This window comes from Vigna unguiculata, chromosome 4 (genome assembly GCF_004118075.2).
Source record: "Vigna unguiculata cultivar IT97K-499-35 chromosome 4, ASM411807v1, whole genome shotgun sequence".
Taxonomy (NCBI): Eukaryota; Viridiplantae; Streptophyta; class Magnoliopsida; order Fabales; family Fabaceae; genus Vigna; species Vigna unguiculata.
Genome location: NC_040282.1, coordinates 38,193,905 through 38,335,227, shown reverse-complemented (window position 1 = coordinate 38,335,227; position 141,323 = coordinate 38,193,905). Strand labels below are relative to the sequence as shown.

The following is a 141,323-nucleotide window of genomic DNA, read 5'->3' as shown; positions in this document are numbered from 1 at the left end:
ATTTCAATTAAATACACAATGTGTGAATCAATTTATACGTATGTATATGATGCATTGAAAAAGAAAAAGAAAAAAAACTATAAACATGAACATTGACCATTTGAAAACAAAGCAAAATATTAACATATTGTGTTCAAGAGAACTTTACTATCACTACCCATAAACAAAAGAAATATATAACGAAAGAGTCAAAAAAGACCAAAATAAAAACCTGAATAATCTTTGGAAAAGAAAACAAAAGGCACAGTATTTTACGATTAAGTATAGCTATTCTTTTCTTTGTTCATACCACAAAGACCTTTCATTTAAAATGTAAAATAATAATAATAATAATAATAATAATAATAATAATAATAATAATAATAATAATAATAATAATAATAGCAATAATAAAGTCCTGAATTTATTTATGGATTAAAAAGAATGTCCTGGAAACTTTCACTTGAACAATCAAACAAATTAATACTCACTTATAAAATATAACTAATATAAATTATTTTAATATTTTAATTTAACTATCATCTCTTCAAATAGTTATAAAAATTAGTTCTATTTGATTTTTTTATAACTTTTAGATTCTCCACTTTCTCAAATCCTATTTGTTCTATTAATTTGCAATTTAAAGTTTATTTAATCTTAAATTTAAATTACTTAAGTAACACCTCAAATTTTACAAAACAACTGAATAAAAAAATATATATTAAATTAAAAATTAATATACACATTAAGAAATAAAATTATAAAAATATTATCTTAATTAAATTTTAACTCAATAAAATAAGACGACAAAAATATTGAAAAAAAAAACATTAGTATGTATGTTTTTACTAGTATTTAATAAGGTGGATCTTTAAAATTTAAATAATATATTTTTTTAAGTTTCATTTATAATAGTATTTATGTTTTTCACTTTTGATTTTCAATTTCAAGTATTAAATCGCATAATCTCTTAGTTTTTTATTCTCTTTAATTCTTAGTTTTTATTTGTGTTTTTAGAGTGTTTAGATGGAGAGGATGGAAATAAAATACTATACGGTATAAATAGGGAAGATTAATATCCTAATAGGTGATTATTCTCACTCCTAAAGACACTTCATGAAACTATTTGAGACTATTTAAAGTCTAAGAAAATTGATGAAACTATTTGAGACTATTTAAAGTTTAAGAAAATTGATAACGAACATTATTAGTCATTTTATAATGATAGTGATAATAATATAAGGGTTAAATATGTTTTTGATTCTTTAACATTTAGTCAAAATTGAAATTAGTTCTTATTTAAAATTTTAGTCCAATTTAGTCTTCAAACTTCTGAAATGTTTGGATTTAGTTCTTTTAACCAAATTTTGTTAAGTTTACTTGGTGTTTCAAATTATTTTCCATTTGAATTTTCTACATGTTTGACACATTTCTGCTTCAATATTAATTAAGAAACTATCATGAAATGCGTTTGATACGTTAAATGAATTTAATAAAATTTGGTTAAAAGGATTAAGTCCACCAATATCTAAAGTTAGGAGACTAAATTGGGCCAAAGTTTCAAAGATAGACTAATTCTAATTTTTACTTAAAGTTAAGGGACAAAAAATATATTTAACCTGTCGTATAATAACAACAACCAACAATAAAACATATATCATTGCATTATTTACATATCCAATGTAATTATACCTTTGCATGTCATTAAACTTTCATGCCCAACAATTCAAACTTCTACAAATGGTTTAGTAGCACTTTGTTCAAACAATTTCTCTTAAATGACAAAATTTATCATGTTATCAATGAAATTAGAAGAAAGAGTCCAAATAACATGTAATATGTCATATAGAAAGTACATTTTACATCAATTATATATGAGCTATTACATCAGTTAAAAATTTGATGTAGAGACCCATGGTGTAATAGTGTAAAATAAATATTATTATAATTATTAATACAATAAATCAAGATAAAAAAATGTGATTTGTTGAGAAAAACAATCACATATAACATTAATTGTTCAAGAAAATCAGTCATATTTCTTAGTTGAAGAACATATTATATTGATTGTTCAGAAAATCAATGTAATGTATCTTAATTGAAAGACATATCATCATATTTTATCGAATATCAAACATTTTTTTAACCACACATTTTTATAATTTTTATAAATGGTATGGTCATTAATTCAAAAAGCAACATTACCCTTATATCCGTCATAAATCGTGTTTATCGGTGATGATATACAATCGATTGACGTATTAACGAAGACCTTTATATTTGAACTATTTTTCTATTAGTATATTTTGAATAACAGGTTCGTTATCCCTACAACCAAAATGGAAATAAATTTTATAAAATTAATTTTAGATGTAAAATTAGTTTGTAGTATAATTAAACTTTGATATGAATGTTGTTAAGATGAAGAAAAGATAATTTGAAAATGAAAGGGGAGAGAATGTTATCCAAAGTGGATTGAACTAAATCCATTGGCACCGAAAGTCACATCGGAAGATCAGAAGTCTCGCGTTTATGAGTTGGTGTGGTATCAACGTCTTAGTTTCATTTCAACGGTTTAATTTTGGATTCTCAATTTTAATTCTGCAAAATCTTATTATTATTATTATTATTATTGAGTCATTAAAAAAATCAATTTGAACATTTGTAAGCGTATCAACCAATTCGTAAAATCAAATTACGTTTACATTCTAAAAAAAGTATATAACGAGACAACATTTAAATTAAATTAAATTAAATGAAATGGTCGTTTTAGAAAGAAATTGTTTGGTATGTTGTGGGCCTTGGATAATCGATCTTATCCACTTTCGGTTGCAGGCATAAGAAACATATACTGTTGTTGCTCCTTCCTACGTCAATCAACAACATCAAAAAACAAATTTATTTATTTATTTATTATATATAAAACATCAATGTTTGTTTGAACGTAAAAGCATAGTAATATTGGTAACTTTTAAATAAAAACATTTAGTGGTCCCATCTTGTTTTTCTACATATAAGTGAGTACAGCACACCACCAAAAGGGACCTAGTATAATATTATCTATAAAGTGAAAAATTAATGTCTTTTTAATGAAGAAATATTATTTTTATTTTTTAACTAGTGTAAACACAGGCGCTATCGCGCCTGTGTGTATTTTTTAAATATGAATGATATTATATTAGTAGATGATAATAGTATAATGTTATTAAGTTAATATATAAAATAAATGTATATTTATTAAAAATAAAATGAAATAAATAGAGAGAATAATTGTTGATGAATAAAAAAAGATAAACAATTTTATAAAAAATAGATAAAAATAATTATTAATTTTAAAAAATTAATAAATAATAATATTGTAAAGGGTATATTTGGTATTATGAAATGTGGATACAAAAGAGGGAATCCTCTTTATATATTGTTATAGATTTATAATTATTACTTTCAAGCTTGGTCTGACACATAAGTTTATCAACAATTTGGTCGAAGCTCATTAGAGTCACGAACCAAATTGCTCCAATTGAAATCGATTTGCTTCAATTTTTAATAAAATAATGCTAACATTATTATAAATTTTCATCTTACCTAATTTGCTTCAATTTACATTTACTTTAATTTATAACCTTTTCTTTTTCACAGGATTAAACTTTAATAAAAAAAGTACAATTTACTACAGCTTATATCAACTAATTTTAATAACATAATCTTATTCTTAATTTCTTAAAACTTAATTAAGATTTAAACATTATAATTTACTTAAACTTACTTTCTTATTTTCCTTCAATAATTGATATAATGTATATATATAAAATAAAGGTAAATTCGATGTTTTACATTTTATTTTATTTTTTCATATACAATTGTATGAATGATACAAATTTTATCACACTTTCACATTTTCATTTGATAAATTTTTAGTAACAAAAAATGATTAAAGAGTGTCTAAATTTAGAATGATAATGTGAAATGGGTCATATAAACTAATGTGAACCCAGAAAAAAAATTGCAAGGTGAATAAAGAATTTCAATTTGCTTGGGTTTGCCTTGCAACTTATGCAAGAGAGATTTATTGTTAATCTCTATAACTCAAATATTGATTTGTACTACTTAATAATTTAATTATTTTTTTCAAGATCTGTTAAAATTTATGTTGTACAAAATAAAAGCTAATTTATATTACGTTATTTAATTACTATATATGCTTTTTTGTTGAGTATATGTCCTTTTCAAACGTGGACCAACAATTTCCAATTTTTTGTAGGAACTAGACCATCTTAACCTATTTTAATAAACCAACAGAAAGAAAAGGTTGTGATTTCTGTGTGAATTATTGTTGTAAATGGAGTAACTTTATCCACTTTTTATCCACTTTTGGAAATAAAATAAAAATTGAATAAGCCATTTTATAAATGAAAATATTTAAGCCACGAAGTTTGAAGTTACATTTAATGTATTTAGAGATGAGTGGAGATTATTTTATTAACAAGTTGTTGTGGAATTTTGTTTTAAATTGAGGTTTTGAAGCGATGACATCCACAAGTTTTAGTTTGTGTTGGAGGAGGAAGAAGTGATGCATACCTGGCACTGACTCAGCACAAATGCTGACTAGGCAACAGATTGAGGATAGGTTTCATTTGCCCAAACAATGACACAGCACAAAAATTCTGATTAGGTCAAAAAGAGAATCATTACAAATCAATTTCCTTTCTGGCTCAAAACAACAAGCAACACTAACAATACTTTTATTTTGTTATTATTGATGTGAAATCTTCTTTAATTTTCTTCATGATTAGTCTATGATCCATATTTGTATCATAATTTTTATTTTAATTAATATTACATGATTTTAAGCCATATTATTTATTTATTTTTTAATTAGTGATTGTGATGGTAGAACATGAATGTTGGGATGGAAAGAAGAAAATACTTATGCTTGAAACAAGAATGATTCTTTTAAGATGAATTTGTTCCGTTTATATAAGGATGTCAACGGGCGGGTAGGGTACGAGTAGCAGTTCCCCGCATCTTACCTGCTGAATAAATATTCGTCACGTATTCGTATTCATATTTGTCGGATATCCGTTATGCGGGTACCCGCATAATATCTACGGATATCCACAGGTACCCACAGGTATTTAAAAAGAATAAAAATAAATATTTAACAAAATATTTTAATCGTAAATTCAAATAAAATACAATATATATCATTCATAAATTTTAAACAAAGTCCACATAACTCATTTAAATAGTGTTGAATGACAATTTACAAAGAAATAAATTTTTTTTAAACTAATTGATAAAAAAAACTCATTCAAAATCAATATGCTAATATTTTAATAATGTTTTTTATGTTTTTTTTATAATTTAAATTAGAGTATAGCGGGTACAAGTATCCACGTGTACAGATACTATGATACATGTACCCATCCCGTTAATATTCGGGTATTAAAAATACTCGTACCCGTTACCCGCAAATATCCATTTACAATATTCATTTTCTATTCGTTGCAGATTTTATCTGTGAATACTCGCGGGTACGGATTTTTTTGACATCCTTAATTATATATCATAATTTTTTTGTATCTCTTCTCTTCTTTTCTATTAGTAGTAGATCTTAATTAATAACTTCGAAATGACGAAAATAATATTCTTAAATAAGTGTAATTTTAATATATATTTTTTTCATGTAAAATTACTAAACTTTATTATTCACATATTAAAAAGATAACGTGGAGGAACATCTCTTCCCTCACATACATTGCACATTCACACACTTGCATTTGCATGTGAACAAAGGATGAAGAAGAATCATACCGTTTTAATCACCACTAACACTAATTCTATTTTTGTGATCGAAAAAAAAAAACAATATGCCGAAAGTTGTGAATATAATAATAGACTCGGAGGATCAATGTTATCATGTTAAGAAGCTTTTATGATAAAAATTTGATAAATTTTGAAAGATATTGTAAAATAAGAGATTGAAGTTTTACGTGACAATCTTTTTGTTTTTATATATATTTTTCATGAAATTTGACACTTTAGTGATAAGTCTTGAAAAAAAAACACTATTCAATTTATGAAAATTCTTAGTACAAAATGAGGATATAAGAAATTAAAATAGAAAGGAACTGTAAGGAGAATAAATTTTCTTATTTTAAAAAATAATTAAAATTCATTGACTTGAAAAAAATTACGAGATTAAGATATCATTAGTTAAAATATAATCAGTCATAATAAAAAAATTGAATGAAAATAAAATATAATAAGAGAATGATAGGAAGATAAGGTTAGCTTTGTGGAAATTCGGAAATTATATTATATGAATTTGAGTTTACTAATAAAACAGTAATATCAATAATTGAAATGTATCCATTTAAAAGCAAACAAGAGCATAATAAATGTTTATAAATTATCGAATTTTTTACGTTATTTAATACTATTACATAATAATTTTTTTATCTTTTTATTTATTTATTTATATTTAAAGTAAGATGGATTTTCATTAAATAGATTATATTTTTAAATACATTTTAACTTAGCAAAATAGACTTTTGTCCATCAAAATCCAAATTAAAATTTATCGTATCTATTTTTTTTTTCAAATAAATAAGATAGAAAACTTACTATAAAAGTTTTTATAAAGCTATTGGAAAAATAATATTATTATGATAATAAATAAGTTATTAAAATAAAGCTTATCATGAAAGAAAGAAAAAGGTTAGAAAGCCAATAGAAAATAAAGTGATCTTATTATAAGAATGAAAAAGTTATTTATATGAATATTAAAAATATTTGGTCAGTTGTGACTCCTATATTATTTGACTTCCATTAAAAGTTATCATTAAGTTATTAAGTTGTTCGATATGAAACCGAAATAATTATTGTTGGGTGTATCCACATAATTATAAATTGTCACCTTAGATCAATTTCTCATGTCTCACAATTTTCTTTTCTCTTTATACTTTTATGGCCTCCTAGTACTTTTTCTTTTTATGTTTATGGACCATCTTTTGTTGATTTTTTTAGAAAGGATCATTAAAGAGATATAACAACATCAATGAATTATGAGTTCAATTACACAAGACATTAATATTACTCTTAATTTAAAATCTTAAAACAATATGTTTATGGACCTTAATCTTTATATGGTGTTCAACTTTTTCTTCTTTATTCAATATAAAACTTAGACTCACACTTGGATTCCCAACATCTTTTTACGATCTTTAAGACCAACCAACTAACTTAAATTTTGGAATTGAAAGTGTTCATTAACACTTTAGTGACAACCACTTGGGATTAATTTGATTAATTTAACAAGTTTTAGAAAATGTTTACGTTATAATACGCTAAAGTATTTATAACATACGTCACATACTCTCATATATATAATGTGCATCACCTTAGAATCAATGTTTGAGCCGCAAGTTATATCATTTACTAGTGTTCTTTGTTCTTTTCAATGTTTGAATTCATTATTTAAAAAAATAGGGGATAAGTAAATATTTATCTTAAGGAGAACCTAAATTCAAATTACACAACGTTTTTTTTAATGATTTTCCACTATTTGAAGGTTTCCAAATCATTCACAAAGTAAATCCAACCATATATCAATATATTACCATGCCAAATCACACTATTTCACCAACAAATCTTATAAATATAAAATTTTATACCATTTATACCTTAAAAAAAAAATCATCAATTTGTAAATAAGTGATATTATTTTCCCTTAACTGAACTGAATCATGTTTTATCGTATAATATTTTAACAATAATTCAACCATATAATCCAGATAAGCCTTTCAAAAGATCCACCATATACTGAGTACCGACAACATCTTCTTTTAAATATACACTTAATAAAAAGAGAAATAAAGAACATAAAACTAAGATATGATTTATTCTATTTATCAACGGACGGGTAGATACGTGTAATAATCTACGTATTCTTGTTAGAAATGAGTTTTAAGCCTAACTCAACCCACAAAACTGGCTTGTAAGGTGAGGTTTGCACCTTACTTATATATTGTGAATTGGCCTTATTTCTAGTCGATGTGGGACTTCCAACACACCCCCTCACGCCGAGGTATATTCATCTCGTGTGTGGGACAAGAAATTAGTGGGTGATCCGTTAGCGGCCCGATATCGGGTGGAATGTCTAAGAAAGTTCGTTAGGATAGACTTTAACTTGGCTCTGATACTATGTTAGAAATGTATAAGCCATGAGAGAAAGAAGAAAGGATGCATACAAAAAACGGGCAAGAAAAGTTTGGGTAAAAACTAACTCAAGAGAGTTTGCTTGCTCACTGATTTATTAGAACCTTTGTTCAATATATAGAGTACAATGTCCCATCATATAGAGGGAAAAGTAAAAAACAAAATAAAAAATAATATTTGATAATGATAAAAGATAATCAAATATATGATATCTCTATCAATATAAATAAAAGCAGGAGATATATAATTTCTTTATCACCCCTTCTCAAGGTGGGCATGAAGATTGTAAAAGCCCAACTTGGAAGTAGCAACCCAGAAAGTAGAAGGATGTAAGGACTTAGTAAACATATCAGCAAGTTGACTTCTAGAAGGAACATGGAGAAGGTGAATAAGACCATCAACAAGCTTTTGTCGAATAATGTAGCAATCAAGTTCTATGTGCTTGGTTCTCTTATGAAAAGTGGGATTCTTAGCAATGTGAATAGCAGAATTGTTGTCACAAAAGGCAGTGTAGTGAGTGGGAACAGAAAAATGAAAATCTTGAAAAAGGTATTGAATCCATTGTAGTTCACATGCCAGGGATGCCAAGGCGCGATACTCAGCCTCAGAAGAAGACCGTGAAATAGTGATTTGTTTCTTAGACTTACAAGCAATCAAAGAGGTGCCTAAGAAAACACAATATCCAGAAACAGAGCGTCGGGTAGTGGCACATGTTGCCCAATCAGAATCAGAAAACGCGTGAATTTTAAAAGAGGTGTTGGATTTATACAAAAGGCCATATCCAGGAGCATTTTTCAAGTACCGAATGATCCATAAAGCTTGTTACATATGTGGTTCACGCGGAGAAGAAACAAATTGGCTGAGTTGTTGGACAACAAAACTAATATCAGGCATGGTATTAGTCAAGTAAAGTAATCGTCCAATCAGACGTCGAAAGGAAGAAGGATCTGGTAGAAGAGCTCCCTCGTCGGCATAAAGTTTGATAGAAGGATCAGATGATGTTGGTGTAGGTTTACATCCAAGCATCCCTGCCTCTGAAATGAGGTCCAAACAATATTTTTTTTGATTCAAAACAAATCCATCAAGAGAACGAGAAACTTCAAGACCCAAAAAAGACTTGATAGGGCCAAGATCTTTAATATGAAATCTTGAATGCAGATGAGCTTTTACAACATTAATTTCAGCAATGCTATTGCCAGTGAGAATCACATCATCGACATAAACCAATAAAGCAATAATATCAGAGGCAGATTTCTTCACAAAGAGAGAGTGATCAGCAGAGCTTTATGTGTAACCAAGAAGAAGTAGCTCTGAAGTTAATTTTTGATTCCAATTACGACTGACTTGTTTCAAACCATATAGAGACTTGTTAAGCTTACAAACAGAATTTAGCTGAGGAAGTGAAAGACCAGGTGAAGGCTTCATATAGATCTCTTCATGTAAGTCTCCATGGAGGAAAACATTGTCAACATCCAATTGATGAATAAACCAATCACTAGCAGAGGCCAAGGCTAAAAGGATGCGGACAGTAGTAAGTTTAACAATAGGAGAGAAAGTTTCAAAATAATCAATCCCCTCTGTTTGAGTAAAACCCTTAGCCACCAATCGTGCTTTAAACCTATCGACTGTGCCATCTGGTTTATGTTTGAGTTTGTAAACCCAGCGACAACCAATAGGCTTGATGTTAGAAGGAGGAGGAACTAAAGTCCAAGTCTGGTTTCTGTCAAGAGCATGTAACTCAACATCCATAGCCTGTTTTCAGCAGTCATGTTGAGCAGCTTCTTTAAAGGAGAAAGGTTCAGCTTGGCCAGAAATATTATGACAGAAAGTAGTATGGTCAGAAGAACAATTATCATAAGAAACAAAAGAATGCATTGGATAAGGTGTGGAAAAAGTAGAGCATGAAGTGGAAGCAACACCACAATAATATTGATCTAAGTATCGAGGCCTGTTTTCACTCTATGAGATGTTCTAAGATCAAGATCAGTAACTTCACCATTATCAGAAACAATACTAGTAACAGGGTCCATAGTAAGGTCAGTGGCATGTGAAACAGGTAAAGTTGGAAAATCATACATGCTAATATCACAATTATGAGAATCATCAATTGAAGCAATAGAGTTATCAGAAGACAAAGAGAATGAGTAAGGAAAAATATTTTCATGAAATATAACATTTCTAGTCACAAAAATAGACTTGGAGTGAAGATCATACAAAACATATCCCTTTGTTCCAGATTTATAACCAAGGAAAACACATTTTAAGCTTCGAGAATCCAATTTAGTTCTTCCAGTATTGGTAGAACTAGCGTAAGCCATACAACAAAAAACTTTTAGATTTGAAAAATCGGTTTTAGTATAATAGACCAATTCATAAGGAGATTGATTACTGAGAAAAGGAGTGGGTAACCTATTAATTAAATGAACAACCAATTTAAGGGAATAGGACCAGAAAATGTTGGGTATTTTTGCTTGAAAAAGAAGAGCACGACACACATTAAGAAGATGTTGATGCTTCCTCTCAACAATCCCGTTTTGTTAAGGAGTTGCAACATAAGAAGTTTCATGAAAAATACCCTTACTATTATAAAAATCATTAAGAAGAAACTCTTTGCCATTATCGGAACGTATTTTCTTAAGCTTGCAAGAAAACTGATTTTCTATCAAAATAATAAAGTCTTGAAGAAGAGATCTGACTTCTGTTTTATTTTTAAGAAAAAGAATCCAAGTAAATATGCTATAATCATCAACTATAGTCAAAAAATACTTGTATCCATCAATGGAAGAGACAGAAATCGGGCCACAAATATCAACATGGATAAGTTCAAAAAATTGAAGAGATTTACTTGTGCTGGAAGAATATTTCAGACGTTTTTGTTTCGCAAAAGCACAAACATCACAAGCAATAATAGAAGGAGAAAAAATATTAGGATGATTAGAAACAAGAAGCTGTAAAATTTTATCAGATGGATGACCAAGTTTCATATGCCACAAGTTACAAGGACTAGCATCATTAATGAGAGTAGAATGTAGTAAAGAAATATTTGTGTTAGATATACTCAAGTTACGTTTGTCTTGAGAACTATCTAAGAGATAAAACAAACCTTGATGTTTCCTAGCTGCTCCAATTGTCTGGAAGGTATCTGTCTGCACAATAAGACAAGTATCTTGGGAGAAAACCATAAGACAATTAGTATAATTAAGCAATTTTGGAATAGAGATGAGTTGAACAAAAAATTCAGGGACAAAAAGAGTGTTATGAAGGATAAGATTGTCCAAGACAATGGTACCCGAGAATTTAGGAATGATAGAGTTTTGGTTGGTTAATTGTATAGAAATAGGAGAAATAGGTTTGAGATTTTGAAATAAAGATTTAAAAGGACAAATATGGTTACCACTATCTAAAATCCAAGAAGAAAAAGGAAAAACATAACTTGTGGGTTTGATAGTACATTGATGAACAACAGTAGCTGTGGAAAAAGAATCATTGGGAGACTGCTGAATCAAGGCGAGGAGAAGATATCAACCATACTAGCATGAGCAGAGGGCTTCGAAGGAGGAGGTTGGACTTTAGTGTGTAGGTTAGATCCTTGAGGCACAACATGCTTAATCCAACAAGAATCAACAAAGGAAAAAAATGCGGAAGGCGATTTAAATCTGATACCATGTTAGAAGTGAGTTTTAAGCCTAACTCAACCCCACAAAACCAACTTGTAAGGTGAGGCTTGCACCTCACTTATATATTGTGAATTGACCTTATCTCTAGTCGATGTGGGACTTCCAACAATTCTACCCGCTGAATAAATATCTGCCTCATACCTATATTTATATCCGTGAGGATATCCGTTACGCATGTATCCGCATATTTTTTTAATATCTACGAGTACCCGTAGGTATTTCAAAAAGAAAATTTTAATATGTAACAATAAATTCAAATAAAAATACAATGCATAATATTTATAAATTTCAAACAAAGTACAAATAATTCATCTAAATAGTGTTGAATGAAAATTTACAAATAAATGGAGATTTTTTAAACCAATTGATAAAAAATAATCCATTCAAAATCAATGTGTTAATATTTTAATCATTTTTTAAAAATTTTGTTAATTTAAATTAGAGTATAGTGGATACGAGTATCTACATGTACAAATACTATAATACTCGTACCCGTCCCGTTAACGTGATATAAAAGTACTCGTAGCTGTTACCCGCATGTATACATTTTCAATATCCATTTCCTACTCGTTGTGAGTTTTATCTGTAGATACCCACGAGTACGGATTTTTTTGATATATCTGATCTTGATCTAATAAGAATTCTATGATAAAAAAAATGATTGTTGTCTACAAAAAGGATATAGAGAGAAAAGGGATTTTTAAATTTGAAAATTTGAAAATGAATTAAAAAACTATCGTCTAACTTCTATTTATAAACTTCATTTCTTATTCATTTTAAAATTTACTGCTAAAATATTTTGGATCTCACAATAATCCAATTCATTATATTTAATTATAATCGATTATTTGAACAATTTAACATTGAATTAAACTTAAAACAACCAATTCTTACTTAAGATAATCAATACATAAACTAATTATTATATAAGATAATTGATTGTATGCGATAGTTGTGCATCATGAAATTATTATGTTTTAAAATACTTTCTAAAACATTTTTAAATAGTATTTAATTTTTTTCAAAGACATAAAAAGAAATGTGTCATCCATAAACCAAAGTAAACTTAGAATTAATGCATAACTCCTAATCATCATTATAATATGAAAACAAAACAACATCCCATAATTATATGATCAACCTAGAAACAACGAGAGGTTTTCCAATATTGTCTTTCTTTTCCGTACAATTTCTATCCCGAGTTCAATATTAATACTTAAAGAGTTTCTTCTTGTCCCTACGAAAAAGTCTTAAGTTGTAGTGGTTGGAGATATGAATCTTGAATAAAAATCTTTGAAGATCAATGTAGAAGACATGCATTTAAAAAATAACATTGCCAAAGATTTCCCTCTTTGTCCCCATTTTATAATATTCATAACAACCTTATAATAATATTTATCTGTAAAAAAAAAACTTTATAATATATAAGTAAATAGGTGTTAAGAGTTATTGGCAGTTTAAAACCAAACCACAAGTCGTACATTAGTAGCTGGCAAATAGAGAATCACACATGGTTACATTTAAAAAATTTACAGAATATTAATTATTTAACCTCACATAAGTAACATGTTCTCTTTGATCAAGTATTTATTTACAAGAACATAAGTTATGTTCTAATTAGTTATTCTCATAGTTGTCAAAAAAAGTTGTTCTCATTATGATATTAACGTTCGCAATAAAAAAAAATGTCACACGAGGCTATTCATTTGATAGTATATACTTTATTATTATTATTTTTCTTACAAAATCAAGATATTGTGTGATTTTGTACGCACTCTCCTCATATTTACAAGTTAGCATCTACCTTGAAGGTTGTATGGGAGGTTAGGGTTGTTTATCAATCTGTATTAATCATTTACTATTAAAAGTTCAAATCCAACAAATTAGTTCAAAATTTTAGCCATTAAATCTAAAAGAGAAAGGTTATTGTAATTGATTTAAATACCTGGTTTAAAACTTACAAAATTAGACTAATTTAAACAAAATGAACTTTTCTCTATTAATATATTGTGTATGTATTTTTATTATACTTTTTATTACGTACATTGACATTAACTATTTAAATACAGTTAGAAAAAATATCAAATTGTCAAAAGATTGAATACTAAATCAAAATGAAAACGAAATTGAACAACAATGATGAAAATATGAAATATATATATATATATATATATATATATATATATATATATATATATATATATATATATATATATATATGATTGAGAGTTTCTTATTTAAATTAAAACTAATTCTAATAATATTATGGTTTAACTAATGATACTCACTTTTGTTTAGATATGTCAGTTTGATATCTATTTTTTAAAAGGTGTTAATTGAGTCTCAACTTTTGAAAACATGCCTCAATTAGGTTCCTTTCAATAAAAAAAATATTAATTTCATTTACGGTATTGATATTTAAATATTTAAAATGACATACAAAATTAAGTATTGATATTTATATTAAAATTTAGTGGTAAAAGTCATGAATAAAGTTAACAACATTAATAGTTTATAATTAATAATTTTTTCTGCAAGGAATCTAATTGAGACACTTTTTTAAAAGTTGGGACTCGATTGACACATTTTCAAGAATTGGAACTCGATTAATATATTTTTAAAAGTAGATACCAAACTAACATAACTAAACAAAAATGGATATCAATCGACTAATGAAATCTAATATCATAATGACAAGTTCATTTCTCATTCCTGAACCAAATAACAAGTCATTGAATTATAACAGATCATGCTTGGTTTCTTGAAAATTGGGCAAACTAAGAAAATTATATAAGAAAAATTTCTTTAGTCAACCATTTTTAAAACGAGCATTAAACTGTTTCGTCAATAATGGTCCCTTAGTGAAAAGCCAGGCTGTTCCGTTCCTCAATTTATTTTGTCATCTTTCTTGTAATAATAGTTAGAAAGAAATGAAGAAAGAAAAAAAGGAATTCAGAATCTTTAGATTCATTGATTGTTTTTGCATTCAAATTCTGTGGTATTCAATAAATTAAACGTTTTCAATAACTGTGGATTCAATTTGTAGTCTCCAACCAGTGGTCAAAATCTGAATCAATGAATTGCTTTACACATGAAGAAATTATCAGGTAGATTTGAATAATTAGAGATTTTATAAGTAATAAAAATATGATAAATAAGTATGAACAAATTTCATTTTCATTTATTTCATAGTGTAAATTAGGTCTATATTAAAATATAAGATGACATTAAATTACATTTTATACCTTTATGAGAATTTTGATTTTTGAAGAAATTAAAGTGTATGTGTATGTCAAAAATGTGTTTACTCGGAGATTGACTCCCTTTATATATAATACAGTAGACATTCGTTTTACATTCATTTAAATCCGCATCTCGCATAAATCCGCATCTCGCATAAATCCGCATTTGAAAAGGGAAAATTTTCGGATCAATAATTTTGTGACTTTATTTTAAGAGTCATTTGATGATTATTTTCGATTCATTTACGTGTGATTGTCGATTAACCATTTTGTAAAATGCGACTAAGGGTAAAGAACACACTCTTAGCTTAATTTAATTGATGATAAATAATGAGAATATTTCAATTCACTCACATCGACGTCAATGTTGATAACACTTTCTAATGAGTTGAAAATAACATTGTGTTGATCAACTTCAACTTTGTCCAGACCAATTATTTATATTTTATATTCTTTTACATTTTATTATAAATAGAGAGAGTATATGAATAAAATAAAATAACACTTATAATATCTATCATGTATATCAATGACACAAGTTTATAATATCATATCTCTCATATTTTCACAATCTTTAAAAATTATCAGCATTCATAATATTTCATACTATAATTATATGACTTGTAATATTTCATAATGTAATATGACTCCTAAAATTCCATAAGTCCGCATCAAACTTTCAAGATCAAAATGAGGACTTAAGCAAATGTTTACGGTACATTATCGCTTGATAATATCTGAAAAAATCATATCTTCACTTGATATCTCTATTTTAGGGATGTGTTCCTATTTTAGGAATTTTTGAATACCACAATAAATTATGTATCATAATTATAAAAGTCAAACACTAGAATAACAAGGATATTTTTCTGGATTTTTTATTCAAATTTTATTTTATTTTGACTATTTTTTTCCTTTATTCACAACATTTCTTATTTCTTTAATTTTTCAAATTATTTTTACTTTCAGTGTTCATGTTTTAAGTGGTCTTCTTATTGGTTTTTATTTATTACTACTTTTTATTTAAATATTCTTTTAGTTAAGTTTTCTTCATAAATGACTTTAACATTTAGTTCAAACATTTGCCCTATTCGTTGTTCATAATTCATATTTATAATCACTTATTTTAAGAATCACATTTTTCTTTTATTTTTGTTTTCATCTTTCGAGATGAAATAAAAAGCCATTATCACAAGCCCTAGTATCGCACATTGTTTCTTGTAGCCACTTCCTATGCGTTCAAACCAAGCATCTAAGATTACAACCAATACATAAATGTTTTTTCATATCATAAATACAACTTCTCGAAGATATCAATTAATGAATATAGCTTTGCCTTTCATTGAAGTCTTTGAAAACCCATTCATAAAAGCATGTGTTAAATATCTTATATTCTTAAAAAAGTTAGGTAAATTATTGAATTGTTCTGCCAATTACTTTCCTCCTATATATCAAATTAAAACGTACTTGAGTTGATGTTCTTTTAAAACAACGATTCAAAGATTTAATAGTTTTATTGAGATAGAACTGAAATTGATAAAATTATTTTAATAAATAAAAGTACACAAAATAATATTAAAAAAATATAATGTCATAGTCTTATGATAGAAATTAAAATAAACAATAAAACTATAAGTGCTAACATTTAAAATCCATTAAAAGTTTGAATAAAATACGCTATCACACTAACTTCTAATACGTTACCATACATACACAAGTTTAAATGAAATTCTCTTAATTTGAACGCCCTTTCATACATTGACTTAAGAGTATATCATGATTCTTGTTTCGAAAAATTGAGTTACAATCATTTGACAAATAACTAACTTCATAATATTTTATAGTTATCCCAAAATTAAGTGCACATTTCTTCTTGCTATCACTAAACCTCTTTTGGATTTGTCCTAAGAAATATATGGCTCTCATTATAAGGTCAACTTTCTATGAAATTCATTGCACAAATAAATAATTGTACTTGTCTTTGAATGAAGAATTTTAACAATTTCAAGAAATTGAAATACATAATATTTAAATTACTTATAGTTGCATTATTTTAATTTATTAAATAGTTTGTTTGGATGAAGTAATTGAAATATTTAGATTTCAATTTTTGTTTTGGATAAAATAATTTAATTTTTATTTTAAAGTAAACTCAACTTTATCTTAAGTCTGAGTTGAGCTAGCTTGACTTTCAATCCGGGACGATTGTTTCGACTTTCTGTCATGGTCGATTCCCTAAGATTCAACATGAGTTGACTAGGTTTGATCTTTAGGTTAGGTCAACTCATCTCAACCTTCAACTATATGGTTGATTGTTTTCAACCTTCGTCATTCTCGGATCGACCATCAGTTTGGGTTGACTCAGGTCAACCTTCATTTTAGATTGACTCGGCTCGACCTTTGTGAGCAAAGTGATAGTGGTGTGAAAATAAGTGAAATTTTAAATTTTTTATACTTTTGAGGATATTTAAAATTCTTTTATTTTATTCATTTGAAATACTTGTAAAATTCCTTAACTTTAAATTTCTTTCTAATTATTTTATCCAAAAACAAATATTAATATAAAAATTTTAAATTTTTCAAATAAATGAATTACTCTTTTAAATTATCTTGTCCAAACACAATGTGAGTTAAATTGCAATCTCATATCGTTGAGATTAGCTTTATATTTCATTGGGCATGTTTTTTTTTTAAGTTGTCATTGTTAGAAATAATACAATATTTATATTATCTAATAACATCAATATATATGATTAAAATATTGTATTAGAAAATGTTGTATTATTATTATATTATACATTTGGAATGTTATAACTATAGGAGGCTTCAATTAATATTCATGTACATGTAGTCCATATCATCGAATCATTGCAAGTTTATAATTGATGACAAACGCTAATGAAGCACCAATTCCGAATCAACATAATATATCACTAAAAATACGAAATTGAAGTTAAACTAAGCACGTATTGATATTTATATTTATATATGGTATACATTTTTGAAATTTAAGTTAAGGAAAATGTTAACTAGTAGACATTTACTGCAATGAGATGTCAATAACTCCAAATTAATCACATAAACCCTAAATTTCTTCCAAAATTACATTTATCTATAACTTAACTATTGTTTTTTTTTTTTTTGTCAACAAACCATTCACTTATAATAGTTAGCCCAAGTCCTTCATACATCAATAAATATAATAAAATAAAAAGAATCGCTCTCATAATAATCCCAATTTTTTTATCATCCAATTTGCAAGAACTGTCTTAGAGAATTATTTAACAAATGCAAAGCAAACTATCCTCCACCACAGGATAAAACTTCAATACAAGACTTAGAATGAGGTGAAACTTTATCAAACATGTAGTACTGCATGAAAGTTTTTCATATTTGATATTTATCTCAGTAACTTGAAATGGGAAAGAACTGGGGATCATGAGTGAAGAAGAATGCAATTGCTACCCTGGCCTTTCTCTGGTTTACCATCACACGATGCTCCAAACTTTTGAATCTGTCATTGGAATCAGATTCATTGACTTTTTCTTAAGAGAAATCACGTAACTTTTGTTGAAAAATAGTGTATGACTCTATTTTTTATTTTCTGATATGATTTAACGTGGATTATTGATTAATGTATATTGTTTTTCTTTTGAAAAAATGCAGATCGATGCATTGTTTCTGAACCAAAACTTGAAGTCCAGCAACATGGTCCAGCAACATGCATTAGTTTTTTCATATTTATTTTCCTCTTATTCTCATAATACTTATTAAATGAGTGTTTAATGGTGTCTTTTCTTTTACTATTTTCATATTTTTCAATTAACTACTTCCATAAATAATTTCTCCATAAAGTCCAGAATTGAACCACTCAATCTTATGAAGTTGTAATGCCATTAGGGTTACACACATTCATTCATTCATTAGGGTTACATACAAATGATCTCACAAAGAGAATAATATACACACCAATCTTCCTTCACAATAATAAAAATGTCTTTGACGTGTGCTATCTATATAGAACTTGATTTGCTGTAACATTTTTAAAATTCACAAGGTAATGCAAAATTGAAATCCTAGTCCATAAAAGCACAAAAATCAAGTGTTCCAATCCAAATTCTCAACATTTTCTTCACAACCTAAAAGGCTGCAAGGGAATATTCTCATCAAGGTCTTTCTCATCAAAGTAATGTGCCATCACTTCTCTAATAGTAGTGTCCCTATAAATTAGAGGGTTTTCTTCTGATAACAATTCCTTTATTGGACCTACAACTTTTGATGTACCATGTGTTGATGTGTTTATGAATTTATTGAAATTCTGGGGCCTGTGTTCCTCGTTAAGACCCGGTGATAAATAGAGATGGCAAATAAACCCGTGCCCGTAGGTATCACCCGAACCCGTCCCCGTTTTGACGGGGAATCCCCGCTTTGACTGGGTATGGGTATGGGTAATACCCGAAATTTTCAACTGGGGATGGGGATGGGGATGGGGATATATATATACCCGCCCAAATACCCGTCCCCGCTTAAATTACTAAACTATTTATAATTTATTAAATAATCTAAAAAATATATATAAATAAATAATATATTTACACATAAAATATAATATAATATAATATAATATAATATAATATAATATAATATAGTATATATACATATAAATAAAATATACTTTTTTATATATATATATATATATATATATATTTACACATATACATGTAATATAATATAATATAATATAATATACATATAATATATATACATAATAATATAATATAATATATATAATATATACGTATAAAACAAATTAATCATTTAACTAGTGAGATCTTTTATAAACAAATTTATAACATTACAAATTTATAAAAATTTAAAAGAAATATATATATATATATATATATATATATATATATATATAAACATAAGATATCCACACATATAATATATATACATAGTAATAATAATATAATATATAATATAATATAATATAATATATATAAATAATTATATATATATAAACATAAGATATCCACACATATAATATATATATACATAGTAATATAATATATAATATAATATAATATAATATAATATATATATATATATATATATATATATATATAACATATTTCTCATTCTCTTTGTTTTTTGTTATATAACATATTGGCAATTGCTTCAGTTTTAGATCCAAGGTACAAGATGGACATGTTAGAATATTATTTTTATAAATTGTATGGTAATGATTTTGATCTGAAACTTAGTAGGATTCGTCAAATGTGCTATGATTTGGTTTTGGAATATCAATCAAAAAAGAATGAAACTTCTTCTTATAGAGCTACATCATTGGAGTTGGGAAAGGATGTTGATAATGATGCGAATGAATTTTTAGAGTTTATGGCAAAAAAGAAAAAATCTAGAACTACAGTTATGAAAACAGAGTTGGATTATTACTTGGAAGAAGATAATTTGCCGGTTACACAAGAATTTGATATCCTATCATGGTGGAAAACAAATGGGTTAAAGTTTCCAACCCTTCAAGCAATTGCAAGGGATGTTTTAGCTATTCCAATAACAACTGTAGCTTCTGAATCTGCTTTTAGTACTGGTGGTCAGATATTAACTTCTCACCGTAGTCGACTTCATCATATTACTATAGAGGCTTTGATGTGTACAAGAAGTTGGATATGGAACTCAAACCATCTAGGTAAGTTACTCAAATTTATTAATATTTTTTGTTAGTATTTTTTGTGAATTCTCATCTAATATTCTACATTTGGTGTTTGTAGGTGTTAAAAAATTAAAAGGAAAAGATGTTCTCATGAGTGAAAATGAATCTGATGAAGAAGGTACATTATATTCTAGTAATTAAAATTTTCAATTTCAATTATTATATCATATCTAATTTTTCATTTTTTTTCTATGTGTAGGTGGATCGAATGCAAATGAAACCACTGATCATTTGTAAAATTAATAAATATTTTGGTTATTATAAAATTTTAGTAATGTGTAATTTTTTAGCTTTTATATAATTATTTGAATTTTATTTAGTTGTTATTTGATACTTTAATTTGAGATTTATACTATTATAATATTTTTCTTAATATTTGACATCATGAAAATGAAAAAGAGTATGTTATTTTAATATTGAATATTTTGATAGTATCATGATTCCGTTGGTGTGATTTTTAAATTTTTTTTATAAAAAATATTTAATTGATATATGGAACAATAAAAAAATGGGTATGGGTATGGGTATAAGAAAATACCCATTACCCGGTGGGGATGGGGATGAGTCAAAAGTTGTATACCCGTTGGGTTTGGGGATGGGGATGGGGATGAATTTTTATTATGGGGATGGGGATGGGATCATGATACCCGTACCCGCCCCGCCCCGTTGCCATCCCTAGTGATAAACACTCACGAACCTACCATTTGTTATGAGCTGCACCATTCAAAAGGAGATTCATAAATATAAACACCAGAAGTTGTGTTATGTCAAGGATTTTACTTCTGCAAAAACAAATTTCAAGAATAGAATAACATTTTGTGTTATTTTCTATTATGTTTTAGTTGTCTTCTAATTATTGATTTGGGATCTCCAATTGTTTTATTTATTTATCATGTCCTTTGAAAAGTTTCTCACCTATTGTTGCAACCAAATTAAAGTAAATCTAGAACTACATTTCTAAAGGATCTTGTGGAAATGGAATCAAGATTAAAGGAAATGAATAAATCACAATGGAATGATGAATGTAAAAAGTAGATGATAAAGTATATCTGTAAAGAGTTATGTTATGATCTCCTTTTTTGTATCATTATTATACATGGTTTCTTTTCTTACATTTTTCTGTTGGACTGTGTAGGTTATGGATTTACAACACTGCTCACATTAAATCTTCTAATTATGTATTTCTTTTACCATTTTTTTTGTTTCAAAGAAAAGAATCACACAAGAAAATTGAAAGAAAAAGAGATCGAAGATCGAAATCCTAAACTACTGATACCATATAGAAATGTATATTTGCTTAATGTATTGTATGTCTAATGCAGACCATATGTATTTATACTAATTTACCTAATCAATTATCATAAAAACTCCTAATAATTAGGAATATAATCCTCCTATTTTCCTAAAATATGTAACTGTTAATTTTTTATAAATATGTAATGGCGAATTACATTGTAACAATTATTATCATACATGTAAGTGTTCATAAAGTACTTGCAGAAAATCCCCAATGTTTACAACAAGAGATCCATGCATTGGATGAACATCAACCTATTGATTCTCATGAAGAACTTGAAGACCATCCATCTGATCTTCTAGAAGAATTGTCATGAAGTCACTATCAGTGTGCTTAGAAGTGCCCAAAGTTAATTCAGGTTCAGGGCAAGCAGGGTAGTAGTGACACAAAATAAATTGTCCATTAAAAGATTCCAATTCTTTGAGATAAGAAGGATTAAGGCCAAGTGCTTCTGAGAATAACTCAAAGATTGTATCCCTCAAAGTTCTTACTTTCTTGGAGTATTCAATCACAATGCTCTACCAATACAAGATCATTTCATCAAAGGAAAAAGACACAATTTTGGTGATATCCTCTGCTGAACATTAAAAATACAACTATCTTGGTCTTTAAAAATATTTTTAATATATTTTAAAACTACAAAATCATTGGCCATTAATGTATTTTGAAGGCACAACAAAGGAACAACACAACAAAACCAAGTAGAGAATCCAAATTCTCAACAAGTCAAAAACTAGTTTTTATAATCTTAAGTAATGTTACCTGCATACTATTGGTATTTCTTTTGGATTGGGAGGATTAGGAATAAGAAAAAATGAAATTGTATCTCTCCAGTTAGCACCTTTACCTCTGAAAGGGTTCACATTTGAGAAGTATCTGACTTTCTTATTACTATCTCTGGAGTAAAAGGTTTTCCTTACCTCCGCATCTTGTTCATGAATTTTACGAATTTCACCTATAATCTCGTTCAACACTTCAACACCAATACCATGATTGATCACCTGAAAAAATCCCCATTTCTGACATGCACTTCGAATCTTGTCAACTACTTCAGCACGTAGGGATGAATTTATTTTTATGTCTTGTAGGTCTATGATGGGGATAGTCAATCTTGAGTCTTTTTTTGAGATCTCATGCATGTCTAATTTTCCATGATGGAACATACGTGGAATCTTTGTTACACCAGAGTCTAATATGCCTTTCACACCTAGTTTTGTGTCATCAAAAGCTTTGACTTCGGCTGTTCTATCATAAGTGAAATTGTTACTTACCTCTAAGTCTAAGTTGTTGGTGTTTGTCACCACCATACTGGAAAACTAGCTGAAAATGCTAGTTCTGTGCACCAAATCTGAAAACAACAATTTTATTACTCCATTAAAAAGATAATGTAAAGAGGACAATATAATGGATTGTAGTGTTGAATGTAACATCCCGACAGGATATTACGAGTTTAAACAATAAAAATAAAGAAATAGTAATAATGGCCAATTAGTAAAACCTCATTTCCTAAAACGCGGGAAATTTAAAACTTTATTTCATTCATAAAGTATCTCAAATTCAACTAATAACTCAATTATAATAAAACCATGTTCATAATTAAAGGTTACAAATCTCTAAAATCCATAAATAAATAAAAACAACTATATGGAAAACTCCCAAGCTATCCCATGCTCTGTCTCTAAGTCTCACCGGATCCACCTGCAACATCATCTGCTTCCGTGTACCATATATACGATCATCGCCAAACACACACAGATAGGATGAGCTAATATAATAAAACATATATACAACATATATTTATATAACACAATCACACCAAAGGAATTCCATCATTTGATTTCATACCACATGACCACCACCATGTTTTCGTATTCTACGTCTTCTAGTGAGTATCTCAAGATGTCTTGCTGCCACACCTATCAGCCACAACTAATAGAGCACGTGTGGGAAACCATGCTACATATCACACACCGTAATGCCAGGTGGAGTTCCCAATACGAATAACATTTATAATGTTCCAAGACTACCAAACTCGCCAACTTATTACTGAAGATGACAATCTACTGGACCCAATTCGTACACACCACAACGTGCACACTTACACCGGTAACACTCGTCAACCCGAGTCACAACTCAAGAGTTCCTCGTGTTCATCCATCATCCCGTGCCACAATTCAAGAGATGCTATTCCAAGCCACAACTCAAGGAATACCACATGCTTAACCCCTATCCCGAGCCACAACTCAAAGGATACGTTCCGAGTCACAACTCAAGGAACACCAGCAAGTTGACCTTTAAGATATCCTAGAAGCCTTGTAGACCACGCACCACACAACAAGCACAACACAATTCTGTTGCAGCAAAATCGCTTGGCGCTGCTCACGAGGCGCCAAGTGCTGCCCACTTTCAGATCGCTTGGCGGTGAACATGTACCGCCAAGCACGTAACGCCTTTGAAAGACCAACCCTGTTGACCTCGCTTGGCGGGAATACCTTCACCGCCAGGCGCACGAGATCCAAAAGGCTATTGTTTTGCCAGCTATCGCCTGGCAGATCCCGTTCTATCGCCAAGCACTGCATCGGTACTTTACGCAGTTTTGGTTTTGATTTGGGTTCAGGTACCAGTTATTTCCATCCTTACTCATTAATAACTCAATAGGTCTAATTACCACATCTTAGCTCAGTAATAGTGCCACTACATTACTACTATCATACTTACCCCTCCATAATTTCTCAATCAAATTCACAACTCTCACCATATCATTGCAGTAGTTTTATCACGAGATTATTCTATTCTAAGAAACTCTAAAACTATTAGGTAACATCCATGTGTTTTCCCCAAATCAGTACCTATATATTTTCTGCTTATGGTTCTGGCAGCACTTTAACCTCTACACCAGTTATCTTCATTCAATTATATCTCCAACTGCATTATCATGACCTATTCTCCATATTAAAAATCACCAATTTCATACTTATAAATTACAAATCTCATCACTAAAGGCTCTTCTCCAACTATTATTTCCCACTTCACTATTATCAATAACCTAATTGACCAAAAATCCCAGAATAACCAAAAATTCCCTAAGTCACCCAAAAATCAATACCTCTACGCTGGCGTCTGGAAGCAAGCCCTGTGTCACCAGACGATGTATGCCTTTCTGGCAATCTTCCAGAAATCCAACACCTACGAAGTCCCTCTAACATTTTCTCCATGCTTTCTCTACCTATCTCAACACTTTTTCACAAGAACAGGTTAACGACGACATCGTTATTCAAAATTTTCTATCTCTAGCAACAACTCTAGTGCTACCGACAACCATTTTACTCAATTAATTGAACCCCCCAACTCTCCCAACTCTAAAAGATGTTTATGATAATTTCAACTTCCAATCTCATGTAATTGAAGATCAATAAGCCTTTAATGATCAATTAACGTCTAAAGCTAGCGTTTTCTCCAATCAAACTCAACCCAGAACCTCAAAATCATCAAAATCGAGCCACATTGCTCGCGTCACCTGGCAGGTTAATTACTACCGCCATACCCTTCATCAGAGAAACCCATAATTGGGTTGAACAACAAGCGTTGCCTGGCAGGTAAGCGTGTGTCGCCAAGCGGTTCCATCTCTGGAACCCAGAAAACACCAGAATTATCATGAGTTGCCTGGAGGCTATGAATAGCCCACCAGGTGGTTTCTGGAAAATTTCCAGAAACACGAAATTCACGTAGAAACAGAGAATAATCATGCATTTCATATTATATATATCATGTAATTATTCACGCATATAAACAATAACGAGTACAACTCCCCTAACCTGGATTCCTTTGCTAAAATTGTAAAAGCTAGAGTTCCTTGTTGGTGTAGCTCTTGACTCCCTTGGCTTTCTCCCAATCCAGTTCCTTTTCTTCACTCAAAACTCACGTTTCACTCTAGATTTTCTCTCCTTATTGTGCAGTATAATGATAGACTAAGCAAACCCTCATTCCCACCTCTAAATGGCCTTTCAATTAGGTCTTAACGATGGTAAATTAACCAAAACGAAAAACCAGTTTAATGGTGAGGTTAATTGCTATTCAAGGGCCATTATTGAGTTGTTTTTAAGCTCCTCTTGGTTGCCCATTCAGCTAGGGTTTATGGCTTTTCCTATTCATGCCAAAAGTAAAAGTTGACACATAAAAAGAAAGCCTATTTTGGTTCTACCAAGGTTCAAACCCATAACCATGCCAATGTTCAATTCAATGCACAACCATTTAACCCATTCATGTTTCATGATAATTCACATAATTCTATAATTATGTTATCACTCATCATGATCCAGCATACTATTAAAATACTAATAAATTAAATAACACACAATTGGCATACATAGGACTCGAACCTAAGTCCCCTCACACAACCAAGTACTCTTAACCACTTGATCTAGTATTTTTCCACATCACATCAATCAATATTTAATGTCATAAAGGCTCACACTATCTGCATTTCTTAATTAATTAATTATTTAATTAATTAATTTGCACGGGTCTTACATTGAACCTCATGAACTAGTTAATATCTGTTTGTTATCTATGAAAACCACGTTTGAGTTATTTATTATTGCTTATGTTTAGTGATAGTAATACATAATGTTTTCATCATTTACTTGACATAGAGAACCAACTTTTTAATCAAACATTGTCACAAAAAACTGTAGAAGTTTAAATAAGATGTGTACGTGGAGTTTCTTTTAATGGATTAGAGTTGCTTAAAATAAAGATGCTGACACTCCTAGAGACAAATTCTAGTTAGATGATTCAACCAAAGACATCATAGCAAACAAAAGTACAAAAGAAATACTGGTTAAAAAATTGACAATATTGCTCAATCCAAATTTTAAGATTGAAATATTTAACCTATATTATTTTTAGATTACATATTATAAGGTCACAAGATTCACTATTCAAAGGTAAACAAACTTTTATGGATTGTCTCTATTTATGATCACAATCTATGAAGATTTATAATTTAAACGAATTAAAGCATCTAAAGTCAATGACGATGCAAATGGAATATATAGAATGTTTATCTATTTTTATTTTTCAAGTCATAAAGTAACATAAGTTTCCTTCTTGATTTTTGCATAAAGTAAGAGTCAATTTCCTTTTATAAAAGAAACATTTCATCTGCTATTCAAAATTTTCACCATAACCATGGTATTCCACAATATACTTATAAAAAAAATTCCCTATTCACATATCATTTAAACTCATTAACGAATTTGACTATTAAATAAAATAATTTTTGAATGTATTTGATATATGTTGATAAATCTGCTGATAAAACAAAAAAAAAAGCTTGCATAAAAAAGTTTTATAAGTACTACGAGAATAATATATCATTCAACAGTTTATGTTACATTATCATAATACATAAACTACAAGCTTATTTGCTCTTGTGCAATACAAATACTTAAGGGTTGTGGAGCTTGGTGTTGTTTACTTAAAATTCACAATAAACTGAAATTATCAAAGTCTTAGGCACAAGTAAATCGTGACAAAATACACATTAAAGGCAAAGATGCTCCAAATGAACCAAAGTCGCTATGATAGAATTCTCAACCATTGCATAACCTAAAAGGATGCAAGGAACAATTTCCATCAAGGCCTTTCTTAAAATAATGGGCTGAAACCTCTTCCATAGTAGTGTCCCTATATATTGGTGGATTGTCTTTTGATAACAATTCTTTTATTGGACCAACGACCACTGATGCATTTTCTAAAAATAAGCTTGAAAAGAAGCTTGCTACTGAAATTCTAGGCCCTATATCCCTTGATAGGACCCGATGATACACACTAATGAACATATCATTTGTTAGAAGCTGCATTAACAAGAAGGAGACTGATAAAATATAACCATCAAAGTTGCTTATGTTACAAAATTTTACGTTGATAAATCGTAACAACATATGGCAGAAACACCAAGATTTCAAAGATCAAACACTTGTTATGAGTTCTAGACAGTAATCTAGTCAAAACTCTCAAAATGTTTGTGCAAGTGTAAAAGGAATTGTCATGGTTTTGTTGCATGTTGGATTATACTATACCATAATAAATATTGGATTTTACAAGAACCAAAAGAGAACAAATATGTGAGGATGATTGACATTAAAGACAAACGAAATGATTGTGTATTATGAGATATTGGTGTTACTCCAATTAAAGAAAAGATGACTGAATAATAGTTAAAATGCTTTAGAGACATGCAAAGAAGGCCAATAGAAGCATTAGAGGAAACCAATAAAGATATGCATGTGTTTACAACTCTTACCTGTAAAAGATCCCCAATGTTTATAACAAGTGATCCATGCACAGGATGAACATCAACCCACTGATTCTCATGAAGAACTTCAAGACCACCAATCTGGTCTTGCAAAAGAATTGTCATAAAGCTCATATCAGTGTGATTTGAAGAACTCATAGTTAATTCAGGTTCAGGGCATGGTGGAGAGAAGTGACACAAATGAAATTCTCCTTTTGTAGAGTCTAATTCATTCAGGTAAGAAGTAGGAAGGCCAAGAGCCTCTGAGAATAACTCAAACATTGTTAAGCCAAATGCCCTTATTTTCTCTGTATATTCAACCACAATATCTCTGCAAATATATTATTATTACATCATAAACAATTGAAACGGTCTACATAAATTTGATAGTGTCAAAATTATCACAGTCAAAATTAGTATTACTTAAGTACCTGCACACTACTGGTATTTCTTCTGGATTAGGAGGATCAGGAGAAGAAAAAAAAGCAATTGAGTCCCTCCAGTCAGCAGTAGAGTCTGTAAAAAGCCTACCATTGGAGAAATATCTAACTTTCTTACTCATATCCCTTGAGTAAAATGTTTTCCTCACCTTAGCATCTTGTTCATGAAACCTTCGGATTCCATGTAACATCTCATCCAAAACCTCAACCCCAATACCATGATTCACTACTTGGAAAAATCCCCACTCCTTACATGCCCTTTTAATCTTGTCAAGTGCTTCAACACGCATGGATGAGTTTTTCTCTACGTCTTTCAAGTCTATGATGGGGACATTAAACTTTAAGTCATTTGGTGTGGTTTCAGTGTTGTCCTTCACCTTGGCATGATGGAACATTCGTGGGATCTTTGTGACCCCAGAATCAAACAACCCTTTCACCCCAAGTTTTGTTTCATCAAAGACCTTGACTTCAGTTATTCTATCATAAGAGGAATCCTTACTACTCTCTGACTCTAACAGAGTTTTGCTTATGGTCGCCATACCAAGAACCTTGTAGAGAATACAAGTTTTACCTGTGCTACATATAAGAAACAACTAGTTATTGTTATGTTCGAAAGATAAAGTGTTTAGGGGAATGGGGACAGTGATAACCCCCATTGTTGAACGAACAAACACATTTTACTTTTCTAAAGGACCCTTATTTTGATACTAAAATATGAATTTGTTAGCACATGGTCATTTGGGTAGCTCTTTATCCATCTCATCAACCTTAAAGGGAATAAGTAGTTGTAACAAATCAAATCAACAAATAATTATATTAGTTAGAGCCATTGCTAAAATAATAACCATTAGTACATAAGTGTAAATGTACGTACTATGTATGCACTGTCCTCCAAAACATTAAGTTAAAATATTCCAGAGGAAATATAGATATTACGTGGCTAGAAGGATCCCTTAAATACACTTATATTTATACATTTATACTTAATCCTAATCTACCATTTTCATACTTTACAGTCTCACTGATGTTCCTCATTATCCTCTACAAGATCATTTGCAGATACATCTACCTTGTCATTTGCTCACACATAATACATATGAGTAATTTGTAGATGGGTACTAAAACACCACAAAACAATTGACGGGTAAGTTTAGTTATTTTTATAAGTTCTATCATAAATTTTATATAATTCTGGTTTAAATAAGATATTAATCATTTCAACATTAAACACAAATAAACATATAATTCTCTAATTCCAAAAAGTATACATATGGTGTTGGTGTTGATGTTCTTGTAAAGTCTTGCACCTGTCATAATTTTTCTTTGCAGTAAATTCAACATCAACAACCTTTCCTTCATCCCCAAAGCACCATGACAGTGTGTTAGTTCCATACTATAAGTCACGATACTATTTCGTACCGATTTCGCTGTCAAGGAACTTCCTTCGACTCTCACCACTTAAACCTCATTCTCTATATGAGTATGAGAAATTAGTAGAGTGAGGATGACTTCATGCCGAAATTCCTACATCAATATATACACTACACTATACAATATGACATTTCACCTTATAAATGACCTTATTCATTCAATTTACCCAATTTATACCAATTCAACAATTTCAATTATTTCTTAGACACACAACTTAAATTTTAAAACATTTAATGTCAAATAATCAAATGCCCAAGCATCAAACCACCATAACTAGTTTCTTTTATCAACATAACAACTTAATCAACTTAATAATCATTTTTGCATATATAATTCAATATCTTATATATTCAACATCCTTGTCATCACCGACATTTCATTTAAAAAGATCACAAACATGTACATGTACAACAATTCATAAAACAACTAATTCAATCCAGTCAAATCACAAACAATAAAACATATCAATATTTAAAATTTATAAAAATTAATAATTTTTTTAGATGATTGAACTCTTCAAATTAGAGACTGTTTGTTACGAAGCATGATGATGATTATTATTATTATTATTATTATTATTATTATTATTATGTTATTTTCACTTAGTGTAAAATTTGAAGGATAAAACTAAAAATAAGATCATGGTCGTTGCCACGCCGTTGACCGGAGCCCGCCGCCGTAAGAGGCATCGCGCACCTCCACTCCCATCCCCTTTGGCATCACGAAACCCCAACAACAGCATCCAGGGGCAGCCATCGTGCCTTCATCAGTTCGCTCGAGTCATCGGCGGAGCCACCAGTCGCCACCGAAAAACCTTGTCGATGTCATCGCCGCACCTCTTCCTTTTTTCAGATCTTCAAACCATGAAAACAGGGCATTGCAACCTCACCTCGTGGAGAATGGAGCTGCGAATGTCACCGACATGGGTTTCTTTCTTCTTCCAGGTCCACCATGGTTGCGCTTCTCACAACCGGCCAGGGTGTATCCGGTGACGTCAATTGGAGCTAGAGCTGTCGCCATCATCACACGAACCTTTGCTTTTTACCCCCTTCAATTCACGAAACTCCTCCTCCACATCTCCGGCGACACCACCAAACGGCCAATCACGAACTCTTGCGTCACTGCCATGATTAGAGGCATCAACGACGACAACCATAGTCGTTGTCACTACGATTCACTTGCACGTAGTTCCACATGTTTCTCTGCTACCCTTTAAGTTCACAACAAATCAAAGACATAGGGCTCTACTGCGTCTCCATCACAGTGTGTCTCGATGCCACACTTTTCGTTGGTTATCCAATCTTCTACTCCCTCTTTATTGTATGTGCAGAAATTGTTAGAAATTGGGTGAAGGATTTTGTGCGAGGTGAATGAAAATTATAGCAATAAAGGTTAGGGTGTACTTGATAGGTTGGTTGAGACCTAGATAGTTGAAGGTTCTTGTCTTGTTGTCAAAGAGGTTGAAGTCAACGGATCTTGAAGAAAAATGTTAGAAGGGTCAAAATAATATAATTTTAAAATTATTAGATTCGATTATTAGTATAATGTTTTAAGAAATGACTTCTCAAACTGAATTGATAATTAATATAATGCTTTAATATATGCAGAAGTAGGGATTATATTCTTTTCATCAATAATTTCTTTTTTATTACTTTTAAAAAATGAATTTATTCTTTTATTCTTTATCAATATTTTTTTTTTGTAAATAACATTAAAAAATAATTTATCTTAGTATTTTTTTTTATAATTGAGACACATAATTATTAAAAGAAAAATATATTATAGTCAAGTCATCATTAAAACTTGGTTATGAAAAAATACATAATATATTATTTATTTTTCTTTTATATTGATCAAAAAATAAATATACAAAAAGCTCATGCCATAAAATATAATGTTTTTCATTATTTAGACAAGAGACAAGAGAGGGATAGAAGATAAATGAGAAATGATAGCAAAAATAATGAGTTTGTTTCTAATTTTTTTTTCTTCAAAAACATAAAGAAAACACATGAGAATGAGAAATGGTTACAATATGAGAGTGAAAAATTATTACAATTTGTGAAGAACAAAGATAATGAGAAATAAAATAAAAATTATCTTAATAAATATTTGGTTTAATTACTCTTTTGATTCATGTTTTAGTTTAAAAATGTTAAATTGGTCTTCCAGTTTTTTTTAGCTTTCAATTTAGTCCCAATTATTGAAAAATTGATACAATTTAATCTTTTACCATACATTTTTTAAAACAGATCAATGACTTTTTTATTAAAATTGAAACTCTTAATATGAATGATTTGCTTTGTTGGTATAATTAACATAAGTGTAGGATCAATTTTTGAATAAAAAGAGAGACCAAAAGAGAAATTAAATCTAAATATTTTTATTATTTATTATATTTAATTTTATGTTTTATTATCTATTAACACTAAATGTTGTGCTTTATAAAATAAATAAAAAAATATACAATTTAATTTTCATCAATTCCTAAAATATACTACCTATAATTTAGTGAATTTTAAATATATATATATATATATATATATATTATAAATTAAAAAAAAATCAAAATTTTGGAGGAGCCATGACCTCCCATCTCCCATTAAAGTCCGTTACTGGTTGAAGTGTTTATTGAAGTCCTGAATATTATTCTCACATTGTTATGAATTAACGTAGAGAAGGAAAAAACTTATGAAATTCTCCTCCTCCACTGTAATGTTTGGAAATAAAATTGAATAAGAAACGAGAAATGAATGATGAAGAAGATGAGTAATAGAATTTGTACAGTGCAGGGGATGTATGTGTTTTCTACGTTCTAATTTGTGATTCTACGTTATATATTATAATTCAGTGCTCTTACCTGAAGAATACGATGAATCTGTTTTGTGGAAGGATGAAGATGAGTCTTTGATGTCTTTGTGCAGAAAAGGAGTAGTAGAGAAGAAGATGATGATTGATTTTGGAATGAAAAATGGAGATTGGAGGATGAAGAAGTGATGAGAAAATAATATAGAAAAAACCACGTTTGAATTATTTGTAACTGCTTACGTTTAGTGACAGGAATACATAATGTTTTCGTCAACCACTTCGTTTTTTTTTTTTATGGATTAGAGTTGCTTAAAACAAAGATGGTGACGCTCCAAGAGATAAATTCTGGCCAAATGATTCAATCATATGCATCAGCAGATGCAAAAGAACAAAAGTTGGCTGAAAAATAAGCAATATTTTTCAATTCAATTTTCATGAATGAGACGTTTAACCTAAATTATATTCAGATTACATATTATAAGGTCACACCATTCATTATTCAAACGTAAACAATTTTTTATAGGTTGTGTTTTTACTTATGATAATAATCTATGAAGATTTCTAATTTAAATGTATTAAATAGAATTACGGATATTAAAATGTGTAAAATCAATGATGATGCAAATTGGATATATGGAATATTTATTTTTAAGGAAGTATTTTCATTTGAAGTTACAAAGTAATATGTTTGCTTCATGATTTCTAAAATCATACGATGTCGATTACCTTTAATAAAGTAATCTTGTAAAGAAAATAATTTTTGATGATATTTCATGTTGATAACTCCTAGGTCGACATAATTATTAAACTTACCAAAAAAAGTTTACCGGTGCTTTGAGAATAATATACTTAGTAACTACATTATCATAATACAAAAATTACATGTTTATCTGCACTTGTGCAATACAAATACTTAAGGGAAAAAGTAACATTGTTCTATCTTTGGAACTTGATGTTGTTTATTTAAAATTCACAAGATATTGAAAATATGACAGTCATAGACATAAGTTAACCGTGATAAAATACACACTAAAGTCAAAGGTGCTTCGAGAGGACCAAAGTTGCTCCAATAGAATCCTCAACCATTACACAACCTAAAGCAATCCAAGGAACGATTTTAATCAAGATTAGTATTACTTAAGTACCTGCAAACTGTTAGTATTTCTTCTGGATTAGGAGGTTCTGGAGAAGAAAAATATGCAATTGAGACGTAGTAGGGTCTTTGAAAAGGCTACCATTCGAGAAATAACCTCAACACCAATACCATGATTCACTACTTGGAAAAATCCTCATTCCTTGCATGCCCTTCTAATCTTGTCAAGTGCTTCAACATGCAAGGATGATTTTGTGTCTATGTCTTTTAGGTCAATGATGGGGACATTAAACTTTGAGTCATTTGGTCTGGTTTCAGTGTTGTCGTTCACCTTGGCATGATGGAACATGTGTGGGATCTTTGTGACCCTAGAATCTATTAGCCTTTCATCCCAAGTTTTTTTCATCAAAGGCCTTGACTTCAATTGTTTTATCATAGGAGGAATCCTTACCACTCTCTAACTCTATGGTTGCCATATCAAGAAACTGGTAGAAAATACAAGTTTTACCTGTGCTACATATAAGAAATAACTAGTTACTTGTTTTAGAAAGATAAAATATTCAAATGAAGGGGACAATGATAACTCTAATTGTTGAATGATCATATACATTTTACTTTTCTATATGACTCCTATTTGAATCCTAACGTATGGATTTGCTAACACATAGTTATTTGGATAGCTTAGTACCTATCTCATCAAACTTAAAAAGGGGATTAGTTATATTTTTTTCAAGTATTGTAAAAGACAAAAAAATTGTAAGAGTAACAAAAATAATAGTATTAAAGATAAATGTTTGCTTGTATAAGAAAAGAGAAGTTATAAAATGTTGGAAGTCTACATCAGCATCTAAGTATTAATTAGGCTTAAAATTCATTTAATTTTGTTGTTTATATATATAGGAGATATTTTTAAGGTTGATTGTATATTTTTCACATAAAGGTCGTACACACCAATAAAGAGATTAGATTACACAATTTTCATTCAAGCCCATATATAAAAACGTAAATATCATTTTTTCATACATTTTTTTGGTTAAAATCCTACTTTGGTCTTATAATTTTTATAAAAAATTCAATTAAATCCTTAATTTTTATTTGATTTAATTTCGTTCACTAATTTTTAAAAAATATTCAATTATATTTTTTATTTGATCATGTTAGATTTCTATTAGAATTTATTAATCAAATAACTTTACCTAGCCTAAATATTTAAATTAATTTTATTGATTAGGTAGAGTGATTTGAAAAGAACCTAATTAAATGATTTAAAAAAAAAAACTAAGTTGAACCAAATAAAATTATATATTTAATAGAATTTTTTATTAAGAATCAGATTATCAAGATGATCAAAATAGATTTAGCCTTCTTTTGTCTGTATCAACGCTAAATCCGTACTCCAATCGTACGAGTCTTGTAAACTCACTTGTCAAGGAATTTCAAATCCAAATTTTATCCACATTCAAACTGAAAATACAGTCACAATTAGTAAAAACGCTCATTCATTCATTTAACTGTATTTATAATTATTTAAATAACATTTTATAACTTGTCGTTGTTACACTATCATGTGACTGGCCTTAATAAGATAATGTCAGTTTTAAAATAAATAAACTTTTATGAAACAATATTAATACAAAAAATTAAATAACAATCCACAAAATGAGTGTTTAATGGTGTCTTTTTTTTTTAACTATTTTCCTATTTATCAATCAACTACTTCCATAAATAATTTCTCCAAATACGTATATTTTAACAAGTTAGTTTAACAACATTTCATCATATGAAGAAGTCTCCCCTACCATAAAAGTCCAGAATTGGACCACTGAATCTTATGAAGTTGTAATATCATTATGTTTACACACATTTATTCATTCATTAGGGTTACATACAAATAATCTCACAATGAGAACAATATACACACCAATCTTTCTTCACAATAATAAAAAATGTCTTTGACGTGTTCTATCTGTATAGAACTTGATTTGCCGCAACATTTTTAAAATTCACAAGGTAATGAAAAATCATGAAATCTTAGTCCATAAAAAGCACACAAATCAAGAGTGTTCCAATCTAATTCTCAACATTTTCTTCACAACCTAAAAGGCTGCAAGGGAATATTCTCATCAAGGCCTTTCTCATCAAAGTAATGTGCCATCACTTCTCTAATAGTAGTGTCCCTATAAATTGGAGGGTTTTCTTCTGATAACAATTCCTTTATTGGACCTACAACTTTTGATGTACCACGTGTTGATGTGTTTATGAAAAAACTTGCTATTGAAATTCTGGGGCCTGTGTTCCTCGCTAAGACCCGGTGATAAACACTCACGAACCTACCATTTGTTATGAGCTGCATCATTCAAAAGGAGATTCATAAATATAAACACCAGAAGTTGTGTTATGTCAAGGATTTTACTTCTGCAAAACCAAATTTCAAGAATAGAATAACATTTTGTGTTATTTTCTATTATGTTTTAGTTGTCTTCTAATTATTGATTTGGGATCTCCAATTGTTTTATTTATTTATCATGTCCTTTGAAAAGTTTCTCACCTATTGTTGCAGCCAAATTAAAGTAAATCTAAAACTAGATTTCTGAAGGATCTTGTGGAAATGGAATCAAGATTAAAGGAGATGAATAAATCATTGTGGTATGAAGAATGTAAGAAATAGGTGATAAAGTATGTCAATGAAGAGTTATGTAATGATCTCCTTTTTGTATCATCATTACATGGTTTCCTTTCTTACCTTTTTTCCACTAAACTGTGTAGGTTATGGATTTACAACATTGCTCACATTAAATCTTCTAATTATGTATTTCTTTTACCATTTTTTTGTTGTTTCAAAGAAAAGAATCACACACAAGAAAATAGAAAAAACAAAAAGAGATCAAATATCGAAACCCTAAACTACCAATACTATATAAAAATGTATATTTGATTAATGTATTGTGTGTCTAATGTAGACACAATATGTATTTATACTAATTTATATAATTAATTATCATAAAAAATCCTAATAATTAGGAATTTAATCCTCCAAATTCCCTAAAATATGTAATTGTTAATTTTTTTATAAATATGTAACGGTGAATTACATTCTAACAGTTATTATCATACATGTAAGTGTTCATAAAGTATTTACCTGCAGAAAATCCCCAATGTTTACAATAAGAGATCCATGCACTGGATGAACATCAACCCATTGATTCTCATGAAGAACTTGAAGACCACCCATATGATCTTCTAGAAGAACTGTCATGAAGTCACTATCAGTGTGCTTAGAAGTGCCCAAAGTTAATTCTGGTTCAGGGCAAGCAGGGTAGTAGTGACCCAAAAGAAATTGTCCATTAGAAGATTCCAATTCTTTGAGATAAGAAGGATTAAGGCCAAGTGCTTCTGAGAATAGCTCAAAGATTGTATCCCCCAAAGTTCTTACTTTCTTTGAGTATTCAATCACAATGTCTCTACAAATACATGATCATTGCATCAAAGGAAAAAAAGACGCAATTTTGGTGATATCCTCTATTGAACAATAAAAATACATTATCTTGGTAATTTAAATTTTTTTTAATATACTTTAAAAACTTCAAAATCATTGACCATTAGTGTATTTTGAAGGCACAATAGAGGAACAACACAACAAAACCGAGTAGAGAATCCAAATTCTCAACAAGTAAAAAACTAATTTTTATAGTCCTAAGTAATGTTACCTGCATACTATTGGTATTTCTTCTGGATTGGGAGGATCAGGAGTCAGAAAAAATGAAATTGTGTCTCTCCAATTAGCACCCTTGCCTCTAAAAGGGTTCACATTAGAAAAGTATCTGACTTTCTTATTGTTATCTCTAGAGTAAAAGGTTTTCCTTACCTCCGCATCTTGTTCATGAAACCTACGAATTCCACATATCATCTCATTCAACACTTCAACACCAACACCATGATTGATCACCTGAAAAAATCCCCATTTCTGGCATGCACTTCGAATCTTGTCAACTACTTGAGCACGTAGGGATGAGTTTGTTTCTATGTCTTGGAGGTCTATGATGGGGACACATAACTTTGAGTCTTCTTTTGAGATCTCATGCATGTTTAATTTTTCATGATGGAACATACGTGGGATATTTGTTACACCAGAGTCTAATAGGCCTTTCACACCTAGTTTTGTATCATCAAAAGCTTTGACTTCAGCTGTTCTATCATAAGTAAAATTGTGACTTGACTCTGAGTCTAAGTTGTTGGTGTTTGTTACCATCATATTGGAAAACTAGCTAAAACTGCAAATTCTGTGGACCAAATATGAAAATAACAATTTCATTACTTCATTGAAAAGATAATGCAAAGAGGACAATAGAATGATCGTAGTGTTGAACCTCATGAACTGGTTAGTATCTGTTTGTTATCTATGAAAATCACATTTGAATTATTTATTATTGCTTATGTTTAGTGATAGTAATACATAATGTTTGCATCACTCACTTGACATAGACAACCAACTTTTTAATATAACATTGTAACAAAAATTATAGAAGTCTAAATAAGATGTGTAAGTGGGGTTTCTTTTGATGGATTAGAGTTCCTTAAAACAAAGATGTTGACGCTCCTAAAGACAAATTCTGATAAGTTTATTCAATCAAAGACATCAGAGTAAAAAAAGTACAAAAGAAATGCTAGTTAAAAAATTGATAATATTGCTCGATCCAAATTTTATGAATGTAACGTTTAACCTATATTATTTTTATATTACATATTATAAGGTCACAAAATTCATTATTCAGACATAAACAAACTTGTATGTATTGTCTTTACTTATGATTACAATCTAAGAAGATTTCTATTGTAAATGAATTAAAACATATAAAGTCAACAATGATGCAAATGGAATATGTGGAATGTTTATCTATTTTTATTTTTTGACTCATAAAGTAACATAAGTTTCCTTCTTGAATTTTGCTTAAAATAAGAGTCAATTTCCTTTTATGAAAGAATAATTTCCTCTTCCTATTCAAAATTTCCACCATAATGGTATTACACATTATACTTATGAAAAATTCCTAATTCACATATCGTTTAAACTCATCCACAAATTTGACTATTAAATACACAATTTCTGAATATATTCAATATCTTAACGTTGATAACTCCTATGTTGGCATAATTATTATAATTTCTGTTGGTAAAAAAAAGCTTACATAAAAGAAGATTTATAAGTACTATGAGAATAATATCACTCAACAGTTTATGTTACATTATCATAATACATAAACTACAAGCTTATTTGCTCTTGTGCAATACAAATACTTAAGGGAAGAATTACCTTGTTTTGCCTATGGAGCTTGATGTTGTTTACTTAAAATTCACAATAAATTGAAATTATCCAAGTCATAGGCACAAGTTAACCGTGATAAAATACACACTAAAGGCAAGGGTGCTCCAAATGAACCAAAGTCGCCACGGTAGAATTCTCAACCATTGCGTAACCTAAAAGGATGTAAGGAAGAATTTCCATCAAGGCCTTTCTTAAAATAGTGAGCTGTAACATCTTCTATAGTAGTGTCCCTATATATTGGTGGATTGTCTTTTGATAACAATTCTTTTATTGGACCAACAATCGTTGATGCATTTTTTGAAAATGGGCTTTTAAAGAAGCTTGCTACTGAAATTCTGGGCCCGATATCCTTCGATAGGACCCGATGATACACGCTAACGAACATATCATTTGTCAGAAGCTGTATCAACAAGATGGAGGGTGATAAAATATTACCATCAAAGTTGCTTATGTTACAAATTTTTACATGACAAATCATAACAATATATGGCAGAAACACAAAGATTTCAAAGATCAAACACTTGTTATGAATTATAGACAATAATCTAGTCAAAAGGCTCAAAATTTTTGTGCATGAGTAATAGGAAATGTCATGGTTTTGTTGCATTTGGACTATACTATACCATAGTAAATATTGGATTTTACAGGGACCACAGAAAAAATATGTGAGGATCATTGACATTAAAGACAAACGAAACAATTGTGTAGTGTGAGATATTGGTGTCACTCCAATTAAAGAAAATATGAGAGAATAATAGTTAAAATGATTTGGAGACATGCATAGAAGGTCACTAGAAACGTCATGGGAAACCAAGAAAAATGTGCATGTGTTTACAGCTCTTACCTGCAGAAGATCCCCAATGTTTATAACAAGTGATCCATGCACTGGATGAACATCAACCCACTGATTCTCATGAAGAACTTCAAGACCACCAATCTGGTCTTGCAGAAGAATTGTCATGAAGCTAATATCAGTGTGCTTTGAAGTACCCATAGTTAATTCAGGTTCAGGGCATGGTGGATAGTAGTGACACAAATGAAATTCTCCTTTTATAGAGTCCAATTCATTCAGGTAAGAAGTTGGAAGGCCTAAAGCCTCTGAGAATAACTCAAACATTGTTAAGCCAAATGCCCTTATTTTATCTGTATATTCAACCACAATATCTCTGCAAATACATGATTATTACATCATAGACAATTGAAAAAGTCTACATAAATTTGATAGTGTCGAAAAAAGAATTGTACAAGTGACTTGGGTTATAAACTATTGAAATAATTACATTCAAAATTAGTATTACTTACGTACCTGCACACTGCTGGTATTTCTTCTAGATTAGGAGGGTCCGAAGATGAAAAAAAGGCAATTGAGTCCCTCCAATTAGCAGCAGGGTTTGTAAAAAGGCTACCATTGGAGAAATATCTAAATTTCTTACTCTGATCCCTTGAGTAAAAGGTTTTCCTCACCTCAGCATCTTGTTCATGGAACCTTCGAATGCCACATAACATCTCATCCAAAACCTCAACACCAATACCATGATTCACTACCTGGAAAAATCCCCACTCCTTGCTTGCCCTTCTAATCTTGTCAAGTGCTTCAACACGAATGGATGAGTTTGTGTCTATGTCTTTCAGGTCTATAATGGGGACATTAAACATTAAGTCATTTGGTGTGGTTTTATTGTTGTCATTCACCTTTGCATGATAGAACATTCGTGGGATCTTTGTGATCCCAGAATCCAACAACCCTTTCACCCCAAGTTTTGTTTCATCAAAGGCCTTGACTTCAACTATTCTATCATAAGAGGAATCCTTACTATTCTCTGACTCTATGGTTGCCATACCAAGAAACTTTTAGAAAGTATAAATGTTACCTGTGGTACATATAAGAAATAACTAGTTACTATTATGTTCGAAAGATAAAGTGTTTAGATTAAGGGGGACAGTGATAACCCCCATTGTTGAACGACCAAACACATTTTACTTTTCTAGCGGATCCCTATTTTGATACTAAAATATGGATTTGCTAGCACATGGTTATTCGGGTAACTCTTTACTTATCCTATCAAACCTAAAGGGAATTTATAGTTGTAACGAATCAAATCAGTAAATAATTATACTGATTAGAGTCGTTACTAAAATAATAACCATCAGTACATAAGTGTAAATCTATATACTATGTATGCATAATTTTGCAAAACATTAAGTTAAAATATTCTAGAAGAAATATAGATATTACAATTCTAGGAGGATCCCTTAAATACACTTATATTTATACATATATCCTTAATCCTAATCTACCATTCTCATACTTTTCAGTCTCACTGATGTTCCTCATTATCCTATACAGATACATCTACCTAGTCATTTGCTCACACATAATGCATTTGAGTGATTTGTAGGTGGGTACCAAAACACCACAAAAGAATTGAAGGAACTTCCTTTGACTCTCACCACCTAAACCTCATTCTTTATATGAATATGAGAAATTAGTATAGTGAGGATGACTTCACGCTGAAATTCCTACATCAATGTATACACTACACTATATAATATGACATTTCACCTCATAAATGAGCATATTCATACAATTTACCCAATTTATACCAATTCAAGATTTTTAGTTATTTCTTAGGCACACAACTTAAATTTCAAAACAGTTAATATCGAATAATCATCAAACCATCATAACTAGCTTTTTTTATCAACATAACAACTCAATCAACTTAATCATCATTTATGCATATATAATTCATTATCAAATATATATTTGTCATCCTCATCATTACTAACATTTCAGTAAAAAATATCATACAAACAAATACATACACAACAATTCATAAAACAACTAATTCAGTCAAGTCAAATCAAAAATCATAAAATATGTCAATATTTAGAATTTATAAAATTAATAAACTTTCCTTACCTTATTGAGTTATTCGATCCAAAACTTTGTTTGATACTTCAATGTTGCAATCAATTTCTGAAAAGGATGAATATTATTATTATTATTTCTTTATTATTTTTACTTAGAATGTAAAATTTTAAGTGAGGGTAAAACTAAAAATAAGATTATGGAGGTGTGTGTATAAAAAATTAGGTATCGGAAATAAACATAAAAAGACCTAACCAATATGAAGGTGCAAAACATCAGTTGGTAGGTGTAAAAATCAAATTTTCCCAGGCCCAAATACACCAAGCTCATTCTTCGGGCCTGAGAGAGAGGCCTCCTCCTCTCTTATCCATTCCTTGGTTTCCACACATTTCATCTCTCCGGCAGCCGCTACCCACTTCTGCCGAGCATCTCCTCCGCCTGGCCGTTGCCACGCCGTTGACCCGAGGAATCGCGCACCTCCACCCCCATCTCCTTTGGCCTCACGAAACCCCAACACCAGCATCCAGGGGCAGCCATCGTCCCTACTCCAGTTCGCTAGAATCATCGGCGGCGGCACCAGTGGTCACCGGAAAACCTTGCCGGCGTCGTCGCCGCACCTCTTCCTTCTTTCAGATCTTCAAACCGTGAAAACAGGGCACTGCAACCTCACCTCGAGGAGACCGGAGCTGCGAACGTCGCCGACATGGGTTTCTTCCTTCTTCCAGGTCCAGCATGGTTGCGCTTCTCACAGCCGGTCAGGGTGTATCCGGTGACGTCAATCGGAGCTAGAGCTGCCGCCATCATCACACGAACCTTTGCTTTTTACCCCCTTCAACTCACGAAACTCCTCCTCTACATCTCCGGCGACACCACCAAACGGCCAATCTCGAATTCCTGCGTCACCGCCACGATTAGATCATCAACAGCGACAACCACAGTCGCTGTCACTGCGATTCACCTGCGCGTAGTTCCACCTGTTTCTCTGCTACCCTATAAGTTCACAACAAATCAAAGACAGAGAGGCTCTATTGCGTCTCCATCACGGTGTGTCTCGATGCCTCACTTTTCGTTCGGTATCCAATCTTCTACCCCCTCTTTGTTGTACGCGTGAAATTGTTAGAAATTGGGTGAAGGATTTTGTTCTAGGTGAAAGAAAATTATAGCAATAAAGGTTAGGGTGTGCTTGATAGGTTGATTGAGACTTGGAAAGTTGAAGGTTCATGTGTTGTTGTTGGAGAGGTTGAAGTGTTTATTGAAGTCCTGAATATTATTCTCAAGTAGTTATGAATTAACATAGTGAAGGAAGAAAATTAAGAGATTCTCCTCCTCCTCTGTAATGTTTGGAATAAAATTGAATAAGAAACAAGAAATGAATGATGAAGAAGATGAGTAATAGAATTTGTACAGTGCAGGGGATGTATGTGTTTTCTACGTTCTAATTTGTGATTCTATGTTATATATTGTAATTCACTGCTCTTACCTGACGAATACGATGAATCTTTGGTGGAAGGATGAAGATGAGTCTTTGATGTCTTTATGCAGAAAAGGAGTAGTGGAGAAGAAGATGATGATTGATTTTGGAATGAAAAATGGAGATTGGAGGACGAAGAAGTGATGAGAAAAGAATGTAGAAAAAACTACGTTTGAATTATTTGTTACTGTTTACGTTTAGTGACGGTAATACATAATGTTTTCATCAACCACTTGACAAAGACAATAAACTTTTTTAATGTAACATCGTAGAAAAACAATAGAAGTATGTGTAAGTGGGGTTTGTTTTGATGAATTAGAGTTGCTTAAAACAAAGATGGTGACGCTCCAAGAGATAAATTCTGGCCAGATGATTCAATCATATGCATCAGCAGAGACAAAAGTACAAAAGTTGGCTGAAAAATAAGCAATATTGTTCAATTCAATTTTCATGAATGAGACGTTTAACCTAAATTATATTCAGATTACATATTATAAGATCACATGATTCATTATTCAAACGTAAACAATTTTTTACTTTTTATGGGTTGTCTTTTACTTATGATAATAATCTAAGATGATTTCTAATTTAAATATATTAAATAAAATTACGGATATTAAAATATATGTAAAATCAACGATGATGCAAATTGAATATATGGAATGTTTATTTTTAAGGAAGTATTTTGATTTGAAGTTATAAAGTAATATGTTTCTTTGATGATTCCTAAAAAAAATACGAGTCCATTACCTTTTATAAAGTAATCATTCCATCTTTCTATCTAAATTTTCCACCATAACCATAGTATTATAAAATATGCTTATAAAAACTTCTTAATTCACATATTCGTTTAAATTTATCAATAAATTTTACTACTAAAAAAAATAATTTCAGATGATATTTAACGATTATAAGTTTAGAGTTTAGGGTTGGTCGACATAATTATTAAGTTTAAAAAAAATTATAAACACTCTAAAAATATAATATATCAACAGTTTATGTTACATTATCATAATATAGAAATTACATATTTGTCTTATCTTGTGCAATACAAATATTTAAAGGGAGAATTAACCTTTTTCTATTTCTAGAGCTTGATGTTATTTATTTAAAATTCACAAGATATTGAAAATATATATCATAATTGTAGACACAAGTTAATTGTGATAAAATACACACTAAAGTCAAATGTGCTACGAGAGTTTCAAAGTTGTTCCAATAGAATTCTCAATCACTACACAACCTAAAGGGGTCCAAGGAACGATTTCCATCAAGGCCTTTCTTGTGATAATGGGCTGCAACATCTTTTATAGTAGTGTCCCTATAGATTGGTGGATTCTCTTCTGATAACAGTTCTTTAATTGGACCAACAACCTTTGATACATACTCTGGAAATGAGCTTGTAAAGAAGCTTGCTACTGAAATTCTAGGTCCTACATCCCTTGATAAGACTCGATGATAGACACTGATAAACATGTCGTTTGTCAAAAGCTGCATCAACAAGGAGACTGATAAAATATAACAATCAAAGTTGCTTATGCTACATATTTTTATTTTGATAAATCATAACACTAGATGGTAGAAACACCAAGACTTCAAAGACAAACATTTCTTATGAGTTCTAAACAATAATTTAGTCAAAACGCTCAAAGTATTTGTGCAAGTGTAAAAGAAAGTATTATGGTTACGTTGCATGTTGGACTATACTATACCAAAATGAAATGATTGTGTACCATGAGATATTGGTGTCACTCCTATTAAAGAAAATATGAAAGAAAAGCAGTTAAAATGGTTTGGACTAATACAAAGAAGGTTACTAGAAACACAAAGGGAAACTAAGAAAGATATGCATGTGTTTATAGCTATTACCTGTAAAAGATCCCCGATGTTTATAACAAGTGATCCATGCACAGGATGAACATCAACCCATTGATTCTCATGAAGAACTTCAAGACCACCGATATGGTCTTGCAGAAGAATTGTCATGAAGCTAATATCAGTGTGCTTTGAAGTACCCATAGTTAATTCAGGTTCAGGGCATGGTGGATAGTAGTGACACAAATGGAATTCTCCTTTTATAGAGTCCAATTCATTCAGGTAAGAAGTAGGAAGGCCTAAAGCCTCTGAGAATAACTCAAACATTGTTAAGCCAAATGCCCTTATTTTATCTGTATATTCAACCACAATATCTCTGCAAATACATGATTATTACATCATAGACAATTGAAAAAGTCTACATAAATTTGATAGTGTCGAAAAGAGAATTGTACAAGTGACTTGGATTATAAACTATTGAAATAATTACACTCAAAATTAGTATTACTTAATTACCTGCACACTGCTGGTATTTCTTCTGGATTAGGAGGGTCCGGAGATGAAAAAAATGCAATTGAGTCCCTCCAGTTAGCAGCAGGGTCTCTAAAAAGGCTACCATTAGAGAAATATCTAACTTTCTTACTTCGATCCCTTGAGTAAAAGGTTTTCCTCACTTCAGCATCTTGTTCATGAAATCTTTGAATTCCACATAACATCTCATCCAAAACCTCAACACCAATACCATGATTCACTACTTGGAAAAATCCCCATTCCTTGCATGCCCTTCTGACCTTGTCAAGTGCTTTAACACGGAGTGATGAGTTTGTGTCTATGTCTTTTAGGTCAATGATGGGGACATTAAACTTTAAGTCATTTGGTGTGGTTTCAGTGTTGTCGTTCACCTTGGCATGATAGAACATTCGTGGGATCTTTGTGATCCCAGAATCCAACAACCCTTTCACCCCAAGTTTTGTTTCATCAAAGGCCTTGACTTCAGCTATTCTATCATAAGAGGAATCCTTACTATTCTCTGACTCTATGGTTGCCATATCAAGAAACGAGTAGAAAATACAAGTTTTACCTGTTCTATATATAAGAAATAACTAATTATTGTTGTTTTAGAAAGGTAGAGTATTCAGATGAAGCGAACAATGATAGCCCAAGTTGTTGAATGAGCATACACTTTTACTTTTTTATTGGATTCCTATTTTGATCCTAACATATGGATTTGCTAGCACATGTTTATTTGGATAGCTCGTTATTTATCCTATCAAACTTAAAAGAAAATAGTAGTATTGTTAAAGACAAAAAAATTATAAAAGTAACAAAAAGATAGTGTTAAAGATAAATGTTTGGTTGTATAAGAAAAAAGATGTAAAGTGTTAGAAGTCCACCTCGGCATTTAAATATGAACTTCATCTTATAAATTGATTTTTTAGTTTAAATTAGACTTGAAATTCTTTTAATTAAATAAAACTTGTTGTTTATTATAAGACAAATGTAAAATATATATATATATATATATATATATATATATATATATATATATATATATATATATATATATATATATATATATATATATATAGGAAATATCTGCTTTTCGGAAAAACCAAACACACGCTAACGAAGAGATTAGATTACACCACAAACCCACATCTCATCCATACTCCAATTTTCTGAGTCTTGTAAATTCACTAGTCAAAGAATTTCAAATCCAAATTTTATGGACATTCAATTTGAAAATACAGTCACAATTACATAAAAAATGTGCTAATAAAAACTCCCATTCATTCATTTAATTGTATTTATAATCATTTAATAACATCTTGTAACTTGTTGCAGTTACAATATCATGTGGCTGGCCTGATAAGATGATGTCAGTCTTAACATAAATAAACTTTTATGAGATAATATCAATACAAAAAAATAAATAACAATCCATTAAATCATAATTACAGCTACTAAAATATATTTTCTTCTCCCCCTTTAAACAAACTATAATATATAAAATAATTGTATGCCTTATAGTTTTATTATATCTCTAATTTATTCATAATAGGCCAATGTACTCAACAATGTGTAGAATTAGACATTTCATTACAAGAAAGAATAATATTTTAGGCAAAGATGTACACGTTTCTACCTATGTATAAATTCTTGTGAGAATAATGTTCACATTGGCATATTTATTTAGACAGGTCATGAAGTAAACATGAAGCAAATAATAAAACGCAAAAAGTTTAAGATATATTATTTATTAGAAAAATTCAAAATATATTTTTTTAAAAATTTTCAGATAAAAGCAAAGGATATATACATGCCAAAAAAAAAACAAAGCAAAAGAAGTCATAAAGTCTGAAATTCTTGCTAAAAGGAATGCAACCAACAACTAAGGGTCATTTCTATGTAAATAATAACATTATCTTCTTCTTCAAGTTATTCCTCAATCAACCAACTGTAATTTACGTGAAAAAGTTAACAAATAACATTGTTCTTCACAAAATTCAATAGGATTTCTTTAAATGAACACCTTATATAAGTAAATTACTAACTTTAAAAAAATTAGGGTTAAATATGTAATTTTGTATCAATTTAGTCTTTCATCTTTCAAAATAAGTGGATTTAGTTCTTTTAATCAAATTTTATTAAGTTTATTTGACATTTCAAGCACGTTTTATACTAGTATTTGACTTAACATTAAAGTAAAAATGTGTTAAACAATATAAACAACTCAAGTACAATCCTGAGTGAGATGCATACGAAATATCAAATAAATCTAACAAAATTTGATTAAAATGACTAAATTCACGTATTTCGGGAAATGGAGGACTAAAGTGGTCTAAAGTTTCGAAATTGACTAATTCCAAATTTCACTATATTTAACTCAAAAATTAAAAATGTAGGAACAAAACTAGGTATCATGTAAACCACATAAAGTAACAAAGCAGCACATGCAACATCAAATACACTCAAGAAGTAAAGTTTTAACTGCGAACACCAAAGTTTACCAAAGTTTAGTGTATATATATATACCATCACTAACATTTCAGTGTTCTTACCTGAAGAATATGATGAATCTGTTTTGTGGAAGGACGAAGATGAGTCTTTGATGTCTTTGTGTAGCAAAGGACTAATGAAGAAGAAGAAGATGATGATTGATTAGATGAGGAAATTTGGAATAAATAGAGATTGGAGGATGAAAAAGTGATGAGAAAAAGAATGTAGAAAACCACGTTTGAATTATTTATTACTGCTTACGTTTAGTGATAGTAATGCATACTGTGTTCATCACCCACTCACTTGACAAAGACAAACAACTTTTTTAATCAAACATTGTTGTAACAAAAACTATAAAAGTCTAAATAAGATGTGTGAGTGGGGTTTTTGAAGGATTAAAGTTGCTTAAAACAAAAAGGCTGATGCTCCAAGACACAAATTCTGACTAGATAATTCAATCAAAGACATCATCGGAGAAAAAGTGCAAAATAAATGCTGGTTGAAAAATCAGCAATATTGCTCAATCAAATTTTCATGAATGAAACGTTTAACCAATGTAAGGTCACAAGATTCATTATTCAAACGTAAACAATTTTCTTGTCTTTACTTTATGATAACAATCTATGAAGATTTTTAATTTAAATGTATTAAATAGAATTACGGATCTTAAAATATATGTAAAATCAATGATGAAGCAAGTTGAATATATGGAATGTTAATTTTTAAGGAAGTATTCTGATTTGAAGTTACAAAGTAACATGTTTCGTTCATGATTTCTGCATAAAATAAGAGTCAATTACCTTTATGAAGTAATCATTCTTTAATTGTAGTTACTTTTCTTTATAACTATTAGCATTGAACTATGAACTAAGTTTTTAGTTGTAGTTACTAAAAATTAACTACTTATATTAGTTTATTCAATCATGATCCCTTTCTTCTTTCCATACTTCACACTAATCAACCTAATTCTAATGTAAATCAAAACAACATTTCAGTGCAATAACTTTATCAGGCACATGGAATCTCCTCAATGTTTGAAAAGGAAGTTTATGAATTTCATGTTTAATATCATAATTAATGTGCTTGAAAATGATCAAAATACTACAAACATCAAATGTGTGCATGTGTTGATGTTAGATTGTGGTTACTCTTTTTGGAATGTTGGATTCCATGTTCAATGACATGCAAAATAGTCATCATATTTAGATATGATATAACTAAAAAGGAAGTGATTGTTAAAACCAATGAATAATCAGACTTACACTTCATATTTACTGTGTTATCATAAAATGGTTTAGAGCTGAATTTCCCTCAAGTCCTTTGTCATCATAATAAGCTATGAAATCTTTGAGTGATGTTTCTCTATAAAATGGAGGGTTATTGATATTTACTACTAAGAATGAGGTAAGATTGTCTTACAATAGAATAAAAAAATTACTTTTATTTTCATTTACTACACAAATCCACTTTCGTAGATTCTGTTTCTCTATCCTGTGTACTAGTAGTGCACAGAGTAAAAGGATATAATCTTTTACCAAAAAGAACAGAAATTTTGCTTATCTCTTTGAAAATCTTTTAGAAAAATTATATTTTGACTCTCATTTCTTTTAACTGATGTGGCTTAGTATAGGTTATTGATTTTTAAAAGAAAGAGTTAAATATGTTTTTGGTCTCTTAACTTGCAGTGAATTTTGGAATTAGTCCATTTCAAAACTTTAGATCAATTTAGTCTTTTATCTTTCGAAATACGTAAATTTAGTCATTTTAATCAAATTTTCTTAAGTTTATTTGACATTTCAAGTGCATTTCATAATAGTATTTGACTTAACATTAAAGTAAAAATGTGTCAAATAGTATAAACAACTCAAATATAATCCTGAAATACATACGAAATATCGAATAAATATAACAAAATTTGATTAAAATGACTAAATTCACGTGTTTTGAAAGATGAATGACTAAATTGGTTCAAAGTTTCAAAATTGACTAATTTCAAAATTTACTGAAAGTTAAGGGACTAAAAACATATTTAACCCTTAAAAAAATAGTAATATATTAATCAATGATCCACACTAAATCACATAAAAGATCGAAATAAACAATGGAAGAGATAGTATCATTGTCTGATAAAACTACGGACTCTGGCTACCATGCATCCAATATCATGTCATTTTGACTTTTGGTCTTGGTAAAAGAATTGTTGTGGCTTGATGGTTAACCATTTTAATCTTCTTCACCCTAAATACAATTAGCCCAAAATAACTTAAATACATTATTAACATCAACCTATACAGAAAGTTATTAAATGTCATCTTACTTATTATGAAATTAAATGTTCACCTTATTCATCGATAACTTATCAGTGAAGAGGAAAAAAAAAACTTGAACAAAGTAGTTAAATTGGATTAGGGATAATGCTTGAAATGAGATATTCTATCTCTTTCAATTGTGTACTGAATATTTTAACTGAAAAATCAATCACCCAAAAGAACAATGATAAGAAAATGAGCACGTTACAACTTATAAAGATTGACCATGTCAATAGTGGCATCAAACAAACGTCTTTGTATTTTCAAACTCAATTTTGGTAACATTACCATTAGGATCTCTGAAATAGTTACCTTTGATAACTGACTGCCCCCATTATCAAAAAAAATGTTCTTCGAATTCAATATATTTTTGTATCAGTAAATATCAGTACAGAAACTCCTCAATTTTCATTCTAGTATCCTTTGGCACACATCAATGTTCGGAAAATAACCATATATTTTTACACTTCTAACTTTTACAAATGAGATATTAAAAATAGTAAAATCATGTATATGAATCAAATCTATACTTTCCTTCACTATTTTCTTTTCTTTTGAAAGTTTTAACTTTTACAAATAAAAGAAAAACTTAAATTTTAATCGGTAAATATTATTGTTTAAATTGCACGTTGCTGATATTTTTTCTAGCTTAGGAGGGTCGGGAGTAGGAAAAAATATCTTTCCGATTAGTAACACATTCGATTTATCATTGAAAAAATATCTAACTTTTTTTCTTCTTATTCCTTACACTGTGTTCGTTTTAAGGAGAGATGAAATGCGAGGAAAGAAATAAAAATGAATATGATGTTCGCTTAAGGGTATGTGCGCAGATGGTAGAGTGAGTATGGGGAGGAATCCATCACATTTTAAATCGCGGGTATAGCACGATGATTTGCTGGGAATGGGTTAGGGTATTACATATTTACCTCTTTCATCTCTCTCACGTGCCATGCAACCAATCCTCACTGCAACATGAGAAGTTGCAGCCATGTGGCAGAGAAAACAGATCCCATGTGGCGGAGAAAACCAGATGCTGAGTGAAAGATTGCATCCCATTGTGCTAGATCGGATACGTGAGTGAGTGGATCGAATACAAGCAACTTGGATCGGATACGTGAGTGAGTGGATCGAATCCAGGGAGCTTGGATCAGATACGTGAGTGAGTGGATCGAATCCAGGGAGCTTGGATCAGATACGTGAGTGGATCGAACCCAGCCAGCTTGGATCGGATACATTTGGTTGTGGATTGGATACGAGTGTGGTGTGGATCGGATACCTTCTATGGGATCGGATACAACTTGTTTTGTGTCCTTTTCAGATCCGATCTTCCTCCCTTCCGCCATGGCTGCTTCGTTTGATGTGTTTAAAAAAATTAACAAATTAATTTACAACACTAATTTAACTAAGGGCTAAATGGTAATTTGATTATTACTTCTAATAAAACATTTTTTAATCCATCACATCAATCAAATCTTTCCCAAACTTTCACAAAAATTACTTCTAAATCTACTCACATCACTTCTAAATCCTTTAAAAAAAACAACACAAATCTCACTCTTAAATCAACTCAAACACATCCACTCACTCTCTCTCAATCACTCTCCTCCAAGTGAACACAACATTAAGTAAAAGATTTTCCTCAACCTTAACGTCTTGTTAGTGAAATCTTTGGATTTTAATAAGATCTCATCCAAAACCTCAATACTCATAGATATAGTATTTAGATGAAGGGGACAATGATAGTTGTTCCTGCAGAGTAAAGAGATACTCGCGAACACAAGTTATATCGGGGTCAATGAACCTTCAAATGCACACGTCCACTTTCTTCACTACAAAACACAAGTTATATCGGCCAAAATATACTCTTGCGATGAGAGGTCCTGCTGGTGGTGGAGCCCGCAAAGTCATTTTGACGCTCAAGTCAGTGTCATGAATGACAAGAATAGTAAAAAATAGCATACATTTTACCTCGTGAATAATGCTTTTTATACTACTTTAATGGACCCAACTTTATGGGCCTAGGGTTTGCAGTGTTTAGTTGGTTTTAGGTTTTGTTAACTGTGCTTAATTAGTTTAATTCTCCTTTTACCATTCTATCTTCCAGTTCAGATTTGTATACCACTCACTACTATTTATCAGAGACATTCTGTGCTCTTGTGCCGAAGTCGCTTCGACTTTGTCTTCAGCTAGTCATCATATTATAACCTCTTGTTTCCACGTTGCCTATTTACGTAACTAATGCTCACTATGAGGGTTCATGCGATGGGTTATATTTGGACTAGACTACTGGAGTATACTCGGATTAACCTTACTAACATGTCAGGTCTAAAGTTTGCACTGCCTGCTTTGTCTCTAAAGTTGGAGGGTATTCGACTTTCCAAGCAGCAACCTATTCGGTGGTTTAAAGCACCTTTTTTCCCACCATGTACAATAGCCTCTATTGTTGAACGATCATACACATCTTACTTTTCTAGAGGATCTCTATTCTTATACTAAAATATGGATTTGCTAGTACTTTTTTAAAGAATCCATTTTCTTATCCTAAAATATGAATTTGCTAGTAATAATAATTTTCTAGATGATCCTTTTTCTTATCCTAAAATATGGATTTGCTAGTACATGGTTATTTGGGTAACTCATTACCGATCCCATCAAACCCAAAGGGTAATAGTATTGTAATTTCCATATATGAAGTAAAAGTCAAATAAATTGTAAGAGTAACAAAAATGATAATGTTGAGAACAAAAGTCAAAATGCCTAAGGATTGTGGATGAGATATTAATCTAACATTTATTGGACCTCACGTCCATATAGATAAAATCAATTTACAATATATAAAATAAATAAGTGGATATAAATTTAGTTTTACAAATAAATTTTGAAGAATTGAATTAAATTTAATATTTATTTCTTAAAATGGTATCTGAGTCTTCCAAAATATATCTTAACGGAATTTATTATTTTTTAGACCTAATCATATAATCTACTTTTGTTTATATCATATTCGATAGTCTCATATCGTTTAGAAATCAATATATAAGACAGTTTAAATACTTTTTTCTTTTTCTATCTTTCAAAGCACTTTTAAGAATAAAATTATGACGAAATCCAACTTTAAAATGGACGATATATCGGATGAGAGAGGATCGATAGACGTAAATAATAACTATCGTTTCTTCACTCACTCATCTCTTCTAATTTCAACAGTAAATTCGTGGGTCTAACACAACGTAATCAAAAATGTTAGAATACTCCAATCTACTGTCTTGTAAATTTCAAATGCAAATTTTATTGAAATTCAAATTGAAAACTCGCTCATACATTAAAAATGTGCTACCAAATACTCGCATTCATTCATTTAATGTTATTTATAATCATTTAAATAACATCTTGTAACTGGTTGCAGTTACAATATCATGTGGTTTGGCCTAGATAAGATAATGTCAGTTTTAAAATAAATAAACTTTTATGAAATAATATCAATACAAAAACTTAAATAACAGTCCGTTAAAACATCATTACAGCTACTAAAATTTTTTTTTTTTCTCCCTGCTTAAACAAACTATAATTTATTCATCATTGGCACAATGTACTCAACAATTTATTTCATTATAAAAAATACTGCAATGAGAATAATGTTTTAGGAAAAGACATGATTCTATGTATAAATTGTTGTAAGAATAATGTTCACATTGGCATATTTATTTCGACAGGTTATGAAATAAAAATGAAGCAAACAATAAAAAGCAAAAAGTTTAAGATATTATTTCTTATTAGCTAGAAAAAAATCAAAATATTTTTTAATGGAATATCAATTTATTTTAAACTTATCCGATAAAAGCAAAGAATATATATATATGCCAAAAAAAGCAAAGAAAAAAAAGTCAAAAAGTCTGAAATTCTGAAATTCTTGCTAATTAAAGGAATGCAATCAACAACTAAAGATGATTTCTATGTAAATAATGACATTATCTTCTTTTTCTTCAAGTTATTCCTCAATCAACCGACTGTTATTTACGTCAAAAAGTTCCATAAAAATAATTCTTCACAAAATTCAATGGGTTTTTTTTTTAAAATCAATTATCTCAATAAATTACCACTCAAAAATAAATAAAAAAATTAGGAACAAAACTAGGTATCATATAAACCACATAAAATAACAAAGCAACACATGCAATATATCAAGTACACTCAAGATGTAAAGTTTTAACATCAAAGTTTAGCATTTTATGGAAATAAAAGGGTTCATATGAGTAACTGATATGTAAAAGTTAAGACAAAAGTAAACGAGTCAATACCCGAACCACCACAAAAACAAAGCAACAGCTTGCTTTTTTTTCAGGTTGGTTCGTTCTTGACTCTACCTTTTTCTGTCTCAACCTATTCTTCCTCTACTCTTGAACAATACTCCATGCACCCAGAATACAAGTACCATGTTTTCTTTGCAAAGAAAATTAAAAAAAAAAAAAAAAAAAAAAAAGTTCTTTTTTTGAGATAGAAATAAGTTCTTATAACTACGGAAACTGTTCATGAAACTCCAAATGTTTCCTTCACCTTCTGAATGGTGCATGAAAGGAGAGAATTAACAGTTTGAACTGACTCAATTGTGAACTTGGCTGAATGGTTGTCATTCTGCAGCATTTGTAATCCAACGGTCAGCAAACAGCTACCACCTTCATTGTTGTCATCTGGCAGAACAACAAATCCTGAAGGACGAAGACCCACAAATGATGAATCTCCACAGCTCATCATCATGTTCAAAGACTGCATGTTGATTGGAGAAAACACCACCATTGAGCCAGATGCATCATTCCATGACTCTTGTAGAAACAGCACATTGCTCTCATTGTTAATATGCTACACACAAAAACAGATAAAAAACAACGCTAAATGATACATCATAACAACAACAACAACAATCTTGTTGTGTTAGAAATCTTACATGAAGAATGGAAACACAGTTTCCAGGGTCTTGCCCTTTAGGAACATGGACCATCTCTTTCATTGGACCACCTTTGGACAGTATGTCCCATTCCCCTCTCAGCTGTTCATTACGTAAGAAATCATACACCCTTTGTCGAGGCACTGGCAACCACATAGTAGTTGAAGCACTCAACACAATTCCAGCACCCTCATTTGAATCATCCACAATTTTTCGAGCCATGATTTTCATGTCATCAGCAATATTACCAACGTGAAGAACATCCCACTTGCGTGCAGATGAAGCACAAATCCCTGAGCAGAAATACTCAATCATGCGCTGCGCCAGCTTCAACACGCTTCTCCTATTTGATTGGCTAAGGACTGGTATAATATAAAGGATATTGTTTAAGTTCAACTTCATCGGATTAATCAAGAACAAGTTATGTTTTTGAGACAGTGACAACATGGAATATACCTGTAGGGTCATCAGATGGACCAGGAGGGGTCATGAGGATTGCCAAGCATTCACACTGTCTTAGGAGAGATGAAATCCATCTCTGTGCACCAAAGCCAATGCCAGAACTAACCAATGGACGACAAAGTTGGTGGATCACACTCTCATCATACTGGGTGTGTTCAACCCAGGTAATCTACAACAGTGAAATTAATTACCTTAGCAACAACCTAACCTAGTACTAGTAAATACTATAAATTTGCCTAAGATAACTTACCTTGGACAAACCATTGGGCATATCCTGAATAACAACACCAGAAGGAAGCCTCCTGCAACTCATTGATGGATGCGAACTGGAACCATTACGGATAAGATCAATGGAAACATCGACCACAACCCATACACCTTCAGCATGTTGCTTGCAGAACCTGAGCAAACTCATTTGACGAGTAGGGACCAGTGGGGAAAGCAATTGAAGTTCAGCTAACATCTGAAAAACATTTCCAAATTAGTTTGAGCCAAGCTAGCAAAACATCAAACACAAGGTAGACACATATGTATTATATATACCACTTGCAAAGCTCCATTTCTCGTTCCGTTTGTGCCACCAGATAACACATCCAAAGGGCAAGCACTAGCCACCATATATGAAAACATCTCAGACCATCGATCCTGTTGAAATAAACAAATACAATGAGTTAATGCTCAAAATTTTTAATAAACCCTATGAAATTAGACACTGAGAAATTAGGCAGCATACCACATCCATGAAAGTTTCCACAAGGCCCAAGCTGCTGGCTAATACAACTCCAGTTGCTCTTGTGGCTTCAGACACATACCCAGCAGGTTTTGATCCAACAAAAGTAGGAAATATTCTTGCATATTCATCAAAGTTTAGAACTTCATTCCTACCATCAGAACTCTTGATCCAAAGAGGGTTATCTTGTCGAGCCATCTTAACCAGTTCATCCATAGCATTTATGGCAATGTCTATGAGCATAGATCTTTCGAGATGGATTTCGTTTCCCATCATTCCCAGTGGTGCTCGAGCAGCCATACCTGCCATTGCAGCTGAAGAGCCTAGAGCTCCATCACCCATATCAAACCCTATTGGCACGGGCATGCCAAAATTGCTTGAACCACCAATTCCATTTCTTCCAATAGCAAGGTCAAGACCAGAATTTGTGGGTGGCAGAGAAATAGGACTCGCCAGTGATGAAAGGGACCTCCCCAGGAACTTGTTTGCTAGTGTGCAGATTCGGTTCAGTTCATCCTTCAATCGAGCATTTTCAATCCTTGTCTGGTGCTCCTCCAATGAAATCTGACCAGGAATCGCTGGACCACCACAGTTGTTGCAGATAGGATTGGCCAAAGCTTCCTTCATCACACCATTCTCAGCTCGAAGCTTGTCATTCTCCTGCTTCAGAACCATGTTCTCGTGCCTCTCCAATTGTGTCTGATTCACCAAAATCGATTCTCTTACTATAATATTCTCAAGAAATGCAAGTGATTTTAATGCTTTTTCAACTCACCTTCATCTGGGTTCGTCGATTTTGAAACCAGAACTTCACTTGCTTGTTCTCCAAGCCAAGCCTCTTGCTGAGATCGGTTCTTTGCTTCTCATCAGGATGAGGACACTCCTTAAAGAATCTACAACAAAACAAATGAACACACAAAAATCACCAACGCAAAAATTAATGAATGATATGAATTACGTTTGAAATATTTTGTATATACGCTTCAAGATCCTGAATCTGTTGAGGAGTGTGTCTGTGATATTTCTTCTTCTTTCTTTGTGGTTGATCATCGCCAACATCTTGTTCATCACCAGATCCACCATCAAAATTATCACTTTCAGAGCGACTTTCATAGTCATCATCCCTGATCCTCCCCAGCAAATTACTCGTATCAAAACTCTCTCCCATCATACCCATTTCACCACGACCTTCCATTTCTCCTTGTTGCAGTGATAATCTGATTATTACCAACAACAACAACAACAACAAAAGTCACAACATGTTCAAGAAATCAAAATCTTAATCCATACAAAAACAAATAACCAAACAAGATACACAGAGAAGGTTCTAAACCAAATGGGAGATGAATCACAGTAGATAAATACAAGATAAAGCACTTTTTCTTAATGCATGCAAAAGAAAAGAAGCGGCTCAACCACAAAAAACTGGGTATCAATCAAGTGATTCTATGAAAAACTATCAACTACAACTCTTACACAACCACCAACCACAATTCAAGTTGTTGTTTCTGAACAAACCCTCAATCTCAAACCCTACAAAAGGTCACGAAACGTTTACTCTCTCGAAAAAAAACATGCAAGTACTCTCTCTATGTTCCTTATAGTGTTCTCTATACTGTTTCAAGAATGGTCAAGGTTACTTCTGTGAAGGTAACTTTTCAATCTGTGTTTTGACATTAAATGAATGTGAGACAAGTGTTCACAACGTTAAACTAATTTGGGTAAAAAGATTTGACGCATGCAAAAAAAGTAAAAGGTAAAAAAGTGTTTCCTTCTGAGGCTCCATGCATGACTTGTAATTCATTCCTCCTCTCAATAAAATTAAATGATTCCAGTAGCAAAATGACAAAATTATTTTTACCAACTCCAGTTTCCATACACATCAAAATAGACGAATAAAAAGACAAAAACTAAAATAAATGCTCTTAATTGTTTTTCTTTTATGTGTTTCGCAAATGACGCGACAAATCCTTTGTCAAAACTTTTTTTATTTTCTCAAAACCTCTTAAAAACCAAATCCTTACAAACACAACAATTTGGAGTGATGACTTTGTACAGAAAAGCCACAAACAAATTCAGGATTCACCACTTTTCAAATGCAAGTATCAAATCTAAAACAATTTCTTAAAATCCACAAAAAAAAAATGAACTATAAAGGAATAAACTTGGGTAAAAAATGGAGTAAATTATACCTTGAGATCCTTCAACACTTTTTCTCAATGGGATCTGTGGAAAATAAAATAACAGAGAAAATATTAGAAGATATGTTACTATTACAAAAACATTATTAACGCATATGTTAAATAAATAAATATATTTTTTTATCCAACACTAATAACAAGTGAACCGATAATAGCAGAATTGACATGCACAGACTCAAAGGAAGAAAAAAAGTTAGTAATTTGTGGATAATTCTTGCCTCAAACACATATAATTCTCTTAAAAGAAATAAATAGAGTAATTAAAAAAATAACCTTTTGGATCAAAACTCAAAACCCAATTCCTATTTTGAAAACCAATGTTTATGTGTGTGACTCTGGTTGATCCTCTCTTTCTTCACTGAATTGCATGCAGAGTTTTTCTCTCAAAATCTTGTTAAATTTGAGAGCTTTTTCTCTGTTCTTTCTCTCTATGAACTCACTTGTTTTATTTACTTCACACATTGACGATATATATAGCACTGAAAGCCGTGTGGGTCCCACAGACAAACAGACAACAGTTTCTTATGTTTCTTTTCTCTTTCTAGCAGCACCATGAGATAATTATCAAGGACTACTGAACCCAAGGGCAATATCGTAATTTCCATGAGTGGGGTCCGTTGAAAAAACAAAAACATGTGTTATATGACTCTGTAATTCATAAAATCAAAATATTCAATTTTATGTTTATTTTTTTTAATTTTATAAAAAGCAAAAATGAAATGAAAAAAGAATTCTTAATTTGCATGCAATTGTGAATTTGAATATAATTTTATACTATAAATGAAGATTAGGTGTATAAAGAAAGAAAATCACAAAATCCCCTCTTTTTATGTTTTAAATAATTTTTGCACTCTTTTCTAAGAAGGTAAAAAACAAAAACTTTCTTAAACGGTGTAACGCCTCTTAAAATAATGAAAGATTTATGATAAGACTGTCACTCCTAACTTTTTTTAATTTCTTTTCATTTAATTTTTTTCTTAACATTAGTATAATACTTTATGTAATAGCATTTACTATTAAGTTTGTAAATCATTAAAAATTACTTATTTAATGTTTACTCATTTAATACTTTATGTAATATATTTAATATAATATAGTTAAATAATAGCATAAAATGTTTATCATTTAATATTGTCAAAAAATAAAATTAATTTTTGAAAGAAGGATTGTTTTTTATATTTGCTTAGAATACAGGTATCTGATGATTTTACAATAACTTTCTCTCAACCAATTATTCAAAAGTTTCCAATTAAATCTATGTTGTACTCTTACTTCATTTGTTCAAATCTACAATCTAAGTATGGCTAGAAATGTTTATTCACAAAAAGCAATTTTTATATTTTCTTTTATCAATTATGGGTAACAATATTTTTTAAAAGAAACTTAGAAATCAAATCCCCAATCTTTTTTCAATTATTCCTATTAAGAATTGACATGCAAAGTTGTAAGGATGCAAGAAAAAAATAACTATACTGCCTAAATATTAAATAAAATAACAAAAAAAAAGTCTGAATTTTGACAAAGAATTCAGGCAAATATTATAGTTCTTCCATGCATTACAAAGCATTACATCAAAAAATTCTACCCTTGCACTATTATTATATATTTATAAGGTTTTATTTCGAATGAAATTATCAATTATCTTCTGGTATTTTTTTATATTTACATAAATTTTTAATTATTTTTTGATTCTTGTTTTTATTTAAAAATGTGAAGTTGGTCATCTAAATTGTTTTAGTCTCAATTTTGTTTCATTTTTGAAAAAATGATACAATTTTGTCTTTTCTCATTAAATTTTTTGAAACGAATTAATGATTTTTCATCAAAATTATCAAAATTGACAAATTAAAGATTATGTTAATTACACCAATAAAGCAAATTATCCTTCTTGACAACTTCAATTTTGATAAAAAAAAATTATCTGTTTCAAGAAATTTAACAAAAAAAATCAAATTGTATCAAATTTTAAAAAATTGGAACAAAAGTGGGACTAAGAAAAACTTAAAGAGCAATTTAACATTTTTAGGCAAAAACATGAATAAAAAACCCAAAAAATAATTAAACTTATAGTTTCAATTTTCAATAATAGTAAACAAAACAAACACATTCATTCAAATATCAAAAAAATCAAAAAGTAAACAAAAAAAATACATACCTTTTGTACTTTCTACGTTGAATCATGTCTTCCTCTTCTTCTAAAATAAAAGAATGTTATGAATCATTGTATATTATTAAACTGAGAAAAGAAGAGAGGTGACTGTGTTAAGATGAAAATACGTTTTTAAGTGTTATCACGAATACTTTGTTTATATTATTAAAATGGAATCAATAAAATAGGTAAAAATGATTTGATATCTCTGGAAAAAGATATGATATTAAAATAAATAATAACTTTTTTATTAACATATATACAATTTTGATATTCTAAGATTTGATATAGTGCTACTATTCTTGATTACGATCATCTGCTCTCTGTATTATAAAGAAAGAATGTAATTATAATTAAATTAAATCAAATAAACTAAAAAGTTAAAAATATATAATATTTTTGTTTATAACAAAAATTTAGCCCCTTTTAACTGAGTCCCAGTTCATTGCACCTAATGATTAAGTTCTTTTTATTCTCCTTCAAATATTATAGTAAAACAACTTTACATGTTTATAATAGCTTAGGATCTAAATTTTTTGAAAAAAAAATTATTGAGGAACTATAATTAACTATTTGAAGTGACATATTTCTTTATAGAAGTGTGTTTTCAAGTAATTTAATTAGCCAAATGTATGAGACGAAAACAAAAGGGAATAGAAAACATCTTTACAAGTTTATGCAAGTTTTTTTCTTATATATAGTCCTCACTCAATATATTGCAGAAAATGTATGGTAATCTAATATATTATCATTCTAATTCAACTATAACATTTTTTTTTTCAAATTACACACTACAAGAGAAACATATATATCTACAAACTCTTCCTGTCGTAGTATATATGTTGATCTTATTATGAGACAAGTTGTAGATTAAGAGGTAAAAATCTAATAATTACATTTGATCATTTATAAAAATGTTAACATTAATATGATGTTTTATAAAGATGTAGGTTTTTTTTTCTAACATTTATTTTCTTAATGTGTAGGATATTTTCAAAATAGAGATACATATATTCCAAAACACACGATTAGTTTTTACAATATTAATTATTAGTTATACTTTGATTAGTTAATTAAATATTTATATAGTTAAAACTATAGTATATGTTAATTTCTATGAATATTATTATTTAGATAATTTTGTATAATATAATTTATTTTAATTGTTATATTATTTATAATATTTATTTTAGGTTAATGTTTGTTTAATCCTTTTGTTTTAGTATTTTTTTTTGGTTACATTAAGTTTTAATCTAATATTTTGTGTTTCAAATAATTTTGATGACTTTTCAAGTATATATTATGTAGATTAACAAAATTGGTTGACGTTCACTAACAGGTTTTTAAAATATGAATATGGAATATCATGTCTTTAAAACTATTCATTTAAATATATTTTTTATGTTTTTTAAAATGTTAAGTTTATTATTTTATGTTTTATTTTTCATTTCAATATTTAATATTTTCTAAATTCTTTAATTTTACTTATTTTTCTTTTTTCATTAAAATGTAAAGTTGGTGATTTTAGAGGTGTCTGATTGAATAATAATTACATAGTTGATTTAACAATCACAACAAAAATAAAAGTCGTTATTAATTAATGAGTCTTTATTTTGTATCAAGATATTAGACAAGTCATTATCAATTAATACGAGCTTACATTTGTATTGAACAAAATATTAGACAAATAATTATCCTTTAATAAGAATCCACATTAATAATGAGATACCCGACAAGTTATTATTGTGTACTGAGAGGCAACATTTGTACTAACATACTTGATAAGTTGTTATCACTTAATGAGAGTCCACATTTCTCAACAAGTTATTACCATTTAATGAGAATCTACATTTTTATTATGATACTTGACAACTCATTATCTCTAATAAAAGTTCTGTAACAATTACAATTAGGACTACTATTGATAATGATAATAGTAAAGGGATAAGATAGTCAATTGTTGATACAGCTCAACGAGGACACCTGACAACATATTGGTGATTAGGGAGTTAAGAAAAGCACGAGAATTAAGATAACCAACTCTATATTGCAGGATTATCATTGGTTGGAAGTTTAGAATATATTCTGGTAGTTACAATAAAATTATTTTCCTTTATAATAGCAATAGTTAAAGAAAGGTAGTAGGGAGAGAGAAAATTGCACAAGTTAATTTATACTGGTTCAAATAAAAAATATCTTACATCGAGTTGTTAATCACTCTTAAGCGAGTGATTAACTAATCACTAAAAAATAAACTAAGATTACAAATAGAAGTAAGAACAGTTTAGGAAAGAAAGCACCCTCTTGAAGCCACAAGAGATGAGAAACACCTTCCTTGAAATCCACAAAAGGATAAACACCTTCTTTGAAATCCACAAGAGATAAACACCTTTTATGAGTTCCATAGAAGATGAAGACACCTCTCTTGAATCAGACAAAGGATAACCAACTTTACCTAGCAACACCTTATCACCTAAGATCACACCTAGTCAAATTTAAACGCTACACCTTTCCAAAGCATGTGACAAAGCTAATTTTCACAATCTAGCTTTTGTGGTTGAAAACATAAAGCTTTGCGTAATTTATAGAAGAAAACATGTTTTTAGAAGAAAAAAAATCATATCAAAATTAAGTGATAATCGATTATAACAATGTATTTTGAAAATGTTGTTTTTCTCAAGCTACCCAAAGCTACCCAATGTTGTTGCTTATGTTCTTTCTTTTATTAACAAAGAAGTTCACTTTTGGGTGCATTGTTAATTTGTTACAAGTAGACATTTGTACTAAGATACTTGATAAGTCATTATCACTTACATTTATAGTGAGATACCCGACAGGTCATTATTGCTTGCATTTATAGTGAGATACCCGACAAGTCATTATCACTTAATGATAGTCCAATAGTCCACATTTGTATTGAGATACTTGACAATTTAATATCGTTTAATGAGAGTCTATACGTCATGAGTCGATATCAATTAACAAAAGCTCATATTTATAGTGGAATATCTGATAAGTCATTATCAATTAACGAGGGGTCAATATTTATATTTATATTAAAGACATTGAAGAAATCATTATCCATTAATGACAACCTAGATTTATTATGATATAGAATGCATTTCCAATAAACATTCATTGTTAACATAAAACCACTCAAAATTAATTAATCCAATGAGTCCAAAATTTATTTTATAGTGGTGAAAAATAGTCAAATAAATCTATTATAGTTAAGGATTTTACCGAATGAAAAAATCATGGCACTATAGTTAAGAAGATAATGTGTAGCCATTATTTTCTAAAATACTATAAATCCTTGCAATTTTTTTCTAAAAATTGTTTCACAATTTTATCTAGTAAAAGAAATAGTTAAAGATATAAATTTAATTTAGTGATAAAGTTGAAATGAATGGGGATAAATGTTAATATTATGTTAATGTTAATATTAGGAGTTGAACTAGTCTCATGTATTCTCTTTTCAACATTTATTATTAAACCAATCTTATAACTCTCTCCTAGATCTTGATGAGAAAATTGAACCCACAACCTCTACTCCTAAGTGTTAGTGAGAAAATTGAACTCACAACCTTTATTATCCTCGGTTCTAACTTTATCATTGAATAAATCTTAAAACTTCACGTGAACAAATAACTTAAATATACAAAGTCATCAAATAACTTAAACATACAAAGATTGTAAAAAATAATCAATGATATGTTTAATTGACCAATGAGAAAATAATTCATGTAAATATAATTAGACAAAGATAAATTAATCTGCCTCTAATCAAGCTTTTTTTTTTTAAACTATGATAGATACATTATGTTTAATTGTAACTTAAATTTCCACCACTAAAATAAATATAAACAATGTTAGAAAGAAGCAATTATATATATATATATATATATATATAATAACTTCTGAAATAATTTATAATTTAAATATTTATCTTTTGTTCTAAACCAAAGTACTTTTATATTATTTGTTATATTTTTTATACATGTGTGTTATTCTATTTTGAATAAACCTTCCAAAAATTAGTTATAAGTCATAATTTGAGTTAGTTAATAATTTAATTTTTATATTTAAGTTTCTCATTCATTCCACCACTAAAATAAATATAAACAATGTTAGAAAGAAGCAATTATATATATATATATATATATAATAACTTCTGAAATAATTTATAATTTAAATATTTATCTTTTGTTCTAAACCAAAGTACTTTTATATTATTTGTTATATTTTTTATACATGTGTATTATTCTATTTTGAATAAACCTTACAAAAATTAGTTATAAGTCATAATTTGAGTTAGTTAATAATTTAATTTTTATATTTAAGTTTCTCATTCAATTATTTTTTCTATATTTATTATTTAATCAATTAAGTTGTTATATTTTTGAAAAGGACATATGTCTCATTTAGATTATCTTTTATCTCTAGAACTAGAATTCTATGATTTCTTCTTTTTTTTCTTTTTCTCTCTCTATCTTTCTTTACCTTCCTTTACCACACTGAGTCTTTTTTTAAAAAGATTAAGACTCGTTTAAGTAAGAATAAATATAAAAAACATTTTGAATTTGTTATAAAATATATAAAAATATAAAATAAATTATTAAAAAATAAGATTGATTTCTTATAATAATGAATTGTTATATATTTTAGTTTATTAGAAAAAGAAAATTATAATGACTTTTTTTTCCTTATCTTGTGATTTTTTTTCTTGAAATTATCATCAATTTAATTGTATTTTCAGTTATTCTAAAATATAAAAAAAAATTAAATTAATATAAAGTTGAATTCAACTTTGTTTCTACAATTTGTTTGTAAAATTCAAATAGACCCATACTTCTTATTTGATGCAATTAAATCTTTTATTTTTAAAAATATTCAAATTAAGTTATTTTTATTAGATTGATGTTTATGACATGTATTTTGTAACCTCGTACTATTTTTAAACTTTTTTTTTCTAATTTTTAAAATTTATTTTTTGTAATATAGGTCAAGTTATTTTCGTGCAATACATTAATTTTGGACAAATGTCATCACTACTGTTTAAGATTTCTGTACCAAATTAATGAAATCGGCTTTTCAAATCAGACATTTATACTTTTAATTATTAAAGTTATTAATATTTGATTATCTTTAACTTTTGTGTTTCTTAATTCATTTATTTTTTAATTTAAAGTACATTTTTAAAAAACTTTAACTTTAGGACTTCTTTACCACAAACTTTCTTCGTATTTTAAGATAAGATTTTTGTGTTAAATTATGGATTTTTTAATTATTAAAATCTTATTATTTTTTGTTTATTAATTAATTAATTTAATATATATTATCAAAATAACTTTAAGTTTTGGAAATTATTTACCACAAACTTTCTTTTTTCTATAACATGAGAGATAATTCATGCAAAATATTTTAAAATTTTTAAATATTTATAATAGCTCATTGATATTATAATTTTTTTTAAATATATAAATTTATTGTTGGAAGATTCCAAGTTAAAAATGATGTTATTTTTTTCTTTTAAGTATCTTCATCTGAAAGATTTAACTGTAATATCAAAACTTGTATTTTGTTTTGGTATCATACTGAGATGAGTATAACATAATCTCACTTAAAAGGGAAAATGGTTAAGAATTCGTGTGTAGTGCATTAAATAAAAATGAAAAAAAATAATTAAATTAAATAAGACGCACAAATTCATTGTGCCAGTATTTTATACGGATTTAACTAAAGTTACAAACATCTTTCTATTATTTATTTTTTCAAGTTTATTGAATTATTCATAATTTAGTTTTTAACCCTTTTTCTAAAATTTTAATTCCATAATTTTAATTATCCTTAATCTTAATGACAATCCCAGAAGTACTTTGAATGAGTGTAGAGTTACATCTGACAAGTTATGCAACTTTTACCTTCTTTTTATTCTTGTAAAGAAAGTATAATAAAGAGAAAATATCATACATTCCTTTTCCATTTGTCATGTTCTTTTGTTAAATCTTGAAAGAAAAGTATAATAAATAAAAATATCATACATATCTCTTTCCACTGGTCATGTCAAAAATAATAAGTCAGGAATATTAATTTTAAAATTAAACAAAGTTAATAAAAATTAAGAAATGAAATTTATATGAAAAATTCATAGACAATTTTTAAAAAACAATAGAAATTTTAAAACGAAAATTGTAAATTTTGTAAATTATTGTAAAAAAGTTTAATTAATAAAATGATTAAATAAATTTTTAATCTTGAAATTCGATCTAAATTTTCTGTAATAGGCCTTCAAACTTTAATAATTTTACCTCAAGGTTATGAACTAAAACTTATTTAACATTTAATAAAATATAAGTTAAATATGCTTTTAATCTTTTAATTTTTAGTAAAAATTAAAATTAGTCTTTTTTCTTCTGAAATTTCATATATATTTAGTCTCAAACTTTATAAATATTTGAATTTAATTTTTTATACCAAATTTTGTTAAATTTATTTAAATTTTTAAATATATCTTGATAACATTTGAGTTGTTACATGATTTGATATATTTTTGTTTCAATATTAGTCGAAGAACACGTTTCTAATTAAAATAACTAAATCCACACATTTATATAAAAAAAAAGATTAAATCGATCAAAATTTTGAAAAAAAAAAACTAATTTCAATTTTTAGTGAGAGACAAAAAATATATATGACATTAAAATATTGGATTTAATTCGTTGTTGATCTCTTAAATTTCAGTGAATTTCAAAATTAGTCTATTTTTTAATCTTTGACCCAATTTACTCTTCAAATTTTAGAATTGCGTAGATTTAATCAATTTAACCAAATTTTGTTAAGATTATTTAAGGTTTCAATTGCATTTCATGATAGATTTTAGTTATTTACAGAGTTTAACATATTTTCGCTTCAACTTTAACTAATAAGCTATTATGAATATATTTGAAACGTTAAATAAATTTAACAAAATATAGTTAAAATAACTAAATTTATATAATTTAAAAAAAATTAACCAAAATTTTTAAGAAAAAAAATTAATTTTCTCTAAAATTAAATACTAAAATATTTAATCCTAAAATATTTTACATGAAACCATACCAATCCCACGTGTGAAATACCGTGTGCCGCAGCCACAATCCACTGTTTTTGTCACCCAACTAAAAATTGACACGTCATAGAGTTTTGTCAACAGCTTCAATACCACGTGGTTGTCACGTGACGTCTACTCCCCAACAAAGACAAGGACTCATTGGACCTTTCGCGTCGCTTCAAGCATTCTAACACTGTGCGACACAAACACATAAAATATTCAGTTAAAGATTGTTTACCTGTAAATTTAATTTTTATTATTAAAATCAAAGATAAATATTATATAGAATTTATACTTATATATTTAAGTGATTTCTTCTCTCTTGTATCTATAATTATTATTTTTATTTTATCTTTATAATATAATTATTTATTTAATTTTTAAATATTAATTGTTATTTTTATTTGTTTTCTATAAATCTATTTTTTTCATTTATCAACATTTTCTTTTCTATTCATTTTATTTTACCTTTTATAAATGTAACGTTTAAATATTATTATAATAATATAATGTTATATATATATATATACATATATATATATATATATATATATATATATATATATATATATAACATTATATATATATATATATATATATATATATATATTAAAAATACCAACATAAATAATAGCGCGTCATATATTTACATTAGTATACATATAAAATATTCTCATTTTTTGCATAAATAATTTATATTTATATTTTATCATTTATAATATAATTATTGTTAACCACTATTTTATAATAATCGTTATTTTAAAATGTTAAATAAAATTGTTTTTTTTTCATCATATTTATAAATATATAACTAACTTCGTTGATCAATAAAAATTTTACTTTATACATAAACTTAACAATTTACAAATATAAATTACCTACGTTATGATATACACCTCGATTTCTACTAGTACTAAATAAATAATATTATTATTCTATTTTTATTGAAATTAATCATTATATATTCACATTATAAATCTTTATTCAATATCGTCCCTTTAATTAATTTTTTGGTTTATGAATAAAAAAACACTACTCATTATGGTTGATGCGTTACGCATGTTTTCTTCAAAAAGCAATCCGTGTTTTCAGCATTGTCATTTAATTACATTTAAGTTTTATTTTTTTCAATTAATTACATTTAAGTTTTTTGTCCACTGTAATGATTTTTAAAACTGATTTAAAAACAATTTTTTTATTAACTAACAGTGTGATAATTTCTAAAAGATAAAAAAAATTTAGAGTAATGATGGCATTTCATAATCTTAAAAGTCAATTCTTTTGTAAGTAATATTTTTATTTGTTTTTCATTCCTTAACTTACAATAAAATTGTTTTATAAAGGCAAAATTCTATCTTGTATCCTAATATTAGCATTATTTTCTTACGTGACACTACAAACACACCCCACCAAAAGCAAGTCTCCCCCACCCACGCCAACCAATTAACTTCACATAATACTCTTAAATTTGGTAATGATAACGCTTAAGGAACTCTTTTAAATTCGTTTTTTTTTCGTTAATTCAATTACTACATCTTATTAATTAAATATGAGCATTACAAAGTTCACTTAGGCATGCTAACGGATGCTCTTGTTTACATGTTTTTTTTTCTTTATTTATAATGATTTCTTTATTATCATTTGAAGAGTTAAATATGTCTTTGATCCGTTAGCTTTTGGTAAAGATTGAAATTAGTCTTTCGTTAAAACTTTAGTCCAATTTAGTCCTCCAATTTTTAGGTGTGATGAATCTAGTCTTTTTAATCAAATTTTGTTAACTTTAGTTGAAGTTTTAAACATAATTTAGGATAGTATTTAACTTAATATTGAAGCGAAAACGTGTCAAACTGTGTCAAATTACTCAAATATTATCATGAGATATGTTTAAAATGTCAAAAAAATTTAACGAAATTTAGTTAAAAGTATTAGATCCATACATTTCTAGAGTTTGGGACTAAATTGATCTAAAGTTTGGAAGAGGGACTAATTTCATTTTTTCCTGAAAATTAAGAAACCAACAACATATTTAACCCTTATTTGAATAATATAAATATAAAATAATATTATAATCCAAAAAATTATTAACATTCACAAATCAAGTTCTGATAGTTGAGTAATATTGAAAGAACTCCGTAAAAATTCAAATTCCTGAACATACATATTTAGTTTGAAATAATACAACGAATTAATAAGATTAACTAGTATTTTTAGTATTATCCATTTACTAAGTGTTAAAAATACATTTCTAATAGTATATTAAAAATTTTGGTTAAATATATTTTTAGTTTTTAAAATGAGTTCCTTTCCGAAATTTGACCTAATTTAGTCTCTCAACTTTAGAAATGAGTTGATTTAGTCATTTTAACCAAATTGTGTTAAGTTTATTTGACATTTGAAATGTGTTTCTCAGTTAACACTGAAGCGAAAATGTGCCAAACGAGGTAAATAATTGAAATAATATTATAAAAAATGTTTTAAACATCAAATAAACTTAACAAAATTTGGTTAAATGACTAAAACCCACGAATTTCCAAAGTTATGGGACTAGAATAGTCCCAAAGTTTTGAAAAAAGACTAATTCTAATTTTCATGTACAGGTAAAAGACAAAAAAACACATTTAACCCTTAAATATATTACAATATTCAATTTTTTTAATAATTTATAGGGTTATATATGTTTTTGTCCTATAACTTTCATGAAAATATTGAATTATTACATCTTTGAAATTTTGATCCAATTTAGTCTATCTACTCTTGAAATACATGAATAACAAACCAAATGTTATGATGAAATACATTTAAAACGTTAAAAGAAACTTAATAAGATTTGATTAAAATGACTAAATCCACACATTTCTAAAGATGAAAAACTAAATTAGTCAAAAGTTTCAAAAAGGAACTAATTTGAAATTTAAGTAAAAGTTAATGACCAAAAACATATTTTTATATCAATCATTTTATTTTGTTAACATGTAAACATCATTCTAAAGGTTAAAATTTTAAATATAAATAATATTTTAAATACAAAAAAGATCATTCTTAAAAAATAGTTGTAAAGGTAAAAATTTAAAATATAAAAAATATTTTAAATACAATTATCGTATTGCAAGGGTCAACTATATTCAAGTTATTGTCTGCTTTGCGACCTAGAATTTTGTCACCTGTTTTGTTCTTAGAAGTCACATCGGAAAGTGGAAAGATACAAAATTATTTAAACTATCATTTGTTTCGACTTCTCGATGATGTGAGACTATTGGGTATATTAGAACAAGCCCCTCAATTAAGGGTGAGGGTAGTTTTCATCTCATAGATAAAGCTAATGTTCAATGTTCAGATAAGGAGGATAGTTTTCAGTCTCACATACGACGTTAATAAGATAACATTATTAGAGTCAATCATCACATCCAAGATATTGTTTGTTTTGGAGCCTATAACACTTTTAAGATTTTGACCTTAAAAAAGTGTGTCTTAGAGGGTAGAAGGAGGAATGATTGTCTTTGACTTTGACTTTTAAGTCATGTGAGACTATTAGACATATCCTAAAGACAACAAGTTCACTTCATGTGCTGATCAAAATTTTGAGTTTGGATATTTACTCAACCCAACAATTATACCCAAGAGTATCACCTATTTAGCATTATTGGCCTAAACAGTATTTACAAAAATATTTGTTTGAGCAGTTACAATATATATATATATATATATATATATATATATATATATATATTATTACCATATTAATGTGCTGATTTGTTAATTATCATATATGTGGTGGTAAGTTTTATTAACTTTTATTTTACAACAGATATCATATAATCCAGAAATTTTGTAAATACACATTATACTCTCACATCTAAAAACTTACTTAAACATAGATAATTTTGACAAATGAATTTTCTCCATCTGGACAACAAAGTATTCAATCTCAGAACTATTAAAAACAATCAAGTCAAAGTACTACTTGAATCTTACCACCTATCAAAGTTTCATATTCATCTCTATTAGAACAACTAAAATTAATGTATATAAATTCATAATATAAAATCTTATCATACTTTTTGTTTATCCTACCATTTCAAAATTTCTAAATTTTTTCTTTGATAAAATAATCTAACAAGAACTTTTGTTTCCTTTCTATTTACGATTTACAATCTTATATAACATCCAAAGCATAATTCAATTGATATCAGGAAAATTGAATCAAGAGTGTTTAGATTTGAATTTTATAATGACGTCCACAAGGCATTTAATAGAAAAGTGTTAGTCGAAGAAGAATGAATGTTTATTGAAAAAATAACAAAAAAAAAAAAAGTTTTTACCAGAGATGAAGAAGAAGGTGTTAGTTGGAAAGCTGAAATGAAACGTATATTTCCACTAATGGTTGATGTGTCCCTTCCACGCACTTTCCTTTCTCTGTTCACTCTTAGATTTAAGGCTTCCAAAGATTTCGCGTAGAAGCATTCAGAATTTTTGAGACTTCCAAAGTAAACGCGTCATTCCCTGAGTCAAGAATTCGAGACCAAAACGATGTCGTCTGCGAGGAGAGATCTAGAGAGTGGAGGAGCCACCAAGAACGCCACCACCTACTCCGCCGCTCCTACTAACTATGTTTACGATCCAGAAGTTCACTGGACCTCGTGGCTCGTGCCGCTTTTTGTGGCGGTTAACGTTGTTGTCTTCGTTGTGGCCATGTATGTCAACGATTGTCCCAGGAATAATCTCACCTTTGAAGGGGACTGTGTCGCCACGTTTCTGGGCCGCTTCTCCTTTCAGCCTCTTAGGGAGAATCCCTTGTTTGGCCCTTCTTCGTCTACGTAAGAGCTCGATCAACCATTTTTTTTTCTCGTTGGTTTAACTTTTTTTTTTTTGCTTGTTGATGCTGGGTTTGTTTCGGTTTGTTGGGTGCTGAAATTTGCTTCGTTTCATGAATTGGGTGTGGGGTTTTTGTGATCTACTTGTGTTGTTGAGTTTGGGTTTGGTTCTGCTGCCATGAATTTCGAACTGTTGTCTTTGTGGTCAAGTTTGATCTTACAGAAGTCAAATTTTATTTTTGATAAAGGAAATTCAGATAAGTTAGAATGCGTTTCAGGACCTCTTTTTTTTTTTTTTTTGTCAAAATTGATCTTTGTTCTTGTTATAGGTAAAAGCATTGTATTCTGTTATAATCTGTGAATTTTTACTCTTCCAAATTTAGATATGTGGGCGAGGGACGAAATTCATCCATTATCTACAATTGAAGGACAAAGGTTAAGACAAATTTTGAAGAAAAAAAAACTGATTCCTAACACGCATATTACCCTGAATTAAATTAATAGATGGATTTTCTGTCTTTTATCATACAATCACAAATTTTTATTTCTCATTTTTTACTGTTCTGGATGCTTGGTGATAGATAATCTAAATCACCCTTATCCTTCTACTCTTTTGCTCGAATTATAGGTGGTAATTAATTAGTATTTGGTGTTAAATAACTAATAAAGTAAATGAAGTAATGACATCTATTTTTCGGCCGTGATGACTTTTTTTTTCATTTTAGATTGAAGTTTTTTGCCCCAACTCTTGGCAATGGCAAGTATCTATAGAGATATTTACTGATTTAATTTTTGTTTCATTTTTTAAGCTTATCTAAGATGGGAGCACTTCAGTGGTATGACGTTGTGTATCACCATGAAGGATGGAGACTTGTCACTTGCATTTGGTTGCATGCAGGAATTGTTCATTTGGCTGCAAACATGTTGAGTCTAGTCTTCATAGGCATTCGCCTTGAACAACAATTTGGGTTTGGTATGTTTTTCTTTTCCAGGTTTTAGTTTGAATTATACACAAAATTTTGAACAAAAAGTAGCATGGTCACTCATTCGGAAGTGTTCATCTTCTTTTGTGTTCTTCAAATTTTACCTTCGAATGGTTATTATGGCCTGAAGTTTGTGAAAATGTTGGCAGTGAGGATAGGAATCATTTACTTATTTTCTGGATTCGGTGGGAGCGTACTATCTTCTCTATTCATTAGAAACAACATATCTGTTGGTGCTTCTGGTGCTCTTTTTGGACTTCTTGGAGCAATGCTTTCAGAACTCATCACAAACTGGAGTATCTATTCTAATAAGGTGAGTATAGAGTCTTCAAACTATTGACGACTTGTTATGGAAAGATTTTGACGACTTCCTGTGTTCATCATCATGAATCTTGATATATAGGTTAATTTTATGTACCCTCTTCAAACTGAATTCATAAATACCCCTTTTAGTTATGGTCTTCTGAGTATTTTATTTTTCTTTTCATCAATTAGGCCTATTGACTTGCACATATGGGAAATACTTGGATAGTATATTTCAGATGATATTTCTAAGTTCCTGACCCTCTCTTTGCATTTTGCAGGCAGCTGCTTTGTTCACACTGCTGTTTATTATTGTCATCAATCTTGTCATTGGAATGTTGCCCCACGTTGATAACTTTGCTCATATTGGGGGATTCCTCACAGGATTTCTCCTTGGTTTTGTTTTGCTGCTCCGCCCTCAATTTGGGTGGTTAGAACAGCGACGTCTCCCAGCTGGTGTTCGCCTCAAGTCAAAATACAAGCCTTACCAATATGTTTTATGGATTGTCTCTCTTATTTTACTTATTGTTGGGTAAGTTATTTTTGAATTTAGATTCTCTGTTGGATTTTTTGGTATTGTTCATCTGTTGTGCTTTCAAAATATACTCATGAGTACCAAGATCAGTTTATTTTGAAGACTTAATAAAGAACTATATTAAAAAAAACTCAGTAGAGAATATGAACTCGTTCTTTTCTTAAATCCTCCTAACCATAACTCAAATAAAACTACTGTCATGAATTATAATTCAGCTGTTTTTGGTATATGAGAAGAGATTATTAGTTTGCTACATGAGATTATATTAACTAAATCTTAATTTGATCTTTAGAGATGTCTGTTCTCATGGCCTGCTAGGAAATCGAAAAAAACTGGTTATTTGTTTGCATAATCCACTCTACATCAACCAATACTGATTCTGTTATTTGCTTTGCCATGAGTATTTTAGTCTGTCTCAACTTCTGCATTTCTATTGTTATCACAGCAATGTAGATTTTCTCTAATCATATTGAATTTATTTGTTGAATAATAGGTTATCTATTGCTCTAGTGATGCTATTTCGGGGTGAGAGTGGATATGATCACTGCCATTGGTGTCACTATCTAACATGTGTTCCAACTTCAAGATGGAAATGCAATGACAACTAAAGAAAGGACATGAGCTATCCGTCGTTATATATGTAGCTATAGCTCTTACAAATTGAGTTATCTCTTTTTTTTCTTGGTATTTCCTGTCAAAAAGCGGTTATTGATTTGACAATGGGTTTATTTGTATTATAATTTTAACATTATAAATACATAAAGAAATTTATTTGTACATGAAATTCATTGGTTACTTTTCATTCATTTTCTGTCTGACTTTTTCTATTGCTTAGTTCGTTAGAGGCTCATCACTTAAACTTCACGTTCACACACTATAACCATTCGGTATGTAGTTCTATCTAACAACAATATTACCCAGTTATAGATAATTAACAAATTAATCTAACATCAATATGATTATTTGGCTTTCTCATATAATTTTTTGTTTTGTTCTGACTATTGCGCGATTTTGATCTATCATCAATGTTTTATGCTTGGATCCTTCGGTTCTTAGTTATTCATTGAAAATCTTTATCTTCAGTATTGCTCTACACGACCAAACATAATACAGGATATTATAGGTTGAATTGATGATTTTGAAGATGATAATTTTCGGATGTTGTAATTTTGGAATGGTGTTTAGATTAGTGTTTTCATTCCTTCTTTCCTTTTCTCTTTCTATCGTTCCCTCTTTTACCTCAATTAACCCAAGTCTAACGGCTTGGAACGATAGAAAGCAAGGAAAATGTGTGAAAAAAACATAGCACAATGTTCAAAGCTTTCCTAGGATATCGGGTTTGCTTTTTTATTTAGGCTTAATTTAAATTATAACATGGTATTTTGCATGAAAGAAAAGATAAAAGAATCTAGACAAACAAATTAAATATCCTAGTATAGACAAATCAAGAATTTACTTTTCAGTAGACCATTGGACAACATTACAACACCGTTGGACACCAACTTGAAATTAGAAGTCAATGAGCTCTAATTGTTGTACCATAAGGCGTCACCATGAGATCATTGGTAGCTCACTTGACACTGAATTCAAGTGGTCCGTTGGACAACACACGCTAGGATTGTTGAGTGTTCACTTGATAGTTAGCCTAGACAAATTTAATGTTGTAAACCTACCAATGTACTTAGGATTTTACTTCGAAAGGCTTATGGCGTTGGGCACCAGGGGGTGTCTAATGGACACTACCCTGTCTTATAGATGAAATTACAATATCTCACAAATATCACAAATTTACCTAATTATACTCCTTAGTAGGGATCTGGGTCTGTCATGATATAACTATAACCCTTTATGACAAGTGCATGATTTCGAATTCTACTCAATACACCAATTCTTTAGAGATCATGTAAGACAAATGTTATTGTATAAAAAAGCCATGATAATCTTTGTATGTGTGATATCCTTTATGTTATTAACAATTAAGTATGATGTGTGAAATGTTGAAATGATGAATAATTTATATGAATTAATGTTTAAATTTTATTAATATGATCTAAATTTAGTGTAGCTTACCATATTTTTTGTGTTTGTTTATTTTATAATTTATCCAGCTGTAATGATTATATGTTATACATAAACATAAAACAATACAAGTAGAAGGGTTAAGTAGTTAGACCCCCAATAGTCAATTAGAGTATAATTATTAGATAAGTATATAAGACATTAAATACATACTTTATACTTGTATGGTTGTTTAATGCTTAATATATAATTTGTAATAATTCAATTAGTAATATAAATATGCTAAATTGGGATATTACAATAATCACATTTCCCTCACCTTCTTTTTAACCTTTTTTTCTTAAAATGAATAACAGTAAAGCATATGTACTTACCACATTTACCATGTGTAGATGATACCTTAATTTTGAGAACGCAAAGATAGGAAAATATTTTGTTGTGAAAACTAAACTGCAGTTCTTTGAAACGTTAACTTCACGGTCTCAAAGGAAGGTTGAAAGCAAAATCCAACACAAACAATCTGACAAGAAAATCATACAAACTGAAGCTAGTTTTCGTAAGAAATTTGGACCATAACCAATTCAGAAAACTACAACTTATACATTGAACCGTGTAGACAATAATCCGATGCAAAATGACAGAATTCTATAATACATAAACTGACATGGACCATGCATAAACTACAATTGATTAAAGAAAAGATGATCCTAACATCCAAAACAGACAGGAATACGACATAAAATTCAGTAAGTTGGCACATTGTATTTCTTATAGGTAGCAGTGCAAACCAATTCATATCTTCAAAGTCCACAAGCATATAACGATCAGCTTAGTCAGCTGTCCAACTTTGCTCCACAATTTCTCTCACTCTTCTATTGTACTCGCGCTTGTTCTCACTAAACATTCGAGCTGCTTCTGAGTTTGCAGGAGAATTTGGGTTGGGATCACAAAGCAATGACTGCCAAAGTAAAATTAGCTTTCAGAAAATAATTATTAACATGCTGAATAATACATAAAAAGGATATCAAACGAGTGGAATCATGAGGATAAAGATTTAGTCATGCAAAATTACTTCTCAACCACCCTGGAATATAGATACACAGCCAGATTACATCAGAATGGAAAACAACAATTTACAACATTATCTCATCCTTGCTAAATAGTTTTTGTATATGCAGTGTGAAGAATATGTGTTTTGTATAGGCTTCACCTACAGACTTTCTCTAACCCTTGATCTTTATGTTTTCGGAGGGTACCCCTTATACCAATCTATTAATAAAATACACTTGTTGGGTAATAAAAAAAAAATAATATAATAATAATAATAAATTATGTGCACGTAGCAGCAAGAGCATCTGATACCATGATCTGACGATACAAACCCAGAAAAAGAATAGAGTAGAACTGAAGATAATGAATGTTAATAGAAAATAAAATCTGCACCAAAAAAGGAGAGGAATCTACTTTCAAAGGTTTTCCCATGTCAAAGAGTTGCTCCTTTCAGAAACTCTGTTTTATCAGACTACAATCAATTAACTAACTGATGATCCACCCCGACTGTTTAAGCAGACCGCACAAGTAATCATATGTCACAACTCTATTGAAACTTTTCCTTAATAACTGTAATTAGATGGCCCTGCTGGGCCTTATTTCCCAATATTCCTCTGATACAGGCCCTATCATGATCCTAATAGAGGGAAACATTGGGGCATGGTGCGTACCAAAGATACTCAATATGCTAGATTTAAAAAAAAATTACAAGTCAAACAACTGATACATCTGCCGTCAATGAACCGTAGAACAGTGATAGTAGCGCACAATTTACCAGGAAGCACCCATAGCAGGTTCAATTCCCATTGTCAAAAGGAACCCCACTCCCCCAAAACAAAAATAGAAACTAAATTATAATATATATATATATATATATATATATATATATATAACAATCTTCTATTTTATATCTTTTGTTCTGTAATTTTTATAAGCAAAATTGAGATGAGTTCACCACAAACAGAAGGATCCGAAATCCTTCTAAATAGAATATGCATGAAAGGAAAAGAATGTAAAGAATGCATCATATCTGAACAAAAAACAGTTTCTTAGCAGGTCAGACTTAAAAAAAATTCTTACAAGCCCTCATCCCCACGAACAAGGGAACTAAGAAAACAGAACCGTTTCATTACAGATTTTTTCACATTTCACGGCTTAAAATTCTGAAATTACAGTACAAGTGATAGCAATGAGATCAAATATTGAGCAGCGATATGAAAGGACTGACAAACAATATAAGAATCAGTAAAAATTGAGAGCTACTAAATCAACAAAGGGCCTTGAGATTTGTAAGGAAAACAAGAAAATGATATTCTCTTAGAATATTCATCATGTTCAGAATAGCAACTCCATTCTTTATTAAAATACAAAATTAATGGTAAAAAAGGAAAGGAAAAAAGTTAACATTACAAGTGAATCAAGACATGAATCAGAAAACAGCAACAGACATTTTACAACAAAAAGTAATTCCTAGTAGATAGCTCTTTCATAAAGGAAAAACCATAAGTAATTCTAGAAGAGCACAGGATTTTTAATTAATTTTGCACGAAATGTTGGTGTGGCAATACATATGTCAAGGAACACAAGACCAAACCTCAAGTGTAGAGTTAAATTATGTAAATATATCTGCTTGATATATTGGTTTTGTAATATACTAACAATGATATGAAAAAAAATGCAGAACTGACACTATATTACATAAGATAATACCTGGATAGAAGTGAGTATGGCAGCTACATCATATATGGGACTCCATTGATTTTGTAATATATCCAAACAAATACTTCCATCCGCATAAACTTCCCAAAGAAAAAGAAATGGCATTAGCAGCTAGATAGGTAATTTATGGAAGAAGAACCTTTTCAACCTAAAACTTACTGTTTGGATGAAACATTCGTGACACAAATCTTACAGTTGGTGGCTTGTTAGGATAATCCTCAGTAAACTGGAGAGTCAACTTAAACGTGCCTGAATAACTCAAAAATATGTAGACATTATTGTGATAAAGTTAAGATTATCTGACTATGAGCACCCAATTTCCATTTAACTTTTCCAAATCATAATAGAGCTTCAAGAGTAAAAAATGATTTAGCTAAATGGTCTAACAAAATATCTCTCCCTTGCAAATGTAAATGCAATCTCTAACATCAACATAACAACAAATGTCTTATTCCTCTATGTCATCACCTCAGGCAGAAATATAAGCCAATATACAAAAACAATGTAAAGCTAATATAAAACAATGTAATAGACAGATTATAATTAACACTGCCGTATCAGAAACTACATGGAAAAAATGTAACAATAAAATTGTTAGAAGAATGAAGGCATGGTACAAGCAACCTCATCTAACATTACAGAATCATTAAAGCGGCATACAGTATACAAGATGGCTAAATAACTGAAATGACACATGTATCAAGATTGTTCCAATATAGGAGTTATGGTATGGTAAAAGGACAAACTCACCTCCATCCCACGGTGTATCATCAGGACTGCAATCCAAAGCAGACAAGAAAGCAGAAAGTTCTTATGCATCCATACTTAAACAAAGTGGAGGAAAAAATGAAAGAAAACAAAGTGACTATATCAGAGAAATAAACAGCACAGGGAACCTTTTATCCAATTCAACTCACCCAAATATGACAGCATTCCACAGCATAATGTTATTATCCTGAGGGGCACCACTGATTCCTGCAGGTGGGTCTTGCTGCAGCCTTTTGAAATCTCTCATGAGCCTCTTCCTCGCAGGAGTCGACATTGCTACCACCTAAAACAAACAGTCACAAAGAGAAAACAAAAAAAAAACTTCAATTTTCTTTTCAACAAGAACAGAAAGATAGGCAAAACCTAGTTCACCGCTAGACGCATAAGAGACACAAGCAACAGGCCAATTCAGATTCCAACACATCCAAACAACTGGAAAATTTGAATACATAAATCGAAAGTGTAACAAAATTTTTCACAATCATCCTAGGGCAAAACCTCACGCCAAGAACAGGAAAAAGAAAAGCAATTAAATTTTCATTAATCTCATACTCCTCAGAAACAGAACCGCAAACCCCAAATTAAAATACCGGTGAGAATTCCGAAGAAACGTTAAAAATAGGGGGCTTTGATGTAGATCCACCCTCTGTATCAATCACCCAGAGTTCAGACAATAAAAACCGCAAATTGGAACAAACAAGAGAACGAATTGAAAAAAATAAAATAAAATGATTGAAACGCAATTGAATTGGAAAAAAATAGGAAAAGGAAGAAGAAATTGATGACCCGTTATGGTTATGAGTTGGAAGTATGTTGTGAATGAAACGCAAGATCGTTGAAGGGATGGATCGAGAGCGATGGCGCAGAAAAGACTATTGCTGGAATCTTACGATATTCATTCTCTTTTCTCAGAATTTAGAAGAAGGGTGTGTATTTGTATGGGTCTAATCACCCTTCCCTTTAAAATATTCCATTTATTTGGTCCAATATTTTCTTACGAAATGCTTAACCAATTTTTTTTTTTTTATTTCCTATGTTTATTGAATTTTCTTTACTTAAAATCATTTGTGTTTTGTCGATATCTCCTAGCCATTCACCAAATTCAAAATATTAATAGTTCGACAATTAGAAATATCTCTTGCTTTATTCTTGTTTTTTCTATTGTTGAAACTTTCTCAAATTGAAAGTTAGTTAAAAAAAAATCGATAGTAGGAACTTTGTAAAATTAAAAGTTAAACATTTCCTTATGCACATAACAAGAATATTTCATCTGTTTATTTGCATAACTTTAAAAGAACACATTAGTTAACTCAATTCACATTATTATAAATGTAAGTTTGCATTTTATTTTTATGAGAAAATAAAATTTCAATATAAGATTTTGAAATTATAAAAATCATAAGTCACTGCAAGTTGAAGAGGATATTAATATGATAGAGTTAGTATGAATAATGAAATTATATTTTATTTGATATTGATGTATTTTTTTATAGACTTTTGAGTGTTGGAAAATAAAGAAAACAACAATATTAAATAATTGTAGCTGAACCACTGATATTTAATAATTATAATTTAGTTGTTTTTTTTTAAATTTATTTATTAAATATTATTGTTGTGATTGTATTTGTAATTCGTCGAGTCAAACATTCTAAGTTGGACTACTACTTTGTCCATGTCATGTAACTCACAATAATACTTTCTTCTCAATAATTGTTTCATTAAAAAATAAATTCGTGACTTTAGATTTGATATCAATTATTAAATGTGTACTTAAAAATATTTTGTACTTAAAAATAATATTATGATTTGATTGTGAGTAGAATATTTAACCAAGAGAGAATTGAAACATATATGATTAAGAAATAAATGTAATTCTAAGTAAATAATTTTTTATGCACAATAGACTTTTAATAAATAAAAAAATTTATTTTAAATTTGGGCTTAACAATAATCTCATTAATTGCTTGGAAAAGGCTGAAAAGAAAATTGTAATTGTAATAGTCACCTTTTATTTGATATTTTCTTAACAATTGATAATAATCTCTTTCTTTATATTGATTTTGTATTAATTGTATCGTAGACTTTTTTTCTTATTTCATAGGAATTAATTCAATTATAAGAAGTTGAGGACTAAGATTGATATACTAATTTTGAAGAAAGATCTATTGATTAATCTTCAGAAGTCTTAAATAGAGTATAACATAGATCACTCAATCGACCAACATATTATGATTAAGGTTGCAAGGTCAACTATCTTAACCTCTCTCCAACCAAAACAAGACATTGCAGAACCAATAATGTTGAATAAATTTCAAACCTCATGGTTACTTTTTTAACTTTGAACCCAGTCATTACTCAAGAGCTTCTTCGTTAGCAGAAAAAGATCACCAATTATTCTTATATGAAGTAAGGATGTCCCACTAAGTCAAATAGACCATGTTTCAACTATAACACTTAAGGTGAACTCATTTTGGCACATAAATAGGACGATCAACTAAGTGAACGTAATGGGAGGGTTCTTGTCCAATCTACTATCGACAAAGGATAATTTCCTTTGGACATGCTTTATAGACACCAATTTAATTTGTAGGAAAGTTTATTTATTCGCATTTTCAAAATTTTTGTAATTACTCTGGTCGTTAATTAATGAAATTGTTTCTTTAAGAGAGGATTCTCTTGATTCTTGGATTAGAACGTCAAATTCTTATTAGAGATTAACATCTTCGTAGCGAATCTTCCTTGCTTATCAATCCTGATTGTGGCGTCTAGACTTATCAATTTTGGATTGGATTGTGATGTTTTGACTTATCAATCTTTTGATTGTGGCATCTACTTTGATCTTATCAAATAACCTTTTTGTGGCAAGTTTTCCTTTACTTATCAATTTGCTCGATTGTGGCGCATTCTATATCAGTCTTATGCTGTGTTTTTTATTCTAATTATACTGATTATTTTTACAGAACAAATCCAAAGTCAAAAAAAATCATCACCTTTCCTCTTAGGATCGTATCAATATCTAGATGTGAAGGTTTACGTCTAAGTGCTTTAGAGAAGGAGATGATTCAATTAAGAAAGAAACTAAAACAAGAACACGAAATAGAGAGAATAATTGAATGGAAACATGCTTGAAAGTAACAAAAGAGAAGAAAAATGAACAAAAATATGAAGGACATGAAAAAAGAGGGGAATTAAGGTGAAATACGCCACTTGAGGGGGGCATTAAGGCTCACCAACCCAAGATAAGTGGGGATGCATGAGCTCTAGGCTCAAGATAAGACTACTGAAGACACACTTTCAAAGGATAACACTTTCACAAATTGTCAAATATAAGGTAATTTTACTGAAAATATTCAACTCTTTTACAAGACTAGAAAAGCCCTTTTTTATAAGTGATGGAAAAATGGTCTCTTAGCAAATACACAAAGCTAAGGAATAAGAAGAAATTATATGGAAAATGTTTATATAAACTAGGTCATCTAAAAAGGAGACTCCTTGCATGGGGCTTGACCTAGCTTAGTCTCCAAGCGTCTCCTTTAAGCACCATTGACCTTGTAGAAGGGAAGGTCAACCTTTCTCTCCCAACCTCGTCCAAAAATGTGCCACCTATATGTCGGTACAAGGATGAGTCTCTCCTTCACTCCATGTAGTGGTATACTCTTCTAAGATGGCCCTAACTTATTCTACAAAACAAATAACCAAACAAGAGGGCAGCAAATCAAGTCAACAAAGGTCAACTCAACTCAAGTAAAAAAAAAAGTCAAAATAAAACTAAACCCCCACCCCCTATAAAAGAGAGAAGATTTAGAACCTTCCCTTCTAAACATGTTTATTCTCCCTAAGAATGTGCCTTCATCCTTGGTAGAGGTTAGGAGCTCATCAATTGGGTATGATTTTTTATCAAGAGTACTTCACACATATAAGACCTAGGAAAAATAATTATTTATTTAACACATATCTTAAGCAAGGACTTAAAATTCAAATTTTATACTAGAATGAGATACTTTATCCTATTTTTACTTCTCCAAGTTAGCAAAGTTTATCCAAGAAACTCACAATGTCCAAAGATAGATCTTCTATCAGTAACAAAATTGTTTAGCTTGCATCAATATATATCTTCAAGTTCAAAGTCTCCTTTTTTTTTTCTAAACAATAGCCCATTTTCTAAACTTGGCTTCAAATACTGAAGAATTTTGTCATTTGTTTGCATTTGTCTTTATCTTGGAACATGCAAAAACTAACTTACTACACTGTTACTACAAGAAATGTTTGGTCAACCTTTGTAATGGGTATTTTCTATAAGACAACTTTCTTCACTTCAAATTTTGCTATTTTATTCAATAGGAACTCATAAAGTTATACATTTAAACTTATACAGTTCTTTGAGTTAGTCACATACATGTTTCTTTCTAGAAGATAAAATTCTCCATTTTGGAATAAATCACCTCAATTTAACGAAATACTTGAGTTTTCCCCTAAGTCTTTTTTTTCTTTAAATTGGACCATGCTTTTTTTTTCTTTAAAGTCGATTTCTTTGCTTCATTATTTGTTACAATAATCTAACATTGATGAAAATCAACAATACAATGAGTTTACATGTAATGCCATGCTTTTTTATATCTTCAGTAGTAAAGATTATTTCAAGAAGAGGTCTTGGTGGAAATATTTCCATTACATTCACACATTGACTGCTACAAAGTTGTATTATTTCAAATGATCCATAACTTCATCCTTTGACCAAACCTCCAACAATACAATATGCTCAACTCCTCAAACATTTTGAGTATTATGTTATTGAGCTTATTAATAATCTTGTTATTGCTCCTCATTCTAGTTTTCCTTTTGGTGGTTGGGGGGAGGGAGGGGGGTTGAAATGAACTATAACTTCATCCTTTGACCAAACCTCCAACAATATAGTATGCTCCACTCCTTAAACATTTTGAGTATTATGTTATTAAGCTTATTACTAATCTTGTTATTACTCCTCATTATAGTTTTCCTTTTGGTGGTTGGTGGGGGGGGGGAGGCTTTGTTTGTCCATTTCCATTTTGTTGATTGCCTCATCCTCAACCTTGATATACTCCTTGCATACCACGACACCAACCTCAATGATTACCTCACCCTTGGCCTCTTCCTAACATAGTTGATTTGTACAAAGTGGGTTAAGACTCTAGACCATACAAGGTCATTAATGATATATTTGACCCAAGTAGATTATTTAGTTGTATGATTGATGTTTAGTTGGTACTAACAATGCTTGATTAGGTCAAGACTTGTTGGAGAAGGCAATGGTAGTGATATGGGCAACAATTTAAGATGAAAGGCGACTTAAATTTTTGTGTCTCCATTGTTATTTAGTTGTTTGGCTAGTCATTCTAAAACGCACAAAGCCTAGACTCACACTAATTGATGACAAATCGACCTCGTTTCTCCACATCTTTGTTCTTACTTCGATGTTTATTTTCTTTAGCCATAATGTATTTTAGGCTCCTTATCATGAATCTTCATGTCTTGAAGACCATTAATGTGTAGGTTATCCAAAAATAGTTCATGTCATAGTCCATCCATCATTGCATGCATAACTACTGCAAGATTAAGTCCTTGGATTGTGAGGGGTACCACTATAAACTTCTATACAAATTTACAAGTGGGTTCATTATCTTATTGTCTTATGTTCTTAAGGGTCATTAAGGTTGAATCATTGCAAATTAGGCCTTAAACTTTGCAAACAAGGTTTGAATCCGTGGCGGATCTTGATAAAAAGTTTTAAAGGGGCCAAAATAATATACTCAAATTTGATATATTTTAATCATTGTCACTTAATAAAATTTTTTGAAGAGGCCAAAATAATATACTCAAATTTGATATATTTAATCATTGTCACTAATATAACAAAAGTATATATAATTCAGTATTGAAATATCCTTGTATGTTTTTCCTAAGAAAAATGATAGTTTTGAAGTTCTATTTGATATGGAACCCATTTTAAATAAGTTTTTCTAATTTCATCTATTACCCTTGATATTCCCATATTTGAAAATAAGTTCTAAAGAATTAATATGAAACTTTCCACTTATAATTCTAAAGAATCAATATGAAACTTCCCACCTATAATTCCTTTTAAATCTTAAGAAAGGGTTATCTAATTCAACAATTAAATCCTTAGTATCTTCCAAGGAAATAGGTGGAGAAGTGAATTTTTATTGTTTTCATCTTCGCGGGTATCCTTTCCTCACTTAAAAAAAATGAATCTATTATTTTATTCTTCATCAATATACCTAATTTTTAAAAATTATTAAGACTAAAAAATAATTTATCAAAATTAATAAAAAATTGAAAGACATAATTACTAAAAAGTAATATATGTTAATCAAGTCACATCTAAAAAATGTTATGAAAGAACATATAGTATATGACTTCTCTTTCGTCATAAAAAAAAATAAATATACAAAAAATTCATAAGAGAAAAAAATACTAAATATCAAACTAATATTTCCCAATCAAAAGACAAAAGAGAGTTATATTTTTTATCTTAAAGGAAGGAGGTAAGAGAATTGATGAGAAATGAAAGTTAGAAGAATGAATTTGTGTCTAACTTTCTATTTATTTTTTAAAACAAAAAACAAAAAAAGATATGCAAGAGTTATAAATGAATAAAATACATGAAAAACTTAAAATGGAAGAAAAAAAATCTCAATAAGATTAAATATTATATTCTATAAAAAAATAAAAATTAATTTAAATTTTTTTTAAAAGTATTTCAAAATATTTTTTATAAAATTTAAAAAAATTTGGGGTGGGGGGGTGGGGCCATTGCCCCCCAAACGACCTAATAAGATCCGTTGTTGGTTTGAATCAATTTGATTAAGTAAGGTGGTAAATCATAGTACCACTATAATGTTATTCCCTTAAGTCCAATTGGAAAAATTCTATTAAGAATAAGAATATAACTAGACAATTCACATGGATTTGAAGTTCTTCACTCATTCATTTGGGTTCGTTGATCTATTATATATTTTTCCACTAAGATGAAATTCATTTTATGAAATGTTTACTACCATGATCCTTGCAAGAAATGGATGGATACCATTTGATATGATCCTATTTAGGAAAGAGTACCATCATTTCTAAATTTGAATCTTTCAAAGGTATGACAAAAATAAATCAGAGAAGAACACAAAATAAGACAGAGATGGAGGACGCCGCAATCTAGCATATTGTGTTAAAAAATGATTACTGATAATGTTAATTTTTACCATTATCTAAGCTATATTTCATTAGCAAAATCATCTCTTCCAAAGCTTTTAACCTACTTAATCCTCAATTTTACCTTACTTTTGTAAATAAATACATTGTGGGTTACATTGATCTAAATATACCACTAATCCCCATTTTTTGTGTCCTTTTTATAGATTGGAAGCTTTATTCCAAGAGCCCAGACAAATGAGTAACTCGAAACAGCAAGGAGAAGTGCAAAAATGTCAATAGGAAGCGCCTAGCGACACAAAGGCAGCGCCAGGCGGCAACCACCGTCAGCGCCAGGCACCAAACTAGCGCCAACCAGGCGCCACTGTTGGTCACCGTCGGGCGGTAACGGGAAGACTTGCCCCCTGTTTGGTGGCTTGCGCCTGGCAGTGAGACCCTTCCGCCATGCGCCAGTGTTCGCTGATGTGGCAAGTTGGCTCTTTTTCTTCTGTTTTCGCGAGGGGAAATGGATCTTTGGCATTTTTGAGGCACGAAGAACACATTTGGAGAGCTTGAAGGAGTGCTAGGGCTTGTGGGAACAGCTCCATCTTCCTCTTTGTATCTCTTTCTCTTCCATCTCTTTCATTTGCAAGCTTGAGCTCTCCATGACAATGGAGAGCTAAACCCGTTTTTGTTGGGGTTAGATGTAGCCACGAAACTCTTGTGTAAATGCAAATGTTTTGATTATATATATGACTCTTTCATTAATTGCTAGTCTTCTTGTTTCTTCACTTAATGCTTGCTTTGATTTAGCCATCTTTTGCATGATTTTTGGTTCATTGGGTGTGGAAATATCTTTTGAAACCTAGATTTGGAATAAGAAAACTCAATGGAGCTTGTACCTAAGAATGGGGCTTGACCCATTGGTTGTCTTAAACCTTAGTGCATAAAGCAAATTTGCTTATTAAGAGTTCAAGGAATTGACTTTTAATAGAAAAATTTAGGCTTAATCCATTAAGGAATTAGGATTTGAGTAAAATTGTGGGTTGACATTAGCATATTAATGAAGAGGATGTTAAATTGTAGTTGCATGAGAGCATAGTTGGTGAATTCTAACCCCGGCAATATCAAGTCATTTCATTTCTAATCTTTTCCATTCACTAAGTGCCTTTAACTTCTAAAGTTCAATTTTAATTATTTATGCAAAATTTAATTTCATACATTGAAACTCAAAATATGGATTTATTCATTAGTTTAAATTAGTCACTAATTACGCAATTAATTAGTATACACAAGTCTCTTGGGAAACGATATCCCGGTCTTACCGGTTACTACTTGCGCGACTTGGTACACTTGGCAAAGTCTTAACAATTACTCAAATAATACTAGTAATAATAAAAATATAAAATGATATAATAATAATTATTAAATCAATAATAATACTAAGACATATATATAAAAAAATGAATATTTATCAGAGATTTGATCATTCTTATAACAATAATAAATAATAAATAAAAGGTACGGAGTAAAAATATCCTTGATTTAGGCACGCATACCGCTATCCTTAGAGAGAAAACGCCCCTACTGCACATGACTAAACAAATACACAATCATATGTGTTTCAAATCATATACGTTTCTCTCCCAAGATACAACAACCTGTTAGATCAATCAAGTGCAGGGAAGGATCTTCGAACCTTATGAACACCATTATCTTAAAGATAATATAGAGAAGAAAAGAAGAACACTTCTAAGAGAACTCTAGTGTTTATGGTTGTTTTGTTGTTATACTGTTGTGTCTTTTCCCATGCACCTCAGTTGTATTTATAGGTAGAAAAAAGAAACAAAGGAGTAAATTGTAATAAGAATATAGCCGTTAGCCATAAAAAACATTAACCCATAAATTAAAGGTCTATAAAAACATGAGTAACAGTAAGTTTTTTTATTTTAATTATTTGTTTTTTAAATTATATTAAAATATTTCTAACAATCCCCCACATAATTTAAAAAATAAAATAAAATAAAAAATATATTATCTTTTAAAACAAAATATTGTAGTTTAGCGCAAGGAACCTTCCGAGTCTGACCCTTACACCTAGTGCTTATAAACTTCCACCCGAGGAAATGCAGAGACTTGATTGTCTTGAGCTACATCCCCTGTGATCGGGTTTTAGAAAATAACACATACAATATCGGTGTTCATTATAGGTTCTAATCAGTGGGTGCATGTTACGACCTTGTGCATGTATCTTGTTTCATGAGTGTCACTTAGAGACTTGCTCGTGTCTCACAATGGCGGCCCCACCATCACACTCACTAGGTAAACCCTCAAAGGGTGGTTTGTGACTCACACCCCTACAATAATTGTCATTGAGTTTATTAAGAGGTATTTTATAAAATAATGCACATACCTCAACCATTGGGTTTATTAAGACGTATTTTATACAATAAGCATAATAATGCACATACCTCAGCCTTATTTTTGCCAAAATTTATAGTACACCTCGTCATAGGAATGAGACATAAAAATTAATCAAATTATTTGGTGTATTTTAGTCAACAACAACTTCGTTGTTACCCATTGAACTCCATTCCATGGGATCGCCATTCATGTGAAGATGGGTGTCCATTACTGCAACTAATTCATGGGCTATAGTCTCATTCCCCTCGACGACTCAAATACTTGTTGTTGATGCATCAACCCTTTGATAAGCAGATCTGCAATATTTCTTTCCGACCTGACAAAGTCAAGAGAGATAATATCATGAGTAATTAAGTTTCTAATATATTTGTCTCTCATTCTCATATGTCAATTTCATTGACATTTTTTACTAAAATTTAAATATAACAATTTAATTGTCAGGATGCATTGAACAAATGGAATAATTTATGCTTGCGTAGTAGATCATGATAGAACAACAACTTTTTAACATATTTCCATGATAGGGTATCTCCATCCAAGGTTAAAACATAACCATAACCAATAGGTGATTTTGTCACCAAAATCAATATCCAATTTACGTTATCATTCAATCATCTCAAGAAATTAGACATATTGCCATAACTAGAAGAAACATAAATAATATTACACTAGATGGCAAAAGAATGAGGTATATATTCATTCACTTTATAATATATAACTAAGATTTTTTTTATTAACATGTATGTTAACCATTGTAAGACACCCCCACACTTTGAAATATTTTAAATGTGGTTCTTTTTTCTTTCATAACTCATAACAAGTTTTATCACAATCTTTTGTGTTCAAAATATGGTAAACAAGATAGAAAATTTCACTAATATAATGTTAGGCAAGTTAGAACTTGTAAAATAACATTTACCATATCAAAGCATTTTTTGTTTCTTTCTTCGCACCATTAGATTAACAATATATGATGATGTCACTTAACGAATAATTCCATGAGTTTCACACAAAACACTCATTTATAAAGACATGTATCATAACTTCTCTATTTAATTAATTTTGTACCTGAAAATTTTATAATTTGAATGATCTCTAACCAAATTTCTCAACAATTATAATAATAGCATGTCATAAATCACAACTTAACATTTTGTAATAATCAAAGAAAACTTATAAATATTTTATTACAAGATAAAAACACTTAACTCAAACAAGTCATCAAAAGTATATCATTTACCAACAAAAACACATGTCTTGAATTAATAATCTCATTGCACTCAAGAATCACTTCATAATTATGTTGATCATCAAGGAAGTTTCTAAATTTAGAAACATGAAAAATATTTTAAAAAAAAATCTAGAAGACAAGTTTAATTTTTACTTGACCATCCCTTCAATTTATCATATGAAGATTTCTTCTTTTATCAGCATTTACATGATCTTAAACATGATATTAATTAAAATAATTCATTTTAATTTCATGTCATAAATAATATTTTTAAAATCATTAATATGATAATTTATTATTAGTCTTTTTTTTCATATAAATATCAAGCTATTTTTTTTTCTTTTACAAATGTAAAGTTTAGTTCAAGTGTTTTCCATAACACAGTAATAGTTTTAATATGATAAATTATTTTCATACAAAACACTTAAAATATATACATGATATAAAACATCTTTATCAATGGTAAGAATATACAATATTAAAGCATAAATTAATATAACAACAAAAACATTAGCTATAGACATTACAAAAAAAAATTATTCAATGAGCATGAATTCATTTATCCATAATTTCATTTATTGTTACCCATAGAAGTAACCACAATTGTACACATAAATTTTTAGTTTTAGTTGAAACTATTTTAATTATAACCATAACAAACACTTTAGTTCATAAAATGTGTTTTCAGAGTCTTCAGCTCTATATTATTTTTAATTTTAGAAATGAATACAATGAGTAATCAAAAATAGAAATAACAAGGAACTTTTCTATGTAAGAATGTTAAAAAATGATTACTCAAATAATATTAGTAATAATAAAAATATAAAATGATATAATAATAATAATTATTATTAAATTAATAATAATACTAAGACATATATATAAAACAATGAATATTTATAAGAGATTTGATAATTCTTATAACAATAATAAATAATAAATAAAAGGTAAGGAGTAGAAATATCCTGGGTTGAGACACGCATAGCGCTATCCTTAGAGAGAAAACGCCCCTATTGCACATGGCTAAACAAATACACAATCATATGTGTTTCAAATCATATACGTTTCTCTCCCAAAATACAATAACCCGTTAGATCGATCGAGTGCAGCGAAGGATCTCCAAACCTTATGAACATCAGTATAGAGAAAAAAAAAGAACACTTCTGAGAGAACTCAAGTGTTTGTAGTTGTTTTGTTGTTATACTGTTGTATCTTTGCCCATGCACCTTAGTGATATTTATAGGTAGAAAAAGAAGACAAGGAAGTAAATTGTAATAAAAATATATATTAAAGATATAAGCTCTTAAAAAAATCACATGCGAACACAATGAAAATCTATTTGTAAAAATTTTTAGCACTCAAGTTGAAAAAATATTAAGTATTAATTAACTTTAGTTTATTATAGCTATGTGAATATTTTTTAATATACTTAATTATGGATGAATACTTATTTTAATATAGAACTTTAATTTATTAATTGAAATATTGAAGGATAGTTATTAGGTTCGAATAAAATATAAAAATGTGCATAATATATAAGGATGGCTAATTCATATAATTAATAATGATGACTTAATATTTTAATTGTTATGGGTTTACTTAGTTAATAGTTAAACACACGCACACCAAGGTGAAAACCTAAATCTTGAGCACATTTCCTTCTTGGTTTTATTCTTTTTCTCATATTTTATTTCATGTAAAAAAAATGTTATTTTTTAATATTAAACTAATTGTTTTTAATATTTTAAATAAAATTATATGGTTAATAAATAAATGCACTATCAATAGTTACTATTTAACAGAGTAATTAATTATCTATGCAAGATAACATTTTGATAAACAAAAACCTTTTCTTGAATTTGGGAAATATAACATTTTTTTTTACTTAGCAAAGGTCTCAATGTTTAATTCTGAAAAAGATTGTAAAATTACAAAAAAATGGCGTCGCCCGGACTTGAACCGGAGACCTTCAGTGTGTTAGACTGACGTGATAACCAACTACACCACGACACCTTTCTGATATGATTTTACTATTTATTTTAATTATTAACTAATAATCAATCTTCTAGTTTCAAAATTTGTAGAGATTTAATAAACTTACCTAGTATGCCTGATTCGTTAACTTATAAGAATTTACATAATAACTTAAGTTTATGTGATAGAAGAAAAAAAAACTCATTAAGGATACACAAACTTAATAAAATACTATCAAAAGCAATAATAACTAAATATTTCAATTTTAAATTAAAACAAAATGATAAATTATAACAAATAGTAAAACTTGTCAGTACTGAATAAATCGAACTACATGTATGTCCAACTTGTATAAAAATTCGAAAATATAATTATTGAAGTCAACACATTTAAAAGATTCATTTCTTTAAACCATTTGTATTATTTTAAAACACTCCCATTGCGGAGAAAGGACAAATTTTGCAGAAATCAAGGTTTTGTTAAAATAAAATAAACATTGAAATCAAATTAAATTAAGACAATATTTGTTATTGCAATGACGACATTTTTTTTTATAAACTATTGTAATTTCATATTGAGTTTACCAAAATAGATTTAAAAGAAAAATACGACTTTATTATTATACATAAACTGTTATTGCAAGAATTATTTAAATTTTTTAAAATCAATTATTTATAGTTATATTTAGAGAGAATATGCAATTTTGATATTCATATTTTGTATCTCCTATTTACCTTTATAATTGTCATAGTTATTTATCTTTCATATATTTATTTATATTTCATAGAGTCATATATCTCTTATTCACAAGTTTATTGTAATACATAAGGGTGGTAAAATAGTTACTTCGACTTAATGTAGCAAAATATGTTAAAAACATTGACCCATCGTATTTAAGAGGTAGAGTAAATAGAAAATAGCCAACCATTTTTTATGCCTCAATTTTCTCTATATCTAGTTTCAAAGGTTTAAGTAATCTTTCATGGCACAAGTTCAATTCCGATTCAAGTTGTTCTTAGTTTGAGGGTTGATGAAGAACCTTCATTCCATAAATTCTCAGTCATATTGAGTCCTATTTACACTACAAATGAATCTGTTACGCCTCAGCTTCATATCAATTAGGTTTGGTGGTTGTTGGATCCATAAACTATGTTCTTACCCATCCTTCAATAATCTCTCTGTCCTATTCTTTTGACGAGGTTTTCCCTTTAGTTAATCAAAATTACTAATGATGATGCCATGAAACTTTCCAAATCATTCTACCTTTTTTATTGGTTTAGGTACATGTGCATGTCACACCATTAATGTACTATATATTACATGATTCACGTGTCCTCCTAATTCCTTTATTTCATTCACACTGCACTTTGTCATGTTCCACATATTCACCACAGGTGAAAAACAAATAAACCACTTCATGATCATATGACTCCTTTTCTACTGTTAGTTTATTATTTTTCATTTCAGGTGAAAATTGATTATGCCGAGAGAAAATCTGGTCTGTGACACATTTTTCTAGTTATTACACTGTCACCGTGGCAAGAGTTTTAAGTGAATCGGAAGTCTTACATAAGATAAAAATGAATAAGATAACTAGTAATATATAAATAAAATGACCTATAAATTTATTGTTTTAAGGTTTTGAATCGAAAATAATGTTCTGACCTTTTATATAGATTTGTTCACAACTCATTGTACTAGATCTTTATGTGTTGATAAAGATATTATATATCTTTTGCCTTTATTTATATCGATGAAGATATCATATATTTTTTTTATTATTATTATCAAATATTCTATTTTATTAGATTTTTTTTTTGAGACATTATACTCTATATATTAAACAAAAGTTTTAATAGATCAGTAAACAAGTTTCTTTTGAGTTATTTGTTCACTAAACATTTATTGTACGTTTCTGTACGCATTCTTTCTTCTTACTCTCATAATTTATGTATTTATGTGTACTATATAGTCTCTTCTCATGAAAAACCCTCATAAGTTGAAGAGTTGATATCATGGTGATTCAGATGAGAGGTTATGGATCTTTGATATGATTGATAAAAGCAAATGATTTTGGTATAATGTTTTTAAGTTGCCGTCTGATAAAAGTGTGTCAGAGTTGGATCGCTGTGGTCCAAAACTTGATCACAGATACCTACCTACAAGGTCCAGCACAGATGAAAGATAGGTGTGTCTTTTTTTTAAGCATGTTGGTGATTCAATTTCTAATCATGTGAATGAAAGGGATCTTTGTGAAGAGGGACAGAATTTATTTCAATGATTTCTAAATCTTGAAAGAACTTAGTGTGATTTCTTTTAGACATTTTTCCACTTTTCAAGACCATTTTGTGTGACTAAGCCAAATTTATAGGTTGTAACACTGAAACAAAAGACATCCTTAACCTCAAATTATAGGTTTTGGAGATACTCTTGATAAAAGATAACAGATAAGAGAGAAAGAACCAGATCTAATGGGAACAACTGCTGCTTCTGCATTATTCTTCAACGGCATGGCCTACAGTGAGCATCCAAGGCCACAGATCCTTTTCATAGTCATAACAGAGACAAAAATCAGAACAAAACAGAGCAAAATGGAACACAACAAACAAAAGGAAGGAGAGGAGTCATGTCATGCTGTCTCTTGTGCCACTTCATGTGTGCAATCTTTTGTCCTTTTGTGTTGGTGTCCATATCTATGAAATGGTCCACCGAAAGCAAAAACAATAAAGAAAGCTAAGGTATAGTTTTCCTCTGAATTCACGTGGAACAAATATAACTGGGAAGAATTCACATTGGATAGATAAAAAAATAACAAAAATTTCCCATGTAAAGAAATAAAAATAGGAATACTAACCAAACATTGGATATATAGTTAAAAACCGGATTAATTTCATTTTTATCCCCTAATTTTTTTTGAAAATTTAATTTGACCGGTAATTTTTGTTTAATGCAATTAAGTTCTCCAGTTTTGAGAAATTTTTGTTAGATTAACGTTAACACCGCACCTATACATCTATACATGTCTGGTGATATATGACATGTCGCGTGAATACAGCGTTGTATTTGAGACAAATTTTGAACAATCCCTTATGCAATTCATTTGGAAAGAAGAGGAAAGTCCAATCTTAAAAACCAGTGTTGAGAGAGTCTTAAGACTTAAATTAGCATATTAAGTAACCCATTTTGATCAAACTGAAACTCCTGATATTAAGATTACAAGTTGAAATAGTCTTATGAAGAAAGCATCAAAGCTAGAAAACAAGAAAGTGGCATACAATATTGGATTCCTCTAATGAGTAATACTTTTCCTCTTGAAGATAAAAGATTCATTAATATATGGTTTTGTCTCTTTCCTCATTGAAGAAGATTGTTCTCACAAGAAAATTAACAGGATATGAGCGTAAGAAATAAATTCTGGATTTGGTTGTTCATATCTGCCCCAATGTAAAAGGATGTTTAAGCATCATTGTATCATGAATACGATAGGTTCCTATTGCAGAAGATTCCATCACAAACAACCACCTTGTCATTTTGGTAAGTGATAGCTATTAGTAGATTACCATAGATATGCAAACATCTACGGGTAAAGGTGGATGGTGTCCATACTTTTTATATTTAAGATTAAATATTATTTTAATTCTTAAACTTGAACATAAAATTAGAATTCGTCTATCCCAAATTTTAAGAATGAATTAATATATTTATTTTAATCCAATTACGTTAAATAACATATATTATACAAGTCGACGTTTGAACTGTTCAAAACATTTGAAATATTCTAACTCAAATATCATTATGAATCAGTCATAAACGACATTAGATTAATGAGAGCATTCAAAACATGTTACATTTCAACACAACAAAATTGAGTAAAAACAGTGAAGAACATGTATTTGAACATAATAAAATTCAGTAAAACTCAATCATGAGTGAATAAAGGTGGCCTTTGATGGTGTAGGCCCAAAGACTATAGGAGAAAACAGGTCAAATACTTACATCCTAAAACTGCTGTCATACACAGAAAAACCCAAGCAAAAGTAAACTAATGTCTTCTATTTTTGGTTTTTTCTGGGACCTCATTGTGTTCATTAACAAAAAACTATGATGTCACCTTAAATTGGCACTCCCAATTCTGTTCAAGCTGGTGGTGTTTGTGGTAGAATCCCTATCAGAACTAGGTCCTGCATCCCAGAAACCCTGTAGAGACCTTCTTGTGGAACCATATCTCTCAAACTCAATTCTCTGCCTTGGAGCACTGTGTGACCTAACCTTGGCTCTTGAAGATTCAGTATTTGACATGTAATTGGGATGACCAGAATACCCACTGAACACACTCCATGCACACTCACTCTTAGTTGGTGTGAATGGACCTCTCCTTGAGCCACTTCCATGTCTAGATGAAGCAGAGAATGCTTGAGGACTATCCTCAACATTTCTCAAAGATGCTTCCTCTTTTCCTCTGTGAAGCTTCAGAGAGCCAAAGGGTAGTACACCCTCCCTTGAAGAACGCTTTGATGGAGACTCATATGCCACAAAATTCTCATTGTTGTTGTAATCAGAAGACAAATAATGGTGTGAGTTCAAGTGTGGCTTCCAAGTATCCACTTCAAGAATCTTGTCACTCTTTTCATCATCAAGGTGGCAGGTTTTCAATGAACCATCTCTGGTTTGGCTCCAAGAGTTTTCTTCCATCCAATTGTCTAGCCAGTGGGAACCAAACCGAGCTTTCTCTAAATCAACGTCCCTAAAATTTGCGTTGGAACTGCATCTCTGCAACATGAAAATGGAGAATAAGGGGAAATCATATTTATAGGTTCACCATCTAAACACTCATACAAACTAGAACCACATGTACCTTCAGAACAGATCCATCAAATTTCGTACTATAGCCGTAAAGTGAGTGCTGATAATCATCAGGGACCTTCAGTTATTACAAATGAAACAAAAAAGGTTCAGAAAAAAGATTAAAGGTATTATCTTGATCCATTTTCCACAGCAATTAACCACAGATAACCAATCTTTTAGGCACACTATATTTGACAAGTCATATCTTAATGGTTACATTATCACAATGGCACTATCTAACGAGTCCAAATTCTCTACTGGAATTTTTTGTATTATCCTCTGCTGAACATCTAAGATACACTGATGTTCATCAGTCTATTTTAAAGGTAGAGTAGAAGAACAACACGAAAAAATCCAACAAGAGAATCCAAATTTTCCTATCCAACCTAATGATCATGTAAAGAAGCATGTTGTAGCACCAGTTTAATTTGCAACATGTTGCTTTGTACAGGGTGGAAAGCAATTCTGCAATAGATTCCTAGCTGCCACATTTGGTGGGGTGATGCACAAAGAAAAATAGATAAAGAAAAGTACATTAAGAAAGATAACAAGTTTGAATAAAGTTAGATGCCATCACAGGGTTATTAAGATAAAGATCATCATGACATGGCAACAATTAAGAGAACAAAAAAAAAATGCTTGACTTTGCTTACAGGGTAATGAGACAGTGAAGACTTGAAGGAATGCATATTATCAGACAAGTTCCCACGTGTGGCACGTGCCCGAGACTGCAATCGCACCAAAGTCTGCATGCGCCTTAGCATATCTGTAGTTTGCTTTCTCACAATGTGGCCTCTCACCAATGCCTGCAACTTCACCAATGCCTTAAGTGCTCTCAGAGCCCTCCTTGCCTTCCAAATTCATACCAAAAATATCAGTAAAAATTTAAACTTTCATCACAAATTTAAGAAGATTTTAAAGAGCAATCAAAGAAGAACAAAACATAATCAAAAGGGCAGCATAGCATCATAGTTGGAACAAAGTAACATGTAAACCTTGTACAAGTACAATGTCATTTGATCATACATTGTTATGCTTGCTACTTTAAACTGTTAAAAACTAAACTCATAAAAAAAGAAGCATACCCTTATGAAAAGATGGGAAATGTCAGAAAGGTGAAGAATATAAAAATGAAAAAGACATGAAGAAAGTGGAGGGTGATGGGTGTAATCATTAGAAAACACATATATACACAGTGGAAAGCCATGCATTATTGGTGCTTCTGTATGTTCATTGAAGCTTCCAATGTCTGCATGCCCCACCATGGTAGAAAGGGAAGAAGGTGAAAATTCAAGTTCATCGAATGTCGTAGCCATAAATGTTACTTTCAGTTTCTTTTCGAAACAAAACAAAACATCACAGCCTAACTAATGGTCCTTGTGTCCTCAAAAAAAGAGTAACTTCCTCTCACGTGAAGGTTAAAAGTATGGTGTAAAAGATCACTTTTCACTTTAACCCCACTTTTTTCACTTTCGGCTTCTCCTTTGTCAACCCCAACAAAAGAACATATAGCACCTGTGAAATCTTTCTATATAGGAAAAAAAATCACACCTTGAGAATCAACAACCTATAACATTTCAACCACAACACATCATATGGCAGAGTGACCCTCCAGCATTGAGGTCCATGACCTACGAAATGGGTTGAATGAAGCAGGGCCACTTCACCAAAACGTGGGGCTCACTCATATTCTCACTCCCACAGATTACCCATTTGTCCATTTCTCGAAACTTTCTTGGTCCCTTGATCCTTGTGTTGTCACATAATAGAGTCCCAAAACAAGGTCCCTTTGAGCTGAATGCAGAATCGTCACAGCACCAGATACTACTTTAGACTCACAGCAACATTTTCTGAAGGACCCCCTCATCACACATAAGCATTACCACACAAGTACACGACAGAAAGCAGAACAAAACACACCCCACATCGCAAAAGTGACGCGACACACTAAAATTGCAGCGACCACGTGATGATGCCAACACATGTGGCAGTCAACACCCACAACATTGAAAACCAAATCAAATACATGCGTTTGGCCTAAAACATTTGGAATTCAATGCCGTCCAAAACTTCAAAAAAAAAAATCCTTTTTTTTTTCTTCTTCAAATACGGAAAGTCGATTAATTTCATTTTTCTAAGGAATTTTTAAGTTTGTACGTCGGGGGAAAAATATCAAAAAATGAAATTTCACACTCTTAAAACTTAGTAAGCACCCAAATGGGATTTTTTTTGTTTTCCTGTCCTGTGATGCAAACATTTACAAGTGGGTATCTGTAGATTTGTCGGCGGAACCCAAATCCTTGTCAAAAATATTTTTTTTAACAGTGGGATTTTTATAAATGAAGTTTTCTCCATAATTATCAATCATAGAAGGATTTTATTAAAAATCATTTAAAAAAAATTATTGGAAGCAGGGATGGCATGAGTGCTGTGATTGTGAGAGGGAACAGGTTTCTTTGGATAGGTGAAAAGTTCAGAAAAAAAGAAACAGAGTTGAAAATGAAGCCATATTTGACCAGTGTTTGTTTCCCGAGAAACAGAATATGGAAGGAAAATCCCATTTTACCGAGAAAAATTAATTGAAAAAATAAGCACCGGAGTCAGAGAGTCAACAAATTTGAAATGAGCTGACACGCTGTAAACGTGGGGAGAAAATTTAAAAACAAGAAACTCACAATTTTTTCTCATAGGAATCAAATATTTTTCAATAATAGTCAACTCAATAGTTAAAAAAAGTGTACTCTTACTGTTTTTAAATTACTGGGCATAAAATATTATCTGAAATACTCACATTAGAGTTAGATTCCTCAAATACTTTCAACTTTTTAAGAATATAAAACAATTTCATTCAATATTCCTTAATCAACGGAACATGGCTGTTTCACTTCCCAAACATAATTAAAAAACAAAAAATACGAATTTGATCTAATTTAAATTCCTGTCAGTAAGAAAATAAATACCATTTAAACACAGATGGTCTGATGCATAATAATAATAAAAATATGGTAACTTTTGTCACTGTTATACTCAAAATAACTTAAATTGAAATACTAAAAATTGTTCTTTTCTACTAAGAAAATCTATAAACAAGAAGAAAACGAGATTTTCAGTTTTTTCACATACCAAGTAACCTCTGAACGCCGACTGAATCTTCACGGCGGCTGCTGTATTCTCAGCCGCCAGCCTGGGATGATACGCCGGGGCGGGTCTTCCGGCGGGAGGCCCATTGCCGCTGGTCAATCTGACAACCTCGGCAGCTGCGTGGGCGGCAGCGAGAGCGGCCTCTGCAACGGCGGCGGTAGCGGCGGCAACGGCGATGGCATGCTTGTTGGCGTCTAAGGAGTCGGAGAAAGGAGCAGAAGAAGTAGAAGGGTCAAAGTTGTTAAGTGAGGACAACGTGGTGGACTTGTACCTCGTACTCTGTTTCACGAAGTTCCACGTTTTCTTGTCCTTGGCGGGTTTAGGAGCTGAGCCTTCGGAGGGTGGTGGAGTGTGGTGGTGTTTCTTGGCGCCGCCGAAGAGTCGCCGGAGAAAACCCATGAGGGAATTCAATGCATTGAGCAGAAAGAAGAGAAGAGAAGAGAGAGAAGAAGATAAGAGTTTTGGAAGGGAAGTGGTTGAAGAGAATGAGAAGGAAAAGAACACTTAAATGGACCAGTTTGGAGTATTGCACATTTGTAAATATTCTTTTATTTTATATAAATAAACGTGGAAGAAATTTATATATCAATTTTCTTAAATTTTCGAAAATAAAATATTTGTTATGACACGACACCAGCTGACTAAGAGTATATATGTTAGAAAAATATTGAAATTTGATATGAAATAAATAAATTAAAAGTGATAAAATGGTATCAAAATCAAATCAAGATAAAAGGATGGCAGATAGGTTGTTAAATAAAATTAAATTTAAAAATAATGTTTAATAGCTATATATGACTTTTTGTATATTTAACCTCTACACTTAAAAATAGTTTATTTTTTAAAATTTACAACATCAATTTATTCTTTAAATTTTTAATATCTTTTATATAGGGTCTAAATTTGTAGAAACAAGTGTACGTGTGTGTAATAATTTGAAAACATCGAAATTTTAAAAAAATATATTGAATCATTAAATCTAAAACTAAATTAAGAAGTTATATTTTGTATGGTTGTTAAGAAGTATACTTCAACGATAAAAAATTTAAAGATTTAAAGTGTGTGATTAACCAATCAAAGTATGTGAAATTAAGATGTTTGACATACAGATTGACAATATACTAGTAATAATTTTTAAAAATAATTTTATTTAAGAAAAACACGTTTTGTTAAAAATATCTTTAAAACTACTTTTGTTTAAAACTACTTTTTTTTTATTTAGTGGAATGTTTTAGTTAAATCATTATGAAACCTATTTTGTTAGTTTTTGTTACAAAATCTAAATGACAATAAGAAATCGATTGAAAGGGAGATTTTTTATTTTAATAAAATTGTTTTAAAAATAATTTTATTAAAGTACAAATGGGATAAATAAGGGAAAGTTAAGTTAAACTTTTATTAAACAATAGTAGATTAATTAGTAGTGAGGAATTAAGAAAGAAGGAAACAACTCTATTTATATTTGTTTTACGAGTGAATAATTAATAATTAAATACAACGAATAACATACAGGTAAAGATCAACATTTTTATTTTTTTGCTAAAAAAAATAAGAGAAATAAATATAAATAAATATAATCAAAGATAAGTCGTTAATTAAAAAATAAAACTCTTAAAATTCTACTTTCGTTTAAATAGTTCCAAGAGGTTTTAAATATTGATTGGCCTTAGATAACAGCTCATTTAAAATATTTATTTCGTTATACTCATTCTAATTTTTTCAATCCAATGGATTCTTATCACAATAATAGTCGTTCTGATTTGTTCTGAACAAAATTAAAGCACACCGAAAAAAAAAACATAAAGACATATTAAACATAATAAATTTATGTATAATAATTTATTGTATAAAATAATTTATATATATATATATATATATATTTAAAAAATAATATTATTTTTAATAATAATATTATTATTATTATTATTATTATTAATAATATTAATAACCACCGTGGTCTCTTGCCGATCACACGTTACAGTGGGTATAATAATAATAATAATAATAATATTAATAATATTAAAAGACAACTTAAAATCAAATAAAATAAAAACAGTACTATAAAAAGCAAATAAATCACCTTTAAATATATTAGACACACGAGGGGGAATGAAATCATAATTAATACGTTAGTTGCAAAATTTTATTTTATTTTGTGACAAAGTACAATATATTGTCTTATCCGCTGTTTGTTCAAATTAATTTTCATCTACCGCAAACATGATAATAGTCAAAAAAAGCTGCACTTATTACATAAATTAAGTTTCCAACATACTTTTCCAATTGTGAATAAAGAATTTTGAACCTCGCAGTTAATATTTTATACAGTAACAAGGAAACCATGTTAATTATCTCATAATAGAATTTTCATCTTATGAAAAACTTTGATAATTGAACAGGGTGAGTTAAGTTTTTCCGACCGAATTGTCTAACTTAATTAGAGTTTGTTCTGACATATTTAATAGTTTAACATCATTTAAATAACTAAATTAATATCAGTTTCTTCTTTTAATTTTTAAAAACATATTTTAAAAATAAAACCGTGAATAAATTAAGACACGAAAGCGGATAATATATTTACAAATTTATAAATATTAAATTTTACTTTTTAGTTGGGTCAAGTATCTACAAAAATATAACATTTGTTTTTTCAATTAACTTTGTTTATTTAATATTACATTCATAGGATAACTTTTACTTGTTAAGCTTAATTAAGATATCACTGTCTCATTAATATTATTAATTCTTTTGAAACATAGAAACTAGTAACAACTAGATATGACTTTGCAAAGGAAAGGAATAATAAGAATAATGAATAATTAATTAACAAGTACAAAACTTTAATTTGGTCCTTTTTGGTTTGGCCATTGCTCATAATAAATATTTTTCCAAACATAAGGCAATTCCATGATCTTATATAAATGATTTTGAAAGTGATGATTGTTAAAAGTTTTTTGTGATAATGTAGAAATGAATGTGAAATGAGTAGGTTGAGGTAGAAAGATTGGTATTGAATGAAACGGGTAAAGAAGGTGAAAACCATTTATTTGTAATGTGTGGAATTTAATGAGAATTAAAGGTTTTATGCTTAGAAAGTGAGAATTTAAATGGTGAATGAGTCTAATTTGATTGTTGGTATGGTTGAAGAACTGGACCCACATATATTAAATAATGAAAACAACTAATAAAAAAGACATAGAGGATATTAAAAAGAAACTACAGTGACAAATAATGATTCTGGGTCTATTGAATGGAGTATGTGGAGGCACAAAACTTACCAATTATAACTACTCTGTTTTTACTGTTTGATTTGATTTTGAGATATTTTTCAATGATTTATAACAAATAATTATTTGTTTAAATACATGTATATTTGGTTTTGAAATGTAAATGTCTTTTATTTTATTGTATAGTTCGACATATTTGTGTTAGAGAATAAAAGAAAATAGAAATAGAAAATAATAATAATAATAATAAGATTCATAAAGTTAAATTACCTTATAACAAATAATAATAATATAGGGTAAAATGGTAAACAAAGAAAAGATTAGAAAAATTTTAGGTTAAACCATGTAGATTAGGTCAATTTTTTTTAGGTACATATATTGGCCTAATTTTTTTAAGTACTTGAGCCTAATTTATGTAACTAATTTTTTTTAGGGGTTTCTCCTTTCCAATAATCTCTCTTGTATTCTCAAAACCAAATTTATTTTCATGTTTATCCATGGTAAAAAATAAGAGTTACTATCTTTTTTTACCGCATATCCTCTGCACCCCCAAAACCATACACCATCACCCTCTGCACCCCCAAAACGCACCCCAATAAAGTAATAAGAATCAGATTCCCTGCACCCCCAACAGGAGAATCTTTGACCTAGCTGCGCGTGAAGGTCTCTTCTCCCACGTTCTGCTCTTCTCCCACACAGCCTTCACACACTCTTCATCTGTCTTCTCCCACATTGTGCTCTTCTCCCACACAGACTCCACACACTCTTCTTCTCCGGAGCGTGCACACACTGTTCTTCTCCCTAACCTCCGCAGCCTCCCTTTTCTCCTTTTCTCCTTTCGCGCAACTCCACAGGTCCCCATCTTCTCCATTTGCCCAGTTAAGTAGTGTTATTATATTTTAATTGATTTTAGGAATGGTTGTCTGTATATTTTAAATGATTTTAGCAATAGATTACAAGATCTGTATCATGTCTTCGTTTTAATATTTCACTGAAACGACTTTCCAAATCCGTTTCTAACATGCGTGAAACAGAACACACATTCCGTTTAGGTATTTTTTGTTTTTTTTACCGAAACGGATTGTGAAATCCATTTCCCAGAAAGCTGAAACAAAATACACAATTTGTTTTTTTTTTTTTTTTATTTTGACTGAAACGGATTATGGAATCCGTGTTGGAGGAGGCTGAAACGGAATATGGAATCCGTTTTGGTGTTATTTTTGGTTCTTCTCCGAGACGGAGTGTGAAATCCGTTTTAGCGTGATACAATATGTTTTAATAGAACCATAATGTATATGTCGTATGTTTTAACTACCTTGTCATGGGTGTGTTTGCTTTACTGTAATCTCTCAGAGGGGTTTCATTTTTAGGTGGTCTTGTAACTCTGTAATGTTTTGTTATAACATGTTTGTTTTATGATTTAGAACCTGAAATGAAGCTTCTACTTGTTGTCGGTTTGCTTTTATGTTCCATTGCTTTTGCTGTGGCGGCAATATTTAAGGCTCGATCACTGAAGAAGGCCAGTGAGGCTCGTGCATGGAAGTTGACTGCATTCCAACGTTTGAACTTCACTGTTGATGATGTTTTGCATTGCTTGAAGGAGGATAATATTATAGGCAAAGGAGGTGCAAGCATTGTATACAAAGGGGCTATGGCTAACGAGGATCATGTTGTCGTGAAAAGGCTTCCCGCTATGAGTAGAGGCTCTTCCCACGACCACGGGTTCAATGCGGAGATTTAGACACTTGGGCGAATCCGACACATTAAGCATCTGTGCAACGGCGAGAGGGAGTGTGTTGGCCATGTTGTTGTTGTAGAGGTCGAGGACCTCGAGGCTCTGGAGGCGCGAGAGCTCTGGGGGGAAGGTTTGGTTAAAGCCATTGTTGGAGAGCTTGAGGAGGCGGAGAGCAGAGAGGGACGAGAGCGCCAAAGGGATGGGGCCGGAGAACTTATTGTCGACGAGCGAGAGATTGGAGAGGAATGAGAGGTGAGCTATGTCGGCAGAGAGAGTCCCGGAGAGGTTGAGTCCGGTGAGGTTGAGAGCGACGACGTGGCGGTGGGCATCACATGTGACGCTGAACCAGGAACAGTGAGAGGTGGAGGCATTCCAGGAAGAGAGAACGGGTGGAGTGGCATCGTCGGTAATGGCTGAACGAATAGAGATAAGGGCGTTGTAGTCTGAGAATGGCAACGAAAGGGTTTGATGAAGATGGAAAAACAGAAATAGAAAGAGGACACGCATTGGGGAATGGAAGAGAAGAGAAGAGAGTGTAGGTGAAGGGTAGAAACATATGAAACGGATCCCAAAACCCGTTTGCGAAAAAAGCACATGGAACTTGCTGAAACGGATTTTAAATTCCGTTTCACACCTTTACGAAACGGATTACGTAAGTTGTTTCAAGACAAAAATTAAAATATTTGGGAAACGAAATACGAATTCCGTTTTATAAAATTGTGAAACGAATTTTGTAATCCGTTTAAAAAAAAAATCGAATTTTTTGAAACGGATTACATCCCAAATTTTTCCAATTTTTTCCCAAAACGGATTACGTAATCCATTTCAAAATGGTGTAAAACGGATGCCAGAATGCGTTTCATAAAGATTCCGTGTTGTTTTTTTGAAACGGGATGTGGAAGCTGTTTCATACTTTTTGAAACGGAATACGAATTCTGTTTCACATCATAAACAGAAAAAAAAAAGGTTAAGCTAATATTAAGGCTAACCTGGACAGAAGATAAGAGGATGGGAACTACCACACTTAGACAGAAGATAAGAGGACGCATGTTACTCACAATACCACCTTTCTTCAAACAGAGAACAAGAAACACAAAACCTTCAACCACCACAAGCACAACGGACACTGAGAGAATAAACAAGATTCCTTTAAAAAAATAAATGAAAGTGACACAAACCTCGGATGAGGGACCACCACCCACCAGAGAATGAAAGAATGAAGCACAGAAAATTAAAGCTCAAGGATCACACGAGAATGAAACGGAGAAAAATTTAAATAAAGGCATAGTAATGAGACAAAGAAGAAACGAGAGAAGAAATAGTATGAAATTATTTTGGGGGTGCAGAGAAGTTGGCGACGCAGTAAATGAAATTTACTGCGTCGCTACCCACTTTCACCTGTATATTAATGAAGGGTATAATAATAAATTTTGGAGGTGCATGAGAGGTCTTGGAGGTGCAGGGAAAAGCGTCCTTTTTTAGGTACATAAATTTTAGGTACATATATTGGGCCTAATTTTTTTGAAGACTCTAACATGCACCCACATTTAAATCCCATTGGGCCTATTGCAAAAATAATTTATTTATTGCACTTGCGTCAAATTCACGTAAAAAAAAAATCTGTGTTAGTGCCAAATTAATTTCGCAAGAAAACGTGACTGATATAACATATGACTTCGTGATAATCCGTAGTAGTTAACTGTAAGTTAAAAGTGCATTAGTTTTAATAATTATTAGTTTTAAAATTACTTTTGCACTAATAATTTTTTTTTTGCACATCTGAGGAAATCTGCTTCGTGTTATACTTCATGTAATAAGTTCACTTGAGATGGTCACTTGAGAAAAAAAATTAATATTTCTTTTCATATATATTTTTAAGAAAATGACATTGTTCTGAAATAATGGGTTTGGATTAATTTTTTCATAGAAATATTCTCATATAATTTTCAGTAATATTTTTAAATAGATTTTAATAACTTTTAAAGATTACTATTGTCAAAAATCGTGATTTCCGAGAAACACCATTCTTTGTTAAAGAAAAGTATCTCTCATTCAACATAACATTACTATTTAAAGGTTATTATCAATGTAAAAAAGATGTTCTGAGGTCCAAAATTAAATTATTTTAAACTTTGTATTGGCCGTGGTTAAATTATTTTAATTTTAATTATATATTTTTTAATTCTTAAAATTAAATAATGAGACAAAAAAAATGAATGCTTCTACGGAGAAGCAGTGTTATAGATATGTTCTTAAGTTTATGAATATTATATATATTTCCATTCGTTTGACATCCTTTTTATAATGGAAAGCGAAGAAGGTGGTGTGAAATGGATGTATAACTTAAGAGTTTTTTTCTTTCTTAATTTTAACCATTATTAATTAAGCATCAAGTTAAAATTAATAATTAACAATTATGTAACAAGAATATGAAACTAAATTAAAATCTCGCACAATTTATTTCATTGCATTCATTTCTCTTGTGTGGTACAATAACAAAGACAGTTACAAAGTCATAGTAACATAAAACCATATAACAAACCCTATAAAACGAGTTTATGCATTATTCTTATCTAAGGTATCACTTCACTCCGTACTCATCAATTTGCACCTGCAGATTTAGATGACAGTGAATGAACATATTCAATAAGAATAAGAAGAACACGTTAAACATATTATATTAAGAAGAAAACAGAAGTAAAACAAAAATAAATCAAACTTCCTCCATACAGGATAAACAAGATAAATGAAAAGACAATTTTGTAAGATTAAGTTAGAACTTCACGAATATTAAAAATATTAAAAGATATTTAAAAACAAAAATTTCAAAATATATTAAAAATAAAATCAATTTTATAAAATTAAATTAGATTTAAAGTTCACTTCTTGACACGAAAGAAAAGGGAAAGTACCACAAGTGAGAGTGGGTAGACGACACTGAGAAGGAAGTTGAGAAGCGATCCTGAGAGTGTTGCAGAGGCAACCACGGTCGACAGCTTGGAGTGCATTGCAGCATGTAGCACTTGGTCTGGTGTTGGATGCACCAGGCACCACAAAGGGTGCACAAACATTCAGGTTGCTCAATTCGGTTGTGCAGGCATTGCGCTGTGCCCTAGCCATCAGGCTAACATTTCCCACAACCAACAGGACCAACACAGCAAGTTGACAACCTAAGACAGATTTTGCTGCTGCACCCATCACTTCGATTATACTTCAAATGTTTTCTGCTTATTTCGTTTCTACTCTCTCACTGTATATGCTTTTCGTGTCTGCAATGTCTCTATTTATGGTGCTGAAGTTTGGGAGCAGAAGAAGGCTTCTTCATTCTGTGAGGCACCTACCCTTGAGCTCTTCAACTCACAACTTTGGTGCTGCAGCATCCCAACTTAACATGAAGAGCATCACTTCTTTAATCTTTTTTCCTCTATTTCTTGCCATATATTACTCTTTATTAATAATAAATAAATGATTTTTTAAATTTTTTCTTCTCATTTATTTATTAATAAAAATGTATGTTTCTAATATTTAATGTAGACAGATGAGAAAAGAAAAATTAATATTTCACATAAAATACCTTACTAAAAAACCACTAATTTCTTCTGAACTATGAAAGAGGTACTATATATATTTTCCATCGCTTTATAAGAAAATATTGAAATTTTTTATAAATCTCATTTTTTGTTCCTTTAATTTTCTTAAATCAACTTTCAGATGATATTTTTATATTAGATAAAAAAAGGTATAGTGATTTTAAAGATAAAAATGAGTTAGAATTATAATTAGAGTAATGATACTTTCATTCATTTGAAAATACATCGTAAAAGTAAAATAGTATAAAAAAATTAAATGTTTTGTGGAAAGAAAAAAGTGAATAATAATGAAAAATAATTTGAATCGAGTAGAAAAGGTTTTTGGGTGTCATATAATTTAATATTAAACATTTAATATTTTTAATAGTACTAGCTAACTATTTTTTTTTGTCATTATTAAATGAACACAATAAAAAATCACTTTAAAGATCAAAAGTAGAGTGTCTTTAAATTAAAAAAAAAAAGCATAAATAAGGTTTTGAGAAAATTAAAAATGAATATATAACTTTTTGGAAACACAACAAAACTCTACAGTGCTTACATATTTGTTATTGTTCTTTTAGGGGTGGCAATGCGGGCCGACCTGTTTAGGTCCGGCTCGCATAAGGCCCGCATAACACGGGCTAGTCTGTTCCGTCCCGCACATTTTATGTGGGCTGCAAATACTGGTTCGCCCCGTATATTTCTTGACTTTTTTTAATTTTAATTTTTTAAAAATTTTTATGATAAAACTTTCAATATTTAAAATTTGGGAAACTTTAAGAAGTTTACAAAATTAAGTAAAGACTTTGGGAGAATTAGATGATAAATTGATAATTCAACATTTTCATCATTGATACTATGACATACACAACCTAGTCTTTAAATTTTAGCACATTAAAAAAATACATAATATTTATTTTTTCCAGTTATACAAGAATTTGAAACGTTAATACAAGAGTCCATAAAAAGTAATTAATATACACAAGTGCAAGTTTTTTTTTTTTAATTTTATGCGGACTTGTGGACCTGCCCGCGCAGACTACGAGCTTATGCAGACCGGACCACTACAGGCCTATGGGCTAACTATCCTGACCGCCCCGTATTTTTTCGCAGACCTGCGAGCCAATCCAACAAACCAGACCCTAATTGCCACCCTATGTTCTTCATCATAAATTAAGTGTTTTATGTTTTCCGCTCATTTAACCTTTAATCTTAATAGACTTAAAGCTGAGACTCCTTGATTTATAAGTCAATTCATTTATAGACAAAACTATTTTATAAAATAATGATTGTATTTACAAGAATCAAAATAATATAACTTTTTAAACATGTATATTATAGTTTATATGTTAAATAATTATATTAAAAATTAAAATTAAATTTTTTAACATGACTTCAACTTTAAAATACAAATCTTTATTCTTACAATTATAAGAAAAAACTTAAATATATGGATACTAAGTATTGGTGCCAATAAAAAGCTTTATCGGGAAGCTAACTTGTGAGAAGTTAAAAAGTGATTTTTCAATCAACTAGATATCAAAATATGCAGCTCGAGCCCCAAAAGAAAAGAAAAAAATAAAAATTACAAAAAGAATAACAATAAAAAACTTACAAAAAAAGAAAAAACTAAAGTAACAACAAAGGACATAAACTGGTAAAAGGGGCATCTAAATGGCTAAAATTATGTATTTAACTATTCTTGTGGGGATGAAGTGGAGATGTCCAATAGTTTTTGACAGCAAATAAAAGTTTCTCTCTTTCAAGAGGGCCATCTTCATGGTCCACAATTTGACTGTTCCAATCCATGCCATTCACTATACTCTTTACCTTTACCAATATATCAACATCATCTCGAATTATTACACTTCCCTCTGGTCTAAGAATCCTATCCATCTCCAGCAATATGTCTTCCAATTCACATCTACAATGCATAAACAGATCAACTCTCTATTTAGTTTCATGTTCAGACATTCAAAATCACTCAACTTTTTCATTTTGATTTAATAGCCAAGACAAATCCAAATTTTTAAACTTTGTTGAAAATTTCAGTTAATGTTAAAATAAATAAATGTATACCTATGACTGTAGAGGCTGAACACCGAATCAGCATGAATTAAGTCATAAGTTCTGGGATAAGTAGACATTGCTTCACACCTGCAACATTATGATGGCCACAAACATTTTACAGAGAGAAAAGAAAAAGGAATGGATTCCATCAAATAAAGATTGAAGAAAAACTGAGCTAACCAATTATGGTATGTTCCAATCAACCCCCTTTCATATATTGCACCAAGTGTATCAACCTTGGCCTGAACAGGAACCACATTCATGACCCAGACAGGGGAATCTATCAGAGCAGCAGCAAATCCACCCAAGTAAGCATTCATGTCTAAAAGGTTGCGATACCTCCCAGCTTTTTCTAGCTGATTATTAACATTCTTATAATATGATACCCTTTTCTTCCACAGCTTGTTATCATTTGAGAAAATTTCGGGGGTAACACCCTTTATGGTACCCTTAGAAATCCTTGGTGGGGTGGCTTTTAGTCTGTCAGGCCAGTTTTTCAATGCCCCACCTGCAGTTTCTTCTTTGCTGGATACATCAGGCAGAGGACTCAAACATGTTTGCATATCAGTGTACCTGAAAAGTGAATATAAAAAAGCTCAAGTTAAAGAGCTCACGAAGTTCATAGAGTTTCAGAGTATTTAGATAGTAGTTCTTATCCACTGCAAAAAAAAAAAAAAACTATTAGTTGATAAAAAAAAAAAAATTGTTAAACAAGCATTGTAAAAGTCATTCAAAATATCGTACATGACAATTTGTCACTGGACGACAGCTTGAATTCTTTTACTGTCAGTACATACATTACGTACCCTGTAATCAGGTTTATGTATTTAAAACCGTGTTTAGTATATATACAATTTCAATGGAAAACATTTACATTACCAACTAATCAGGAATCATAATATGTATAACTTCTAAAATAGTAATTAACAAATTTCTTATTCGTGTCAAATTGTGAGTGCATGACAGTTTTTTAACGAAGTGCACAGATTAATTTAACCATAAACAATAAAACAGATTGAAAATGTTTACTTGAAAAAAATCAAACACGAGTAATGGAAAATACCAGGCCTTGTCAGGGTTATCCTGTGCCTTGCAGAAACGTCGGTGATGAGTGAGCTCGTGGTTCGCTTTGCATTCCAAATGGTTTTTGGCTTTCTGCCAGATGGCTATATCATCCTTCTCCACTAGCTTGTTCCAGCACAGGCTTTTAGCGACATTCTCAATTTTGGTCTGCTCTTCATTCAAATCCTCTTTTGTTCTTTCCCATCCTCTCCAATATTTCTTCCAACGAATTGGTGGCCCAGATAGAATCCAATACCCACCGGGTCTTAGAATTCGATCAATTTCATTTAGATAAAGCCCATCTAATTCCACGAATGGGAAAAGAAAAAAAAAAAAAACACGTTAATTTTGAATCATAAAGCTTCATTCTTTCTAGCTTAAATATATAAAACAACACAAACAATTTTTCAGATGCACTCTGTTTTTTTTACTTTTACACTAATACCCAAAACATTACATTGACATCCTTGTTACACAAAAACACATGTATTTTGGTGAAGTGGAATGTCCAAAACAATAGAATGTCAGGAAGTCATGTCCAGAGTCTCAATAAGTCTGAGGGTGTCACTTTAAATTAGTCTTACTCTTCACACATTAATTTATTTAAACTACTGTGTATAATCCTATAGAGATATAACTTACAGAAGATGACTCAAATAGTTGTTCTGATAATGTAAAACATAAAACGTTATCATAAAGCCTATTTTTACAATTTATAAAAACTCAAACCAAAATTTTCCATAGACTAAAATACCTATGAAACCATTATTTTATTTAGTTTTCTTTTGAAGAGAAGCCTACAATATCTGGCATTTGGTGAGTGAGAATATTGATACCGTATTCAGCCCATGGAATGAGGCATCGTGAACAATGTGCCATGTCAAAGGCTCTGGAAGGAAAAGGCAACCTCTTTGAGGCTAGTACTCCAATTAATGCAGGAACCCCTCTTTCAAGAGCAAACTGAACTTGTGCTTCATGGGTGTCCCTTGGTGCAACTGACACTGTTATGATGTCACGTGAAAGGAGATAGGCTCCCCAACTAGCAACCTGCATTATCAAAGTTTTTGGTAATATTAAAATATGGCCAATTACACAGTTCACCAATTAAATTCAGTTTCTTAAAATTATTCTTGACAAAAGAAGCCATTTTTTGACATAAAATATAGCTGACAAGATTTTGAGTCAGTAACAGGTTTTTCTAAGGTTTACCCTTTTGGTCCTTTGAACCACAACACGTACATATTATTGAGTAAGATTGCAGATGAATCTTCCAAAGATGTGATCGGGACATCACATGTGATCCGCGAAAAAATGACTTAAAATAATAATAGCTTAATCTAACATTATAATGTAACATACTAAATACATGAATCGAAAACCTAGGTTAGGAAGAGTACATCTGGTTTGTGATTAACCAGACAAATGCCTCGTTAGGGAATAAACAAATTAAAGAATAGCATTATAATAATCAGCAACTCAAATATGTTTCCACTTCCAGCCGAACGCGATCAATGCTTATAAATCACAGTAAACTATAATATATTAAGTTTGGAATCACAGTTATAGTACTATCTATATTAGTTTACCTCGTCAAGCACCTACCTCGCCCGGTAAATTCAACTGTGGAATACATTTCTTATTTCTTTAGTAAAAGTCAAAGGTAAAACTGACAGAAAAAAAAAAAACAGTTGTCTTGTTAAGATCCATGTAAAAATTATTGTATAGGTCCGAACCAAAAAATATTTCTAACTAGTTATAACAGCAGCTTAACTAGTTCTTGAGTATCACGGAATCTCTCTAAAGAGATTGTTCAAAAAATAGGAAATGTAGCATCAAAGAAAATCAAACACAAAATGAAAAAAAAAAAAAAGTCGAAATTCACGCAAACTTAGAAATTACGGGGAAAAGAGAAAAAAAAATGCAGTAAGCTGGAATTTCGATTCCAAAAACAAAGTGTACAATTTCTATCCCGAGAAATATTTAATAGAGAAAATCCAAGAGAATATCATTACTCGCTTTTGTAAAGGCCAGAAAGCCAGGCAGATACACTAGTTTTGGATCCATTTGTCTCAAAAACGAACAAATCACACACAAAGTTACAAAATTATCCGAAAAACCTTCCCCAGAAGAAGACAAACTCACCCTAATCTGAATGTCAATTTTGGAATCTAAAGCATTTTCACTAGAGTTTAATTGTACACATCTAATCACAGAACTTTAAAATAATTGCTGTAAAAATTAATAAAATTATATACGTGATAGTTCGTGAGTCTTGTTCGTTTTTCTTGTTTTACTATGTGACCCTTGTCTCAGTTAAACAGTGAGTGAGTCTTCTACTCACGCATCTCCTAAATCTAAAGTTGCTACAAAACATATCAATAGTTAACACCCGTGAATCGAAGGCACAACCCCTTAAGTTGTTGTAAAGAATAAGGCCCTTAGGATTAGACCCATTTCTTCTCATATTACGAAGTAGTAATGATGATCACACTTTAAACCCAGTTTATTCTTTCGAAAACTCAATTTTGTTTTCAATAGTAATACAAAATATTAATGATTAAGAGAAAATAAAAAATACCAAATAAAAATATTTATAACAATTACAAAATATAACAAATCAATGATCACTTTAATTTTCGAAATTATAAATATATATATATAAGGGGGTGGGGTCCCAAACGGTGGAAACATCATCATTCATGTACCAAAAGTAAAAAACATTAACATGCACAAAGATGTTCCAACCCAATCTAAAAGACCACTTTAATTTTTTTTTCCTTTTTGAAAAAACGTTTTCTTAACCATGAAACAACGAACCAAAAATCAAAAAATAAAAAACGGAGAAAAACGGAAAGCGCGCGTACCCCACAGCCAGTATCGACGGCGGTCCTCACCGTACCGTCGCGGAGGTTAACTAACTTCCCAATGTCGTCAATGTACTTGTCAGCACCGTCGGGGAACATGGTGCCGCCGCCGGGGAAGTGGAAGCGGTCGCCGTTGTAGCGGATCCAGTTCTGCACGGCCTTCTCGACGGTGAGTTCGCGGTGCGGCACGTTGGCGTACCACGCGACGTCGCGGCTGGCCGGCCACGGGAAGGGGTTACGATAGCCGTGCGGCGCGGGGACGCGGCACTTGAGAGTTTCGGTCTTCGACGGACAGTGGCGCTCGCGGTACACCATCTTGTGGCGAGAGTAGCGGAGGGAGCGGTCGTGGTCCTCGCATGGGGTGTACTCGCTGAGCGACACGTCGCAGGGAGGGTAGCGAAATGTGGAAGTGGGAAGAGGGAGGGAGGCGGCAGTGGCGTTGTGGTGAGAGGAGAAATCTAGGTGAGAGGTGGAGGGAACGCTATGGAAACATGGTTTTGTTGAAAGTGTTGTTGTGGGTGGTGTGGTTTTGGAGTTTTGCTGGTACGCACCGAAGGTGTATGAGAAAATGCAGAGGAGTGCGACGAGGGAATAGAGGTTTGTTTTTTTGCAGTGAGTGTTTGGTTTGGAGGGTTTGGTGGTGGGATGGTAGGGTGGAGTTGAATCACCACTGGGCATGGTGGTGTTTGTAAGAAGAAAAAAATCAGTGATTTTTGGGTGTGAGAAAGTGAGCGTGTGTGTGTGTGGTGATTGGTGGAGTGTGGGGGGTTTAAGTATTGAATGAAGTGGAAGAGGTGGATTACATAGCAGAGTGGTGTGAGGGTTCAGAAGTGGGACCAGATTTGGAGAAAGTGACAGAATGTGTTTTCACCAATGGTGATGTAAAGTAATAATTGCTCAAGCATTTCAACGTTGTTTGGAAAATCTCAAGAAACATTATTCACAATGAAATGCATCTTTGACTACAACCATAAATTCTCACAACTGGTTCTCATGAATCTCACACCAGAAAGTGAGTTTCGTAAGAATTTTTTGAAACAAGTTTTGAGGTAGCTGCTGGTAGAGACTAGTGCAATCAATAGACCAAATTGAGAAATTGAATGGGAGCTTGAACAAGATGATAAAAGAAAAAAAAATGAGAAAGAAATCAAACCAACTCAAATTTTCCTTATTTTAGATTTAACTATAAATTTGATTTCAAATATTAGGATTTTTATTCGTTTTTTATTTTTATATTTATTTTTTACTGATTTAAGTTATAACATTTATTAAATAGAGGAAGTGTGATTTTTTGTGTTAAACTACGGTTGATATAAGTGATTATGTGTTTTTAGTCTAATAATTATTTTTTATGGCTGTCATTACGGATCTCGAAAAATAATATAAAAGTTACAACAAAAACAAAAATATTGAATTTGAAAGAATTGATCTCGGGTTGTATTCGGGGATGGAAAAAATATCTCTATTTTTTATATTTGTGGATAAAATTATTGACGAAAGTTGATATTCGTAGTAAGTATTTATTATTTAAAGGTAACATTTATGTTTATAAATGAGTTGGATGTGATTATCATATTATCTTCATTTGTGGATATTTGTTACTTGTTAAAATTAAAAATTAAAAATTATATTTTATTAAAATTAAATTTTAATTTATATTTATATTTTTTGTAATTTTAATTAAATTTTATTTTAAAAAATTATAAAATATCTTTTTTAAAATATTTACAGATATTCACGTAGGTTTTTAAATATTTACAAGTATTTTTTAAACAGGTACCCAACAGATAAATAAATAGATTACGAATGAATTTTCTTTTGTTGCGGATAGACATTATTCATATCCAATCTGATCGATTAGTATTTCTAGTTGTATCTCTATAGAAAGAGAAATTAAAAAAAAAAAGACTTTAATCCCACATGTGATCACCTCATAAAACTTATTGAGAAAAAAGAATCATATTGTCTACTTTAAATAATACAAGGTTCAATTAAGTTCAAACAAAAAAAATAATAATAAATAAATAATAACATAAATTTAAGGATCAAGTGATATTTTCACAATTTAATTTCATTTCATCACACTGTCTATGTCACTGTCTATGTCATGTAATTAACTTGTTTCAGTTTCTATTTTTCTCTTGAATAATAGTTCTGTTGTATTAATTTGCATGATTGTGTAAGTAAATAAGTTAATGTATTTGAAGTAATTAATCTGGTTTAGTACGTACCGTCCCGGGAGTAACATGCCCTAGAAACACCCGTTTACATTGGACAAACAAGATCGCAAACACGTTGCATTTAATTAGATCGTAATTTAAATTTGAACTAGTATTCACAAGCTTGTCTTCAATAATTAATTCCAAAATTTCTACAATTAAAACAATTTATAGATCCACTTAATAGTCCTTCAAGAACAGTTGATCTTAATCAATTAATTACCATTTATGTGAAAAATGATACTCAGAACCCTATCTTCAAATGGAGATGGATTGTTACCATATTAAATTTTCACAGAGGAACACGATGTGAAGTTTCTGTATCTTTTCTTCAAATGGAAATGTACTCTCTCATATTAATTTTTTTTACAAGGTCGTATATTTTTTTCTTAAATAGTACGTAAAATCTAATCATTAATTTGTACAAAGAATATATCTGATGAAATATATAAATATTTTCTTACAATTTAACTGAAAATATAAAAATTAAAAACAGCTCACTTTTCAAATTTTTAACGTGAAAAATAAATGCATTTTCATCTTCGTGCAATGCTTTTGATATCTGTAAACTACTTCAATAATAAAAATATGAAACCCATACGATAAAAATATAAATACAGGGTTTAATCTTAAATATTAATATATTTAGATGACCTCGCTAAGTCACTACATTTAAGATATAATTTATTTTTAAAAAAATAATTTTATCCTTAAAAATATCTCACAAAATTTTTAAAAAAAATATTTAAATTATTTTTAGTTTCAATTCATAAATGACCTGAAAGTGTTAAACGTATCAAAATAGTACCATTCTTTTTCTTAGAAATTGATCATGACAAGTTAGGTGCATGGTAACGTACGGTAGGGTCGTGGTGCATTGTTCATCTCTCACTAATAATTCAAACACGATTCAATTGCGTCATCAACAACATTTTTTCCCTTAATTCATATTTTTGCACGTTTTCAAAATTAAAAAATACTTTCATTTATATATATATATATATATATCCTCATCACCTTACACTAAGTTATTTAAAGAGCCAACGAACTAACTTACTATATAGGCCAATAAATTTAAACTAATTAATACTGTAATACTTAGTTTTATTTTTTCTTTATTGAGTGTGAGGGTGCTTATTTTACAATGTACTAGCATTGCTCCATTTATACATGCATTAAATAAAGCCTTTTATTAATTTCCAAATATATATTTATAGAGAGTTTTGTAATTGCCACACATGTTGTTAATTAAAGAGTTAAACATACATGGAAAAAAATCACATGGGCAAATAATTTGTAAAAAAATAATTTTTATATTCTTATTACTGTTTTTCTATTGAAAGAAAAAGAAAATTTAAAATTTAAAATAGGTTTGATCTGATGGCCAACTCAAAAAATCTATAAAATGAGTAAGATATTTTTTTTTTCGCTTTTATTAATGTTTATTAATATTTATGGGCATGGTGACGAGTTATCATGATGTTGCATGGATGGTTACCTGGGGAATACGAAGGGATAATATCTGACATGTATCCAATATGACAAATGTGCATGGGCTTTAATTTCATACACATAAATTTTATCTTCCCCATCTCTATTTTTTTATATAAAAAAATTATTATTCCTTTTAGATATTAAAATTGATTATAATTTTGTTAACCAATCACTTAATTAATTCTGACTTATTGGTTAAAATAATAATTTTTTTTTTGTAATTTATACTTTATTCAAAACACGATGTATTATTAATTAAGTTTTGCATTGATAAAGTAAGTTCTTCTAATAACCCAACCATCATATATACAGAATAGAGAGTATAGAATAACATTATGATAATTAATAAGATTACTTAAGTTTCAAAATTAGAACTTAATCAAATTCAATTAATAGAACATAGGTTATTATTTTTATAAAATGTGAAAATTAATTTGACGAGTAATTAAAAGGGTATAATTAATGGTTAACCACGCAAGTTGGGTCTCGTCTGGTGACAGCTCCGACCCGACCGGCAGGACTTGGGTCCTCGTTTCGTGAGTTTCCGCCTCATTGCACGCTTCAGTCGCTCTACGTTTTGAATTGGTGAGAACCGATGCTTTTATTAAAACACATCAATGGTTGGTTTCAAGAAATTGTGAGAGTGTGGTGGACTTTAAATAAAAGTTTAAATCGTTGAAGTTAATATTTCCATAACAGATTAATATTCTTTTATGCTAAGGGATCCCACATCACTTAACCTTTCAATAAAATGAAAATAATTTACATTATATAACATATTTTAACTCAAATATAGATCTCAAAACATTGTTTAACAAGTTTGAAAAGATTAACATTATTAGGTTCAACATAAATTATATTTATTTATTTTTAAATTTAGAGAATAAAATGTGTCAAAATTTAGAACATAGATGAATTTCAATCTTACGTTTAAGTTTATGAATTAAAAATATATTTAACCAAAAAAATCTTATTTAGCCTTAAATTTGGATTTTTTTAAAATTTGTGTATTATCTTTTAGGTGAAACTAAAATCATTCGCAAAATTTAGGCTTTTTTACTATAGCATGGTGAATTTGGAGAAGTTATTATGAAAAATTATAACTTTCATGAATTCAAAACTATATAGTTGGTTTCCTTTCTACATAAGCTCATACTTTTAAAATGTAGGTTGTTTGTCTAATAATACACTTGAGACATCTATTCCAAATTACTACGTGAATGGAATTGATTTAAAGTGACGTTGGAATCTCTGTGTTAAAAGCTGCTTGAATTTTCAAGAGGGATAAAACTGAAAAATAAAGTGCACACCTTTTACAATTGCATCGTCGTTAAGGTGCATAGAAAAATTGAGGGAGAACAACCTCGATTGCTATTGTTGGTTCAGAGATTGTAAAAATCAATTGCAATGGCATATTTTATTGATAAAAGGGCTAAATCTTTCACACACTTGGACTTTGTAAAAAACTTAATGTGATTTGAAAGTATTTGGGTCAATGAAAGACTTTTTTTTTTTGGTAACTAGGTCTTCATTCGTGCATATGCATGGGTCTTTTCTTTCTTTTTTTTACTTAGAGATGTTATTTATTTATAATAATTGAGTATATTAAATTTGGTTTTTAGGTAGGTTTATTATTTAATAATATTTTATTATTTGTAGAAAGCAAAATATCCTTGCAATAGGTTCAGTTTGCAATATCTGAAAACAAAACTTGGGGTTTTGTAAAAGCTAAGTTATCAAATCTAATAAATGTTTTTTCTCAAAATACGTTTGAAGAGTTTATTGTTCTGGCATTCTAGTTTGATTGCAACAAACGCATTCTTATTCTGAAAAACATAGATGTTGGGTTTGTATTCATGGTCTTCTGAGAGGGTATTGACGACCAAAAATGATTTATTTTATAGAATGTGGTATTGACACACCTTTATTTTAAGATGATTTTGTTTTTCATACTCATCTAATTAATATAATCTTAAACTCATTTAATCAATATATGAAATGATTTGTGTAATATTTTTACTTTATACTCATTTAATTAGTGTATAAACAAATTCATTTATTATGTATTGCAAGACTTTTATAATGATTTTTGTTATACTCATTTAGTCGATGTGTGAACAAACTCGTTTAATATATATATATATATATATATATATATATATATATATATATATATATATATATATATAGATTTTTGTTATATTTATCTCGTTGTTAGGCTAATCTTAATCATTGTACTTATAACATATATTACATTTTATTATTTTAAAAAAATAAGGCAAGTAAACATGTAATTTTACTGGTATACTACAAACTAAATAAGCAAACTCGCATAAAATATCAGATAACTATATCAGGTTAGACGCATCTAATATCTAATGATAAGTAAATATATTATTGATTCCAAAATTCTAAAATAACACTAGTGCATGTTGGTATAGATGACAACCTTTGTCATTGTAGTTTTGTTAAATATTTTTTATATGAATAATATTTATTAAAAACATTAATTTTTGAAATCAATTTTTGTATTCTCATAATTTTTCTCTAAGTATTTTTAATTTCTTTTGAAAACTATTTTATAACCCTTTCTTTTTTTAATTAGGTTTTATGACATCCCATTTAAATAGATTAAATCTACTAAATTAAACATCGCATAATTATAGTAATAAAAGAGCAATCAGGGGGACGAGATGCATAAAGATTCACTATTACACTCATCCAATAAGGGTACTGGAAATTTCTAGGGCATACAAAACATAATGCCATAAGCTAAACATGAATCTAAAAATTAACTATTTTGCAAAAGAAACTGTTCATACAGCAGGGGATTACAATGGCATTAGAGCCTTAAAACTGCTACTAAGAGCTACACACAACAGGCCATCTAAATTGCACCGCTGCCACCGTCATGTCTACCTTCAACATTTCCTCCATCTACTCCTACTAACAAGGTGATCATCGCAAAAGAGAAAGCAAGACAAGAACATTCACGAGACATGAAAGGGTAAGCTAGTGAAAGATGAATTTGACATATTATAGCAAACAGATAATTAAAACAGTTCTCAAGCATGCATCAAAGTAGGCACCAATTCATGTTAGGGCAACCAAGCACGAAACTATGACTCAATTATCCGGATACATATACTAAGATCAGATTCATTGGACGCTTGCACTTGTGGTGGCCTCTACTGCTCTGTAGAGCCATTGCCAATGGGTTTCACCCTACCACACACAAGGTTAGCCTTTAAGCGTCTAAGGCCATTATCCTGCCAAAGACTAGGGCCTCCCACTACTCTCACCACTTGGGTCAGTTTGCTCTACATGAGACTCACTGACACTTTAGAGTTTCAGGATGTGATCCTTACTTGAATCCTTATCTTAATATATACACTACACACCACCATGAGATCTCCCCACGAGACTCATGGAATTACGCCTATCTCACAATCAGAATCATGTTTCTCATACCATTCCCACCTCATTTATTTCATTCATCCAATTCTCATGTTAAAACACCACCAATCCACAAATCCATGATCAATCACATACCAAGCATGCCAATTTCGTTCATAGAATTCAAACAACCAAACATATTCACATACATCTTGTTTAGGAAGAGTAATCTAGACAAGACATGCAACAAATCATCCAACCAGTCAAGAAAACAGTGTCAACACGCACCACTGCACTAGCCTCGCTCAAGCTAGAGCCCTCGCTCAGGCGAGGGAAGTTGCCTCGCTTAAGTTGTAGGCTCTCGCTTAGGCGAGACTGCAACAGTGGCCCCTGGGAGATCTCACGAGCTCTCGCCTGAACGAGACAGGGTGTCGCTTAAAACGTGAACTGACCGCCTGGGCGAGTGCTCGAGGCAAAATCTTGGGCGAGCTCCTGCTATTCTCGCCTAGGCGAGACAAGCTCACTTGGGTAGATTATCAGTTCTCCCCCACTGTTCCACACATGCAACCCAGAAACAATCCAACCAAACATATTATTTTTTATCTCACCCGAGCACAAACATTTCCCAAATCATTTATGCAACAACAGAAGTGAAAACAAGCACCTACAGCAAAAGACGAAAAATCTAGCTTCCCTTACCTATATTAAGGGCAACTAAAGCAAATGGGTCCGAAACTAAGGAGCACCACAACTCCCAGAACTAAGTAGTGCTAAAACATGGAAAACAAGGACAAAACGAGAGCAGATGGTTAAACCCTAACCAAACCGACGTACCCCAAAAGGTGTAGAGGGACAAACTGACTAGGAATCATGAGAATCACTTACTTGGGGTTGGGGTGGACTTAGTTAGCTTGAAGATGTGAGTATTCCTTTGTGCCTTAGCAAAGCTCTTTTCTAGAGTCAATAGTGTTTGAGGGAGGGAGACAGGTTTCTGAAAAGGAGACAAGTGTAGAATGAGTGAGCTGGAAGGGGATATTGGGGTCCCTTGATGGGCTGGTCTTGGGCCTACGAAAAGGCTAGGCCCAACTCTTAGGAACAAAAAAAGGGGCTTACAGGTTTTGTTTTCAAATTTAAGTTTGAAAAATAATCCCAGAACTTGCAATCATATTAGACGGGACTCGATTTCTTTTTAGAGTTAAATATGTTTTTGGTCCCTGAACTTTCAATAAATTTTGGAATTAGTCCATTTTAGAACATTTGACTAATTTATACATTAATCTTTCGAAACATGTAGATTTAGTCATTTTAATCAAATTTTATTAAGTTTATTTGACATTTCAAACGCGTTTCATAATAGTATTTCAAAAAATGATTAAAAAGACTAAATTCACGTATTTTAAGAGATGAAGGATTAAATTGATCAAAAGTTTTGAAATTGACTAATTTAGAATTCATTGAAAGTTAAAGAACCAAAAACATATTTAACCATTCTTTTATATCTTTCTTGATTTAAGAATTAACCTGAAATATTTAAAGAAATCTAGAATTTATTTTTTGAAATTAATTAAATTTATATTGAATTTAAACTTTAAAGCTTAACCCGTGTGTAGGTATTAGGATGTTCATATTAATGATATAACCAAAAATAGGTGCAATTTTTTATTTTGCGCCTGAAATATTTTTTTTTACATCTCATTATTATAATATAATTTAATAAATTATTTGGTTCAAAGGAGTAAAAAGAAAAGGAACAAAAATAAGGGAGGGAAAAAATAAAAATGAAAAATTACTAATTTAACCAAATAATTAGCCCATTTTTTTAAAATTAACAAGTAACTAAAAAATATAATCAGTTGATTAATAGATATTTATATTAATTGTTTTCAGCTATAAAAATAAAATAACTATTGCCTTATTAACCCCGCATTAATTTATATTTATATATAAAGAATGATTAACAGATTGTATTAAACAAATTTATATTTTTAAACAAATTTACATCTGCTAAAAAATGTTAGATGCAATTAATTTGGGCTTCTACGAAAAAATAAAGCCTACTTAACAAGCCCATTCGAAAAAAGAAACCCAAAAAATACGACAATTCCATTATCACCCCTCTACATTGCTATTTTCCCAACCTACCCCTACTTCTTCACACTTCACTGCTTCATCGTACATCCTCCATAGCAGAACCACCAAAACCCTAAACCCCAAAATGCGAGTCTTCGCTTGTCGAGCCTCCAACTTCTTCAAGCGCAATCTCGATAATTTCCCGTACAACCCTAATTTCAATTTCTTCCGAGAATTCGCGCAATCCACCGCAATCCCCAAAAAGCAACTTAGGGTTCGTGACCATGGCTACGACAACTACATGGAAGTGGAGAAGAAAACGCGCAAGGTCCTCAAATTTCAGAGCATCATCCTCCCCGAGCCCACCCAATCGCTCCCAATCTCGCGCCTCGAAACCCTTGTGCGCCGCTTCGGTTTCACGCGCCACGAGGCTGGTGCGTTCGTCCTCAAGTTCCCGCACGTCTTCGAAATCTTTGAGCACCCCGTCCAGCGCATTCTCTTCTGCCGCCTCACCCGCAAAGCCATTCTCCAGATCCAGCAGGAGCGCCAAGCGCTCGCGGAGCAGATTCCACGCGCCGTCACTCGGCTTCGGAAGCTTCTGCTGATGACGAACGAAGGCAGGCTCCGCCTCGAGCACGTGCGCATCGCACGCTCCGCCTTCGGGCTTCCCGACGACTTCGAAAACTCGGTGGTTCTGAGGTACCCTCAGTTTTTCCGTTTGATTGATGCAAAGGAAACTAGGATGAAGTACATTGAGGTTGTGGATCGGGACCCTAGGTTAGCAACTTGCGCGATTGAGGAGGTTAGGGAGAGGGAGTATAGACAGAGAGGTGGTGATGCTGAGGATATTAGGTTTTCTTTTATCATTGATTTTCCACCTGGTTTTAAGATAGGTAAGTATTTTAGGATTGCAATGTGGAAGTGGCAGAGGCTTCCTTATTGGTCCCCATATGAGAATGTTTGTGGGTATGATTTGAGGTCCATTGAGGCCCAGAAGAGGATGGAGAAGAGAGCTGTTGCCACCATTCATGAATTGTTGTCGTTGACTGTGGAGAAGAAGATTACATTGGAGCGGATCGCACATTTCCGGATGGCGATGAACCTGCCCAAGAGGTTGAAGGATTTCCTGCTCCAGCACCAAGGTATTTTCTATGTCTCCACCAGGGGGAATCAGGGGAAGCTTCACACTGTATTCCTTAGGGAAGCGTATAGGAAAGGCGAGCTGATTGAGCCGAATGAGTTGTATTTGGCACGGAGGAAGCTAGCTGAGCTTGTGCTCTTGAGTCCACGGAAAGCCAAGGTTGATAAGGAGTTGGTTGGGTACAGGAGAAGCAGGTTAGAGGACGAAATGGGGCAGGTAACGAGGACGTATGTGGAGGATGCTTGTGAAGATTTTAAGGGGGAAGATGGTGTGGGGCTGGATAAGGATGCAGAGGATGATTTGACGTCAGATATAGGTTCTGATGTTGATTTGGGAGATGAGGGTAATGATTTTGTGGATAGTGCATCACTGCAAAGGACATCATAGCTGAGTATTTGGGAACCTATTTGACCTACATTTCCTTCAATTTTGCAATTGAGAAAAATCTCTTCATACAGTTCTGAATTCTTAAATTTTGAATTCTAACTTCCGAAATTTTGGAGTAATAGAAAATGAGGAGTTAAGATTCTTGTTTTTTCTGCATCTTAACTGAAGTAATATGATTTGTGGTGATTAACCCAGCTTGATCTATAGTGATTTAGTCCGACCTACTGGTATTATGAAAAGTGTGGACTCTCCTGTAATGAAGGAGGGGAGCAATACTGGTCCTATGTGAAACTGGCTCTTTCTGAAGGTTTTATTGAGGTCGGGATTTGATGCGACTGAGATCTTCAGCCGAGCTCTTCCTGGAGGTTGGATTGAATTGTCTTATTTATGGAGAGGAATTGGCCTTGGAGGTAGAGAGAAGGTATCCATGTCATCATCAACTCACCTTTCACAGTATATACCTGTACATATAGATTTTCTTTTATAGGTGGAAACACCAATAAATCAAAGAAATAACAGCTTTAACCTTGAGACATCATGTTAGAAAATCAAGTGCCCCACTCTGATGGATGTTCAATGAGGCGTGTAGCAACTCATCTGCATTTGGATAAATACCAGTCATTTACAGTACCTTCTGAATTTTGGTATTAATTTTACTACTTCTAGGCAGAGGTGTATTCAAGAAGAGGTGTATTCAAGAAGCTGACAATGGATAGCTGTGGTGTACTTAACGAATGGTCTGCACTATATTTGTTTTGCAGGATTCACCAAAACAAAATCTTCTAGTTTCCTGCGGTGAAATAGAAGATCAAACCAAAAAATTCCATAACTACCAAGTTCCTCAAACAGATTTATAAACCCAAACCATTTTTTTCATAAAACAAATTCTTTGACCAGTTGGTTAGCCAGTTTATATTGTAATCACAAATGAGTTTGAAATTGAAACTTAGCCATCAAATCTATGCATGAGCTCTAGCCTTTACATCTCTTCATGTCTGTGTTGACTGGCTGTTCCTAAGAATGACAATCCCCAACCCATATCAAACATCTGTCATAGGATATAGGAGATCGTTGAAGAGGGAAGGAAAATCTTTAACGGTCCTCTTTTCAAATCCTTCCTCAATCACAAGGGAAGTTTCTTTGAGTTGTTCTCTCTCTCTCTCTCTCTCTCTCTCTCTCTCTCTCAGCAGAATTCATCATAAATAAGATCGTCCCCGATAAAACTTGTATAGTTAAGACTGTAATGTAACCATATTCTCTCTCTGGTTTATCACTGAAACCAAATCCTATCCAGCTGCGTGCCAGTCAAATGTTTAAGAAAATTAATATATTAGTAAGTAAAAAACAGATGTACACCAAATAAGACTGAATTAAATTCTAACACTAGGAAGGCTTTCATTTCAATTGATTTAAAATGTCTAGTCTCATTGTCTGAAAGTAGTCGAGGTTTATGGAAGTCTGTGGTTTGATTCTCTTTCAATATTGTGCTTAATATTGCATTATACGAACTGTGTTGATTATTGTTTCTTCTACTGCCTATAATCTACCACAAGTGCGATATTCTAAACTTTACGTGCTGCTTTGAGTTCATAGAACACTAAGACTCCGGAGGATGATGACAAGTGCTAACGTAAAGAAAGTTATAAATGAGAAATTTCTATCACCATTTTTTCCCCTGTTAGGATCTCTACAAATATTGTGGTCCATGTTTGTCTCCGTATGATTGACCGCAAATTAAACCTATTCTTCTCTGTTAGGTACTTTCATTCAGGGAAGAGTTCGAGATCCCTGTTGTGAAAGGTGTTTGGTATACGGATGCTGAATTAAATATTTTTGGATTGTTGGTGTTGGTTCAGTACATTTTTTGCCAGTTACTTGGTTTAATCATTGCTTGCTGAAATTCACACCGCGAATTCACCTTTACATCTAAGGCATCCGATGTAGATTATGGAGATTTGGCCGAGTCCACTTCTCGTATTAAATTTCCAGGAGTGGTCCCCCATTTGGTAATCATTTCTTTGTTTATTGAATAATTCATCAATTCCATAAAGCTTTTATAAGGTGCCAGAACTGAACCTAATCACCACCCACTGTGGTGGCTTGCTTCATTCTGCTTGCATATATGCATTCATAACATGAATCACGTTAAGTGTGGAATTAACTGTTAGATAAAAAACAAAAGTATACTGTTTTTTCGCATTGTAATTATATTTATTGTTGCTTTTATATATGCTTATGTATCTACAAATTATTTGCAGCTAACAATTTGTATTACAAAATGCCTTCCAGTTTGGAAACCCAAACAATCATGAAATGTAAAAATTTGAACAGGTGTTTATGAGGATTATTCAGACTAAGGCTTTCAAGATCTAGGATGTTGTTTGTCTGACAATGCTAGGACGCAGTTCTGAGACGTGCAGTTTAAACCAATGCAGAACAGGTTTTAAACCGATTTTAAACCGGTTCGCATCTTTTTCTTGTTCTAATTTAGATTCAATCACTTAGTATATTCTCTGAACTAGTTCTCACTAACACCAAACCAGTTTGTCTGAAATAAAACTTGTTGGGTTCTCTAGTCGAAAAGCATCTCCTGGTTTGGTTTGGTTTAGTAATGCATTTCTAAATTAATTTCCTGGAAATCACCATCAGTCTCATGGCCAGAATGACTCTACTGATCCTCCGAGCTGTTTTAAGTTAGAAACTTTAACAATGTAATGCACTCTTTTAATTGCTTTGTTTCTTGTTGAATACAATTGAAAATTACAAAAAAAAAATAGTTTCCACATTTTATTTAATTAATGATCTCTACTCGTGATTTTGTAACTCTTTTGTGAATGTCAATAAATAATTAAGATTGTAATAGAAAAAAAATGTGATAGTGTGTTGTTAGCTCTAGTCTTTTTAAATTCATGGATTTACTTGTCAACCAAAGGAACATCTCAATGAAGATATCTGAATGCATGTTATCCATCATGAAGACCCGATTTGAAGGTCCTGTGATGATAACATGCTGTAGTACCTAGCCGAGAACCCTTAACAAAGGATCAGGATCACTGGATTGTGCTGTGTTCAGTGATACATATCTAAAACCTTAATGTTAAAATTAATTGTGGCAGCATTTCTTTTAAAGTCCCAATGCAAAAGAAAGAAAGAAAAGAAATGAATGATATAATTAAGAGAGTGGAAGAGAGAGATGAAGAAAGATGAAGGGAATGTATAAAGAATGCAAAAGTATGGTGCTACTATATCAAAACCCTTATTATCAGGCATTAGCAGTGAGGATATAAGTTGATTAAATTTAACAATCAGTTGATTTTGCAGGTATTTTTGGCAAAGGAATTATGGATCAACAAAGGTCCAATTCAATTCAGTGCAGTTTTTGTAAATGTCTAAAACGTGAAAATCTGACAACCCGTTAAGTATAATTTCTTCATGCACTCAAACCTCTAACTAAGTGTTACCAAGTACATGCCATTTTCATCGAGAAAAAAACACAATTTTGATTTGTATATAAATAGATGTTCTGCGACGTGAAGAGTGAAGAATAATTTCTAGGGTTACAAGTAATAAAAAAAATTAAATATATTTTTGGTCATTTAATTTTTAATAAAATTTGAAATTAGTTTTTTTTTTTTGAAATTTTGAATCAATTTAATCATCCATTTTTTAAAATGTGTAAATTTAGTTATTTTAAATGAATTTTGTGATGTTTATTTAATATTTCAAAAATGTTTCTTAGATAATATTGAAGCAAGAATGTGTGAAACTATGTAAACAGTTCAAATATTATTATTAAAGAAAAATTAATTTTAATTTTTACCAAAATTTAAGACATTAAAAATATATTTAAAAAAAAAGATTCATAGGACAATGAAAAAAATTGTAATTCACAAATATTTTTCTTTTAATAGTTAAATATGTTTTTAGTCTATCAATTATTACTTAGAATTGAATTAGTTTGTCTAAAGTTTTTATATGTTTTTCTTTTTTGATATTAAAATGTATTTTTCAATAAACATTGAAGTGAAAATATATCAAACGAGGTAAATAAATCAAGTGGTAGCATGAAATATGTTTGAAACATAAAAGAAAATTTGATGTAATAATATCAAAATGATTATATTCGTTCATTTTTAAAGTTTAAAGATAAAAGTATAACAAAGTTTAAGAAAAAAAATTTTGAATTTCGTGTCAAAACAGGAGAAACATATTTAACCAATGACTCTAAAGCATGTATTCAATTAATGATTATATGATTGATGTAGCCTTGAAGACTTAACAGCTCAAGCTTAAGGATTTTTTTTTTATTCTCAATCAAATGATACTATTTGATGTTACTTTTTTTTTAACCCACAAGTCAACCATTTAATGTGATGTTTTTGGCCCTAAAACTTCCTAAAAGCCATTTTTTCTTCCCAATTTCTTGTTTCTAGTTGACGAATGACAAGCTGCTGATACGATTTCTTATCCTTCTCGGTTTATTAGGAAATTATAATAATTTTCAATTAAAAAAAAATGTAGCGGGCACAAACCATAGGACGTCATTGATCAATTTGCATGTTATTTATTAAATTATTATAATATACTTAGGAGGTTGAAATCTGTAAGAAATTAAATCAATAAACACGCTTTATTGTTGCGTTACGCAAGGCATGAGAAAACTCTCATCATTTCATTTCACAATTAAGTGAATAATCAGTTCATGTATTATATCTATAACCAACTTTTTGACTTGCATCCTCGTTAAATCTAGCTTGCTGAATGAAAAAGATGGATTCAATCATTCGATATTATCGTAAAATAAGATATTTTGTTGTAAAATCTAAAGAGAAAACCATAAATTTGCAAGATGGTGATATTCTAAAAAATGGTTTGAATTTTATCGATTAAAGCGACTATTCATATAAATAAGCCATGTTGTTTTGATTAATTATTGAACCACGAAATGAAAATGGAATCATCCATAAACAACGCGTCTTTTTGAAAGTTGTTGCTTTGAAGGATAAAAAGATTATAAAAAGAATCTCAAAAGGGTTAGTGATAAGAACACTGATTCTTATCTTCATACACTATATACATATAATTAATCACCGTTTCATCTTTAGATCTCATACGTGTTCTCAATTTTATATAGCCTTTGTCTTCATCTAAAGCTTATATTATGTAGTTAAAAGTTGGCATACTCAAGTTATATCTTTGTTTTTTCCCATTAAATCAAGAAAAAAAAATGAGACAAGTGGTCATTAGTCTTTATTTATGATTACAAAAATATTAAGAAATAAACTTTAAACTTAATTCAATTTTATAAAATTAATTTTTAAGATGAAATTTGTGTGTATATATATATATATATATATATATATATATATATATATATAAATAAATAAGTGTGAAAGTTTTAGAATTTAAAGGGAGTTTATGCAAAAAATTTGTAAAACATTTTCAAGCTATTCCAAAATGATGAAGGATCTTCTTCAAAGAAATAATTACCAAGCTCCTAACCTCGACAGCCTCCTCAAATGACATGTTTTAAAATGAGATGACTCCTTTGAATCAATTTAGAAGAAGACTAAAATCCAACAACCTATATTATAGCCTTTGTTTCAATCATGATACTAGTAGGAATGACAAAAATACACGTGTTCGTGAGTATTCGTGAATAAAATCTACTAGTATTTATTACATGCGAATAACGAATATTTAATACTTGTTTATAAATGGATTGGGTGCGAGTGATATACTATTCATACTTATAGGTATTTGTTATCCAGAAAAAAATAAAATTGAAATTAAGTTATATGTTATTAAGTTAAATTTAATTAAAATTAAAATTTAATTTATATTTTATTAAATTAAATTAAATTTATAATTAATTTAATTTAAATTTTATTTCATATATATATATATTTGTAATTTTAATTAAATTTTATTTTAAAAGTTTATAAAATATTTTTTTAAAGATTTACATGTATCTACGGATACCCACAAATGTAAGAAAATCTACAAATATTTTTAAAACAAGTATTCACGCGAGTAATAGAACAGGTAGTGAGTGTTTTTTTTTTTGTGGTAGCTATTATCTTCGTTCGACCCGATTGATGCCATCCCTGTATACTAATACCGTTGAAATAATAAATTTTGTTGTTTTAGAAAGAGTGTTCGAGCAAGGACATAATTTGTTTACACAAAAATTAGTAAGATAGTATTAAAGAGAATACTTATGATTTGTAAACTTTTTTTTTCTATTTTTTCAAAGCTTCCAACCGCAAAATAATATATATATATATATATATATATATATATATATATATATTATATTTTGTAAATTCACTTTATTTTTCATCGATGTGATATTTTTAATAAAAAGTATATTTATTTTTACATTAACTTTCCAAGCTAAGATTTCAAGAACCAATTTCATTTTCTTGTTGTGGTAGAAATGCTCTTTTCTGGTTAATCCAACTAATAAGTTTTGATGTTTTTCTCATCCAACAAAGTAAACACAGTATGTAAGTGAAAAAAATTGTTTATTCAATACACAATTTGGCCACTTGTTATATAAATAATGTATGTTTTGGAATTCACAATCGCCCTTAACTTCGGCGAATAGCTCAATCAAATGTCAGCATTATTAAAATTTAATTAGGGTTTGGTATAGAAGTCACTATAGAAGACAAACACTATCTAACACAAAAAATCTTAACTTGCATGCTTGCTATATAGGCATGAGTCAAGATTCCAACTTGCTTTTAATTTAAAAAACGGGTCTCTAATAAATAAATATCTTTTCTTTTTCTTTTTATTTAATCACGATCACAACATTTCAACTTTATACTATACATATGACTCAAATTTCACTATCATTACACTTACCCCAGGAAATAATGACAAAATGTCTTCATCTTTATGTTAACATATATTAATTTTCTTGACATTTTTATAAAAAATAAAGGGTTAAATATGTTTTTGGTTCCTTAACTTTAAGTGAATTTTGAAATTAGTCTATTTCGAAACTTTGAACCAATTTAGTCATTCATATTTCGAAATATGCGGATTTAGTCCTTTTAATCAAATATTGTTAGGTTTATTTGATGTTTCTTATACATTTCAGGATTGTATTTGAGTTGCTTATATTGTTTGACATATTGTTGCTTTAATGTTAAGTCAAATACTATTGTGAAACGCGCTTGAAATGTCAAAATAAATTTAACAAAATATGATTAAAAGAATTAAATTCACGTATTTTGAAAGATAAAGGACTAAATTGGTCCAAAATTTTGAAATAGACTAATTTCAAAATTTACTGAAAATGAAGGGACCAAAAACGTATTCAATCCAAAAATAAATAAGAAGGATATATATATATATATATATTTATTTATTTATATCCATATTTATTACATTAAAATTATAGGTGTTTATGTGTAAGAAATTTAACAAAGTTGTAAATAAATTAGTCGAAAAGAGGTTAATGTTTTTGAGAGTTTGGTGTGTATAACATTATGACTTCGTTAGATAATGTCACATAATATTTTATATTATTAACATAATAAAAAAAATTTAACTTGAATTTGTATACTTTGTCTAGTAAGTTAATATATTTATTTTGTCATGGTTTACTATAAAATATATTGTCAAAGCTTTTGACTTTTACATTTCTACTTTAAAATTTGATGACTTAAGTATATACATGTGTGTTTAATGTTTGAATTGAATGTGTATATGTTTATACCATATCTATTTTGTTTTCCAGATCCCACCCACCATTAATTAGTTTGGACTAAATGGATTAATCAATGTTATAATTAAGAAAACCCAATTAAAATATTGGGTAAAAATTGACTATTAAGTTGGACTAAACTCATTCAATGAACAACATTTGACTTATTTAGCATCACATGACACATTCCAGTTTTAGTTGGCATAGCATATCAAAAGAAATTTTAAGATACTTCAATAGAAATAATATTACAGAGTTATAGTCAACAATGGTCATTTATATCATTGAAAATATATGATAAATATAGTTGTTTCTAATTTTCTCAAATAAATATATCACTATCACATTTATAATTGTAAGTAAGTTTCATATATTTACATGAAAAATTATTCATAAAAAATATTATTGTTCTAAATAAAGATTTCTAAATTTAATATCTATCCATTATGAGGAAAGATATATTTAACACAGGGCAAAAGCCAACTTTGAATGTTATTATTAATATCGAATTTATCTTGTATTGGTTAGTCCTAATTTTTGATGATTGACTTGGTTTAGTCAATGTTAATTTATTACTAATTTTCAAATTAATTATTTAATTCAAGCATTTTAATATTAATCAAGTCTAACACTCAATATATTTTTATTTTAAAATTTATTTGATCAATGTTAATTTAAATAAATATAAATATTAAAAATAAATAATTTAGTGCATGGTAATATGATTCTAATTTATTTATTTTAATTAGTATATGTTAAGTTGCACTAATTTATTTACTCCTTTGAGTATTTTTAAATGAACCTAAATTAATTAAGTCGATGGTAACATGATATTAACACAAACGTTTATTTTATTTAAAAAATTAAAATATTTTTAATTTATTTTAAAAGAATCAATATTTTGTATCTGTGTTAAAATTAACTAAACCTACTCTAATAATATAGCAATTTAACTAATGTTAATATTTACAAACTAAATTTGTATATTTTTTAATAAACTTTATCCAACTTCATCCAAAAATTAGTTATCAATATAATCACTAAATAAAAATTGGTTTTAGCGGGGTTTTATTTGTTGTTTTTGAAAATTTTAATCCCTACTAAGTATGTTACATGCGATTTGACTTTTTTAAATAAAACTAGTGTAATTAATAGATTATCGTCAATTTTGAGTAACTTTTGGTAAAACAAGATTTTCGTGCAAGGATTTTATAACCCTCATAAATTACCAGGGATTTCAAAACCCATAAACTACTAGGAGGTTCCAAATTCCCGCTATTTTCTAGGAATTTCAAACCTTTATTATGTAAGTCATCATTTTTAGTGTTTTTCTTGGGGTTTCGAAATCCCATTAATTTCATTTGTAGTTTTTTTAATGCACATAAATACATGATACAGTGAATACAAACTTATAGTGAATTCTTGTTTGAATTTATTTATACTTATTTATTTTCTGTCTTTTATGCAGTGTTCGTTTGAGGGTGTTGTACTGTTTAAGTAAATTTGGGAGAGCGGATTTTGGTAGGTGAGTGTGTTCAGTTTAGATGAATTGAAGGGATAAGCAAGAGATGATTTGAGGGATGAATGGATTATTCCATCCCCTCAAAAGTGCAAGGATACGCGAGTATACTGCATCTATTTACGAAATTACCCTTCAATTTTGTTGAGTGCATGGAGGGGGAAGAAGATGAGGTGGTTTGGGGTGTAGTGGTCGAGGAATGCCATGAAGGAGGTGGCCGTGCGTTGAGGTGGTGCATAATGTGTGGTTGGACGATGTGTTTGGGTGGTTCTATGCACCGATGCTGCGGTGTTGTGGTGTTATGAGAGGAGGATGGCACCTGTTACGTAATCGGTGCCTTGATTTATAAAGGAATGACACCGGTTATGACACCGATGTCGATGATTTTTACTTTTTTATTTTTTACATTTTGTTTCATTTTTTTGCAGGTGGAGGAGTTGGTTGAAGTCGCCGGAGCTGCCGGAGGAGCTGTGTCTGCACCACTGGTAAAGCTGGATGGCCGAAGCTTGTGGTTTGTTCGCCAGAGTCAAAAAATTTTATTTATTTTTTATGAGTAAAAATAACTAATTTAAAAATTATTTTAAGAACATCAATTCAAAAATTCATCTCGTTGTACACAATGGTATTATGGTAACTTAATAAATATATATATATATTTTAACAATTAATTTTATCTATCACATCAATCAAATCTTTCACTAATTTTTATTAAAAATATCTTCAAATCCACTCACTTTATCCTCTAAATCCACTAAAAAAAACACAAAAATCCATTCACCCAAATCTACACAAATTCATCTTCACACTCTCTCCCACATCCGTCATTACAAAGGAACACACCCTTAGGCTTTGTTCACTTGGCTAGATGGATTTGTGGGAGGGGGAGAAGATGGTTTTGAGTGAATTTGAGAGTGAATTGTTTGTTGTTGTTTTTAAGGGATTTAGAGGTGATAGTGGGTGAATTTTGAAGTAAGATGTGTGAGAGTTTGTGAGTGATTTGATTGATATGATAGATTAAAAAAATGTTTTAATAGATGTAATAGGTAAATTACCATATTGTCCTTTATTAATAAGTAGTATAAATTGATATTTGTATGACTTATAACTACTTTGTTATTTTTTTACTACTAAAATTGAAAAATAAATTTAGAAAATAATAAAATAATACATTGTTTTGATAGTGTATTGTAATAAATGGGATTGGTTCCAAGTAACATGGGATCGAATCCCTTCTTCCAACTTCACACATGGATCAGTTCCAACAGTGGCGGATCTTGATTAAAAATGTTGGAGGGGCCAAAGTAATATAATTTTGATATCATTATATTTCGTCATTAGTATAATGCTTTAAGAAAATGTCTTATCTACTAAACAATTTGATTATAATGTTTCAAAATATGTGAATCTATCTTATTTTCATCAATAATTTTCTTTTTTTTATCACTTTTTAATAATGAATTTATTCTTTTATTCTTTATCAACATATTTTTTTGTACATAATATTAAAAAATAATTTATAATAATTTAATAAAAATTTAGGCACAAAATTATTAAAAGAAAAATATATTATGGTTAAGTTACAAATAGAAATCAATTATGAAAAAATACATGATACATTTTTTTCTATGTTCATAAAAAATGAATAAACAAAAAGCTAATGAGATAAAAAATAGTGTTTTCATTATCAAGTGAGACAAAGACAAGATAGGAAGAAGATAAATGAGAAATGAAAGCAAAAATAATTTTGTGTCTAACTTTTATTTCTTAAAATACAAAAAGAAAATATATGAGATGAGAGATTATTACAATTTGTGAAAAAACTAAAAAGAAAATAAGAAGGAAAATAAAAATTATGTTAATAAATATTTGATTTAAGTACTCTTTTGATTTATGTTTCCGTTTAAAAATATTAAATTGGTCCTCTAATTTTTTAGTCTCAATTTGGTCCCAAATTTTTGAAAAACTAATGCAATTTGGTTCCAAATTTTTGAAAAACTAATGCAATTTGGTCTTTTACTTAAATTTCTTGAAACAGGTAGATAATTCTTTCATTAAAATTGAAACTCTTAATATGAATGATTTGCTTCGTTGATGTGATTAATATAATCCTAGTGTCAATTTTTTGACAAAAACAGGAACCAAAAGAAAAATTAAGCCTAAATATTTTTATTCTTTATTATCTATTAACATTAAATATTGTGTTTTATAAAAGAAATAAAAAATACACCATTTAATGTAATTAATATACACCATTCATTGATGTGATTAATATAATCCTAGTGTCAATTTTTTGACAAAAACAGGAACCAAACGAAAAATTAAGTCTAAATATTTTTATTCTTTATTATCTATTAACATTAAATATTGTGCTTTATAAAAGAAATAAAAAAATACACCATTTAATTTTCATCAATTCCTAAAATATATTACCTATAATTTAAAAAATTTAATAAAATTTTAACAATATATATATATATATATATATATATATATATATATAATTAAAAAAAATTCAAATTTTGGGGGAGGGGGGGGCATGGCCCCTCCCTGCACCAATAAACATCCGCCCCTGAGTTCCAACTAATATGGGATCGGATCCCTTCTAATATGACCATAGTTGGATTGGTTCCAAGAATGAATGGATCGGATCCCTTATAGTGGATTGGTTCCGCACTTGAGTGGATCGATCCAACTTTCTTTATTTTCTCCTCCTTACACAGCTCATCAACAACCACACTTCATGCATGGATTCCAACTCCATTGTTGATAACCAGGGTCTTCTCAATTGTTGTGTTCGTTTATAAAGCATGATACAGGGTAAAATAGTCTTTGCTCGATTAATTGTCTCAAATCTGCTCTCATTAGACGAGATCAAAAAAGTGATGAATCTCGCAATTATTGCTTTCACTCGCTCGTGATTCAGTGAAAACAAACGTAATAAACACCTTCTAATCCATCTTCACCCTTCCCTTCAAACAACAAATCACATCAAACAAACACAGGCTTAGTCTTTAAGATTATATCTTGTAAGCTCATAGTTTAAACACTTCAATATATCTCGGTGAAAGCTTCCTTCCAAATCATGTTTCAAAAGGTATCCTTTTTCTTCAGAGTTGGAGATATAGATTTGTTTTTAGTGTGGGAGAGTGCTAAAAAATAACCTTTGTAACTTAGTTAGGATTTTTATAAAACCTCCGAATTTTACAAGAGATTTGAAAATCCTCTACTATCTGTATCCATTATTGGAGGTTATTATAACTTCTGATCATAATAAACTCTGCTAAAATTAATATTTTTTGTATTGAATAAGGTGATTTCATATTTTTGTACTCAAACACCTATTTTTCATCTACTAGAAAAAGACAGAGAAGGGAGATTCAATAGGAATCAACTTCACCGATTTTTCCTTTGGTTGCTTTGCCTGAATTCCAAGCTAAGAATTTGTTTGTTCATAATAAAAAAGACACAGATAATAATGATGTGAACATAATTGAGTATGAGTGAGGTTAGGTTTAAATCCTTGAACAGATATAAACTTGTTTTGGCTAAGATCGAAATGAGTGCAATGTTTTGTTTTTTGAAGTTGAAGTATGAATTAAGAGTACGTATTCTTTATTTATTATATGTGATGCTAAGATCTTAGTTAATTTTTTTTATGTTCTTAAGAATATTTTAAACTTAATTGTTAATTGGCATAAAATATTATATTCTATTTATAACAAAGTTGTTAGATAATGTAGTTTAGAAATATGTATGTAAATATTGTTTGATGCTTACGTAATATAAAATTAATTTGATGAAAGCAACAGTGATGCCGGAAACCACACATTAGTAGTAGTTGGTTGATGATTAATTCGTTTGACTTTTTTTTTAGAAAAATGGGATTAATTATTTAATTTAACTTCTTTTATTGATGATGGCTTTTGAACAAATTATATAACAAAAAATAACTTTTGACTTTATCTTTCGAATTTGGATTACAAAAAATGAATTAAAAAGAAAAGGTCTCTTCTCCTATAATATCTTTAATTTATAGGTTTTACAAAATATTGCACTATTTACTTTTACTTATATTTTTTAAAAATATTAATTCAATTTAAATTATTAGAAAATTATATACTAAGATAATAATATTGATAATTAATTTTCAAATTAATAAATATTATTATTATGAAAATACAATCATTAATCTACAATAACATAAAATTGAAATTTAAACATAACATAATAACTAATAATTTAATGTTATTGTTATCAATATAATATATGCTGAAGTTCAAAAGATGAGAGATCTTTGTCTAATTTTGAATTGTTATTAGTTTATTATTTTTTTATGATTTTTTTCACGTGTAGTGTATTATAATCTTATTATTATTATGTACAAAGAATATATTTAATTAGAAATTTAGATAAATAAAATAGAAAAGTATTTGAAATATTTTTTAATTTCAATATTTATTTCTTTTATAATTTCTTAAAAATAAATTTTAACTTTATCAACTTTATTTCGTTAATATTTGTAAAATTAATAGATTTTAGTTACATGTAATGTGTAATATTTTATACGGTTTTCATTATAAGAAAATCTCTAGTTATTGAAGGTTCAAATTAGTTGGTAATAACAAGAATTGAACGGTAATTTGAGTTTACCGACGACTAAAAATTATTTGATAAAATGGTTGTCGATAAATTTTTTCGATACATAATAAATACATCGTAAATTACCAAGGATAGAAAATTCATCCATAAATTGTCATCGATAAGTATTGACATATTTTGGTCGTCGATAAAGTTCGTGATTATGTTTTCTTCTTGTTCCTCCTCTTCTTTAGCTTTTTTGTTCTTCTTCTTCCATTAATCATTGCCCTCGTGCTCCTTGACTGCCATTGATGTTGCCACGTTGGCTGCTGCCTCCTCTTCTTCCTCCTTTGCTTCCTGCTCCAACTGTAATTACAATCACTACACTTCAGCAAATCTTCACCAGATGTTGTGCCTTTGCTGTCACTGCATTTTCATCACCGTTGTGCCTCCGTAACCGTCTCTACTACTCCACCACCGTCATTGCCATTGACTCTAGCTTTACCTCCTCTTCCTCCTCCTACTTATCTTATTTTTCTTTTCCTCTTTTTATTCTTCTTACACATTTTCACTTATATTATAATTTTTTTTTATCTCACTTAGCATGAATTTTATTTCTTTTTTTACTCTCAGATTCATCCATGAAAAAAAATTTGCCGATAATAATAATTATAAATTAACGATAAATTTTATTGCAATAT

At 30.1% G+C, this 141,323-nt stretch overlaps 10 protein-coding genes and 1 non-coding gene across 33 annotated transcripts; 2 read left to right on the top strand and 9 right to left on the bottom strand.

The window, feature by feature from the left end:
* Nucleotides 1–22,400: 22,400 nt before the first annotated feature.
* Nucleotides 22,401–23,285, bottom strand: LOC114180890 (1-aminocyclopropane-1-carboxylate oxidase homolog 1-like). Its single transcript, XM_028067183.1, has 2 exons — nucleotides 22,917–23,285; nucleotides 22,401–22,664 (listed from the first exon to the last, which is right to left on the bottom strand). The coding sequence occupies exons 1-2, from the start codon at nucleotides 23,283–23,285 to the stop codon at nucleotides 22,401–22,403; spliced, it is 633 nt and encodes a 210-aa protein (XP_027922984.1).
* Nucleotides 23,213–33,339, bottom strand: LOC114180261 (1-aminocyclopropane-1-carboxylate oxidase homolog 1-like). Of its 4 annotated transcripts, none has more exons than XM_028066554.1 (5): nucleotides 33,176–33,334; nucleotides 30,192–30,356; nucleotides 28,876–29,455; nucleotides 28,454–28,775; nucleotides 23,213–23,494 (listed from the first exon to the last, which is right to left on the bottom strand). In XM_028066554.1, the coding sequence occupies exons 2-5, from the start codon at nucleotides 30,274–30,276 to the stop codon at nucleotides 23,444–23,446; spliced, it is 1,038 nt and encodes a 345-aa protein (XP_027922355.1). In that variant the 5' UTR covers nucleotides 30,277–30,356; nucleotides 33,176–33,334; the 3' UTR covers nucleotides 23,213–23,443. The 4 variants fall into 4 exon arrangements, with proteins under 4 accessions (XP_027922355.1, XP_027922352.1, XP_027922353.1 ...); XM_028066551.1 differs by lacking the exon at nucleotides 23,213–23,494 and adding an exon at nucleotides 27,482–28,004 and having other exon boundaries at nucleotides 33,176–33,332; XM_028066552.1 differs by lacking the exons at nucleotides 23,213–23,494; nucleotides 30,192–30,356 and adding an exon at nucleotides 27,482–28,004 and having other exon boundaries at nucleotides 28,876–29,460; nucleotides 33,176–33,339.
* A 2,706-nt stretch (nucleotides 33,340–36,045) lies between these two features.
* On the bottom strand, nucleotides 36,046–44,187 carry LOC114182113 (1-aminocyclopropane-1-carboxylate oxidase homolog 1-like). 15 transcript variants are annotated; one of them, XM_028068877.1, is made up of 7 exons: nucleotides 43,892–44,158; nucleotides 42,667–43,671; nucleotides 42,463–42,519; nucleotides 39,528–39,939; nucleotides 37,924–38,496; nucleotides 37,356–37,677; nucleotides 36,046–36,563 (listed from the first exon to the last, which is right to left on the bottom strand). In XM_028068877.1, exons 5-7 carry the CDS (start codon nucleotides 38,466–38,468, stop codon nucleotides 36,306–36,308), a joined length of 1,125 nt encoding a protein of 374 aa, XP_027924678.1. In that variant the 5' UTR covers nucleotides 38,469–38,496; nucleotides 39,528–39,939; nucleotides 42,463–42,519; nucleotides 42,667–43,671; nucleotides 43,892–44,158; the 3' UTR covers nucleotides 36,046–36,305. The 15 variants fall into 15 exon arrangements, 14 of the variants coding, with proteins under 14 accessions (XP_027924678.1, XP_027924675.1, XP_027924680.1 ...); XM_028068874.1 differs by having other exon boundaries at nucleotides 42,667–43,742; nucleotides 43,892–44,157; XM_028068879.1 differs by having other exon boundaries at nucleotides 42,667–43,553; nucleotides 43,892–44,157.
* Nucleotides 44,188–44,936: 749 nt separating this feature from the next.
* LOC114181687 (1-aminocyclopropane-1-carboxylate oxidase homolog 1-like) lies at nucleotides 44,937–48,857 on the bottom strand. Of its 3 annotated transcripts, none has more exons than XM_028068210.1 (4): nucleotides 48,760–48,857; nucleotides 46,214–46,778; nucleotides 45,752–46,073; nucleotides 44,937–45,373 (listed from the first exon to the last, which is right to left on the bottom strand). In XM_028068210.1, exons 2-4 carry the CDS (start codon nucleotides 46,744–46,746, stop codon nucleotides 45,110–45,112), a joined length of 1,119 nt encoding a protein of 372 aa, XP_027924011.1. In that variant the 5' UTR covers nucleotides 46,747–46,778; nucleotides 48,760–48,857; the 3' UTR covers nucleotides 44,937–45,109. The 3 variants fall into 3 exon arrangements, with proteins under 3 accessions (XP_027924011.1, XP_027924010.1, XP_027924012.1); XM_028068209.1 differs by having other exon boundaries at nucleotides 46,214–46,783; nucleotides 48,760–48,830; XM_028068211.1 differs by having other exon boundaries at nucleotides 44,940–45,373; nucleotides 46,214–46,699; nucleotides 48,760–48,823.
* Nucleotides 48,858–55,180: 6,323 nt separating this feature from the next.
* Nucleotides 55,181–59,760, bottom strand: LOC114182566 (homeobox-leucine zipper protein ANTHOCYANINLESS 2-like). Its single transcript, XM_028069453.1, has 10 exons — nucleotides 59,615–59,760; nucleotides 59,333–59,366; nucleotides 58,121–58,357; nucleotides 57,916–58,033; nucleotides 57,144–57,839; nucleotides 56,954–57,055; nucleotides 56,661–56,873; nucleotides 56,405–56,579; nucleotides 55,949–56,310; nucleotides 55,181–55,863 (listed from the first exon to the last, which is right to left on the bottom strand). The coding sequence occupies exons 3-10, from the start codon at nucleotides 58,333–58,335 to the stop codon at nucleotides 55,534–55,536; spliced, it is 2,211 nt and encodes a 736-aa protein (XP_027925254.1). The 5' UTR covers nucleotides 58,336–58,357; nucleotides 59,333–59,366; nucleotides 59,615–59,760; the 3' UTR covers nucleotides 55,181–55,533.
* Nucleotides 59,761–72,950: 13,190 nt separating this feature from the next.
* LOC114182404 (RHOMBOID-like protein 2) lies at nucleotides 72,951–75,999 on the top strand. The gene is made up of 5 exons (XM_028069273.1): nucleotides 72,951–73,397; nucleotides 74,204–74,367; nucleotides 74,527–74,690; nucleotides 74,962–75,212; nucleotides 75,709–75,999. Exons 1-5 carry the CDS (start codon nucleotides 73,111–73,113, stop codon nucleotides 75,821–75,823), a joined length of 981 nt encoding a protein of 326 aa, XP_027925074.1. The 5' UTR covers nucleotides 72,951–73,110; the 3' UTR covers nucleotides 75,824–75,999.
* A 1,756-nt stretch (nucleotides 76,000–77,755) lies between these two features.
* Nucleotides 77,756–81,743, bottom strand: LOC114181978 (ubiquitin-conjugating enzyme E2 2). Of its 2 annotated transcripts, none has more exons than XM_028068704.1 (6): nucleotides 81,558–81,743; nucleotides 80,921–81,054; nucleotides 80,754–80,779; nucleotides 80,163–80,252; nucleotides 79,995–80,083; nucleotides 77,756–78,192 (listed from the first exon to the last, which is right to left on the bottom strand). In XM_028068704.1, exons 2-6 carry the CDS (start codon nucleotides 81,043–81,045, stop codon nucleotides 78,064–78,066), a joined length of 459 nt encoding a protein of 152 aa, XP_027924505.1. In that variant the 5' UTR covers nucleotides 81,046–81,054; nucleotides 81,558–81,743; the 3' UTR covers nucleotides 77,756–78,063. The 2 variants fall into 2 exon arrangements, with proteins under 2 accessions (XP_027924505.1, XP_027924506.1); XM_028068705.1 differs by lacking the exon at nucleotides 81,558–81,743 and adding an exon at nucleotides 81,362–81,532.
* An 11,804-nt stretch (nucleotides 81,744–93,547) lies between these two features.
* TRNAV-AAC lies at nucleotides 93,548–93,621 on the bottom strand. The gene has a single exon. It is a non-coding gene; the product is annotated as a tRNA-Val (tRNA).
* Nucleotides 93,622–97,372: 3,751 nt separating this feature from the next.
* Nucleotides 97,373–102,066, bottom strand: LOC114182340 (protein IQ-DOMAIN 14-like). The gene is made up of 4 exons (XM_028069198.1): nucleotides 101,551–102,066; nucleotides 99,081–99,278; nucleotides 98,438–98,503; nucleotides 97,373–98,352 (listed from the first exon to the last, which is right to left on the bottom strand). Exons 1-4 carry the CDS (start codon nucleotides 101,965–101,967, stop codon nucleotides 97,690–97,692), a joined length of 1,344 nt encoding a protein of 447 aa, XP_027924999.1. The 5' UTR covers nucleotides 101,968–102,066; the 3' UTR covers nucleotides 97,373–97,689.
* A 9,535-nt stretch (nucleotides 102,067–111,601) lies between these two features.
* On the bottom strand, nucleotides 111,602–116,879 carry LOC114182126 (probable methyltransferase PMT16). Its single transcript, XM_028068903.1, has 6 exons — nucleotides 116,099–116,879; nucleotides 114,071–114,281; nucleotides 113,236–113,536; nucleotides 112,353–112,745; nucleotides 112,182–112,259; nucleotides 111,602–112,026 (listed from the first exon to the last, which is right to left on the bottom strand). The coding sequence occupies exons 1-6, from the start codon at nucleotides 116,774–116,776 to the stop codon at nucleotides 111,795–111,797; spliced, it is 1,893 nt and encodes a 630-aa protein (XP_027924704.1). The 5' UTR covers nucleotides 116,777–116,879; the 3' UTR covers nucleotides 111,602–111,794.
* Nucleotides 116,880–125,333: 8,454 nt separating this feature from the next.
* Nucleotides 125,334–129,388, top strand: LOC114182075 (protein ROOT PRIMORDIUM DEFECTIVE 1). 3 transcript variants are annotated; one of them, XM_028068824.1, is made up of 2 exons: nucleotides 125,334–127,226; nucleotides 129,137–129,388. In XM_028068824.1, the coding sequence occupies exon 1, from the start codon at nucleotides 125,423–125,425 to the stop codon at nucleotides 126,803–126,805; it is 1,383 nt and encodes a 460-aa protein (XP_027924625.1). In that variant the 5' UTR covers nucleotides 125,334–125,422; the 3' UTR covers nucleotides 126,806–127,226; nucleotides 129,137–129,388. The 3 variants fall into 3 exon arrangements, with proteins under 3 accessions (XP_027924625.1, XP_027924623.1, XP_027924622.1); XM_028068822.1 differs by having other exon boundaries at nucleotides 128,563–129,388; XM_028068821.1 differs by having other exon boundaries at nucleotides 125,334–128,811.
* Nucleotides 129,389–141,323: the final 11,935 nt, after the last annotated feature.

Excerpts from the sequence above, each read along its gene's own strand:
- LOC114180890 (XM_028067183.1), bottom strand. The coding sequence starts at position 23,285 with ATGCATGAGATCTCAAAAAAAGACTCAAGATTGACTATCCCCATCATA. Across the intron at positions 22,665-22,916 it reads ATCCAAAAGAAATACCAATA|AGCATTGTGATTGAATACTC; the intron begins GTATGCAGGTAA and ends TTGTATTGGTAG.
- LOC114180261 (XM_028066551.1), bottom strand. The coding sequence starts at position 30,276 with ATGGAACTAACACACTGTCATGGTGCTTTGGGGATGAAGGAAAGGTTG. Across the intron at positions 28,776-28,875 it reads GAAATACCAGTAGTGTGCAG|AGATATTGTGGTTGAATATA; the intron begins GTACTTAAGTAA and ends ATATATTTGCAG. Across the intron at positions 28,005-28,453 it reads ACATTGGGGATCTTTTACAG|CTTCTAACAAATGATATGTT; the intron begins GTAAGAGTTGTA and ends TTGTTAATGCAG.
- LOC114182113 (XM_028068875.1), bottom strand. The coding sequence starts at position 38,468 with ATGATGGTAACAAACACCAACAACTTAGACTCAGAGTCAAGTCACAAT. Across the intron at positions 37,678-37,923 it reads GAAATACCAATAGTATGCAG|AGACATTGTGATTGAATACT; the intron begins GTAACATTACTT and ends ATGTATTTGTAG. Across the intron at positions 36,564-37,355 it reads ACATTGGGGATTTTCTGCAG|CTCATAACAAATGGTAGGTT; the intron begins GTAAATACTTTA and ends TGAATGATGCAG.
- LOC114181687 (XM_028068210.1), bottom strand. The coding sequence starts at position 46,746 with ATGGCAACCATAGAGTCAGAGAATAGTAAGGATTCCTCTTATGATAGA. Across the intron at positions 46,074-46,213 it reads GAAATACCAGCAGTGTGCAG|AGATATTGTGGTTGAATATA; the intron begins GTAATTAAGTAA and ends ATGTATTTGCAG. Across the intron at positions 45,374-45,751 it reads ACATCGGGGATCTTTTACAG|CTTTTGACAAACGACATGTT; the intron begins GTAATAGCTATA and ends TTGTTGATGCAG.
- LOC114182566 (XM_028069453.1), bottom strand. The coding sequence starts at position 58,335 with ATGGAAGGTCGTGGTGAAATGGGTATGATGGGAGAGAGTTTTGATACG. Across the intron at positions 56,874-56,953 it reads GAAATGGAGCTTTGCAAGTG|ATGTTAGCTGAACTTCAATT; the intron begins GTATATATAATA and ends AATGTTTTTCAG. Across the intron at positions 56,580-56,660 it reads TGCCCAATGGTTTGTCCAAG|ATTACCTGGGTTGAACACAC; the intron begins GTAAGTTATCTT and ends TCACTGTTGTAG.
- LOC114182404 (XM_028069273.1), top strand. The coding sequence starts at position 73,111 with ATGTCGTCTGCGAGGAGAGATCTAGAGAGTGGAGGAGCCACCAAGAAC. Across the intron at positions 73,398-74,203 it reads TTTGGCCCTTCTTCGTCTAC|CTTATCTAAGATGGGAGCAC; the intron begins GTAAGAGCTCGA and ends TCATTTTTTAAG. Across the intron at positions 75,213-75,708 it reads CTTATTTTACTTATTGTTGG|GTTATCTATTGCTCTAGTGA; the intron begins GTAAGTTATTTT and ends GTTGAATAATAG.
- LOC114181978 (XM_028068704.1), bottom strand. The coding sequence starts at position 81,045 with ATGTCGACTCCTGCGAGGAAGAGGCTCATGAGAGATTTCAAAAGGCTG. Across the intron at positions 80,253-80,753 it reads TGATACACCGTGGGATGGAG|GCACGTTTAAGTTGACTCTC; the intron begins GTGAGTTTGTCC and ends TGAGTTATTCAG. Across the intron at positions 80,084-80,162 it reads ACGAATGTTTCATCCAAACA|TTTATGCGGATGGAAGTATT; the intron begins GTAAGTTTTAGG and ends TTCTTTGGGAAG.
- LOC114182340 (XM_028069198.1), bottom strand. The coding sequence starts at position 101,967 with ATGGGTTTTCTCCGGCGACTCTTCGGCGGCGCCAAGAAACACCACCAC. Across the intron at positions 99,279-101,550 it reads CGGCGTTCAGAGGTTACTTG|GCAAGGAGGGCTCTGAGAGC; the intron begins GTATGTGAAAAA and ends TGAATTTGGAAG. Across the intron at positions 98,353-98,437 it reads TTGATGGATCTGTTCTGAAG|AGATGCAGTTCCAACGCAAA; the intron begins GTACATGTGGTT and ends TTCATGTTGCAG.
- LOC114182126 (XM_028068903.1), bottom strand. The coding sequence starts at position 116,776 with ATGCCCAGTGGTGATTCAACTCCACCCTACCATCCCACCACCAAACCC. Across the intron at positions 113,537-114,070 it reads CATTCCATGGGCTGAATACG|ATGGGCTTTATCTAAATGAA; the intron begins GTATCAATATTC and ends TCGTGGAATTAG. Across the intron at positions 112,746-113,235 it reads GATAACCCTGACAAGGCCTG|GTACACTGATATGCAAACAT; the intron begins GTATTTTCCATT and ends TTCACTTTTCAG.
- LOC114182075 (XM_028068824.1), top strand. The coding sequence starts at position 125,423 with ATGCGAGTCTTCGCTTGTCGAGCCTCCAACTTCTTCAAGCGCAATCTC.